Here is a 121,944-nt window from a genome sequence, read left to right on the forward strand (position 1 = left end):
TCGACAGTCTATTCTTGTTCTTAGAAATGAAGGCTATTCCATGCGAGAAATTGCTAAGAAATTGAAGATTTCCTACACCGGTGTGTACTACTCCCTTCAGAGGACAGCACAAACAGGCTCTAACCAGAGTAGAAAAAGAAGTGGGAGGCCGCGTTGCACAACTGAGCAAGAAGATAAGTACATTAGAGTCTCTAGTTTGAGAAACAGATGCCTCACAGGTCCCCAACTGGCATCTTCATTAAATAGTACCTGTTAGAGCCTGTTTGTGCTGTCCTCTGAAGGGAGTAGTACACACCGGTGTAGGAAATCTTCAATTTCTTAGCAATTTCTCGCATGGAATAGCCTTCATTTCTAAGAACAAGAATAGACTGTCGAGTTTCAGATGAAAGTTCTCTTTTTCTGGCCATTTTGAGCGTTTAATTGACCCCACAAATGTGATGCTCCAGAAACTCAATCTGCTCAAAGAAGTGCCCATCCAACCAATCCAACTTGTGGGAGCTGCTTCTGGAAGCGTGGGGTGCAATTTCTCCAGATTACCTCAACAAATTAACAGCTAGAATGCCAAAGGTCTGCAATGCTGTAATTGCTGCAAATGGAGGATTCTTTGACGAAAGCAAAGTTTGATGTAAAAAAAATCTTATTTCAAATACAAATCATTATTTCTAACCTTGTCAATGTCTTGACTCTATTTTCTATTCATTTCACAACATATGGTGGTGAATAAGTGTGACTTTTCATGGAAAACACGAAATTGTTTGGGTGATCCCAAACTTTTGAACGGTAGTGTATGTTATTTTATAAGTGATTATTCTGTTGCGTAGTTTTTTCCATATACATTTGTTGCAGTATGATTGTTTGCAACTGATGTTTGTCACGACTCGGTTTTCTTCGCTAGCTCTAGTTTTAAAAAAGGTATTTCATGTCAATGGGATGACCAGGTTAAGTGGAGATTAATGGAAAACGCAGGCGGGATTTGTTTAGTCCATCTCAAAGTCAATACATTCCATTTGTGGAGAGAAGAGTTGGACTAGTCTGCTCTGTGAAACTTTCTGGCTGTGATTACTGCTTTCACAACCAAATAAAATGGTGACTCAGGGTCTGAGATTTGACTTCTGGCCTCATCCTTTTTGGTGACCATCCAAAATGATGCTTCCAGATTTCATTAAATGAATACAAGTAATGAGATTGGCAGGTCCAGTTCACTCCTTCCCAGCAACAGGATGGCAGATGACGTTTGCCTGACTTGTTAAGATGGTAAATGACCTTCCAGGTAGATTTTTATTTTATTTTATTGAGAAACTTGTTTCATCTGTCCGTTCCCATGAGTGAACCAGCAATCCAACTGTGAGCCTTTTGTATATCACAGCAAGGAGTTGGTCTGCCTTACAAATATATTACTGTATATCACATGACTTCAGTCACAAGAATCCCATTGCTTCAGAACTTTGTTTACCTGCCACTACAATTTAAACCTTAAATCTGTTTATAGTTTTGAATTTTACATTTGTGTCCTGCTCTGCTCTTCGCAGATGATGTGGCTTTGTTGGCTTCATCAGAACCTGACCTCCAGTGCGCACTGGGGTGGTTTGCAGCTGAGTGTGAAATGGCTGGGATGAGAGTCAGCACCTCCAAGTCTGAGGCCATGGTTCTCTACCAGAAAACGGTGGATTGCTCCCTCCGGGTTGGAGATGAGTTGTTACCTCAAGTATCTCGGGGTCTTGTTCACAAGTGAGGGTAGGATGGAGCAGGAGATTGACAGGTGGATTGGTGCAGCATCAGCAGTAATGCGGACGTTGTACCGGACCGTTGCGGTGAAGAAGGAGCTGAGCCGGAAGGCAAAGCTCTCAATTTACCAGTCAGTCTTGGTTCCAACCCTCACCTATGGTCCTGAGCTTTGGGTAGCAACCAAAAGCGTGAAATCACGGATACAAGCGGCTGAAATGAGTTTCCTCCGTAAGGTGTCTGGGCTCAGCCTTAGAGATAGGGTGAGGAGCTCAGATATCCGGAGGGAGCTCGGATTAGAGCTGCTGCTCCTTTGCGTCAAAAGGAGCCAGTTGAGGTTGTTCGGGCATCTGATTAGGGTGCCTCCTGGGTGGACACCCCGGGGTAGACCCAGAACTCGCTGGAGGGACTACATGTCCAGTCTGGCCTGGGAACGCCTTGGGATCCCCCAGGGGGAACTGGAGGGCGTTGCTGGGGAGAGAGACGTCTGGAGTGCCCTACGTAGCTTGCTGCCACTGCAACCTGACCCCAGAGAAGCGGCTGAAGATGAATGAATGAATGAATGAATATCCTGCTCTGAAGGGTCTATTCTCATCCTCACCTGTGATGGACTGATTCAGACTCACAGTTTGTCCCTGAAACAAATCCGTCCTGTGCAGGTCCAGGTGCTGTACAACAGCCATCTTCCAAAGGCCAAAGCACTTGGCATGAAGAAACTGACTCCATATTAGATTTCACAGTCCAGTAGAAACTTCCTCATCCTGCCTTCAACCTACAGTAGACTCCTCCTCGGGCCTCTGCTGGTCCTTTGGATTCAGAAGGAGCTTCAGTTCAGCTCCTCAAAAGTTGAGCGCGGTGTGGGAGTGACCTCCTCCATCCCAAGACTTTCCTCCTTCATTTGAAGCACGTCCCTCCTGGAGGAGACGGGTTAGAATGTTAAGGAGACGCTGATGGATGTCTCTGCTTCGTCCCTTCTCTCCTCCCCTTCCTCCTTCATTCTCCTCCTCTTTATCCTCCCCTCCACGTGTCTCTGAGCACTCCTGCACCGCCTTCTGCAACTCCACCTGGAAAACAAGACGGGACTTCAGTTTGAATTCGTATTTGAGGAATTTCAGCAAACGATAAGCAAACACGTTCATCTAACACTTAGCTCAGAGTATGTCCACAGTCCACACTACCGTGGGTAAACTCAAAAACATTTTTTTCTCTCCATTTGGCCTACCGTCTGCCATTTTGGACCATCACAAAGGAGCGTTTTGAAACTGCTTTTCCAAGTGGATACATTTGAAAACACTGGTGTGGTGTTGTGTGGACACTAAAGATAGCGCTTCATTTTTTAACATGATTTCAGAAATTTTGAAGTTGAAAATCTGCCCGTCCCCTCACATAGCAATCTTTGGTGGACCCCCAGATGTAATCACTACAGTGGCTATCCAATGTAATGTGATTGCCTTTGCCTCTTTAATCGCCCATAGAAAAATCCTCTTTTTTTGGACATCCTCTCAGCCACCTTCTGTTAAAGCCTGGCTATGAGACATTTTGTCTCTAGGCAAACTGGAAAAAATAAAGTTTACACTGAGGGGCTCCTCTGATAGGTTTTACTCTCACCGGAAGTCATTGATTGAATATGTCAATTGCCTCCCTCCTGGTGAGGTAGTGCCGTAGAAATCGGGCTTTGGCCGGCCTGGGGTGAGCGAACACCTTGCAGCTTGCCCACCACATACACAGCCAGCAGTTACCCAGCCTCATAAAACCCAGAAAGACCATTAAAATGGCTCAGATGCAAGTACAGTAGTTATCCTTTTATTTATTTGAACACTTCTTTATTTTATTCCATCCATCCATCCATTACCCAAACCGCTTATCCTGCTCTCAGGGTCGCGGGGATGCTGGAGCCTATCCCAGCAGTCATTGGGTGGCAGGCGGGGAGACACCCTGGACAGGCCGCCAGGCCATCACAGACTTTCTTCTTTCAGTCCATCTTTATTTTATTTATTTATTTTTTCTTTTGTTGCCTTTGTCGTGTTTATATTGAAGCTACTGTAATGTGGTTTAATTCTGTTCTGAGAAGGGACCTGCGGGATGGGGCAGGAGTAGGTAGAGGGGAGCAGGTAGGGGCCTGCGGGATGGGGCAGGAGTAGGTAGAGGGGAGCAGGAAGGGGTCTGCGGGATGGGGCAGGAGTTGGTAGAGGGGAGCAGGAAGGAGCCTGTGGGATGGGGCAGGAGTAGGTAGAGGAGAGCAGGAAGGGGCCTGCGGGATGGGGCAGGAGTAGGTAGAGGGGAGCAGGAAGGGGCCTGCGGGATGGGGCAGGAGTAGGTAGAGGGGAGCAGGAAGGAGCCTGTGGGATGGGGCAGGAGTAGGTAGAGGGGAGCAGGAAGGGACCTGCGGGATGGGGCAGGAGTAGGTAGAGGGGAGCAGGAAGGGGCCTGTGGGATGGGGCAGGAGTAGGTAGAGGGGAGCAGGAAGGAGCCTGTGGGATGGGGCAGGAGTAGGTAGAGGAGAGCAGGAAGGGGTCTGCGGGATGGGGCAGGAGTAGGTAGAGGGGAGCAGGAAGGGACCTGCGGGATGGGGCAGGAGTAGGTAGAGGAGAGCAGGAAGGAGCCTGCGGGATGGGGCAGGAGTAGGTAGAGGGGAGCAGGAAGGGGCCTGCGGGATGGGGCAGGAGTAGGTAGAGGAGAGCAGGAAGGGGTCTGCGGGATGGGGCAGGAGTAGGTAGAGGGGAGCAGGAAGGGGTCTGCGGGATGGGGCAGGAGTAGGTAGAGGGGAGCAGGAAGGGGTCTGCGGGATGGGGCAGGAGTAGGTAGAGGGGAGCAGGAAGGGCCCTGCGGGATGGGGCAGAAACGGGATGGGCGGAAACCCGTCTGTCTGGTTTCATAACTATACACATCAGTGAACATGTTGAGGGCCAGACTGGAGCTCATTGTCTTGCTCAGTGACACTTGGGAAGAACCAGATAGTTTTGCAGATGAAACTTTTTATTTTCCAATCAGAAGAAAATCAACTAGACAGAAAGCAAAACGCCGTGGCACCCAGCACAACCAAACCAACGTTGTGGGTAGAAAAAGGCACGGATACTGTCAGGGTTGTGGGTTCCATTCCCATTGTGGCCACAGAGGGTAAAAGTGAATGTCTCTATGATAGTGTAAGAGACTGCCAGAAAGGTGTCTGGGTAGCGTGGCGGTCTATTCTGATGGTCACCAACATGGGGGTCGCTGGTTCAAATCCCAGAGTTACCTCCAGCTTGGTCGGGCGTCCCCACAGACACAATTGGCTGTGTCTGCGGGTGGGAAGCCGGATGTGGGTATGTGTCCTGGTCACTGCACTAGCGCCTCCTGTGGTCGGTCGGGGCACCTGTTCGGAGGGAGGGGGAAGTGGGGGGAATAGCGTGATCCTCCCACGCGCTACGTCCCCTTGGTGAAACTCCTCACGGTCAGGTGAAAAGAAGCGGCTGGTGACTCCACATGTATGGGAGGAGGCATGTGGTAGTCTGCAGCCCTCCCCGGATCAGCAGAGGGGGTGGAGCAGAGACCGGGACGGCTCGGGAGAGTGGGCTGATTGGCCGGATACAATTGGGGAGAAAAGGGGGGAAAATCCACTCAGAAAAAAAAAGAGTTGACACAAAAGGTGAATAACAGCGCTAGATGTTGTGAAACAGGGCGGGGGTTGTGATGCTGTTGGAGGTGGAGGTTGGTGTCCGTGTCCAGTCAGCGACGGCACGCGGGTGTTTTGTCCATTAGCAGCAGACAGAGCAGCAGCTGGTGTGTTACCTCATCTGAGGAGGCAACAGCCTGTCTGCCAGCGAGACTGTGCTGCAGACCAGCTGGACAGCCTCTCGTCTGTCAGCCGCTCGGCCTCAACAGGAGCGAACGCTTGATGAGACTTTGGAGGCAGAATTCTGTTTGTTTGGGATATTTTACAGTATTTTGGAAAAACCAAAACAAAAAGCCCATACAAATTAATACCTGATTGTTTGTAATGACGTTCACCACACAAGATTTAAACAAAAAAAAATAAATATTTTTTTTGCCCCCTTTTCTCCCCAATTGTATCCTGCCAATCAGCCCACTCTTCTGAGCCGTCCTGGTCTCTGCTCCACCCCCTCTGCTGATCCGGGGAGGGCTGCAGACTACCACATGTCTCCTCCCATACATGTGGAGTCACCAGCCGCTTCTTTTCACCTGACAGTGAGGAGTTTCACCAGGGGGACGTAGCGCGTGGGAGGATCACGCTATTCCCCCCAGTCCCCCTCCCTCCGAACAGGCGCCCCGGCCGACCAGAGGAGGCGCTAGTGCAGTGACCAGGACACATACCCACATCTGGCTTCCCACCCGCGGACACAGCCAATTGTGTCTGTAGGGACGCCCGACCAAGCTGGAGGTAACTCTGGGATTTGAACCAGCGACCCCCATGTTGGTAGGCAACAGAATAGACTGCCACACTACCTGGATGCCCTTAAATCTGTTTTCTGTTGACTATTGGAAATACATTACTGTGAGTACGATTTTGTTCATTTACCATTCACAAGACACAGGTAAAAAGATAGATGAATAACATGTAGACAGAGAGCTGGACAGAGAGACAGACAGAGAGCTGGACAGAGAGCTGGACAGAGAGACAGACAGATGGACGGTGAGGTGGCTAGACAGTCGGACACACAGACAGTGCATAGACAGATGGATTATGGATAGAACATGTAAAGAAAAAGAAGAGGGGATGTTGTGATGGATGGAAGAAGCCACATGTCTCTGCCTCTCACCTGTAGAGGAAGACCTGCTTTGGCTCCCAGAAGAGTCGGAGAGAACCAAGACCTGAAGATCTTCTCACAGATCACCTGCGAGGACAGAAGAGGAGCAAAAAGAAAGGAGGATGTAGGTCAGAAAAGACTCCAAAATCAGCTTCCAGGTTGATCTCTTTTTCCCCACTTTGTCATTTCATTCCCATCTGAATTAACACACACACACACACACCATCATCATCATCATCCTCATCATCATCGGCAGCGGTCAGTCGAAGCGAGTATGGCCGTCCTCTGGAGGACGGCTGTGCGTGAAGTTGTTTAACGTGGGGAGACTGGTGCACAGACAGCCACCACACGGTCCTTGACAGATCTGGATCAGCATCCAGTGGCATGGAGTCCCAGATGACTGGGGGCCCAGTTCTACTGCAGCCTTCATCTGCCTTCCCAGCCCTTCCCTAAAGTCAGCCATCATCCTCCGCCTGTTCCACCTCTGAGGTCTTGGTTGGATTGCTCTCTGTCAGGCACCTCCCCCGACCCTCCCGCCATGGGTGACCCTCCCAGCAGCGTAGCTCCGGACGAGACATTGGAAAATTGGAAATCTAAAATACTAAAACAATCCAATCGGATATGAACAAGAATTTTTTTAAGGGTTACAAATAATTAAATCATTTTATTCATGTTTTTCATTGAGAGAAAATTTCCCCTAAAATTAGTGTTGGTTGAACAGAAAATTGTGTTAAAATAAAACGAGATGAGATTTTTGTTTTACTAATATTTATAATGGAAGTTATCTTCCCTCCACGATGAAAGTTTAAGAAAAATGAAAACATTTTGTATGAACTTTGCCCTCACGGAGTGTTTGAACTGATATAGGATATATATGGGCCTCATTAAAGCCATGTTTCCATGTGGAAGAGGCGGGGCAGCCTGCAGGACTTCACCTTCACACAGCCGCTGAAGCGTGCCATGCTGGATTAAAGCGTTAGACGTCTTTCTAAGTAGATGAAATACTTTAAACATTTTCTTTTATACAATAATCATCTGAATGTAGAAGAAACATTCTGAATGAGTCAGGGTTACTTGTCAGATCGTAAAGCTGAACTGGTGAGTTTGTGTGTACTTCCTCCTACTGCTGACCCCCCCCCCCCCCCCAAAAAAATTTTTTTTTGCACCAGCCGCATAAAAGGGAACCGGCGGCGCTGGCTTCCTGATCTGCTGGTCTAACAACTGGGCTCACCTGCAGGTTGCTGTTGCTGCGGTGCCGGCTGCACCGCCGCCTGACACGGTCACACCGTGACCAGCAGTCGAAGAAGTTACAGTCCTCATCACTCGTACAGTTCTGATCCAAGATGTCGCTCATCTTCGGCTCGAAGAACGCCATGTCCACGTCGATCGCCACCACCTGAGATGACAGAGAGAGAAAAATAAAACCCGTCTCCTTGTTCAACACAGAACTCTCGCTCTCTCTCTCTCTCTCTCTCTCTCTCTCTCTCTCTCTCTCTCTCTCTCTCTCTCTCTCTCTCTCTCTCGCTCTCTCTTTCTCTCTCTCTCTCTCTCTCTCTCTCTCTCTCTCTCTCTCTCTCTCTCTCTCTCAGTGCATGCTGGGAGTTTGGTGGTGGAGTTTGGTTAGTTTGGCAGAGTGAAATTTTTCTTGATTTTCCCTTTTTTTTTCCTACTGTGTTTATTGTATGAGTTGTGGTTGTCCTTAGTGTAGTTTGGTGTGTGTTTGGTCGTTGTTTTTGGCGGATGGTGAGCTGTGCTTCTTGCCGGGCATGGTGTCCCTTGAGATGCTGTCTCCGTCTTTGAGGCACGGAGTGAGGCTAGCACCACGGCCCAGTACCATGGTGCAGCAGGTGCTGGTGGCAGCACAGTACCACGGTGGAGCAGGTGCTTACAGCAGTACAACATCCTGTCCTTAGACCCTCACGTCAGATAAGAACAACTCCCCTAAAAGGGGGGATTTTCCCCACAGGGATTGATCATTTTAACAGGGTGAAAAAATGGGAAGAAACCTAAGGGAGGAAAAACAAGAGGAGGGATCTCTCTCCCAAGATGGACAATGGGCAATGGATGTTGTGTGTACAGAATAAAACATTGAAAGAGGATAACAGAATTATATTGGAGGACCATGGAGACCTGGGAGGAGGACAGACCACATGCACACAAGAGAGACTCACATCACACCATTCACACACACACACACACACACACACACAAGAAGAGAAAGGAGAAGACATCATTCAGAGAGAAAAGACATGTGAGAGAAGACAACAGTTTGCAACAGTCAATAATCTAAACTCTATAATCTATACTCTATAATCTATACTCTATAGAGTATCGAGAGTATAGATTATAATCTATACTCTATAGAGTATCGAGAGTATAGATTATAATCTATACTCTCGATACTATATACTCTATAATCTGTACTCTATACTCTCTATAATCTGTACTCTCGATACTCTATAATCTATACTCTCGATACTATATACTCTATAATCTATACTCTATACTGTCTATACTCTATACTCTCTATACTCTATAATCTCGTGTGCAGAACAGTGGTTGGTAAATTAATTGAAACAGAAACTGACCCACCATGCAGTACAGGTTGTGAAGCACTCAATTTAAAGACAATTCGTTGTAGGATAAGGCAAAAAGATGAGTTTTAAGTTTGGATTTAAAGTACTGGAAAAAGTGTGGGAAACTTGGCGATATGGCAGCTGAATGTTTGGAATCTGTCAGCAGCATTTTGTCCTGGCATCTTTTCTTTTTAATGAAAAGAGTCCATGTGAAATCCTTTACGTTCATTCTGGACACGTTTTCTATCTGAAACTTTTCGAGGAAATACAACCATCTGCAAAACAAAACTGGGCAGGAATATTACACATAAAACCTTTGACTCTGATTCCATGATGGCGGTGGCTTCACCCAGTACTAACTATGTGGTATCTTTGTCCATGTCTGTGTTATAAGTTTGTGTCATCGTGTGAAGTTTTTAGTGTAATCTTCGGTTTTTCTTTTGATGGCTGGGAGAGCTGGCGTTGGATCGGCTGAGAGAGCTTGGTCTGCCGCGTCCCGTGGGCCCAGGGACCACGGCCCTGCTCGGAGCTGCACCCAAGAGGAAACACCGAGGCGGTCTGGCAGCAGCCTCGCCTAGCGTCGACTGTGCAGTGTTTTTGTTTGCGTTTGTGTTGTCGTGTGGAGTGCGGGGGAGGTGTGTCGAAGGTGTCTGGCTGGGAGAGCTGATGTTGGATCGCCAGACAGCATCCGGATGTGGGCCACTTCAGGCAATAATGCGGCACTGATGGTCTTCTTCTGACCCTGACAAAATGGATGTGAGCCTGAAGTGGCCCACATGTATAATAGCAAATATGGCCCAAATATGCCAAATCAAATGTGGGCCTTTTTTGGCTAAGATGCAGTGCTCTGGGCAACATGTGATCTGGATGTGACCCTGAAGTGCCCCGTGTGGTAAATGGTGAATATGGCCCAAATATCACACAACAAATATGGGCCGCATTTGGCAAATATCTGGCACATGCGGCATTGCTATGGCTTGGTTCTGGCCCAGTTCTGGCAAACAGGATTGGACCGCCCAAGTGCCATCATTCCACGTGGTATGTGGGCCGGGTGGAAGTGTCAGGTGTGGGAGGGGGCCGGGCCGCAGCAATTTTGCTATCTGGGTCGGCTGAGGGAGCCTGGTCTGCTGAGTCCGATGGGCCCAACGAACACAGCCCTGCCCAAAGCTGCGACCGAAGAGGAAGCCGCGAGGGCGGTCTGACAGGATGTGGACGCGGGGCGGGCTAAGCTAACTGCTAGCCCATGCAGACTGGCAGTTCTGACAGTCATCCTGGCTGGCGTTCGTTCTCCGGACAGTGGAGTTTTTGGACTGTGTTGCACTGAGCGGACTGTGTTGTTAGCTGTTTGTGTTTGTTTTTTTGTTTTTCCTCTGTTTTTGTTTGTTTTTGGTGGTGTCGTTTTTGGAAATTTTGGATGTGTTTTTATTTTTGTGTTGCAGTGCTGTGGGCTGGGTGAAATTAGATTTATTTTGCTTCTTTTGTGTACGTAGGTACAAGGTAGAATGATAAATTGTTCCTGATTCCAGCATTTTGTCAGAAGGGCCTTCAGGTTATTTTGGTTCTTCATTTTACAGTAGAAGTCATCCAGATCACCTCCTTCATGGTACTGTTGTTGCTGTTTGCAGTCAGAAAATAAACCCCAGAGTGGAGCGCGGGACAAAACGGACGTGGTTTCTATTCTGCGTTAAAGTCCAGCTGAGATTGAAAGCGGAGGAAGAAGAACATGTTTTATCGGTGACCAGAGAATTTAGATGAGGAAACAAAGAGCAGCTCTGCGGTTTCATCTTCAGAGCTGTCGGGTGTTTTTATTTGGTGTTTTTTTTTTCCTCAAACTTATGTCAGACTTGAGCTGAACTCGGTCTAACACTCACATCCAGTCTGAAATACAAACTTTCACGCTAATTTATCTGCAAGACGAGAGGGAAATAACCAGGCAGTTTACAGGAGGTGTGTGATGATGGAGAGAGCTGAGAGATTTAACCCACTAAAGCAGAACTGTAGTTTTCCCATGAAGACCAGGGATCATGTAGATTATAAAAAGGAATGATGTACTGGTGGAACGGAGAGCATGACACAAATCAACCCTTGAGTTTAAATCCGAACCTGACCGAGTATCACTCATACTCTGAGATAGGACCACACTATGAAGAGGTTTCTATGTGTTTGTTTGTTTGTTTGTTTGTTTTCCCCTTTTTCTCCACAGTTGTATCTGGCCAATTACCCCACTCTTCCGAGCCGTCCCGGTCTCTGCTCCACCCCCTCTGCTGATCCGGGGAGGGCTGCAGACTACCACATGCTTCCTCCCATACATGTGGAGTCGCCAGCCGCTTCTTTTCACCTGACAGTGAGGAGTTTCACCAGAGGAACGTAACTTGTAGAAGGATCATGCTATTCCTCCCAGTTCCCCCTCCCCCCCGAACAGGCGCCCCGACCGACCAGAGGAGGCGCTAGTGCAGCGACCAGGACACGTGCCCACATTCGGCTTCCCACCCGCAGACCAGTTGTGTCTGAAGGGACGTCCGACCAAGCCGGAGGTAACACGGGGATTCAAACCGGTGATCCCCATGTTGGAATATACTGCTACGCTACCCGGATGCCTGTGTTTGTTTGTTTTTGAATTTATTTACATTTACTACAATTACTCAATAAACCGAAACTTTTATCCAAAATGGCTGAAAAAAGAGTCAGAAGTAACAGATAAATAAAAGAATATACAAGCTGGCACCACAGAGCGCTACATAGTAATCATATCATAGCAGTACTATATGAAGTAGTACTATTACAACATGTGCTACACAGTAATCATATCATAGCACAGATGTTCTTACTTCCTACAGTGACACTGTACCTGTTGTGTTGACAAGCAGCAGTAGTTGTGTTTGCTTGTTTTGCTTGCTTGTGTTTGCTTGTTTTGTCTTTTAATGTGGATTCTTAACCCATCTGCCTTGTTTTAACCCGTTTGTCATGTGATGGTGTTTTTTCTAACCGCCTTTTCATATGTGGAGTCATCATGGATGTAATGCTTTGTTTATGAAAATGGTTGCTCTTGGGACTGTTATCAGAATCATGTGTATTGGCCATGTAGGTTTACACTACATGGAATTTGACTGGTTTCGTGGCTCTCTCAGTGTACTTAACATATAATAACAACACTACAACACAACTATCTTCACATACATACACAAGTATTGACTTATACAAGTGAAATAAGAGGTGATATGGTGCAGAGAATATATCAGAGATGCTGAAATACATGTTAGCAGCTTACTTACACACATGCCTGAGGTAGATGTACATGACAGAGTGTACCAGTATACCTACAATGTACAGTACTGTATATGCAACATGTACAGTACAGTAGATACAACATGTACAGTACAGTTTATTCAACATGTACAGTACAGTATATACAACATGCACAGTACAGTATATGCAACATGTACAGTACAGTATATACAACATGCACAGTACAGTATATACAACATGGTTGGATTTATTTGACCGTGTTAAGCGTTCGTTTTGTTCATCAGAACCTGACCTCTAGCGCTCACTGGGGCGGTTTGCAGTGTGAAATGAGTGTGAAATGGCCAGAATGAGAGTCAGCACCTCCAAGTCTGAGGCCATGGTTCTGTACCAGAAAATGGTGGATTGCTCCCTTTGGGTTGGAGATGAGTTCTTACCTTAATAATATGATATAATAATAATCATTATGTTTATGTAGCGCTTTTCTAGACACCCAAAGCTCTTCACATTGAAGGGGGTAACTCACTTAATCAGAATCAGAAACACTTGGTTTGTCATTTCATTTTATGCACTTGCACAAGTGAAGGAGTCAAGTATCTCGAGGTCTTGTTCACGAGTGAGGGTAGGATGGAGCGGGAGATTGACAGGCGGATTGGTGCAGCATTAGCAGTATTGCGGATGTTGTACCGGACTGTTGTGGTGAAGAGGGAGGTGAGCCAGAAGGCAAAACTCTCAATTTACCAGTCAGTCTTCGTCCCAACCCTCACCTATGGTCACGAGCTTTGGGTAGTGACTGAAAGGGTGAGATTGCGGATAAAAGCGGCTGAAATGAGTTTCTTTCGTAGGGTGTCTGGGCTCAGCCTGAGAGATAGGGTGAGGAGCTCGGACATCCGGAGGGAGCTCGGAGTACAGCCACTGTTCCATCACATCGAAAGGAGCCAGTTGAGGTGGTTCGGGCATCTGATCAGGATGCCTCCTGGGCGCCTTCCTTTGGAGGTTTACCGGGCAGGGCCAACTGGGAAGAGACTCTGGGGTAGACCCAGAACTCGCTGGAGGGACTACATGTCCAATCTGGCCTGGAAACACCTTGGGATCCCCCAGGAGGAGCTGGAGGGCATTGCTGGGGAGAGGGGCATCTGGAGTGCCCTACTTAGCTTGCTGCCACTGCGACCCAAATCCGGAGAAGCGGCTGATGATGAGATGAGATGAGATGAGATGAGATGTTAAGCATTCATTTGAATAACAGCCCAGGGAAAGAAACTGTTTTTATATCTGGTTGTTTTGTTGTACAGTGCTCTGTAGCGCTTACCAGAGGGAGGAGTTGGAACAGGTTGTGACCAGGGTGTGATGGGTCTGCAGTGATGTTGCCTGCCCGTTTCCTGAGTCTGGAGGTGTATCAGTCCTGAATGGAGGGCAGGTTGGCACCAATGATTTTCTTTGCGACCTCACTGTCCATTGTAGTCTGTCCCTGTCCTGTTTGGTGGCCAATCCAAACCAGACAGTGATGGATGTGCAGAGGACAGACTGGATTATTGCAATGTAAAACTGAATCAGCAGTTCCTGAGTCAGGTTGAATTTCTTGAGCTGGTGGAGAAAGAACATCCTCTGCTAGGCCTTTTTGATGGTTGTGTCTATGTTGGATGCCCACCTCAGGTCCTGGGAGATTGTATAAAAAAAAATCCAATAAAGCAAATATTGAAATTGAAAAAATATTGAAATATTGATTGTGGAACCCAGAAATCTGTAGGTTTTCACCGCAGACACCGTGCTGTTGAGCATGGTGAGGGGGAGGGCAGTGTCGGGGGGGCTCCCACTGAAGTCCACTGTTATCTCCACTCTTCTGAGCATGTTCAGCTCCAGGTTGTTATGGCCGCACCAGAGGGCCAGCTGATCAACCTCCCGCCTATATGCAGACTTGTCACCATAAGGACATTGATGGTTGTGTCATCCGCAACCTTTAGGAGTTTAACAGACGAGTTTCCTGAGGTGCAGTCATTTGTGTAGAGGGAGAAGAGTAGAGGGGAGAGCACACATCCCTGGGGGGCACCAGTGCTGATTGTCCAGGTGCTGGATGTGATTTTTTCCCAGCATCACCAGCTGCCTCCTGTCTGTCAGGAACGTTTTTTTCACAACTTTTTTTATTGAAATTTTACAATCAAAATATTGTATATACAAATATGAAGTCAATGTTTATATTTACATAGAAAATGACAACAGAATAAAACAGCAACCAAAATTCAACATAGAACAAAAGAAAGAAACAAACAAACATATAGCCTGGCTGCCTAGCCAATTAGAAAAAACACAACTTGTATACTCAAGACAAATAAACAATATTATAAAATGAAATTATAGATTACACAGAAAAAATATATAGTGGTAAAAAATTATTTAAGGGATACACCCATATCACCACACATGTAAATAGATTACCCCAAGTTTATGGGGTGTCAAGTGACTGCAGTTCCTTAACAGTGTTAAAGAAAGGAGCCCATGTTTTATGAAATCTGGTTGTTGAGCCCTTTGTGACACATCTTATTTTCTCCATCTTAATAAAAGACAAAATGTCCCTGAGCCACATAGAGTGAGATGGGGGAGTGGGTGATTTCCACCATCTGGCATCTGGCCAGAAGAGTTGTGAAAGCTACCAGGTCTGCTTTATGTGATGGTCATGGCAGGTCAGCAGGAGGAACATCAAAGCTGTTAAAGCTGTCAGCCTAATTGGGATCTCAACACTATTTGAAATTGTTTTAAAAATTTCTGACCAAGAATGGAATATGTCAGGAAGTTTTTAATCCACTGGCAGATGGGGGCTGGTACAGTGAGCCGGGTGAATTTGGAGTGGAGGATATCTGGGATGATGGTGTTGAACACTGAGCGGAAGTCCACAAAAAGGACCCTTGCGTATGTCCCTGGGGAGTCAAGGTGTTGGAAGATGTAGTGCAACACCACATTGCATGCATCCTCCACTGACCTGTTTGCTTGGTAGACAAACTGCAGGGGGTCAAGCAGGGAGCCTGTGATTTGGCCAACACCAGTCTCTCAAAGGAGTTCATGACCACAGACTTTAGGCCAATGGGCCTGTAGTCATTTAATCCTGCGATACAGGGTTTCCTGGGGACCAGGATGATAGTGGAGCTCTTGAAGCAGGAGGGGACTTCACACAGCTCCAGTGATCTGTTGAAGATCAGTGTGAAAATGGGGGCCAGCTGGTCAGCACAGACTTTAAGACAGGAAGGTGAGACGCCATCCGGGCCCGGTGCCTTCCTGGTCTTCTGTCTCTGGAAGGGCTGGTACATGTCCTCAACACAGATCCTGAGTGCAGGTGGGGGTTTGGTGAGGAGGGGCTGGCAGGAGGTGCAGTTGGTTGTGTATTCTGGCTGGAGAGGGTGAGGGGTGTGAAAGTGCGCTTATCAAACCTGCAGAAAAACCCATTTAGGTTGTCAGCCAGTTGACGGTTCCCTGCAGTGCAGGGGGGATGGTCTCCTGTAGTTGATAATGTCTTTCAAACCTCTCCAGAATGATGATGGGTTGTTGGCAGAACAACACCTGTTTTTCAACTTTTCAGAGTAGCACCTTTTTGCCACTCTGATCTCCTTTGTGAGTGTGTTTCTGGCTTGGTTTTACCGGATCCTATCGCCACTCCTGCAGGCTTCCTCTTGGACCTGATGGAGCTGCCCAAGTTTTGCTGTGAACCAGGGCTTACTGTTAAAGGTACAGAAAGTTTTGGTGGGCATGTACATGTCCTCACAAAAGCTGATGTAAGATGTCACCGTGTCAGTAAGTTCAGAGGAATTGGAACTGCGGCAGATGAAGTGTACTGCCAAGCCAGGTTTCAGTGAGGCACGGGGCAAGAGATCCGGAAAAGTCCGAGTTTTATTGGTTCTAGGTTTTCACATTTATTACAAGCCCTTGCAGCAATTTAATCAAAGTTCCTCTTAATGAAGCAGGGAGGGTTCCCCTTTCAGATGAATCTGAGAACATATCTAACAGAGGGGGGAGCAATTCAGCTTTAAACTTCTTGGAAATGTCTGTTGGCAGCCCCTCAGTGCTGCGGGTTGGGGGTTGAGGTTTGGACTGTCTTGCTTAAAGAGTTACAGCTGACATGAAAGTAACAAAAAAAAACTTCAGTTTTTTCCTTAAAGCTTAACGTCACGCACGCACGCACACACACACACACACACACACACACACACACACACACACACACACACACACGTAGTGTTGGTGGTAGGGCTGACCGTCAGATCCTTGCGGATGGCGAAGTTCTCTGGTTTGATGTCACACAAATGCAGCCGGTGAGTGAAGTCATGGTCAAAGTGCCAAACCATGTGGAGGAAACTGAGGGCAATGCGGTGAACCATCTCTCTGGAGCTCCATCTTCTCTGGACGCCACCGGACACCGCCGCCGCCACCCCGTCTAGCGAGAAGATGTTCTGGTCCCAGGCGTGTCCGGCCGACAGGAACTCCACGGCATAGAAGTGACCGCAAGAGCCCAGAACCCTGGTCACATGGGTACTGAGGTCCTGAAGTACTCTAGGAAATGGGGGAGAGAATGAAGAGAAGTCAGCTGGGTCCGACTGAAGAATAGAATAGAATAGAGATGAAGAAATACAGAACTTTTTGTCTCTCTACTACTACTACTACTACTACTACTACTACTACTACTTGCGGCTGCTCCCGTTAGGGGGCGCCACAGTGGATCATCCGTTTCCATCTCTTCCTGTCCTCTGCATCTTCCTCTGTCACACCAGCCACCTGCTTTTCCTCCCTCACCACATCCATAAACCTCCTCTTTGGCCTTCCTCTTCTCTTCCCTGGCAGCTCCATATTCAGCATCCTTCTCCCAGTATACCCAGCATCTCTCCTCCACACATGTCCAAACCATCTCAATCTGTCTCTCTTGCTTTGTCTCCAACCCATCCAACCTGAGCTGTCCCTCTAATACTCTCATTCCTAATCCTGACCTGCTTCATCACTCCCAATGAAAATCTTAGCATCTTCATCTCTGCCACCTCCAGCTCCACCTCCTGTCTTTTCATCAGTGCCACTGTCTCCAAACCATACAACATAGCTGGTCTCACTACCATCTTGTAAACCTTTTTGTCTCTTTGAACGTTTTGTCTCTCTAACAACCTCAGTTGCATCTATCTATCTATCTGTCTGTCTGTCCGTCCGTCCGTCTGTCTCTTTTCTCTCCTTTTTCTCTCCTCCAATGTCAGCCTTTCCTCACATCTTTCGATCTATGTGCTCTCTCTCTCTCTCTCTCTCTCTCTCTCTCTCTCTCTCTCTCTCTCTCTCTCTCTCTCTCTCTCTCTCTCTCTCTCTCTCTCTCTCTCTCTCTCTCTCTCTCTCACACACACACACACACACACACACACACACACACACACACACACACACACACACGCTTTTCTGAAGCCCATCTGTCACTGTTAGCATGCACAGATTCAGATAACAGAAGGTCACCACCGATTTGTTTGTATTTGTCTCCCCCTCGCCATCTGAGATGAAACCATCCACCCATTCATCCATCATTCCTGGATCTCACCGTAGAAAAATGTACTCCTCTTGTTGGAGGAGAGACCAGAGGGAGAGCAGCTCTGCTCGACTGTAAGGCCTCTCTCTCTTCTTCAGTCTTTCCCCCCAGAGTCTGGTTAAGGAGTTGTTCCTGCCTCCTCCCACAGCCCCTCCACCTTCCTCTCCACCCTCCTCTTCCTGCTCGTCGTCCTCAGCCAGACCGAGGGAGTTGCGTACCTTGGAGCGGGAGGTAGAGACAGACTCAATGGGCTTTGTGGAATATGACGGCTGATGGAAAGATTTACAACCAGGGTAACCATGAGACCGCTTCCCGTCTGTCCACATGATGGACTAAATGAGTTGATCATCACCTTTAAACCAAGATGATGGTCACATGACTCATACCCATCACTGAAAGGATGATTCGGTTTTTTTACAACCAGGGTTTTATATTCATTGTTTTTCCCATCATTCATAGCAGTTATGATGTCATTTTACTCACCAGCTTCATTCAGTAGATGTTGGACATGGACCACCGCTGGACTCAGCTTTACAGCGGTGTCTTATGGGACAAGTGAACAGGAGGGTCAGACATGTTTCAACAAGTCCACTTTAACCCAGTTATCTAAACCAGGTATGCGGAAGTGAAGGTTAAAAGGTATGATGTGAGGTGTCCAATATGATCAGTGGTGGATGACACTGCTGATCTACTTCCTGGTTCAGCCTGCAGGAAGTAGCAGCCTGTACTTAACGTAGGTAGTAGTAACATCCATAAACTAGCCGGCCAGCACCATAGAGAAGTCATAGATGATGGCAGTCATGGACAGAGGCTGACTGACACACTAGGGGGCGCTGTTGTTTACAGACTCCTGTTCACTTGTCCCATAAGACACCGTTGTAAAGCTGAGTCCAGCAGTGGTCCATGTCCAACATCTGCTGAATGAAGCTGGGGAGTAAAATGACATCATAACTGATATGCATGATGGAAAACCCCACGATAAGAAGACCTAGGTTGTAAAGACACGGAATTATCTTTTACTGACTAGTCTTATTTGGCAAGTCAGTTTAAGCTGTGGATGACATTCAGACGTTCAGCATTTCAAATGTAATTACATGTCTGCTTTTGTGGGGAAAAATCTCCACATAGATGGACGGTTTGGAGGTTTGAGAGGTGGTGCAAAGGACAACGATAGACAAAATTATGCTGCATGTTTTGTTTTGTTTTTTTGCCATTTGTAAACATAAATCTGTTGAAAGTAAAACAAAATACATTTTATGTACAATTTTGAAAATTAACAACATACCCTAACTTTTCCCTTTATTCATGAACCGCTTTAAAGAGTGAGTGGCAGAGTGACAGAATGCTGGTTTGTGTGTCACCGCTTCTCAGTCTGAATCATGTTGTGCTTTTCATTGCACATGGAATCTGTTGTGGATTGTTGTGAATTGTTGACTGTCTGTCACATCCTATCTTATCCCAGCATTTTTTAGATTTTGTGTTGCCAACAGTTGACGGTTGTACACCTACAGCTTGTTTATTCACCTGCTCTGCCAACCAGCTGTTCACTTGCTAGCATGCTAGCGATCCACTGGCGTACTCAACAAACCGTGGATTATCCCTTCTGGTACATCCCGACCGGACCATTCTCTGCCACAATCTCAGGACTATTCTTGACCTCTCTTTTGGAACCGTCATCCTGTTTTGGTTTCACTGCTGCGCCACTACTGTGGTCCAGGGCTGAGTGCCTCCTCTCTGGCTACCGACTTCAGTAGCTAGCTGCTGCGTCTCTGCTGCTGGTATAGCGTTCATAAAATACCTTGCATTGGAACATCCAAACCTCAGCTGCCACATCACCCCAAACTGTCTCGCTGACACTACTACCCCTGGACTCTTGCATCACCCCCACTATGTCCACAAGGCCTCCCGATCTGATCATGCTATTCCGTCTGTGCTGTCTGACCAGCATTCTATTGCACTGTGACGTCGACGTCATCACAACAAACTACTCGTTCACTCTGGCAATCTCAAGCCCCTGGTTTGTGTTGACAGTGTCATTCCTCCCACAGTGCCTTCCTCAGCATCTATGAGTGACACTGCAACATTCATGCTACTGAACACTCGCTTCTTAAACAATAAACCACTACTCATCTTCATAGACAAGAAAATTGACTTTGTATGCTTAACTGAGACATGGCAACAGCAGGAGTTTGTGACATTAAATCACACCCCCAGGCTATGTGTACATATGGAAACTTCGCTCCATGGGTCGTGGTGGTGGGCTGGCTATTACACATTCTGACATTCTGGTTAAAGAACTTCCAGTACTCAGTGTCTCCTCATTTGAGTGTGTTGTCTTCACACTAGCTGGGTCAGCACAGCTTCAGATGGTCTTTGTTTACCACCCTCCTAAACCTCTACTACCTTCAAGTCTGAGCTATCTGAGCTACTCACCTCTGTCTGCTCCGTGTCTCCATCTACACTCCTGTTAAGTAATTTCAATATCCATGTGGACTCCAGTGGCTGCACAGTTGCCGCTGAATTCCTGTCATTACTAGACTGCTTTAACTTCACACAGCATGTTCAAGGTCCCACCCATGCCAAAGGTCACACTCTGGATCTGGTGTGCTCTACTTGTACAACTCCCCTCCATTTTAAGTGCCTGGACCTTACCATATCCAACTATCATGCCATCCACTTTGCTGTTCATGTTCCGCTGCCCAGGCAGCACACAGAACATAGCATCATGTTCAGGAATCACGACAGTGAGTGCACCAGCCCTGACTGACATGATAATGTTCAGTCTAACCTCAGATCCCCCCGACACTACGATGCATGGCCTGATAGCCCATTAAAATGCAGCCTTATCCCTCAGGCTTGACTCTCTTGCCCCCCTCAAAACCCAGTCTGTCTCCTTAACCCATCCTGCCCCCTGATTTACCACCAAACTCCGCATCATGAAGGCCACTGATCGTCGACTGGAGAGGCTCTATAAAAGGTCTGGCCTCACTGTCCACCTCACAGCCTTTAAAGATCACGTGAAGACCTATAAAGAAGCTCTCTCCCAGGCCAAAATGCATTACAGCTCCACTATCATTGGCAACCAGCAAAATCACACCAGAATGCCGTTCTCCACCATCAACTGACTACTTCACCCCCTTGATGCCCCCCAACCTTCAGGTGCCCCTGACCTCTGGTCCAAGCTCCTGGACTTCTTCCAGGCCAAAGTGGATTCTATCCACCAGCAGCTGCTGGTACCAGCCCCTAACCCCCCACATGCACCTAAGTTGTATGATGTTGCTCCCCCTGCTGTGTGCCTACCTAAATGCTGGTCAAGGCATGTTTACCTACCCAGTGCCCCATAGTTGTGGACATTATCATTCCTCTTTGGAAACTGGCATGTACCCTTCAGCTTCAAAATGGTTGTAGTCACCCCCATCCTCAAAAAGCCAGGCCTGGGCCCAGATGACCTCACTAACAACCGGTCAATCTCAAACCTTCCATTTCTCAGTAAAATCCTAGAAAGAGTAGTAGCTGCTCAACTCCATCAACACATATCCAACCATGAGCTCTGTGAATCCCTCCAAACTGGCTTCAGAGCACACCACAGCACAGAGACTGCCCTTGTCAAAATCACCAATGACCTCCTCATTGCTGCTGATTCCAGCCACATCAGTATTCTCAGCCTCCTGGACCTCTCTGCAGCCTTCAACACTGTTTCCACACCATTCTCCTCAACCATTTATCTACATACCTAGGCCTCACTGGTGTTGCTCTCTCCTGGTTCCAGTCATATCTCACCAACAGGCAACAGTTTGTCAACATCAGACTCCACTTCCATCCTAGCCCCAGTCAACGGAGGTGTGCCACAAGGCTCTGTGCTTGGACCCCCCCCCTTTACTATTTACATGCTCCCCCTTGGTCAGCTCATCTGCGACCATGGTTTAAGTATCCATTGCTATGCTGATGACACGCAGCTTTAGCTCAGCACTAGACTATCTTCTCAGCTCCCCCCACAATCCCTTATCAACTGCCTCCACCAAATAAAAATGTAAACGTCATCAAATCTATTCAAGCTAAATAGCAATAAGACTGAGCTCATGGTTATGGCTTCCAAGGCGTTGCTCCGGACGGTTGGAGATCTTCGCCTCGATGTGGATGCCTGCTCCATCTGCCCATCCCCAGAAGTTTGCAACTTTGGTGTTATTCTGGACTCCACCTCTCATTCCAGTCACACATCAAATCCGTCACCAAATCTGCTTTCTTTCACCTCAAAAACGTCTCAAGTCTCCGGCCATTACTCTTCAGACTCCGTGGCCAAGACCCTCATCCATGCCTTCATCACCTCCCATCTGGATTATTGCAATGGAGTCCTGTCCGGGATACCTAGCAAAGCCCTAGACAGGCTTCAGTATGTGCAGGACTCAGCTGCCAGGGTGCCCTACCTGCACCAAGCCCTGTCAACACATCACTCCCACCCTTGTCCACCTTCACTGGCTCCTGGTCAAATCCCACATTTCTTATAAAATCCTCCTCCTCACCGATACATCCCTCCATGCCAAATACCTATGCCCTTACCCCTCAGTACATATCAGACCCCCCCAACCTCTATAGTCAATACCGGAGTCTGTGATTCGCAGAAACGGGCTTACTTTCCATCCCCCACACCAGCCTGGGGACTTTTTGGGATAGAGCCTTTAGTGTGGCAGCCCCCAACCTTTGGAACTCTATTCCATCAGAGATCCGCAACACTGCTTCTTTGGATAATTTTAAAAGACTACTTAAAACCTACCTTTTTACTAAGGCCTATGGTCTGTAGTCTTTTGAGCTTTGTTTTAATCTTTGTTTAATCTTTTTTGTTGTTCTTATCTAGTGTAAAACATCATTGGGTTCCTTGAAAGGCACTATACAAAACTAAGTTGTTGTTAAAACTATCAGAGGAATTTGAAACTGCTTCAGGAAAATGGACGGTTTGTTCCTTAGGGTGACCAAAGGGAAAAGGGAGAGAATTTTTCTATCACATTCTACCACAGTGTTACGCTAGCTGTGACTGTTGTAGACAGTTTGTCCTGCGTCAGAATATGATTGTCCGGGGCGTCCGGGTGGCGTGGCGGTCTATTCCGTTGTCTACCAATACAGGGATTGCTGGTTCAAATCCCCGTATGACCTCCAGCTTGGTCCCTGCAGACACAATTGGCCGTGTCTGCAGGTGGGAAGCCGGATGTGGGTATGTGTCCTGGTCGCTGCACTAGGGCCTCCTCTGATCGGTCGGGGCGCCTGTTCAGGGGGGAGAGGGAACTGAGGGGAATGGCGTGATCCTCCCACGCACTACATCCCCTTGCTGAAACTCCTCACTGTCAGGTGAAAAGAAGCGGCTGGTGACTCCACATGTATTGGAGGACACATGATAGTCTGCAGCCCTCCCCAGATCGGCAGAGGGGGTGGAGCAGCGACTGGGGCAACTCAGAAGAGTGGGGTAATTGGCTGGATACAATTGGGGGGGAAAGGGGGGTATATCATTGTCAAATCAGCGTCAAGTCATGTTCTGTGGTGTGCCGCCCCTTTGGGGCAAGTTCAGTCTGGTTGAGAATTGCCCAGATCACTCCGATAGACCTTCATGTTAAGGTAATTTTTTTCCAAACAGCAGACACTGCAATGCATCTCTATGGCCCAGAACCCCAAATAGCGACCCACAGGCCGGCCAAATGTCTGGCCCGCGCCGACCCACTGGCATTAATGCACCTAACTAACTAACTAATTAATTCATGCATGCATGTCATGAACACACATTGAGCCAATTAAGACAGACTAATCAGAACTGTATTTCAGTGAGTGCAAATTAATGTTGAGGTGAATTGTGTGTTGGTGAATCATGATGCAGGTCTCTGACCTCCAGGGTTGCGTAGAAAACCACATCCAGAGGAGAAAGTTCCTCCACCGCGTCCTGTTAGACGACAGAGAGACACAGAAAAAGACTTACAATCCGTAAGTGATTGAAAATCAAATGAGAAGATATTCACTCTGATGAGAAACTGAATCTGGCGGTGGTATCAGAGGTGGTGGTATCAGAGTTGGTGGTATCAGAGATGGTGGTATCAGAGGTTTAGATGCCTGCTGGTCCAGCTGCGTACCGTTTCAGTTCAGGTGAAAATAAAACTTTTCTATGTGAAGACATTAGTAAAGTTAAAGATATATGAAGTGAAATCTGAAGTGAATGAGATCAGGAGCTGCAAACAGACATGAGGTGAAGAGGTGCAGGACACCTGGTAGTCAAGGACGGCCAGCGGCTGGTAGGAGGAGAAGTTCTCCAGTTTGGATTTGAGGATGATGGGCGTATCCCTCCACAACGCCTCCAGAACCTTCTTTCCTTTCTCATAGTACAGACAGCGCTGATAGTGCACGAGGCCGTGCACGCACAGGTCCGTGCACATGTCCCCGGCCACGGCCCCCTCCCGGTACTCCACACACTGCAGGAGGAAAGACGGAGAGGACGGTGCTTTAATGAACTTTGTGTGTTATCCCACATGTTCTGTGCATCTTGTTCCTCTGTAAACCATCTTTCACCTTCTCACGTTTACTTCCAGCATCGCTCCTCAAACATAAAGAGGGATTAGTGGTGTTCCAGTTCCAGGATTACCTTTCTAATCCTCCCTGTTCCCACATTCCAACACACACACCAGGCAGTAGATCACAGTCTTCACCAGCTCACCAAACACTTTCCTTCTCTGTTTGGCTTTGTTTGGATAAGACATGTGAAGAGATGTATAGATGGATGGATGGATGATAGATGGAAGGATGTATAGGTGGAAGGATAGATGGATGGATGGATGATAGATGGAAGGATTTATAGATGGAAGGATGAATGGATGGATGATGGATGGATGGATGGAAGGATGATAGATGGAAGGATGTATAGGTGGAAGGATAGATGGATGGATGGATGATAGATGGAAGGATAGATGGATGAATGGATGATAGATGGAAGGATGTATAGGTGGAAGGATGGATGGATGGATGATAGATGGAAGGATTTATAGATGGAAGGATGAATGGATGGATGGATGGATGGAAGGATGGATGGATGGATGATAGATGGAAGGATGTATAGGTGGAAGGATAGATGGATGGATGGATGGATGATGGAAGGATGTATAGGTGGAAGGATAGATGGATGGATGGATGGATGTATAGATGGAAGGATGGATGGATGGATGTGTAGATGGAAGGTTGGATGATGGATGGATGGATGGTGTGTTTCATGGCTGGGTAGTTTTTGCATAAATGCCACTGGAGGGACATGATTCATCTGTGAGTCGGATAAGTGACCCGTCTTCATGGCTGTGCTGTCAGCCCGTGTTCCTGGCGTGTTGGCTGGACCACACCACACGGCAACATGAAGACGGCGTCTCGTCATCGTCACGTGTTCACGTGTCGACTGACAAATGAAGAGTGAACGACCCACAGCATGTAAATCGAGCTGTGGACCCACGAACCCAGAGACCCACACATCTCATTCAAACGAACCCCCTCCTCCTCTGCCTCCCCCTCCCCATCCTCCCCCTCTTCCCCCCTCCTACTCCCCCCCCCCTTCCTCCCCGTCCTCCTCCTCTCCCTTCGACAGTGTGGTTTACACTGCAGCAACTGCAAAGGTCACCCCTCTGTGTGTGTGTGTGTGTGTGTGTATGTGTGCGTGTGTGTGTGTGTGTGTGTGTGTGTGTGTGTGTGTGTGTGATGATAGTTTAAAAAGCAGTGTGTGGAGAGGTGATGACAGTTGAATGGGGCCCCATAATTACCCCCCCCCCAACCAACCTACCCCTAACCCCACTGGGCCCCTGATGTTCCTAATTTCTGTAAGAACTGCTGCTGATACACTGCCTACCTGTCTGCCTGCCTGCCTGTCTACCTGTCTGCCTGCCTGTGTCTGTCTGCCTGCCTGTCTGTCTGTCTGTCTACCTGTCTGCCTGCCTGTGTCTGTCTGCCTACCTGTCTGCCTGCCTGCCTGTCTACCTGTCTGCCTGCCTGTATCTGTCTGCCTGCCTGCCTGTCTACCTGTCTGCCTTCCTGCCTGTGTGTCTGTCTGTCTGTGTCTGCCTGTGTGTCTGTCTGCCTGCCTGTCTGCCTGTGTCTGCCTGTGTGTCTGTCTGCCTGTGTCTGCCTGTGTGTCTGCCTGTGTCTGCCTGTGTATCTGTCTGCCTTTGTGTCTGCCTGTGTGTCTGTCTGCCTGTGTCTGCCTGTGTGTCTGCCTGTGTCTGCCTGTGTGTCTGTCTGCCTGTGTCTGCCTGTGTCTGCCTGTGTATCTGCCTGCCTGTGTCTGCCTGTGTGTCTGTCTGTGTCTGCCTGTGTATCTGTCTGCCTGTGTCTGCCTGTGTGTCTGCCTGTGTCTGCCTGTGTGTCTGTCTGCCTGTGTCTGCCTGTGTGTCTGCCTGTGTCTGCCTGTGTATCTGTCTGCCTTTGTGTCTGCCTGTGTCTGCCTGTGTATCTGTCTGCCTGTGTCTGCCTGTGTGTCTGTCTGCCTGTGTCTGCCTGTGTGTCTGTCTGCCTGTGTGTCTGTCTGCCTGTGTCTGCCTGTGTCTGCCTGTGTGTCTGCCTGTGTGTCTGTCTGCCTGTGTCTGTGATGATGTCAGTTTGAGGTCTACAGCCTTGTCTCACTAATCATGATGAGTGACTCTTCATCTTTAACAGGTCTTCACATGTAAACTTCACTACAGTAACTTCCGCACCTGTCACCCACTCATGCATTCATTCATTCATCCATTCATTCATCCACTCACTCATGCATTCATCCATCCATCCATTCATTCATCCACTCACTCATGCATTCATCCATCCATCCATTCATTCATCCACTCACTCATTCATTAATTCATCCATCCACTCACTCATTCATTCAGTCACCCACTCATTCATTCGTGCATTCATCCATTCATTAATTCATTCACATGGCAGTTTGTTCCACCATTTTGCGGCCAGGTGAGAGAGTCAATAGTCTCGGGGGGGGGGGGAGTATATCTGCTTGTCTGAATTCTACAATAATTAATAATGAGAATGAGAATAAAGTTTGTGTACAGAACATCCAAACGCACTGCTGCAAAGTTCAGAATACACCAGTGTTGCTGAACACAGTAAATACACCAGTGTTGATGAACACAGTAAATACACCAGTGTTGATGAACACAGTAAATACACCAGTGTTGATGAACACAGTAAATACACTGGTGTTGCTGAACACAATAAATACACCAGTGTTGATGAACACAGTAAATACACCAGTGTTGCTGAACACAGTAAATACACCAGTGTTGATGAACACAGTAAATACACTAGTGTTGATGAACACAGTAAATACACCAGTGTTGCTGAACACAGTAAATACACCAGTGTTGATGAACACAGTAAATACACCAGTGTTGATGAACACAGTAAATACACTAGTGTTGATGAACACAGTAAATACACCAGTGCTGATGAAAAAAGTAAATACACCAGTGCTGATGAACACAGTAAATACACCAGTGTTGCTGAACACAATAAATACACCAGTGCTGATGAACACAGTAAATACACCAGTGCTGATGAACACAGTAAATACACCAGTGCTGATGAACACAGTAAATACACCAGTGCTGATGAACACAGTAAATACACCAGTGTTGCTGAACACAATAAATACACCAGTGCTGATGAACACAGTAAATACACCAGTGTTGATGAACACAGTAAATACACCAGTGCTGATGAACACAGTAAATACACCAGTGTTGATGAACACAGTAAATACACTAGTGTTGATGAACACAGTAAATACACCAGTGCTGATGAAAAAAGTAAATACACCAGTGCTGATGAACACAGTAAATACACCAGTGTTGCTGAACACAATAAATACACCAGTGCTGATGAACACAGTAAATACACCAGTGCTGATGAACACAGTAAATACACCAGTGCTGATGAACACAGTAAATACACTAGTGTTGATGAACACAGTAAATACACCAGTGTTGAGGAACACAGTAAATACACCAGTGTTGGTGAACACAGTAAATACACCAGTGCTGAGGAACACAGTAAATACACCAGTGCTGAGGAACACAGTAAATACACCAGTGCTGATGAACACAGTAAATACACCAGTGCTGAGGAACACAGTAAATACACCAGTGCTGATGAACACAGTAAATACACCAGTGTTGAGGAACACAGTAAATACACCAGTGTTGAGGAACACAATAAGAGAGTGAACTAGGAAGGAACAGGGTGTGTGAAAGTTGGTGTGTTGTGTTGAAATGAATGTAGGAAAGTTAAAGTCAGTCTGAGCTGCAGCGCTGCTGAGAAGAGCCACCAGCTGAACCAGCTGTCTTCCCAGTACACACACACACAGACACACACACAACACAACAAAACACACACACACAACACAGACACACATACACGACACACATACACAACCACACACACAACACAACACAACACACACACACACAACACAGACACACATACACGACACACATAACACAGACACAACCACACACACAACACAGCACAACACACACACACACACGCAACACAGACACACATACACAACACACACACACACACAACACAATGCACACAACACATACACACACACACTAAACACACAATACACACACGCCCCCCACACAACACACACACACACACACACACAACATACAACACATTCAACACACACACACATACGAGTGGACACACAAGTCATGCCCGTGTGTGTGTGTGTGTGTGTGTGTGTGTGCTTTCCAGCTCTCTGGATTTCCTTTGCATTGCGTCATATCTCACATACAGCCCCCCCCCCCAACATCCCCTCCACACTATGGGAAAACTTTCCCAGAAGGCCATTAGGAATGCACCGAGTTCCACTGGCTACTCTACTGGTGTGTTTGTGGTTTGTCTGGTGTGTGTCTGTGGTGTGTATGTGTGGTGTGTGTGTATTCCCAGTCTGCCTGTGTGTGTCTTATGATCAGGGTGGGTTTCAGACCCACGACATGAGGAGGACCACAGTCCATGTGATGCTGCTAATAAACATCCTCCACCACCAGGGTGGCTGTGCTGACCTCCTCAACGTAAAGATGAAAATAAAGTGGAAGAGGAGAAGAGACAGTAGTAAAGCTCAAAGTAAAGATGGTAAAATAAAGTGGAATAGGAGAAGTGACAGTAGTAAAGCTCAAAGTAAAGATGGTAAAATAAAGTGGAATAGGAGAAGTGACAGTAGTAAAGCTCAAAGTAAAGATAGTAAAATAAAGTGGAAGAGACAGTAGTAAAGCTCAAAGTAAAGATAGTAAAATAAAGCGGAAGAGACAGCAGTAAAGCTCAAAGTAAAGATGGTAAAATAAAGTGGAAGAGGAGAAGAGACAGTAGTAAAACTCAAAGTAAAGATGGTAAAATAAAGTGGAAGAGGAGAAGTGACAGCAGTAAAGCTCAAAGTAAAGATGGTAAAATAAAGTGGAAGAGGAGAAGAGACAGCAGTAAAGCTCAAAGTAAAGATAGTAAAATAAAGCGGAAGAGGAGAAGAGACAGCAGTAAAGCTCAAAGTAAAGATAGTAAAATAAAGCGGAAGAGGAGAAGAGACAGTAGTAAAGCTCAAAGTAAAGATGGTAAAATAAAGTGGAAGAGGAGAAGAGACAGTAGTAAAGCTCAAAGTAAAGATGGTAAAATAAAGTGGAAGAGGAGAAGTGACAGTAGTAAAGCTCAAAGTAAAGATGGTAAAATAAAGTGGAAGTGGAGAAGAGACAGCAGTAAAGCTCAAAGTAAAGATGGTAAAATAAAGTGGAAGAGGAGAAGAGACAGTAGTAAAGCTCAAAGTAAAGATAGTAAAATAAAGCGGAAGAGACAGTAGTAAAGCTCAAAGTAAAGATGGTAAAATAAAGTGGAAGAGGAGAAGTGACAGTAGTAAAGCTCAAAGTAAAGATGGTAAAATAAAGTGGAAGAGGAGAAGTGACAGTAGTAAAGCTCAAAGTAAAGATGGCAAAATAAAGTGGAAGAGGAGAAGTGACAGTAGTAAAGCTCAAAGTAAAGATAGTAAAATAAAGTGGAAGAGGAGAAGTGACAGCAGTAAAGCTCAAAGTAAAGATGGTAAAATAAAGTGGAAGAGGAGAAGAGACAGTAGTAAAGCTCAAAGTAAAGATGGTAAAATAAAGTGGAAGAGGAGAAGAGACAGTAGTAAAGCTCAAAGTAAAGATAGTAAAATAAAGCGGAAGAGACAGTAGTAAAGCTCAAAGTAAAGATGGTAAAATAAAGTGGAAGAGGAGAAGTGACAGCAGTAAAGCTCAAAGTAAAGATGGTAAAATAAAGTGGAAGAGGAGAAGTGACAGCAGTAAAGCTCAAAGTAAAGATGGTAAAATAAAGTGGAAGAGGAGAAGTGACAGCAGTAAAGCTCAAAGTAAAGATAGTAAAATAAAGTGGAAGAGGAGAAGAGACAGCAGTAAAGCTCAAAGTAAAGATAGTAAAATAAAGTGGAAGAGAAGTGACAGTAGTAAAGCTCAAAGTAAAGATGGTAAAATAAAGCGGAAGAGACAGTAGTAAAGCTCAAAGTAAAGATGGTAAAATAAAGTAGAAGAGGAGAAGTGACAGTAGTAAAGCTCAAAGTAAAGATGGTAAAATAAAGTGGAAGAGGAGAAGTGACAGTAGTAAAGCTCAAAGTAAAGATGGTAAAATAAAGTGGAAGAGGAGAAGTGACAGTAGTAAAGCTCAAAGTAAAGATGGTAAAATAAAGTGGAAGAGGAGAAGAGACAGTAGTAAAGCTCAAAGTAAAGATGGCAAAATAAAGTGGAAGAGGAGAAGTGACAGCAGTAAAGCTCAAAGTAAAGATGGTAAAATAAAGTGGAAGAGGAGAAGTGACAGCAGTAAAGCTCAAAGTAAAGATGGTAAAATAAAGTGGAAGAGGAGAAGTGACAGTAGTAAAGCTCAAAGTAAAGATGGTAAAATAAAGTGGAAGAGGAGAAGTGACAGTAGTAAAGCTCAAAGTAAAGATGGTAAAATAAAGTGGAAGAGGAGAAGTGACAGTAGTAAAGCTCAAAGTAAAGATGGTAAAATAAAGTGGAATAGGAGAAGTGACAGTAGTAAAGCTCAAAGTAAAGATGGTAAAATAAAGTGGAAGAGGAGAAGTGACAGTAGTAAAGCTCAAAGTAAAGATGGTAAAATAAAGTGGAAGAGGAGAAGTGACAGTAGTAAAGCTCAAAGTAAAGATGGTAAAATAAAGTGGAATAGGAGAAGTGACAGTAGTAAAGCTCAAAGTAAAGATGGTAAAATAAAGTGGAAGATGAGAAGTGACAGTAGTAAAGCTCAAAGTAAAGATGGTAAAATAAAGTGGAAGAGGAGAAGTGACAGTAGTAAAGCTCAAAGTAAAGATGGTAAAATAAAGTGGAATAGGAGAAGTGACAGTAGTAAAGCTCAAAGTAAAGATGGCAAAATAAAGTGGAAGAGGAGAAGTGACAGTAGTAAAGCTCAAAGTAAAGATGGTAAAATAAAGTGGAAGAGGAGAAGTGACAGTAGTAAAGCTCAAAGTAAAGATGGTAAAATAAAGTGGAATAGGAGAAGTGACAGTAGTAAAGCTCAAAGTAAAGATGGTAAAATAAAGTGGAAGAGGAGAAGTGACAGTAGTAAAGCTCAAAGTAAAGATGGTAAAATAAAGTGGAAGAGGAGAAGTGACAGTAGTAAAGCTCAAAGTAAAGATGGTAAAATAAAGTGGAAGAGGAGAAGTGACAGTAGTAAAGCTCAAAGTAAAGATGGCAAAATAAAGTGGAAGAGGAGAAGTGACAGTAGTAAAGCTCAAAGTAAAGATGGTAAAATAAAGTGGAAGAGGAGAAGTGACAGTAGTAAAGCTCAAAGTAAAGATGGTAAAATAAAGTGGAAGAGGAGAAGTGACAGTCGTGCAGCTCGGCCGCTTCTGCCAACACAGAACCAGCTGAACTGTAATGTCTTCTGAGTCTCAGCTGATTCACTTGAGTCGTTTTCCTCTTTTGTGTTGTTGTGTCTCAAACAGGAAGAAAAAAAAACCCCCAAAAGTCCACGACGACCACGGAGGTTTTATTCAAAGACCACCTTTGTTCCCAGAGCCGGACTCTGACTCCACATTCCAGAAAGCTCCGGTCCGAGCACAGAGGCCTTAAAAGGCGCATTAAGCGGCCCGGTGACGTTCCTGTGTGGGCTGCAGCTGCAGGGCGAGTGAAGCCACGGCAGGGCGATGCCTCCTCCTTCCCTGCAGGAGCACACAGCTGACTTTCAGGTGGGTTGGGATTCGTTTCCCCAAAGCGTTTTTGTCTGAACTTGCTGAGGTTGTTGATGGTTTCCAGGAGCTTCAGGCCTCCTGTTGGAAAACTTTACAACACATGAAATTGTAATGCACGTCTGAAAAACGTCCTCCGAAAAACACTGACGGCAGCAAGGTCACAGCAACCGTGCTGCTGCTAGACAGTAAGGTCACAGCAACCATGCACCTGCTAGACAGTAAGGGCACAGCAACCGTGCACCTGCTAGACAGTAAGGGCACAGCAACCATGCTGCTGCTAGACAGTAAGGTCACAGCAACCGTGCTGCTGCTAGACAGTAAGGGCACAGCAACCGTGCTGCTGCTAGACAGTAAGGGCACAGCAACCGTGCTGCTGCTAGACAGTAAGGGCACAGCAACCGTGCTGCTGCTAGACACTAAGGTCACAGCAACCGTGCTGCTGCTAGACAGTAAGGTCACAGCAACCGTGCTGCTGCTAGACAGTAAGGGCACAGCAACCGTGCTGCTGCTAGACAGTAAGGTCACAGCAACCGTGCTGCTGCTAGACAGTAAGGTCACAGCAACCGTGCTGCTGCTAGACAGTAAGGTCACAGCAACCATGCACCTGCTAGACAGTAAGGTCACAGCAACCATGCACCTGCTAGACAGTAAGGTCACAGCAACTGTGCTGCTGCTAGACAGTAAGGTCACAGCAACCATGCTGCTGCTAGACAGTAAGGTCACAGCAACCGTGCTGCTGCTAGACAGTAAGGTCACAGCAACCATGCACCTGCTAGACAGTAAGGTCACAGCAACCGTGCTGCTGCTAGACAGTAAGGTCACAGCAACCATGCTGCTGCTGGACAGTAAGGGCACAGCAACTGTGCACCTGCTGGACAGTAAGGTCACAGCAACCGTGCTGCTGCTAGACAGTAAGGTCACAGCAACCATGCACCTGCTAGACAGTAAGGTCACAGCAACCGTGCTGCTGCTAGACAGTAAGGTCACAGCAACCATGCTGCTGCTGGACAGTAAGGGCACAGCAACTGTGCACCTGCTGGACAGTAAGGTCACAGCAACCGTGCTGCTGCTAGACAGTAAGGTCACAGAAACCGTGCTGCTGCTAGGCCGTGACACTTTTCTAAATCTGTACTACTATATGATGGCCTGGCGGCCTGTCCAGGGTGTCTCTCTCCGCCTGCCGCCCAATGACTGCTGGGATAGGCTCCAGCATCCCCGCCACCCTGAGAGCAGGATAAGTAGTTTGGATAATGGATGGGTTTTTATAAAATGCATTTTATTCAGGAACACTTTGTCATTTCATTTCATGCACGTGCGTACATGAAATGAAACGAAAGGCCGTTCCCACAAGCCCACAACAGTACAACACGTCCAAAAACTACAAGAACACACATATCCAAACCAACACACATACCCAAACTAACAGACACATACCCAAACTAACAGACACATACCCAAACTAACAGACACATACCCAAACTAAACAAAAAAAAATCACTGTCCAAGGGAATGAACGCCAGCCAGGATGACTGTTGGAACCGCCGGTCTGCATGGGCTAGCAGTTAGCTTAGCCTGCCCTGCTCTCCCAGCCATCAAACGAAGACAAAACTTAGACATGGACAAAGACACTGCCTGACGTTACTGGGGGAAGCCGCCGCAAATATGAATTTGCGCCGCCATCTTCCCACACCGGAAGTGGGCGGGTGAAAATAAAAAGCATTTTTAAAGCATGTAGGTTTCAAACTCTTGACATTAAAGTGAATCCCCTCGTGAGCCGTGGCCCCTCAGTCACTCCTGCTCATGTTCACTAGTCAGCACCAGCCTGCTCAGCACCTGACTGTCAGATTAATGGACAGTTGTGACTCTTCCTGTGAGACTATTTTTGGCCATGTTTTCATATCCACTTCCCCTGAAACTGCATCTACGCCAAGTCAGTCCAGGTCTAAACACAGGTGCAGCTGCTTTCAGGTGTTTACCTGCAGCAGTGTAGTCGAGGACACCTGAATATTTAACCAAATGTGTTTAATGGATGTTAGCCTCCGTGCATTTCATCCAGCTGAAGTAAATAATCATATCAACCGCAAGAGCTAACTGTCTGAATCAGTCTTAAGAAGGTCATCATAAAATATCACCGATACCTGACTGTAGACTCTGCAGCGCTGCTAGCCACATGCAGCACTGCTAGCCACATGCAGCGGTGCAGTGGACATTATAATTTCTGCTACAGTCATGTGTTAACATGTAAATCTGCAGGACTGTAAGACAGAAATGCAGGTTTTCTGTGTGGAGGCAGACTGACTGAAGTCCAGCATGTCTGCACAAAGTGTTCCACATTCCAGGAGTGTAGACTAATGTCTAATTATATCTAATCATTAGAAGATAAATAGAAACATTGACTGTGTAGGGACTCAAAACACTAAACATTCAAACACGGCTCATAACAAACCACCTACACACACTTTATCTTTCCGTCTGTCTGCGTCCACTGGAGCTGGCGGTCTGACTGGCTGCACTGGTATGACCGGAATGTTCTTCAGAGGCCAACCAACATCTCCCATTGCACACACACACACCATTAGGCGTGTATATATATATATATATATATATATATATATATATATGTATATATATATATCCAGTGAGTCAAGTAAATTCTTTATAAGACAGTACAAGCCTGTTTCATGCCATAAGCAATCATCAGAAAAGTTTACTTGACTCACTGGATCATTTGCTCCTTATTTGTTGAGCACTTTCCCTACCATTGAGTGTTTCTTTTTTTTACCAACACTGTTGGATTTGACAGTGGAATGAGTTTTTATTGTATTGGGGAAGTAGCGAGGTCAAAGAGAAAGCTATCAGAACCATGGACAGTGCTCTGATGCGGTAAGGTTAACAGACGGTTAATAAAATCAACAAGTCAGCTAATCAGCCACCTATAGCAAGAATGTTGACATAACTCCAGCTGTTATAGGGAAGGTATATATAAACATATCCACAGACATTCAGTGGGTGGCCAGGTTCAGGTGGCAACAGTTTGGAGAGAGAACCCGTTTTTGAGCCTGGTAGTGTGGGCTCTGAGGCTCCTGTAGCGCCTCCCAGAGCACAGGGGGGAGAACAGTCCATGGTTGGGGTGGGTGGGATCTCTGCTGATGCTCAGACCCCTTCGAAGGCAGCGTTTGTGATAAATGTGTTTTATGGATGGGAGCTGGGTACCGATGATATGCTGGGCCGCCTTGACGACCCGCTGCAGAGCTTTCTGGTCTACTGAGGTGCAGTTGCCGTACCACACTGAGATGCAGATGGTCAGGATGTTCTCTATGCTGCAGTGGTAGAAGTTCATGAGAATTTTGGGGCCTAGACGGGCGCCCCTCAGCCTCCTCAGGAAATGCAGGCGTTGTTGGGCCTTTCTCACAAGGGCCTGGGTGTTTGATGTCCAGGAGAAGTCCTCGCTGATGTGGACTCCAAGGAATTTAAAGGTGGAGATACGCTCCACTTCCACCCCATTGATGTGTATGGGGGAGTGGCTGCAGCTTCGAGACCTCCTGAAGTCCACAACCAGCTCCTTCGTCTTCTGCACATTGAGAACCACATTGTTGGTAGTGCACCATGATGTGAGGTGCTGAATCTCGTCCATGTAGGCCGTCTCGTCATTGTTGGTGATATGGCCAATGACTGTGGTGTCATCCGCAAACTTAGCTATTACTTTTGAAGGGTGAGTTGGCAGGCGCTCGTGGATAAAAAGGGAGAAAAGGAGGGGGCTCAGAACACCGCCTTGGGTGTCCGGGTAGCGTAGCGGTCTATTCCGTTGCCTACAAGCATGGGGATCCACGGTTCAAATCCCTGTGTTACCTCTGGCTTGGTCGGGCGTCCCTACAGACACAATTGGCCATGTCTGTGGGTGGGAAGCCGGATGTAGTTATGGGATATATGTTTTAATTTTTTCCCCCTTTTTCTCCCCAATTGTACCCGTACGATTACCCCACTCTTCCGAGCCGTCCCGGTCTCTGCTCCACCCCCTCTGCTGATCCGTGGAGGGCTGTAGACTACCACATGTCTCCTCTGATACATGTGGAGTCACCAGCCGCTTCTTTTCACCTGACAGTGAGGAGTTTTGCCAGGGGGACGTAGCGCATGGAGGATCACGCTATTCCCCCCACTCCCCCCCAAACAGGCACCCCGACTAACCAGAGGAGGCGCTAGTGCAGCGACCAGGACACATACCCACATCCAGCTTCCCACTTGCAGACACGGCCATTTGTGTCTGTGGGGACGCCGGACCAAGCCAGAGGTAACACAGGGATTCAAACCGCCAATCCCCGTGTTGGTAGGCAACAGAATAGACTGCCATGCAACCCGGACGCCCCGACCGTTTTTTAAGTTAATGTGAGTTCTTCTTTGAACTCAGGCATATTTCTGAGGTGGCAATCTGAATCACTCACAAGGGCCTGTTCTCCACCCAACATAATGTTGGGTGGAGAACAGGCCCCAGTGCAAACACACTGCCTGCACTGTCTACTGTATACCATTGTTTATGATAAACATGTTCACACCTGTAAGTTTGACGTCAAGTCAAGTCAATTTTATTTGTGTAGCCCATTATCCCAGTTTACCCGCGACTTTCAAATCTTCTTCACACTTTTGCACAAATGTTTTATATCTGCTCTCCGGTTTCCAATTCTCCTTTTTGTCCTGTCCTTTCTTCGCTTCATCACTGAAAGTTCAACACCAAAACCTGATTTCAACCAACAAGACTATGTGTCTACTATGAGATGGAAAGACAGACGGATGGATGGATGGATCAGTGGATTGATGATTAATTAATTTTTTCAGTCTGGTATGATTTTTTTTTCTTCCCTGCCAGAAAGCAGCAGGGAATATTTGGCGGTCTTGTGAAGTTGAGTTTGTGTATTTGAGGATCTGACACAGCCGGCCGGCATCTAGCCCTGGCCCCCACAGGGGCCCACCATGTGTGAGTTATGTGTGCTGACAGGAGGTCAGCGGTGCTCTACAGTAACATGTAGGACTGAAAAGCAGCCCAGGAAGACTGTCCTCATTGTGTCGGACATACAGACGACTCAGCCAGAACAATGGCTGGACTGATAGTTTGTGTGAGGAACAGAGAGGGTCAAATGGCTGCAAGACCAGATCCATGCATGTGCATACACACACGCACATACATAGATTGCCAATGTGGCTCTCTAGAGCGCATACTCACACACATATGCACACACACAGACATATGCAGAGTGTATTCATCTCTTAAACCTAAATGTGTATATACAAACATTCATTCAGTAATTTCCAACTCCTAACATACAGGCATGTACACACCCACACAGCCAGCAGGACGTGGGTGGACTGGTTGACCCGGCCGTCAGTTCACTGGGAGTTTAGGCCAGTCAGTTTTACATTCAGTAGAGATTTTCATTTTTCTGGGGTTTTTTTCTTTGGCATTTTTAGTCTTTATCTGATCATGCTGCAGACAGAGAGAGAGTGAGAGAGACACACAGAGAGAGCAAGAGACACAGAGAAAGACACAGAGAGAGAGAAAGACAGAGACACACAGAGAGTGAAAGAGAGAGAGAGAATGGAGACATTTGGAAAAAATAATTTGAAAACTTATATAAAGAAATACTGCCAGAAGACCTCTCATCTGAACAAAAACAAAAGAAAAGCTGGGAATACTGGAATCAGCTATAAAAACCAACCAGAACCCACCTGACTACCAAATTTCACTAGAAGAACTAACAGACACACTCCAAAGTCTCAAACCAAAAAAAGCCTGTGGCCCTGACAGCATCAGGACTGAAATGCTCAAACACAGTTCTCTTGAGCTGCAGGAGGCCCTGCTTAAACTGTCCAACCTGGTTCTACAAGCTGGCTGCTCTCCTGACACCTGGAATAGGGGGCTTATATCTCCAATATACAAGAGTGGCGATAAATTTGACCCCAATAACTACCGAGGCATCTGTGTGAGCAGTAACCTGGGGAAGGTCTTCTGCTGTATTATTAATACAGCAGAAGACCTTCCTTACCGAACACAGTGTCTTGAGCAAGACTCAGATTGGCTTTCTACCAAACACCACACTACAGATCACATCTACACCCTACACACCCTAATTAATCAACATGTTCACCAAAAAAATAAAGGAAAATATTTGCATGCTTCACTGCTTTTAAGAAAGCATTTGATTCTATCTGGTACGATGGCTTATATTATAAAATCATCCAAAGTGGTGCAAAGTTCCAGCAGGACAGTTTTTATCCGACAGCTGAAGACTCTACCAGCAGGACAGTTTTTATCTGACAGCTGAAGACTCTTCCAGCAGGACAGTTTTTATCTGACAGCTGAAGACTCTTCCAACAGGACAGTTTTTATCCGACAGCTGAAGACTCTTCCAACAGGACAGTTTTTATCTGACAGCTGAAGACTCTTCCAACAGGACAGTTTTTATCTGACAGCTGAAGACTCTTCCAGCAGGACAGTTTTTATCTGACAGCTGAAGACTCTTCCAACAGGACAGTTTTTATCCGACAGCTGAAGACTCTTCCAGCAGGACAGTTTTTATCTGACAGCTGAAGACTCTTCCAGCAGGACAGTTTTTATCTGACAGCTGAAGACTCTTCCAGCAGGACAGTTTTTATCTGACAGCTGAAGACTCTTCCAACAGGACAGTTTTTATCTGACAGCTGAAGACTCTTTCAGCAGGACAGTTTTTATCTGACAGCTGAAGACTCTTCCAGCAGGACAGTTTTTATCTGACAGCTGAAGACTCTTTCAGCAGGACAGTTTTTATCCGACAGCTGAAGACTCTTCCAACAGGACAGTTTTTATCTGACAGCTGAAGACTCTTCCAGCAGGACAGTTTTTATCTGACAGCTGAAGACTCTTCCAACAGGACAGTTTTTATCTGACAGCTGAAGACTCTTCCAACAGGACAGTTTTTATCTGACAGCTGAAGACTCTTCCAGCAGGACAGTTTTTATCTGACAGCTGAAGACTATTCCAGCAGGACAGTTTTTATCTGACAGCTGAAGACTCTTCCAGCAGGACAGTTTTTATCCGACAGCTGAAGACTCTTCCAGCAGGACAGTTTTTATCTGACAGCTGAAGACTCTTCCAACAGGACAGTTTTTATCTGACAGCTGAAGACTCTTCCAGCAGGACAGTTTTTATCTGACAGCTGAAGACTCTTCCAACAGGACAGTTTTTATCTGACAGCTGAAGACTATTCCAGCAGGACAGTTTTTATCTGACAGCTGAAGACTCTTCCAGCAGGACAGTTTTTATCTGACAGCTGAAGACTCTTCCAGCAGGACAGTTTTTATCTAACAGCTGAAGACTCTTCCAACAGGACAGTTTTTATCTGACAGCTGAAGACTCTTCCAACAGGACAGTTTTTATCTGACAGCTGAAGACTCTTCCAACAGGACAGTTTTTATCTGACAGCTGAAGACTCTACCAGCAGGACAGTTTTTATCTGACAGCTGAAGACTCTTCCAGCAGGACAGTTTTTATCTGACAGCTGAAGACTCTTCCAACAGGACAGTTTTTATCTGACAGCTGAAGACTCTTCCAACAGGACAGTTTTTATCTGACAGCTGAAGACTCTTCCAGCAGGACAGTTTTTATCTGACAGCTGAAGACTCTTCCAACAGGACAGTTTTTATCTGACAGCTGAAGACTCTTCCAGCAGGACAGTTTTTATCCGACAGCTGAAGACTCTTCCAGCAGGAGAGTTTTTATCTGACAGCTGAAGACTCTTCCAACAGGACAGTTTTTATCCGACAGCTGAAGACTCTTCCAGCAGGACAGCTGTTATGGGGCGAGGCCGGTTAGCAGCCGTGTTGTGACTACTTGGCACTTGAGGAGAAACTGGAGCAGGTTGAGTTGAGGATGATGACGGAACTTGACCTGAATACTCTTCCTCCTGCTCCTCATGGCGTCTTTTTGTAACAAACTGAAGCATCCTGCTTTGTTCTGCCATGACTTTTATCTGAAGCTACATTAAAAGCAACTAGCTAGCTAGCTAGCTAGCTAGCGGGAAGTAGCTTCTGTTGCGCCATGAAGGGGGCGGGCTGCACACTGGGTGAAGCAGGACGGGCTGCTCACTATCTGGCATTTGCGAAATGCACTGCCACTCAAACAGTCTGACCAGTCACCGTCATGTGGTGAACAAGAAGCAAGAAACAAGAATTGTTTCATTTTTACAGGTGGTGTAGTCAGACGATGGAAACAGAATTCACTGACTGCTGTTCACCGGATGAGCCTTCTGACTAGGTGGGCCTGAGTGTCAATAAAGAACATCATAACACCCCCCACTACCACTGCCGAAACTGGTGGTGGCAGTGGGGGGTGTTGAGGAGGAGGATGTGGGCTGGTGAGGAAGCAAAGTGTGCCAGCAACGCGTCTCTCTCGCTCTTGTTTTTCTATAATAAGCTGCTCAAGAAATAAAAAAGCGACCGGCCCACCAGGAATTTGCCCGGTGCTCTCTATGACCAGTCCGTCTGTGCTTCATCCAGAGCTGTTGGCGCACGACATGACCTCCAACTCTGTGACATCACCAGTGCCTCAGCTTGTCATCCTGGAAACCGACTGATGCGCTGCAATGGCAGGCTACTAAACAGTGTTGTGTCTTACGGTACAAAACTGTCCCATTATCTTCTATTCAGCGCTTGTGGCGTCACACAACTAACACACAACTCACCAGCTGTCTGCCTTTTCAACCTCTGAACAAATGATTATTGAAAAGGTTGAAAGAAGCATCATGGCCGCGGGCTGTTCCCCACACAGCTTGTTTGTGATATTACGTTTCATGATGTTTTTGATATGGAAAACATCATCAGAAAAGATGGAGTAGGCTTGTAGAAATCCTCCGTGTATCTATCATGTACCTATTCTGTAGTAGTACTGTGTACAGTGGTGATCATGTTAACATGTATCCTGTATTTGTACTGGATATAGTGGTAGTCATGGTAACATGCATCCAGTAGTAATACTGGATAAAGTGGTAGTCATGGTAACATGTAAACAGTAGTATTACTGGATAAAGTGGTAGTCATGGTAACATGTATCCAGTAGTAATACTGGATATAGTTCAAGTTCAAGTACTTTATTTGTCACATGCACAGAAATACTAAGTAAACCATGCAGTGAAATGAAGCGGGGTACTCTGTCTGTCATTGTGTGAAAAGACACAGACCTAGATAAAAGACAAAAGATCGCTACATTTTCCCTCTTTTTTAATTAAAAATAAACAATAAATAAACGATTAAAAAAACTAGCTGTCTCAAGTACGTAGTCATGGTAACATGTATCCTGTAGTAGTACTGTATAAAATGGTAGTCATGGTAACATGCGGTGGTGGGCTGTCAGGGCCTTCAGGGCCCTCTCTGCTGCCTTGTCAAACAAAACACGGGGATCGCTGGTTCGAATCCTCGTGTTACCTGCGGCTTGGTCAGGCGTCCCTACAGACACAATTGGCCGTGTCTGCGGGTGTGTGTCCTGGTCGCTGCACTAGCGCCTCCTCTGGTCGGTCGGGGTGCCTGTTCAGGGGGGAGGGGGAACTGGGAGGAATAGTGTGATCCTCCCACGCGCTATGTCCCCCTGGTGAAACTCCTCACTGTCAGGTGAAAAGAAGCGGCTGGTGACTCCACATGTATGGGAGGAGGCATGTGGTAGTCTGCAGCGCTCCCCGGATCGGCGGGGGGCGGGGGGGGGGCAGCAACTGGGGTGGCTCGGAAGAGTGGGGTAATTGGCAAAAAGTACAATTGGGGAGAAAACGGGGGGGGGGTCCAAAAAACAAAGAAGAAGTGTAGGGCCGTGGTGTGGCCCCAGGGCCACCGGCTGTGAAAGCCGTCTGAACTGTGATGGAGATGAGTCCCTAAAGCACGACACTAAACCAGAACACTGCTGAGTCCTGTCTCTCCTCCAGACTGCAGGAGAAAGAGGCAGCCTTCAGCTCCACACACACACACACACACACACACACACAGGAAGCGTGCTTGGGGAGGTTCCTTGGGGAGCCGCCTGACAGGTTTGGGAGTCGTGAGGTGAATGAGAGCGTTCAGCTGCATCAAACGGTCTTCAGAAAACAGACGAGAGCAGCTCGAGTCTTTTAATCCTGCTTTTCTCAGAACTAGTGACAAGAACCGTGGAGGAGAGGAGCGCCGCTCTGCCGTGCTGGTCAGGTCTGGTTTGGTTGTGGACTCAGTTTGGGCCTCCTCTGCATAACGTGTGATCCGCTTTACTCTGGACGACAACACATCCAGAAAATGTCTGTCAGACTTTCTTTTTCGTTGTTTTCTTTTCCCCCTTTTTCTCCCCAATGTACCCGGCCAATTACCCCACTCTTCCGAGCCGTCCCGGTCTCTGCTCCACCCCCTCTGCCGATCCGGGGAGGGCTGCAGACTGCCGAATGAGAAGGTTAGATGCAGTCATTTGGTGAGCTGGTTAAAAAGCCTGCAGTTAAGTGTGCATATGTCCGTTTGCATATTATATCATACGTCAGACTGGTGGAGCCGCGGGTAATCCATCTCGTGAGGAATGTCTCCAGCAAACATGTCTTGACGCAATGCCAGTGTGTGTGTGTGTGTGTGTGTGTGTCCCCAGACATACTGCAGTGAACTTGGCCGACTGATGGCTGGTTATTTTCAGAATAACAAATCAATTTGTAAGTTTGTTTGAAATATTCATGAGAAGGGGTGTTTACATATCGAGAGAGTCGTTAATATCGTTCTGTTTGCTCGTCTCGACAGCTTTAAGCCACAATGAACAGATTTATAGAGGAGACGTGATGCAAACAACTTAGAATTCATTTCCCTGACCCCTTTAATCATCTTTTATTATCCATTCTTTATCATCTAAAGCAAATACAGAAAATAAAAATAAACTGTTTCAATAGAAAAACAGGCATCAGCACTCAGACTCAGGGCCGGGTCTAGGCATAGGCGAACTGGGCAACTGCCGAGGGTCTAATTGCCACGGGGGGGAGCAGACAGACGGATAAAACATCAAATTTTGGTCTAAATTAAAAATGATTAACATAAAATATTTTAAACTATAAATGGATAATAATAAACAAAAATATATACCTAATTAATTAACAATAATAACCATGTGGCAGTTAAAAGTAATATTGTTTGTTTACAACGTATCAAAATGTGCTTGTTTTGGGGGTGGGGTGGAGGGGGGGGGGCCAAGAAAAATGCTCTGCCTAGTGTAACCTATCCATTTAATGCGGCCCTGCTCAGACTGTTTTACAGATGTATTCACAGGTATGAGTCCATGTCTGTTTTTCAAACATCAGTTTCTATTTCCTGACGTTTTGTTCAGTCTGTCCTCGGGTCTAACCAGCCGTCCAGCGCGACGTGGTGTGTCTGTTTTCCTGTCTTCCAGTGTGTGCAGAGAAGAGTCTACAGTAAGACACGTCGACATTCTCCATGGCTGCTGGTGGAGTACAAAATGAAAGCTGCGATGGGAATCGAACTTGTGACCCGTGTTTTACCTTCCCAGTAGGTGGCCACACACCAGCCTTCGTCTTCTGGAGGGTTTACGTCTCTACGCTGTGGTTCTCTGTCAGACGGTATCGTCTCTAAAACACCGACATGTCACTCGAGCCCGCCGAGCTCTGCGTGTCGGCCCCTTCTACAGCTGAACCCCACCACCCATCCAGGTCAGGCCTGTCTGCTCAGTCTGGACAACCTCCTCTTCCTCTGCCTTCATCCCTGCCGTGCCTGGCTGTGAATATCAATGGGCACCTTCTGTTACTCCTGCTGCCATACTTCTTCACACACCTTTACTGTTGCTGTCTGTACTAGAACTTGCTCTACTGGCATGTGACGTCTTTACTGGCGTGTTCTACTGATATGTCAGTGTACATCTACCGGCACATGATCTGACACACCTACACTAAATGTACTACCTATGACATGTACTCTATATGATTACTATGTAGTATATGTACTACCACTACCACTTCATATAGTGCCACTATATGATGACTACTACTACCACTTCATATAGTACCACTGTCATCACTATGTAGCATATGTATTACCACTACCACTTCATATAGTACCACTGTATGATTATTATGTGGTATAGTACTATTACTATTACTACTTTATATAGTACCACTGTATGATTACTCTGTAGTATATGTACTACTACTACTACCACTTCTTATAGTACCACTATATTATTGCTATGAAGTATACGTACTATTACTACTACCACTTCATATAGTACCACTGTATGATTATTATGTAGCATATGTACTATTACCACTTCATATAGTATTACTATATGATTACTATATAGTATATGTACTAGTACTGCTGTACCACAGCTGTCATACTGGTGTGTTTCTCAGGGTGGTCAGATTCCTTCATGTGAGATGGTTTAACTATGTACCACAGCTGTCATGTTGGTGTGTTTCTCCGGGTGGTCAGACTCCTTCATGTGAGATGGTTTACCTATGTACCACAGCTGTCATACTGGTGTGTTTCTCCGGGTGGTCAGACTCCTTCGTGTGAGATGGTTTAACTATATACCACAGCTGTCATGGTGGTGTGTGTCTCTGGGTGGTCAGACTCCTTCATGTGAGATGGTTTAACTATGTACCACAGCTGTCATACTGGTGTGTTTCTCCGGGTGGTCAGACTCCTTCGTGTGAGATGGTTTAACTATATACCACAGCTGTCATGGTGGTGTGTTTCTCCGGGTGGCCAGACTTCTTCATGTGAGATGGTTTAACTATGTACCATAGCTGTCATGCTGGTGTGTTTCTCCGGGTGGTCAGACTCCTTCATGTGAGATGGTTTAACTATGTACCAAAGCTGTCATGCTGGTGGGTTTCTCCGGGTGGTCAGACTCCTTCATGTGAGATGGTTCAACTATGTACTACAGCTGTCATACTGGTATGTTTCTCCAGGTGGACAGACTCCATCATGTGAGATTTAACTATGTACCACAGCTGTCATACTGGTGTGTTTCTCCAGGTGGTCAGACTCTTTCATATGAGATGGTTTAACTATGTATCAGAGCTGCCATGCTGGTGTGTTTCTCCAGGTGGTCAGACTCCTTCATATGAGATGGTTTAACTATGTATCACAGCTGTCATACTGGTGTGTTTCTCCGGGTGGTCAGACTCTTTCATATGAGATGGTTTAACTATGTATCATAGCTGTCATACTAGTGTGTTTCTCCGGGTGGTCAGACTCCTTCATGTGAGATGGTTTAACTATGTACCACAGCTGTCATACTGGTGTCTTTCTCCGGGTGGTCAGACTCCTTCATGTGAGATGGTTTAACTATGTACCCTTAAGGATGAAAGCAGCCATTGACAAGCGTGTAGCCATGCTAAATAAATCACTTCTACATGAAGCTACTTTTCACAAAGTTAAATTACAAACTGTTATTATTTAACAGATGTTCCTGTGAGTTTGAAAGTACAATAAAGTTGTTTTTTCTTTTCCATTAAACTCAATATGAGACATTTCAGATCAGGTTAACTTCAATTCAAAGAGGAATGAAGAGAAGGATGTCAAACACACCGAATGATAGATGCTGTGAACCTCTGACACAGAGGGTGTGTGTGTGTGGGGGGGGTGTCAAGATGTTGCACAACCCCTTGCTGCCATGACAAGTACTTGCCTGCCTGTCCAGGTTTAACCTTTGACCTCTACAGGATCAATCTAACCCTGTGTTAAACCAGAAACAACTTAAGCAAAGAAAATCCCTGAGAATTAAAACAGATCCTGGATTCTCTTTCTGATAGGAGCACTAAAATATCCCGTGTTCTGGATATCAAAACAACAACAACGATAATAGTAACAACAAAGATCAAAATTATGCTGCACATTTTTTCCTATCGTATGATAGCAGGAGAAACAACGAGTGAAACTAAAGCACACACGGCTCATAAACCAGAATAAACTTGGAACAAACCAATGACCCAAAGCACCAGAACATTCTATATCGGACGCTTCCTGCCTCTGGTCTGAAATGAGGACACACTTCTCCAGCCAAGCCTTTCAGACAGCGGAGCAAAAAGAGTTTTGGGACCCAAAGCTAAAAACACTCCATTCCATTTGATCTTCCCTGTTCCTCTGTGACTGGGAGGCGTTTCAGCTGCGGGGCCACACTTCGGTTTAACTTAGGTTAAGAGAAGTGTTTTGAGGGTCCGCGGTGGTGTGGCGGTCTAGTCATCGACTCTGTGTCGATGCAGTTGCCCACTGGGGACCGGGGTTCGCGCCTCGCTCTCGTCACATCCGACTATGGCCGGACTCGATGAAGCAGCAATAATTGGCAACGCTGTCTTCGGGAGGGGGGCGGAGTCGGCTTGTGTTCGTCACATGAATGCGTCTCCCCAATTCAGGGTCTGCATCCTTCGGAGAGTGCAGGCTTCGCAGTCTATGAAGCCGAATCCTCCAGAGGCTCCTTCCGTATACCGCGTCAACGGTTGTTAAATGGGACGGTCTAGCCTTCAGTGGATTTCCTGGTTGCGTCACCTTATTCTTAGGTCACGATTACTCTTGGAAGTTACTACTGAAAAATGATGGAGCCAGAGCTGCCGCTTTTGTTTTTTTAATTTGCCTCATGCTGGAGGAAGAGGAGATGCGCCGCCATCGTAGCCAGCAGCCGATTTATATCCGGCTGAGAGAGGACCGTGGAGAGGTAAACCTATTATTTTAACCCACGGTAATGTTATTATTAGATAGTTAACGTTAGTCAGTCCTGCAAACCTAGTAGATGGATGATGTGGTGGATAGTGGAGACATGCACCCCCAAACAAACTCTGGGGACCACCCTTGATGAGTCCCACTGGCAGCCAGAAGACACCAGGGTCTTTCTTGTGGCATTCCATCCAGCTCAGCAGCACCGCCAGGGACTCCTGCTCAGCTAATCATGTTAATTATATGTCATTTTAAATATGTAATTTGTAAATAGCAATTGTTTTCTCTAATTTGTAAATAGTTGTAAATTTTAAGACTGTCGCTTAATTATAAATTATAATAAAAGAAAAAAATCAGTCCTTTGTTGTCCGTGAAATGTTTGTTAACCCGTTTATAAATGGTGGTACTTTAGTTGTGAATAGTAAAACGAATAGATAACACATATAACAAAGTAACAATATTATGATTTATAAAACATCTAACATTTTGCACAATAAACTTATTCATAACAATTAATACACACTCAAAAAACAAAAATAAATCAACGCCTCTCTATCATCCTCTCGAGCAGGGAGAAGAGCCTCTCCATCTAACAGCAGGGAGAAGAGCCTCTCCATCCAACAGCAGGGAGAAGAGCCTCTCCATCCAACAGCAGGGAGAAGAGCCTCTCCATCTAACAGCAGGGAGAAGAGCCTCTCCATCCAACAGCAGGGAGAAGAGCCTCTCCATCCAACAGCAGGGAGAAGAGCCTCTCCATCCAACAGCAGGGAGAAGAGCCTCTCCATCTAATGTCACGTATTTCAACAGAAATTTTGAGGTTTTAAGGTCCCCTGAAGTTTAACATATCTGGCGTTAGATGTTCAAATGAGTAGAAACCCAATACTTACATTTATAAGTGAAATCTTGCTCAGCACTTTGAATGGACATTCGTCCAGAGTCCATTATTTTTTTTAGTTTTTGTTTTTGGGGAGAACGGGTGGAGCAGCGGCACGCAAAGAATCTTGGGATATGGAAGTCCGTGAAGGATAGTAGCAGTGGATCCTTCGAAAAGAGGGAAAAGAAGGCCGCACATGTGGGCTGCATCTGATGGAGCCTGCGAATTGGGACAGCCTTCGCGCAACGCTATGACGTAATCGGCGGAAGAATGCACCCTCCGAAGGATGCAGACCTTGAATTGGGACACATTGTGTCGGAAAAAGCAGTGGTTCAGCCTGGATTCGCCTCGCCACTTTCGTGACAAGGCGAATCCTTCGAGACTGCTAGCCGGAGAGATGCAGTTGGCGAACGCATGCAGTACGAGGGTGGGTGTTTGAATTAGAATAGGGAGCGATTGGCCACTAAATTGGGATAAAAAGGCAAAAATCAGAAATAAATTATTAAAAAAATGTGTTTTGTTTTTGTTTTTTACTTATATTTATTGAGTAACAGTCCCGGTCTGTTACTCGAGTCAGGTTATCTAGTAGGTGAGAAAGACCATGGGATTTAACAGTCCCGGTCTGTTACTCAGGTCAGGTTATCTAGTTGGTGAGAAAGACTAGGCGATGAACTATCCCGGTCTGTTACTCGAGTCAGGTTATCTAGTAGGTGAGAAAGACTAGGCGATGAACTGTCCTGGTCTGTTACTCAGGTCAGGTTATCTAGTAGGTGAGAAAGACTAGGCGATGAACTATCCCGGTCTGTTACTCGAGTCAGGTTATCTAGTAGGTGAGAAAGACTAGGTGATGAACTGTCCCGGTCTGTTACTCGAGTCAGGTTATCTAGTAGGTGAGAAAGACTAGGTGATGAACTGTCCCGGTCTGTTACTCGAGTCAGGTTATCTAGTAGGTGAGAAAGACTAGGTGATGAACTGTCCCGGTCTGTTACTCGAGTCAGGTTATCTAGTAGGTGAGAAAGACTAGGCGATGAACTGTCCTGGTCTGTTACTCAGGTCAGGTTATCTAGTAGGTGAGAAAGACTAGGCGATGAACTATCCCGGTCTGTTACTCGAGTCAGGTTATCTAGTAGGTGAGAAAGACTAGGTGATGAACTGTCCTGGTCTGTTACTCGAGTCAGGTTATCTAGTAGGTGAGAAAGACTAGGTGATGAACTGTCCCGGTCTGTTACTCGAGTCAGGTTATCTAGTAGGTGAGAAAAACTATGGGGTTTAACAGTCCTGATCTGTTACTCAGGTCAGGTTATCTAGTAGGTGAGAAATGCCTCCAGACTCTTTCAAACTTGTTCGCATTCCCCTTCAGTGTAAGTGTGATTAACGTTGAGAAAAGCTGAGTGTTGCGAGTTGGGGTTTGTCTGAGAGTAACCCGAGGTCAGAGGAGAGAGTTTGCGTCCGCTTTCTCAGGAGTCTATTTTTAATCGGTGACCTTTGACATCAGCAGACTGAACAACCATGTGGGTGTTAAGACTGTATGAAGGAGGGAAGCAGAGAGGAAACTTCATGTAGAAAAAATATTCAGTTGTTGTCAAACTTGGATCACAGCCAACGTTTACAACAGTTTCACGACGGCAAAGTGACAAATATTAAGATAGAAACATGATTAAATCAAACAAAGTGATAAAATGTGTTCTATCAGTGACACAGACTGAAACAGGGTTGCTTCTTTGACCAAATAAAACAAAGCAAAGCAAGTTGTACACAAGTTGTGAAATCTTTTTAAATGTCGTATAACAGTCATATTTTGTCAGCACACAGGAATGTCAGTGAGATAACACAACTTTCATTCTTTCTTGAAAACAATTATTTTCCCCTTTTTTCTCCCCAATTGCACCCGGGCAGTTACCCCACTCTTCCGAGCCATCCCAGTCTCTGCTCTACCCCCTCTGCTGATCCAGGGAGGGCTGCAGACTACCACATGCCTCCTCCCATACATGTGGAGTCACCAGCCGCTTCTTTTCACCTGACAGTGAGGAGTTTCACCAGGGGGACGTAGCACGTGGGAGGATCACGCTACTATTCCCCCCAGTCCCCCCTCCCCCCTGAACAGGAGCCCCAACCAACCAGAGGAGGTGCTAGTGCAGCAACCAGGACACATACCCACATCCGGGTTTCCCACCCGTAGACATGGTCGATTGTGTCTGTAGGGATGCCTGACCAAGCCGGAGGTAACACGGGGATTTGAACCGGCGAGCCCTGTGTTGGTGGGCAAGGGAATAGACCGTCATGTTACCCAGATGCCCAAACAAATCTTTTTAAACGCTGCTGTATGCTTCATGGGGCCAAGAAACTGTTTTCATTCTATGTTTTTCTTCTTTTATTTCAGGGGAGAATGCTGTAATATGCTGCCTTCATCTTGTTAAAATGATGTTTTGTTTCTTCTCAGTGTTTATATTTCAAAGTGTTTTATTAAAATGATGTTTTGTTTCTTCTCAATATTTATATTTCTAAGTGTTTTATTAAAATGATGTTTTGTTTCTTCTCAGTGTTTATATTTCAAAGTGTTTTATTAGAATAATGTTTTGTTTCTTCTCAGTGTTTATATTTCAAAGTGTTTTATGTTCATCTGTTTGTTTTCACTGAGGTAACCGTCTGTGCTTGTGTGATGAGCAGTGAGGGAAACACCATTTCAACACTGCCCGCTAAACGACATGAAAGCCACCTCTTCAAAGAGAACTTTACCGCCCTGACTATGAAAGGATGAACCTGCAGGAAGGAGAAGAAAAAGGGAATGACAGTGTTTTCTTCAGATTACCGCAACACCCACGGCACCTCAGACAAGTCTGAACCAAGCAGAGAGATGGGGACAAATAATGAGCTGGGATTTCACAGAACTAGAACAAAGAGGATCACTGAACAGGTAAGAGACACAGAAAGCGAGAGAGAGAGAGAGAGAGAGAGAGAGAGAGAGAGAGAGAGAGAGAGAGAGAGAGAGAGAGAGAGAGAGAGAGAGAGAGAGAGAGAGAGAGAGAGAGAGAGAGAGAGAGAGAGAGAGAGAGAGAGAGAGAGAGAGAGAGAGAGAGAGAGAGAGAGAGAGAGAGAGAGTGTGAGATGGGGAGAGAAGAAGTGATTAAAAAAACCATATGATGGCTGAAGATAGAGAAACAGGAGACTATGAGCAGAGAAAATTGGTTTCTGGAGCAAGAAAGGAAGGAAAAGTAGGCAAAATGAATGAGATTGAGAGACAGATACGGTGTAAAGTTATACCTAGTAACCTGATTCTGGCTTTCCTCCACTGTACCAAGACCAAAAAGACCCTTGCACCTCCCCCAAAACCCTCTTGCACCTCACCAAACCGACCCATGTACCTCATCAACAAGACCCTTGCACCTCCCGAAAAAGACTCTTGCACCTCCCCAAAAACACCCTTGCACCTCTTCAAAAAGACCATTGTATCTCACAAAAAACACTCTTGTATCTTACTCAAAAGACCCTTGCACCTCACCAAAAAGACTTACAGCTTTCCGGAAAGACCCAAAGACCTCACCAAAAAGATTCTTGCACCTTCCCGAAAGCACCCTGAGTAAATGTTACTGGTAATATAAGACATGAGAAGCTGTCTCTAGAGAGAGTAACATAATTTGAGTAAATGTTCTTCTGTTGGGCTGATATTCAGTTCGGAGTAGGGAAGACCACATTTACTGATATTCAGTTCAGAGTAGGGAAGACCACATTTACTGATATTCAGTTCGGAGTAGGGAAGACCACATTTACTGATATTCAGTTCGGAGTAGGGAAGACCACATTTACTGATATTCAGTTCGGAGTAGGGAAGACCACATTTACTGATATTCAGTTCGGAGTAGGGAAGACCACATTTACTGATATTCAGTTTGGAGTAGGGAAGACCACATTTACTGATATTCAGTTCGGGGTAGGGAAGACCACATTTACTGATATTCAGTTCAGAGTAGGGAAGACCACATTTACTGATATTCAGTTCAGGGTAGGGAAGACCACATTTACTGATTCAGTTCGGAGTAGGGAAGACCACATTTACTGATATTCAGTTCGGAGTAGGGAAGACCACATTTACTGATATTCAGTTCGGAGTAGGGAAGACCACATTTACTGATATTCAGTTCGGAGTAGGGAAGACCACATTTACTGATATTCAGTTTGGAGTAGGGAAGACCACATTTACTGATATTCAGTTCGGGGTAGGGAAGACCACATTTACTGATATTCAGTTCAGAGTAGGGAAGACCACATTTACTGATATTCAGTTCAGGGTAGGGAAGACCACATTTACTGATTCAGTTCGGAGTAGGGAAGACCACATTTACTGATATTCAGTTCGGAGTAGGGAAGACCACATTTACTGATATTCAGTTCGGAGTAGGGAAGACCACATTTACTGATATTCAGTTCGGAGTAGGGAAGACCACATTTACTGATATTCAGTTCGGAGTAGGGAAGACCACATTTACTGATATTCAGTTCAGGGTAGGGAAGACCACATTTACTGATATTCAGTTCAGGGTAGGGAAGACCACATTTACTGATATTCAGTTCGGAGTAGGGAAGACCACATTTACTGATATTCAGTTTGGAGTAGGGAAGACCACATTTACTGATATTCAGTTCAGGGTAGGGAAGACCACATTTACTGATATTCAGTTCAGAGTAGGGAAGACCACATTTACTGATATTCAGTTCAGGGTAGGGAAGACCACATTTACTGATATTCAGTTTGGAGTAGGGAAGACCACATTTACTGATTCAGTTCGGAGTAGGGAAGACCACATTTACTGATATTCAGTTCGGAGTAGGGAAGACCACATTTACTGATATTCAGTTCAGAGTAGGGAAGACCACATTTACTGATATTCAGTTCGGAGTAGGGAAGACCACATTTACTGATATTCAGTTCGGAGTAGGGAAGACCACATTTACTGATATTCAGTTCGGAGTAGGGAAGACCACATTTACTGATATTCAGCTCAGGGTAGGGAAGACCACATTTACTGATATTCAGTTCAGGGTAGGGAAGACCACATTTACTGATATTCAGTTCAGAGTAGGGAAGACCACATTTACTGATAGATAGATAGATAGATAGATAGATAGATAGATAGATAGATAGATAGATAGATAGATAGATAGATAGACAGACAGACAGACAGACAGACAGATAGATAGATAGATAGATAGATAGATAGATAGATAGATAGATAGATAGATAGATAGATAGATAGATAGATAGATAGATAGATAGATAGATAGATAGATAGATAGATAGATAGATAGATAGACAGATAGATAGATAGACAGATAGATAGGGACAGAACGTGAGGGAGAGAGAGAGAGACCTCTCCGTACTGAGTCATAGTGAAGTGGTTTTTGATCTTGTGAGCTGCTTTAACTAAACGTTTCTTGTAAATGAGTGAATGTCAATGTAAACTTACATCTTCATGTACATGAAGTGGAAATGTAAACGTACACATGGTAACCAGTAAGGTTGGTGTTGATAGGAGTGGTGTGATGTGGGTGGGTGGGTCGCTCACCAGTCGGTGCAGGATCTTCCGGCTCCTGTCGTCGGTGCAGTAGTCAGACATGATGGTTCTGTGGACGAACACCAGTCCATTCAGAACCAACCAGGAGCCAAACCAGAGCAGAGCGAAGACCAGACTTCCTCTGCGGGACCACAGCCTCCCGCCCAGCCACCTCAGCACACACAGGCCACGCCCGCCGCCGCCGCCCACCAGCATCCCGCCAGAGCTGGTCTGCCGTCACCCTGAGACTGTTCCTCCAAACCCTGCTGAGGCCTGCAGGCCTGCTGCTCACGGCTCCTACCAGCTCTCCTGGGTCAGCAGCAGACGCTTCACAAAACTCCAGAGGTCTAAGGCACCAAGATGTCCCATAATGCCTTGCAGAGGAGAAGTCAGTGAGCAGAGTGTGGTGGAGGTGAGTGAAGCGCCTGTCCTCAGTGCAGTTGTGTGGGTGTGTGCGGTGTGAATGGGTGGGTTGTGTGGGTGTGTGTGGTGTGAATGGGTGGGTTGTGTTGGTCGGCGAGCAGCTGAAGAAGCATCTGGTCTCCAGGCATCAGGCTCCTCGCTGCACGGTCACATGTACACAACGTTTAATTCACCTCTCTAATAAAGCCACACCGCTGCGTTTGGACTAGACTGCTGCTTTGTTTTTAGTGCCATAAGGGGGCGGATGCATGACTGGTCGTCCTTCCCATAATGCTTTGCTGTCAGCTAATGTGACGTAGATAAAGAAAACATGGCGTTCGCACGGTGAAGTTGTTCGTTTTGAGCAGATGAAGAACAAATCTCCACAGTTCTGCCGTTGTTTTGTTTTTGTTTGTTTGGTCCGTGTGCAAATGGTGTGCCGACTTGTCTCACTGTAAGCCGACCTGTCTGTCTTCTCTCATCTCTCACAGAAGACACGGAGCTGAATGGACTGACGTCTCCTTCAGAAGACAAAAGGTTTACGTTGGTTTTCTGAAAGCCTTATAAATGGTGAACAGTGTGAAAACTGGATGAATAAGATCCAGAGTCGGTCAGACTCTGGCCTGTCTGTCCTCCTAGTGTCTCCTGTCTACCCCCCGGTGTCTCCTGTCTGTTCTCCTAGTGTCTCCTGACTGTCCTCCTGGTCTCTCCTGTCTATCCTCCTAGTGTCTCCTGTCTGTCCCTCTGGTGTCTCCTGTCTGTCCTCCTAGTGTCTCCTGTCTATCCCCCGGTGTCTCCTGTCTGTCCTCCTAGTGTCTCCTGTCTATCCCCCGGTGTCTCCTGTCTGTTCTCCTAGTGTCTCCTGACTGTCCTCCTGGTCTCTCCTGTCTATCCTCCTAGTGTCTCCTGTCTGTCCCTCTGGTGTCTCCTGTCTGTCCTCCTAGTGTCTCCTGTCTGTCCCTCTGTTGTGTCCTGTCTGTCCTCCTAGTGTCACCTGTCTATCCCCCGGTGTCTCCTGTCTGTTCTCCTAGTGTCGCCTGACTGTCCTCCTGGTCTCTCCTGTCTATCCTCCTAGTGTCTCCTGTCTGTCCCTCTGGTGTCTCCTGTCTGTCCTCCTAGTGTCTCCTGTCTATCCCCCGGTGTCTCCTGTCTGTCCTCCTAGTGTCTCCTGTCTGTCCCTCTGGTGTCTCCTGTCTGTCCTCCTAGTGTCTCCTGTCTATCCCCCGGTGTCTCCTGTCTGTCCTCCTAGTGTCTCCTGTCTATCCCCCGGTGTCTCCTGTCTGTTCTCCTAGTGTCTCCTGACTGTCCTCCTGGTCCCTCCTGTCTATCCTCCTAGTGTCTCCTGTCTGTCCCCCTGGTGTCTCCTGTCTGTCCTCCTAGTGTGCCCCTGTCTGTCCTAGTGTCTCCTGTCTGTCCCCCTGGTGTCTCCTGTCTGTCCCCCTGGTGTCTCCTGTCTGTCCTCCTAGTGTGCCCCTGTCTGTCCTAGTGTCTCCTGTCTGTCCTCCTGGTGTCTCCTGTTACAGGTTGTGTGGATGTTCCTCATGGACACGCTGCAGCTTTGTGTTTAATCCAAACTACAGAGAAAGCGGAGCTTGTGGAAACAACCAGGAGGGTTGATTTCCACTCACACTGCAGGAGGTGTGTGTCTTGGCCCTGACACACACACACACACACACACACACACACACACACACACACACACACACACACACACACACACACACACACACACACACACACAGAGCAGGTGTGTGATGGTAGAGTGGCGGGGTGTGTTGGGTCAGGACTGGTCTTGGCTGGTTGTGATTTTCTTGGCAAACTAAATGAGGAAAAAGATGCAGCATCAGGGAAAGAGCTCCAATAATATGGGGAAAATTCTGCTTCCTCCAGGTGTCAGCCACTTCCTCCAGGAGTCAGCCACTTCCTCCAGGGGTCAGCCACCTCCTCCGGGTGTCAGCCACTTCCTCCAGGAGTCAGCCACCTCCTCCAGGAGTCAGCCACCTCATCCAGAGGTCAGCCACTTCCTCCAGGAGTCAGCCACTTCCTCCAGGGGTCAGCCACCTCCTCCAGGGGTCAGCCACCTCCTCCAGGGGTCAGCCACTTCCTCCAGGTGTCAGCCACTTCCTCCAGGAGTCAGCCACCTCATCCAGAGGTCAGCCACTTCCTCCAGGGGTCAGCCACCTCCTCCAGGAGTCAGCCACTTCCTCCAGGGGTCAGCCACTTCCTCGGTGCCGCTGGAGAGAAGTCATTCCGGGTTTGGAGAAGAGTTTTGTAAAAACAGAGGATCAAGCGGTTTCAGCCTCGTCTCTCAGTGCGGTAATTTGTTTTTTATAAAAGCGTTTCAGTCAAACAGCATTGTTAACGGCAACCAGCCCATCCCCCGTCCCTGGAACAGCTGGAACAGCTGGACAGCTGGAACAGCTGGACGGGTCGCTCTCCAACTTCTCCTATAAAAGCAAATGGATGTTGTAGTGACAGAAATGAGACGAGACCAGATATTCTGCCAAAGCACCATCTGACCTCGCCTGCTTTTCCCAACACCCAAACTCCGTCCCTCCGTTAACCCTGGCTGGTTTTCCCAGTCCCGGTCTTCCTCGGTCTGGTGTCCTGGGTTCCAGACCTGCTGACAGAAAGACGCTCCGACATCAGCAAGGAGAATCGCGGCCTCCCTGGCACGTGATACTCCAGACTGATTCCTCCTCCACTTTTTTAGGTCCTGTGAGATTTGGTGAATGGGGTCAAAGTTCAGTTGTCTGAGGACAACTGAGCTTTGACCCCATATTGCAGTCCTCATGGAAAATAATCCATCGGAACGATGACGGCCCAGCTCCCACATAGCCTTCACAAAGTCCACCAGGGAACAGAGAGGAAGGAAAACTCTGTCGCTTCCTGTTCACTTCCTGTTTCTGTTGTGTTTCTACAGGAAGGCCCAGTACTCTGCCACACACACCCTGATTACACACACACACACACACACACACACTCTGATTACACACACACACACTCTGATTACACACACACACACACACACACACACACTGATTACACACACACGCACACACTCTGATTACACACACACACACACACACACACACACACTGATTACACACACACACACACACGCACACACTCTGATTACACACACACACACACACTCTGATTACACACACACACACTCTGATTACACACACACACACACACACACACACACACACACTGATTACACACACACACACACACACTCTGATTACACACACACACGCACACACTCTGATTACACACACACACACACACACACACTCTGATTACACACACACACACACACACTCTGATTACACACACATGCTGGACAACCTGTCCGTCAGGTTTGTTTTCTTCTGCGGTTGTGTTTTTGCTTCAGCATCCGACTGCTGGAACAAAAACACCTCAGCAGAAACCAGTTTGGACGTCCTCGTCTCACTGACGGCAGCGTTTCACCAGCATCTGTCTGACTCTCCGAGGTCTCTCCCATCTTCTGTCTCCCGTCTCCTGTCACTCGTCTCCCGTCTCCTGTCTCCCGTCTCCTGTCTCCCATCTTCTGTCTCCCGTCTCCTGTCACTCGTCTCCTGTCTCCCGTCTCCTGTCTCCCATCTTCTGTCTCCTGTCTCCTGTCACTCGTCTCCCGTCTCCCATCACTCATCTCCCGTCTCCTGTCTCCCGTCTCCTGTCACTCGTCACTCGTCTCCCGTCTCCTGTCTCCCGTCTCCTGTCACTCGTCACTCGTCTCCCGTCTCCTGTCTCCCATCTCCCGTCTCCTGTCACTCGTCTCCCGTCTCCTGTCTCCCGTCTCCTGTCTCCCATCTTCTGTCTCCCGTCTCCTGTCACTCGTCTCCTGTCACTCGTCTCCCGTCTCCCATCACTCATCTCCCGTCTCCTGTCTCCCATCTTCTGTCTCCTGTCTCCTGTCACTCGTCTCCCATCACTCATCTCCTGTCTCCCGTCTCCTGTCACTCGTCACTCGTCTCCCGTCTCCTGTCTCCCATCCCCTGTCACCTGTCACTCATCTCTGGCACTCGTCGCCCATCACCTGTCTCCTGTCACCCACCTCCTATCACCCTTCTCCCATCACCGGTCACTTGTCACCTGTCACTTGTTACCCGTAACCTGTCGCCCGTCTCCTGTCTCCTGTCTCCCATCTCCCGTCTCCTGTCACTCGTCTCCCGTCTCCTGTCACTCATCTCCTGTCACCCCTCTCCCGTCTCCTGTCTTCCATCTCCTGTCACTCGTCTCCCGTCTCCTGTCACTCGTCTCCTGTCTCCCGTCTCCTGTCACCCTTCTCCCGTCTCCTGGCACTCGTCTCCTGTCTCCCGTCTCCTGTCACCCTTCTCCCGTCTCCTGTCACTCATCTCTTGTCTCCTGTCATTCGTCTCCCATCTCCTGTCACTCGTCTCCTGTCTCCCATCCCCTGTCACCTGTCACTCGTCTCTGCCACTCGTCGCCCATCACCTGTCTCCTATCACCCTTCTCCCATCACCGGTCACTCGTCACCTGTCACTTGTTACCTGTCACCTGTCACCTGTCTCCTGTCTCCTGTCACCCGTCTGTGGTCTCCTGTCCCCATCTACCGTGACCTGTCACTTGTCTCTGGTCTCCTGTCTCCCGTCTCCTGTCACCCGTCTCTGGTCTCCTATCCCCGTCTACCGTGACCTGTCATTTTTCTCTCATCTCCTGTCTCCCATCTCCTGTCACCCGTCTGCTGTCACTTGTCTCCTGTCACCCCTCTCTCATCACCTGTCACTCGCCTCCCATCTCCTGTCTCCTGTCACTCATGTTCCATCACCAGTCACTTGTCACCTGTCACTTGTTACCCGTCTACCGTCACCTGTCACCATCACATGTCACTTGTCTCCCTTCACCTGTCCCGTCTCCCATCACCCATCTCCTGTCTCCCGTCACCTTTCAGTCGTCTCTTGTCTCCTGTCACCTGTCTCCCCTCACCCATCTCCTGTCTCCCGTCACCTGTCAGTTGTCTCTCGTCTTCTGTCACCTGTCTCCCCTCACCCATCTCCTGTCATCTGTCTCACATCTCCTGTCAACCATCTCCTGTCTCCTGTCACCCGTCTCCTGTCACCTGTCTCTCATCACCCATCTCCTGTCATCTGTCTCCTGTCTCCCCTCACCCATCTCCTGTCATCTGTCTCACATCTCCTGTCAACCATCTCCTGTCTCCTGTCACCCGTCTCTCATCACCCATCTCCTGTCATCCGTCTCCTGTCTCCCGTCACCCATCTCCTGTCACCCGTCTCCTGTCTCCCGTCACCCATCTCCTGTCACCCGTCTCCTGTCTCCCGTCACCCATCTCCTGTCACCTGCCTCCTGTCACCCTTCTCCTGTCTCCCGTCACCCATCTCCTGTCACCTGCCTCCTGTCACCCGTCTCCTGTCTCCTATCACCTGTCTCCTGTCTCCCGCTACCTGTCTCCTGTGTGCCGTCACCCATCTCCTGTCACTTGTCTCCCGTCACCTGTCTCCTGTCGCTTGTCACCCGTCACCCGGGACCCATCTCCTGTCTCCTGTCACCCGTCTCCTGTCACCTGTCTCTCATCATCCGTCTCCTGTCACCTGTCTCCCGTCACCTGTCACTTGTCACCTGTCTCCTGTCAATTCCTTCAGAAAACCAGTTCAGCTGAGGACACGTTGTCGATTGTGGGTTTTTAAACTCTCCGGTTTAGTTTACTCTGTTCCTCTGGAGAGCTGTGAGACAGGGCCAGTAACTACAAACCTACTGCTACCAGGAACTACAAACCACAGGACAAGAAGCTGCTGTCACTCCACATTGATTGACAGGTGTCTTCATACAAGGACCAACACTAGACGACAACTAAATGTGAGTTTCTGATGTGTTCTGATGCTGTAAAAGGTTTGTTCACATCACTAGTGGCTGTAAAGACCGGCGTAAAACACCCCATATGTTCCATGACCGTGTGATGAGAAAGACGCCACATGATTACTTTACATCTACACGCCAGACTCTTCTCCTGTGTGTGTAAATGTACCTCCACTTGGTAGGGTCCCATAAACCAGACTGGACCTTTAGTCATACTGGTCTTCACTCAGATATGAATGTGCAGCTGATATCAACTCATGTCAAGTCATATCAAGTCATGTCAACTCGTATCAAGTCATGTCAACTCGTATCAACTCATATCAAGTCATGTCAACTCGTATCAACTCATATCAAGTCATGTCAACTCATATCAACTCATATCAAGTCATGTCAACTCATATCAAGTCATATCAACTCATATCAAGTCATGTCAACTCGTATCAAGTCATGTCAACTCGTATCAAGTCATAGCAACTCATATCAAGTCATATCAACTCATATCAAGTCATAGCAACTCATATCAAGTCATGTCAACTCATATCAAGTCATATCAAGTCATGTCAACTCATATCAAGTCATGTCAACTCGTATCAAGTCATAGCAACTCATATCAAGTCATAGCAACTCATATCAAGTCATGTCAACTCATCAAGTCATGTCGTTATATCAAGTCATGTCATATCAAATCATATCAAGTCATGTCAACTCATCAAGTCATGTCGTTATATCAAGTCATGTCAAGTCATATCAAGTCATGTCAACTCATCAAGTCATGTCAACTCATATCAAGTCATATCAAGTCATGTCAACTCATATCAAGTCATGTCAACTCATATCAAGTCATGTCAACTCGTATCAAGTCATGTCAACTCGTATCAAGTCATAGCAACTCATATCAAGTCATAGCAACTCATATCAAGTCATGTCAACTCATCAAGTCATGTCGTTATATCAAGTCATGTCATATCAAATCATATCAAGTCATGTCAACTCATCAAGTCATGTCGTTATATCAAGTCATGTCAAGTCATATCAAGTCATGTCAACTCATCAAGTCATGTCGTTATATCAAGTCATGTCAAGTCATATCAAGTCATGTCAACTCATAACAACTCGCTGACAGACAAACACAGAAACGCCAGTCTTTGGTTTGTTTCTGTGTGATATTGCACTAGTTACCGACTTGTCGATAGCGTCCCCATAAGGTATGTGAGGACTGTGGCTAACACCTTAAGGTGGTGTGGACACGGTGATGTGAGACTAGATGTGTTGTGGTGACATGGTGGTAGAACCTTTGTCATTCCCTGGTCTTAAAGGCTGCGTCACAGTGAAGTGGGACCGTTTTCTGAGCTTGTTCCACTGAGTTAGTGACATGAACCGTGAAGGTCTTTACCTGCCTGGTCATCATATCCACGTTACTAATGATGGTCTGTCTGTCTACCCCCTCTGATGTGGAGGTATCTCATGGCGGCAGCACCAGTAGTCCTCCACTAAACGTCACGCATGACCCGTACTATGTGTGGTTGTGTGGTTACGGTCCAGAGCCTTGATGAACATGACGTGTGTAAAGATGTGCTGCGGGTGGAGGAACACCTGCCTGCTGACCATCTGAGAAGAAGACGGGGACAGCGCGTCTTTACCTTTCAGCCCGTCCGCCACCGTCCGTCGGTAGTTTGCAGGTCTCCAGAAAGACAGAGTGACAGGAAAAACAAGAACACCAGCTGTGTTTGTGTCTGCTTCTAGATCAAATAAAGACTGTGGAGCGGACCAAGTCCAAACCACACAGTCTGTCTGGTCTGAAAGCTTCGACTCCGTCAGATCTCCCTCCAGGACAGGACCAGAAGGAGCTCATATAAAAGAATGGGAGTGCGGCTTGTGGTCCTGTCCGCAGGTCTGTCTTCTGGTTCCACCGCAGCATGAAAGTCCAGCACGTGCCGAGGAGAGGTCTGGGAGGAGGAGGAGGAGGAGGAGGAGAAGCTGTTCATGGTCCAGACGTCCGCGTGCTGCCGCTGTTCCCACGGACTCGCACTAACTCATGACTGTTCTCACTTTGTGCCTCTAAAGGAAAAAGGAGAAATAGAGAGAGGGAGGAAGAGGGGGAGGAAGAGAAGGAGGAAGAGGGGGAGGAAGAGAGGCAGTCCTGCCGCCAGAACCTCCAGAAAATAAAAAGCTGAACTTGGCTGCAGGAGAGGAGCGCTGAGCCGGCGTGGAGGTCTTCTGTCTTCTGTTACGAGCTCCTTGCTGCGTTTCTCAGTCAGCCCCCCCCCCGTGTCTCTCCCTCCCTCTCTCTCTCTCTCTCTCTCTCTCGCTCTCCCTCGCTCTCCCTCTCTCGCTCTCTCCCTCTCTCGCTCTCCCTCTCTCTCTCCCTCTCTCGCTCTCTCCCTCCCTCTCTCTCTCTCTCTCCCTCGCTCTCGTCTCCTTCTCTCCCTCCCTCTCTCTCGTCTCCTTCCCCCTCCCTCCCTCTCTCTCGTCTCCTTCTCTCCCTCTCCCCCCCCCCTCGCTCTCTCTCCCTCTCTCTCGTCTCCTTCTCTCCCTCTCTCGCTCTCTCTCTGACGCTAAACGGTGCTTGGCTGGAGCCGCGATCACAAAGGAGTCCCCGGTGTGTGTGTGCGTGTGTGTATGTGTGTGTGTGTGTGTGTGTGTGTGTGTGTGTGTGTGTGTGTGTGTGTGTGTGTGTGTGTGTGAGAGAGAGAGAGAGAGAGGGAGGGGGGAGGGAGAGAGGGAGGGGGGAGCAGGTATTCAGTCAAGGCGCCGCTCTGCGTCTTTTATCTGCAGAACGAGTCTGGATGACGCTTCTCTCTTCTGATCTGCCTTTCCAACTTCCCCTTTCTCAATATGTGCTACTACTCTCTCCCTCTCTCTCTCTCTCCCTCCCTCTCTCCCTCTCCCCCCCCCTCTCTCTCCCTCTCCTCCCCCTCTCTCTCCCTCCCCCTCTCTCTTTCTCCCTCTCTCCCTGTCTTTCTCTCGCTCTCTCTCTCTCTCTCTCTCTCTCTCTCTCTCTCTCTCTCCCTCACTCCCTCTCTCTCTCTCTCTCTCTCTCTCTCTCTCTCTCTCTCTCTCCAGGTCGTTAGGACAAACCCCGTTCACCCCGTTACCACGGCAGCACACAGCCTCCTCCCCCTGTGTGTGTGTGTGTGTGTGTGTGTGTGTGTCTCCCCCCCCCCCCTCCATCTACTTTTAGGCTCTTACCCCCCTCCTCCTCCTCGTCAGCACACTGTGCCATACATGGCAGCAGCAGCCTCGTCTAACAGCCCGCGGGCTCTGGGCATGTTGGTAATTGCCCTATTTGTAAAACGGCGAGCAGCCATAAAGTTGCGCAAGGCGGCCGTGAGCGAGGCCCAGCAGAGTGTGTACAGTCTTCCAATGCGTGTGATGAGAGTAATGCGTGTGATGAGAGGCGCGGCGCTGCCGGGAGGCGGCGAGCCAGCTCCCGTCTCCAGCTCCCGTCTCCGGCTCCTGTCTCACCATGTTGTGTCTGCTCAGTATGTTGTGCACTGCAGATGCTGCAGCACAGCACAGCACAGCACACCACACCACACCACACCACACCACAGCAATGACGCACGGCAACGGTGGATTGGCTGCTGGACTCTGTTGAGCGCAGCGCACCCGTGCCGTGCCGGGCCGGGCCGTGCCGTGCCGTGCCGGGCCGGGCCGGGCCGTCCTGGCAGCCACCGCCAGTTCAGACTGAGTGGAGCGACACAGCGTCCATGTTTTGCTGTGCTGGCTTTGCAGACGACAGACATTAGGTGCTGGTTTTCCTGCCTGGCCTCGTTCCATCCTCCATCACCGTTTGGTCGGCTTTACTTTGCTTTTCAGCGCATGCCCCGCTAACGAGGCTGAGCGCGCGCTCGCGCGTGCGCAAAAGGGGCTTCGTGTATCTTCATTTCACGTCCTTTCCGGTGTTTCGCACGAGTGTGTTATGCTATGTAGAACATCATGAATCCAAACATGACACGTGTTGTGTTTACATGGGATGTGTTTACATGGGATGTGTTTACATGAGATGTGTTTACATGAGACGTGTTTACATGGGATGTGATGTGCTTACGTGAGACGTGTTTACATGGGATGTGTTGTGTTTACATGAGACGTGTTTACATGGGATGTGCTGTGTTTACATGGGATGTGTTTACATGGGGTGTGTTGTGTTTACATGAGACGTGTTGTGTTTACATGAGATGTGCTGTCTTTACATGAGGTGTGTTTACATTAGACGTGTTGTGTTTACATGGGATGTGTTTACATGGGATGTGATGTGCTTACGTGAGACGTGTTTACATGGGATGTGTTGTGTTTACATGAGACGTGTTTACATGGGATGTGATGTGCTTACATGGGATGTGTTTACATGAGACGTGTTGTGTTTACATGAGATGTGCTGTCTTTATATGAGATGTGTTTACATGAGATGTGTTGTCTTTATATGAGATGTGTTTACATGAGACGTGTTGTCTTTATATGAGATGTGTTTACATGAGACGTGTTTACACGGGATGTATTGTGTTTACATGGGGTGTGTTGTGTTTACATGACACGTGTTTACATGGGGTGTGTTGTGTTTACATGGGATGCGTTTACATGAGGTGTGTTGTGTTTACATGAGATGTGTTTATGAGACGTGTTGTGTTTACATGAGATGTGTTTATATGAGTTGTGTTGTGTTTACATGAGATGTTTTGTGTTTACATGAGATGTGTTGTCTTTATATGAGACGTGTTTACACGGGATGCGTTTACAGGAGACGTGTTGTGTTTACATGAGATGTGTTTACATGAGATGTGTTGTGTTTACATGAGACGTGTTTATATGAGGTCTGTTGTGTTTACATGAGACGCGTTGTGTTTACATTGGTTGTGTTTACATGAGACGTGTTGTGTTTACATGTGATGTGGTTATATGAGATGTGTTGTGTTTACATGAGATGTGTTTACATGAGACGTGTTGTGTTTACATCGGATGTGTTTACATGAGACGTGTTGTGTTTACATGTGATTTGGTTATATGAGATGTGTTGTGTTTACACGAGATGTGTTTATGAGACGTGTTGTGCTTACATGGGATGTGTTTATATGAGACGTGTTATGTTTACATGATATGTGTTTATATGAGATATTTTGTGTTTACATGGGATGTGTTTATATGAGACGTGTTGTGTTTACATGAGATGTGTTTACATGAGACGTGTTGTGTTTACATGAGATGTGTGTTTACATGAGACGTGTTGTGTTTACATGAGATGTGTGTTTACATGAGGTGTGTTTATGCGGGACGTGTTGTGTTTACATGGGATGTGTTTACATGAGACGTGTTGTGTTTACATGGGATGTGTGTTTACATGAGATGTGTTGTGTTTACATGGAATGTGATGTGTTTACATGAGGTGTGTTTATGCGGGACGTGTTGTGTTTACATGGGATGTGTTTACATGAGACGTGTTGTGTTTACATGGGATGTGTGTTTACATGAGATGTGTTGTGTTTACATGGAATGTGATGTGTTTACATGGAATGTGATGTGTTTACATGAGATGTGTTGTGTTTACATGAGGTGTGTTTATGTGGGACGTGTTGTGTTTACATGGGATGTGTTTACATGAGACGTGTTATGTTTACATGGGATGTGTGTTTACATGAGATGTGTTGTGTTTACATGGAATGGGATGTGTTAACATGGAATGTGATGTGTTTACATGAGATGTGTTGTGTTTACATGAGATGTGTTGTGTTTACATCTGTTTAGCGGGCAGTTAAAGAATGGTAACACTATGAGATACAAAACAACATCAAGATATCTTTTAAAGCAATGTAGAACGTATCTTATGTCTGTTAAATTGTATGCGAGAGACAGTTTGTGCGTGTGTGTGCGTGCGCGTGTGTGTGTGTGTGTGTGTGTGTGTGTGTGTGTCTGAACGAGGAAGGACGAGAGGGCTGAGTGCAGGATGGAGAGAGAGCCCATCAGCTGCTGGTGAGCTCTGAGCTTTTTGTCGTCTAATTGCCAATTAAAGGACCTGCTGGAATCGCAGCAGCGACCCTTCGGCTGTGTTGGCAGCCGATCAAAGTCCTGTCCTCCATTCTCCTCCACTTTATCATCCCTCCATCAGGCCGCGGCTCCACCAGCCGCTGAGCTGGGCCTCCTCCTGAAAGAAATCCACTTATCTGAGTTTGCTGTCAGGAGACTCCATTTGTCCTGCATATGTTGTGTTGAACATGTCGACACCGAGGTCAGCCCACAACCCGCTGACTCGGAGAGATGCTCCTAAACCTGGAGGAGAGCCTCGTCTCTTAAAGTTGACCTCATTACATCTTCTCATACTGACTCTCTCATAAAAGAGAAAATACTTAAAGTTGGATCAAAACTAAAGCTCTGTTTCCCAACATCACTTGTTACTTAGTGTATTTTGCGTTGTGTCGTGCCACTGAAAATACAATAGAAGTCAGAATTCTCTTTTGTCTCTTTTTCAGAGAGCTCCGCTAGTTCATCTTCTCTCTTCTGGTCTTGCTGGTACTCATGACGTCGTCACACTAATTTAAATACAGCCAATCAGATCAGACTATGAACCTCCCACCCGTACCATCAATCCTTATACTTGTCAGTCAAAGGTCATCTAATGAGTGTTAATGAGCACCAGACCACGTCCTCTTTGCGTAACTGTAGTCCACTGACTTCCGGTTTCTACTGCAGCGGTCATACCAGTTTCCTGTTTGTCGGAGTGTGCTGTTGACAATGGCATGTTTTTCGCGGTGCCTGCACGATTCGCCATGGATAAATGTCAACCACATGCACACAACTGTCCACACACTCTCCCCTGCTCCTCCCCTGCACCTCCCTGGGGGGCGGGGGGTCAAGTTGTACATGTCAAGTTACGCCCACCATGATGAGGATGAGCGGGCGCACGGACGGACGGACGGACGGACGGAACTTGATATGGTAAATCTTGCAGGCATCGCGAAAAATATGCCATAGTCAATAGCACGCGTCAGCAAACAGGAAACTGGTATGACCGCTGCAGTTGAAACCGGAAGTCAGCGCAGAGTCGATTGAGAACAGCTATGGATAAAAATATGAAAACACAATATTGCTGATTTATAGATTAAAAAATATGTTGCTGAATGTTTTATTAAGCAGAGTCCAAGTTTTTTAGACATGAAAAGTTAAACGTGATGACTGACTGAGTCCAACTCCGCAGTTCCGGTGTGAAGTTGGACGTCGGGATGGCTCCACCCTGTCAGCCTGTTGACATGCTCCACCACATCAGAAAACCCTGTTTGGTCTCTGCCGTGGCCCTGAATTCCGTCATCCGGCTGGCTCCACACAATGCTGAGCGGACCTGATGAAACCAGTCCATGTGCTACTGCTGTAACAGGTGGGTCAGGTTGGTGTTAGAGCGACCTCTAGTGGTGACGTGGTAAAATTGCATCAACTCATCTCAAACATTCTCATGACAATCTGGTCGTTTTATATGGTAGTGTAAATAGGAAGTGTTGTATCTGGTGGTATATATACTACGTGTTGTATCTGGTAGTATTTATACTACGTGTTGTATCTGGTAGTATAAATAGGAAGTGTTGTATCTGGTAGTATAAATAGGAAGTGTATCTGGTAGTATTTATACTACGTGTTGTATCTGGTAGTATAAATAGGAAGTGTTGTATCTGGTAGTATTTATACTACGTGTTGTATCTATGTGGTAGTATAAATAGGAAGTGTGGGTGTGAAGTTCAGATAGCTCTGCAGAGTCCTGTGGCTCTGATCTTTGTTATTCTTAGATTTTAGCTGCTTATAATGTTCCTCCAGTCCCACAGTAACCCAGAACTCTGTGTCCAGGTGGTAGAAGGAGGGTTCTGTGTAGACCCGGTTCTGTTCTGGCAGCTCATTTACTGCCCACTGCTTATTGTAAATTAAAATAATAATGATAATCAGTGACCACGTTAGGTTCATTATCATTTTATTGTTGGAAAGCAGTCCATTGTATGCGCTTAAGAAAGTACTTTATCAGTACAGGTGGTAGTACTGAGGACCTGATTGAGAACTGCAGTCCTAATGAATACAACTCAAGATGAGACACAAACACGCAAACCCCTTATGATGGCCCCGCCCCTGCCTTTAGCTGATTGGGCTAAAACTACTGTCTTCCTGGTCTCTGATTGGCTCCTCGGGCTCCGGCTCCAGGTCCCAGCTCCTGTTGAATGATTAAATACACCTGAGTCATTTTATAAAGGTTCGTTCAACATCTAGAACCTTCACTAGCCCAAGAGAAGAACAGCTGACCACAAGACGATGTCAACACAAACACACACATACGTACATACTATATACATGTATACACAAACTGTTATGAGCGCCCCCCCCCCTTCTCATCTTTTTCTCCCTCTCTTCTCTCTCTTTCCATCTCAGGGGCTCCTGATCACGTGATTAGCGGGTGGTCCTGCCTCATATTTCTGGGGGGCTGGTGGAGAAGGTGTCTTTTTTTTTTTTTCATTGATGTGGGTGGTCCATGCCATGTTTCTTTGGAATGTGGCTCCTAGAAACTTTGCCTCCTTGGCCAGGGTGAGGAGGCGTTGTGGAGGCTGAGGTGGAGGTTGAGGTGGATAGCTGGTTTGAGTTGGAGGTTGCTGCTAAATACGATGAGTTGAGTTTTGGTGGGGTTGAGTTTAATTAGTGATGCATGTTTGGAATTTTTGGTAGCGAGTGGAATTTATCTGGGGTGAGTCCAGTCATAGAGATCATCAGCACATTGTGAAACATGTCCTATGGTGGGTGGGAGGCAGTGTGAGGAATGTCTTCTCCTCTCACTTCTGTGTGTGAATGGTGTGATGTAAGTCTCCTTGTGTGCACATGCAGTCTGTCCTCCTAGGTCTCCATGGTGATGGTGGTCATCACCTGGACACTGCTTGAAATCCCCCTCATGACATTTTTTCCCTCTTATAAATCCATATAATTTTGTTATCCTGTTTTAATATTATATCCTTCTTTTACTCAGATGTATGACTAATGTGGGTTGTGTGTGTGTGTGTGTGTGTGTGTGTGTGTGTGTGTGTGTGTGTGTGTGTGTGTGTGTGTGTGTGTGTGTGTGTGTGTGTGTGTGTGTGTGTGTGTGTGTCTCCATGGTGATGATGGTCGCGGGGCTTGGATCCTGTGCTGTTCTGGTGGCGTCTGGACACTGCTTGGCATCCTCCTCATCATATTCTTCATATATTTTATAATTCCATTACAATTGTGTTGTCCTCTTTCAGTGTTGTGTTGTGTAAATTGTGTAAACACAGCAACATTGCACGTTGTGCGTCTTGGGAGAGAGATCCTCCTTTGTTGCTCTCCCTGAGGTTTCTTCCTATTTTTTTTCTACCTGTTAAAGGTTTTTTAAGGAGTTGTTCCTCATCCGATGCGAGGGTCTAAGGCAAGGATGTTGTGCTGCTGTAGAGCCCACTGATGCACATTTGTAATTTGTGATATTGGGCTATACAAATAAAATTGACTTGACTTGACTAGCACATGATGGAAATGTAGAGGAGAAAATGGAGAGGACTGAGGACTGCACCTTGTGGAACACCGGCTTCGGGAGTGAAAGGGGTGGAGAGGGAAGTGGAAACCTTGACATTGATTTGTTGATGATGGAGAAAGCTTGAAATTATATTGCAGTTGGGAAGTGGTTTTTGGAGTTTTTTATTTTGTAATTTGAAGAGTAGTCTGTTGTGCCACATTTTGTCAAATGCCTTTTCAATGTTGAAAAATACGGCCATGGTGAATTCTTTTTTGGTGAGGCTGCGGGTGATTGCTTCTGATTGTCTGAGGATGTTATCAGTGATGGATCTGTTTTTACAGAAGCCTGCTTAGGGAATACCCAGGAGTTGGCGATGTCAAACCTTTACACAATAAGTTTAAGATTTTCCTGAGTACACCCCTCCAACTTGTCACGAGTTGAGCCGCTAACAAAGCCTAAGTAGGCAAGGCAGGAAACAGGTGATAAGGGATCAGCTTTTGTCTGGTTTGGTAGATCAACAGTTGTTGTCGGCTGGTGTGGGCACGCAGGGTGGGATTACTTCTCCTAAATCTGAGGGGGGAGGGCTCACTGAACAGGTGATTTTGAGAGTTATGTCAGCTAGATCTAAAGGAGAGGGACATTGTGATTGTGATATTAAGGAATGGATGTCACCCAGTTCACCCTTCAGATCAATTCACACAAAACTGAGGTTCTCCTTGTTGGTCCTAATAAGTTTGTCTCAGAATTGAAACCCTGTATTGACCCCTGGCCACCAATGTTAAACCCTCCTCAAGAAATCTGGGTGTACTCTCCGACCAAAATCTGAATTTTGACCCACACATCAACAAGCTTGTGCAAACCTGTTTTTTCAACTCTGGAACATCACAAAAATCAAATCAATGTGATCAACCAGAGATCTAGAATTACTAATCCATGCCCTAATGTTTTCATGCCTTGACTACTGCGATGCTCTTTTCTCCTGTCTCAACCAAGCAGCCTTGTCCTGCCTGCAAATCTTGCAAAACCCTGCAGCCAGGCTGCTAACCAATACCAACCCACATCACACAAATCCTCACATCCCTTCATTGGCTCCCCATATGGAAAAGGCTTCAAGATTCTGCGTATCATATATAAGGCCTTAAATGGTCTTGCCCCTTTATATGTTTCCAAGCTTTTGTATCCTTACGCCACCTCTAGGCCACTCAGATCTTCCAACCAGTGTCTCCTATCTAAACCTTGCTTTCCCCACAAATCCAAGGGTGACTGTACTTTTGCCTTAAGGGCCCCGCCCCTGTGGAACAGTCCCCGCCTCCTTTAGATCAGCTGATCAGCTGTAAAAAAAATTCTCAAAACTCATCTCTACTGACTTGCCTTCCCTGTTAAAGGGGCTATAACTTTTACTTTTCTGTATATAACTACATGTTAGTTGTTCATTTTTGTGTATCTGTATTTTGTTCAGTACTTTGTAACTCTGTTTTAAAAGGTGCTACATAAATAAACTCTTACTGCCTTCCTTACATACATACATCCATACATACATACGTACATATATACATGCGTGCATGCATACGTACATACATACACGTGGCTCTGTCAGCAATAGGGGAGCAGATCTCTGTTCAGCATATACAGAGCGCAGTATTATTTAATCACCCTTCAGCTAACTGTTTAACATGTTGTCTTGATGCAATGATCCAGGTCAGAAAATCACAGAATGGTGAATCAGTTCATTTACTATGTTTATTCATCATCATCTAAGGGACCTCTTCAGTCTCACCTGACTGCAGCTGTCCCCACCCTTATAAACAATACAGCGACTGCAGGTGTCCCCACCCTTATAAACAATACAGCGACTGCAGGTGTCCCCACCCTTATAGACAATACAGTGGCTGCAGGTGTCCCCACCCTTATAGACAATACAGTGGCATAACGACCCAAACCAACGACCTGTTTCATATGCCAATCACCATGACCGTATATGAACCTGGTCATTGGTTTGGGTCGTTATGCCACTGTATTGTTTATAAGGGTGGGGACACCTGCAGCCACTGTATTGTTTATAAGGGTGGGGACACCTGCAGCCACTGTATTGTTTATAAGGGTGGGGACACCTGCAGTCACTGTATTGTTTATAAGGGTGGGACACCTGCAGTCACTGGATTGTCTATAAGGGGGGGGACACCTGCAGTCACTGTATTGTCTATAAGGGTGGGGACACCTGCAGTCACTGTATTGTTTATAAGGGTGGGACACCTGCAGTCACTGGATTGTCTATAAGGGGGGGGACACCTGCAGCCACTGTATTGTTTATAAGGGTGGGGACACCTGCAGTCACTGTATTGTTTATAAGGGTGGGGACACCTGCAGCCACTTTATTGTCTATAAGGGTGGGGACACCTGCAGTCACTGTATTGTTTATAAGGGTGGGGACACCTGCAGCCACTGTATTGTTTATAAGGGTGGGGACACCTGTAGTCACTGTATTGTTTATAAGGGTGGGGACACCTGCAGCCACTTTATTGTTTATAAGGGTGGGGACACCTGCAGCCACTTTATTGTTTATAAGGGTGGGGACACCTGCAGCCACTGTATTGTTTATAAGGGTGGGGACACCTGCAGCCACTGTATTGTTTATAAGGGTGGGGACACCTGCAGCCACTGTATTGTTTATAAGGGTGGGGACACCTGCAGTCACTGTATTGTTTATAAGGGTGGGGACACCTGTAGTCAGTTGAGACTGAAGAGGTCACTTATGCCCCTTTTCCACTACATGGTACTGGCTCGGCTCGGCTCGGCTCGACTCGACTCGCAGGGTGTCATTTTCCATTATGTAACAGCAGCCCTCAGTGTAGCTGGTCTGCATTGATTTTGGTACCCGCTCCAGTTTTTTTTGGAACCCCGACAAAGGTGGTACCAGAAAAGTGGTAACCGTTGTTACCAACATGCCGGTAGTTTCCAGTAATGGAAAACAAAAAAGTCGAGTTGAGCTGAGCCGCTACCATGTAGTGGAAAAGAGGCAGTAGATGATGATGAAACCTATCTGTCAATAAACGTTGTGTCCTGAGGAACTGATTCAACTTTCTGTGATGTTTAACATGTTAAAAAGCATCCGTGTGTTACAGATCATGTGCAAATATGACATTTGTGTGTGTGTGTGTGAGAGAGAGAGAATGTGTGTATAGGAGAGGGTTGTTCCAAGCTAAGTTCTACTTGTAGCATCTGATCCTAGTTCTTAACTTTAGCACACCTGCTTAATAACACGCTAATAACACCGCTTACACACACAGGATGTGAGAGTCATGTTCCTCCGTACACCTGGACCACACCTGCTTAATAACACGCTAATAACACCGCTTACACACACAGGATGTGAGAGTCATGTTCCTCCGTACACCTGGACCACACCTGCTTAATAACACGCTAATAACACCGTTTACAGGTCCACCCGTGTTGCTCAAATGCCGCTGTGTGTTTGTATCCGTGTCCTGTTTAATCCATCCTTTAAAAATCGAGTGTTACCATCATTCACTTCTTGTGGCATCTCATGTTTTGCCCTTGTGCTACTTTATCCAGACGGGGGAGATCCCTGCTGTCTCTCTGGCCTCTACCTTCGTTCTGCTACCGCCGCTGAATTAGGCTGTATAGCTGCCTCTGATGCTGCTGATGGTGGATTAAACCTAATCCTCCCTCTGTGTGTGTGTCTGTGTGTGTGTGTGTGTGTGTGGGTGTGTGGTCCATCACAGGACCCTCTAACAGAGCAGGTCAACACACAGCGACTCGGCCAGACAGACGTGAGCGCAGCACTTGGCAGTGGGTCGGCCGGCTGACGGGGCGCGGGCTAATCCAAACACAATTAAAAGTGCCAGGGGGTCGGTTTGCAAACACAAGGGCACAAGAGGCAGATTAGCAAACTGTTGACTGGGTGGATTTCTGCGGCTGCCCGACGCTTCGACGCGTGTCTCTCTGGCTGGTGAGTGTAGACAGGTGAGTGTCGGTCCTGCAGCGTTTCAGCACGCCGCTAGCGAGCGAGTCCCCTGTCACAGACTGCATGCACTTCCTGCTAGATTGTGAGACATTCCAGAACATAAGAGAAAAATACCAGGAAATTTGAAAACCAGATTCCAAATGTTCTACTCCTGGATGAGAAAGAACTATGGCCACTTATTTTAGGAGAGGGTCAAAGGTCACACCTTGCAGCACCATATGTGTCAGAATGCCATAGCCTAAGGGTCAGTGAGTGACCAAAACACTGTCAGTTACTGTTCCAACTACTGATAAGCGGTTTGGATAATGGATGGGTGGAACACTCTATTGACCTCTTTCGCTGTCACCTGCTTCGGCGACATACTGACTGCTGTCAGTCATGCCAGTACAGCATCACTGAACTGAATTGACTGACAGCAGTCAGTTAACTCAATTGACTGACTCTTGGATCTGGATGACTTTAAACATGATTAAAACAGCAAATTAAGCTTCACTTCCTGCAGTTGGTGTCTCACATGGTGTGGACAGCAGCATTGGTGACCAGCTGCTTCATTTCCAGTCCATCATGTGGACTGGGGTGTGTTCAGACTGGCACTTCACATCTGATTTGCAGCACAGTCAGAGTGGGATCAGATTTCCTTTACCAGCCCTGGCCAGCAAACAACCGCATGGTACCTGATGTTAAACCACATTCGTGGGTGGTTTGAAATGTGATTTCAATTCAATTTCTAGATTCAGTTCAGCCTCTCAGTTGGGATTCCAAACTGTCCTGTACTTTGCATCACTCACGGTGCTTGTGACACCACCCGTCTCCAACGCCGTCTGGTGGGATGGAGGAGCGACACACAGCGATAAGAGTTTTCTTTAGCGTGAAGAGACGGAGAGGAAACATCTCAATTCATCTGTCTGGGCGGCGGGGGGGGGGGTAATACATCTGTCACTGTCTTACAATACTGCAATTGCAAACAGTCTCCAACCCTCTGTGACTAGTACACATGAATAGTACACATGAATAGTACACATGAATAGTACACATGAATAGTACACATGTAACTCTGGGTAATGGTCACACCATATTTGCATATGAAACTGGTTGTTGGTTTCGGTCATGTACTGTTTTTTGTTTTGTTTTGTTTTTTACCCCCTCCCCCCCTTTTTTTTTTTCTCCTGAATTGTATCCAGCCAATTACCCCACTCTTCCAAGCCGTCCCGGTCTCTGCTCCACCCCCTCTGCCGATCCAGGAGGGCTGCAGACTACCACATGCCTCCTCCTCCAGTACATGTGGAGTCACCAGCCGCTTCTTTTCACCTGACAGTGAGGAGTTTCACCAGGGGGACGTAGCGCGTGGGACAATCACGCTATTCCCCCCAGCCCCCCCCCCCCCGAACAGGTGCCCCGACCGACTAAAGGAGGCGCTAGTGCAGTGACCAGGACACATACCCACATCCGGCTTACCACCCGCAGACACGGCCAATTGTGTCTGTAGGGACGCCCGACCAAGCCGGAGGTAACACAGGGATTTGAACTGGCGGTCCTTGTGTTGGTAGGCAACAGAATAGACCGCTATGCTACCCGGATGCCACAGACGTCAGTTTAGGCTGAAGAGGTCACTTAGTCGAGTGATGAAACGTATGTGAGTAAACATATCCAGATGAACTGAGTCAACGTTCTCTGAATGTCTGACTACACAAATCCAACTGGATCCTTTACACACAACAGCATGGACAGTCAAGCTGAAGGACTGGATTTGAGAAACAAGTCAGACTTGAAACGTCATCACGTCCTACAGATACCAGGATCAACATACTGCAGGAGTCACCAAATCAAACCAAAATGAGGGTCTGCAGGACTGTAACTTTAAAGCTCGAGTGCAGGACTTTTCCATGTGAATGAATGTGTGTGACATTCAAGCCCTTGCCAAACGAGTTCCCACAGTGATGATTAAGCCTCCTACCGCCAGGTAAACCACTCTGTATTTTGCAGTATGCCGGAGTTTTAAGTCTAGTGTCTGGGGCGACATTCCCGTGCTGCGTTCCTGTGCTGGTGTAGCGAAGGTGGTGCGTTTTACATCAAGCAGCAGTGATTGCTTGGCCAGAGCTGAACTTGTGTGTGACGACAGTGTTCACATGCCTCTGACTGGCTTGCCTTCAGGGCTTTGTGCCAGAAAGCTTCCGGGCTTGGAAGCTATGGCAGGAAAACCCAAGAAGCAGCCAAGAGAAGTTTCTGATGCTCCAGAGAAAAAAGAAACTCGGCGTTCGGAGGAAGGACTAAAGTCAACAAGAGAAAGCAATTGAGGGCGAGGACAAACACTGATATCCATTGGTGAAGCTCTTCCTCGGAGAGTCGAGTCAAGTCACTTTTATTCGTATAGCCCAATATCACAAATTACGAGTGCCGAAAGAAGAGAAGTCATCACTCTCACTGCCAGAAGACAGAGACAAAACTTCCACGCGGCAGGTTTAAATGAGGACCCAATCAGAATAAAGGAAGCACAGGAACAAGCATAGACGACACATGTATGTAGCAGACATTAACCAATGACTTGATTTGGCACTACTAGTCCAGAACGGGCGGCACGGTGCTGCAGTGTTTAGACGGTCGCCTCACAGCAACAAGGTCCTGGGTTCGAGCCCCGGGGTAGTCCAACCTTGGGGGTGGTCCCGGGTCGTCCTCTGTGGGGAGTTTGCATGTTCTCCCCATGTCTGTGTGGGTTTCTTCCGGGGGCTCCGGTTTCCTCCCACAGTCCAAAGACCTGTAGGTCAGGTGACTCGGCTGTACTGAATTGCTCCCAATGTGTGTGTGTGTGTGTGTGTGTGTGTGTGTGTGTGTGTGTGTGTGTGTGTGTGTGTGTGTGTGTGGGTCCTGTGATGGCCTGGCGGCCTGTCCAGGGTGTCTCCCCGCCTGCCACCCAATTACTGCTGGGATAGGCTCCAGCATCCCCGGGTGACCCTGAGAGCAGGATAAGCGCTTTGGATAATGGATGGATGGCTAGTCCAGAACGAAGCCTGAGCTCTGAGATTGTCTATTGACCTACTTTTCTATGTATATTTCTATTTTTATTTTTTGGGATTTTTTTACTTCCCATTTGTATCCGGCCAATCACCCCACTCTTCCGAGCCTTCCCGGTCTCTGCTCCACCCCCTCTGCTGATCCGGGGAGGGCTGCAGACTACCACATGCCTCCTCCCATACATGTGGAGTCACCAGCCGCTTCTTTTCACCTGACAGTGAGGAGTTTCACCAGGGGGACGTAGTGCATGGGAGGCTGGTGTTATTCCCCCCCCACGAACAGGCGCCCCGACCGACCAGAGGAGGCGCTAATGCAGTGACCAGGACACATACCCACATCTGGCTTCCCACCTGCACACACGGCCAGTTGTGTCTGCAGGGATGCCCGACCAGGCCGGAGGTAACACGGGGATTCAAACCAGCGATCCCCGTGTTGGTAGGCAACGGAATAGACCGCTATGCTGCCCGGACGCTCCGCTTCTATGTATATTTGTATGTATGTGGGAATCATCATCAGGAAGATGGAGCTGCTGTAATCCGAGCCGTGTGTCTGTGTTGCATCATGGCCTGATAGCTTCTGCAGCTCTAACATTCCTGACACATGTATGACATGCCACACACACATGTATATATGCGGCAGTGACACACAAAACGGAAAACCACAAACAGTGTGACACAAAAACACAACAGACGGATACCAAACATTCACATTGAAATTAAGCTTTTATTTCAACCACTCTTTAGCTAACTCAGGACCTTCACACATGAAAAATACACATTCGGAACAGGACACTCAAACACGGTTTGGATCACTTCTGAAACAAGCAGCGAGGTCGACTCAAAGGACCGGTGTGTTTTCCCACCGACGGGTGATCACTGGCAGAGCTGGACTTCCAAATGTCCTGTAACGAGCGACACTCTGCCATTATCGGTAACAACGGCTTTATTTAAGCGATAACTATTAGTGGCCACTAGCTGGTAAATCACCTTTAAAACTGCACCACGTTTACCGTGACTGTGGTCTGTAATAATACCTTGATATTCTAGATTCTCCGTCAGCTTTTGTACCTTTTTATAAACCCTGTATCAAAACCCTGTGACAACTTCATACTGATTTTTTAATTTCGTAAACCTAGAAATCGCATGACTTCCAAACATTGCCACTTTTCTACGTTTGTTCATGGAAAGCTGTAAAATGTGAATGTTGTGCTGGCCAGAGCCGTCAGTCCAGAGTCCGGATGTATCTGAAAGCCTCAGTGTTAGCCAGACCTGGTTCCGGGCCCTAGCAAAGCATCGTGTGGTTCTAAGCTAGCTGATATTTCACAGTGCTGGGTGTCAGGCTAAAGCAGCGTCACGGTGGAAACAGTTCCACATTTCACCACTTGGAAGTCAGAAGAGAGAAAAGTAGTACTGCCTGTAGGTTGGTGGAAGGGGCTCTTAATACAATCTGATCAAACCGTGCGTATTTACCACTCTGGATTCACACTCGTTTGGACGCGTCCCATCTTGATCAGTGCAGTTTTACAATGGAACTATTTTTCTAAGAGAGCTCCACCTGTTTGAAAATACAGCACCTACAGCATGATTGCATGTGTGAAATATTGGGGTGACCAGCTAGCAGTTAGCCATTAGCAAAAGAAATATTTGTATATGTGTACTAGTTTGAGTGAATCCGTTTTAACTAACGTGATGACTGGTTCTGGTTCTGTTAACCATCCTGTCTGCATTTTAGCTAGTTTGCTAGTAACCAGTGATCTGTCAGCGGTTTACCATCTGCTCCCTTACTCGATGATCTCCTCCTCCTCGTCCTCGAAGTTCTCCTCCCCGTCGTTGGCGGTGGCTTCCTGGTATTGCTGGTACTCCGACACCAAGTCGTTCATGTTGCTCTCTGCCTCGGTGAACTCCATCTCATCCATGCCCTCCCCCGTGAACCAGTGGAGGAAGGCCTTACGTCGGAACATGGCAGAGAACTGCTCCGAGATGCGCTTGAATAGCTCCTGGATGGCCGTGCTGTTCCCGATGAAGGTGGCGGCCATCTTGAGCCCCCTCGGCGCGATGTCGCAGACGGCCACCTTCACATTGTTGGGGATCCACTCCACGAAGTAGCTGCTGTTCTTGTTCTGGACGTTCAACATCTGCTCATCCACCTCCTTCATGGACATTGGCCCCCGGAACACCGTGGCCACCGTCAAGTAGCGCCCATGACGAGGGTCGCAAGCCGCCATCATGTTTCTGGCGTCAAACATCTGCTGGGTGAGCTCCGGCACCGTCAGGGCCCGGTACTGCTGGCTGCCTCGTGCTGTCAGGGGGGCGAAGCCCGGCATGAAGAAGTGCAGCCTGGGAAACGGAACCATGTTGACTGCCAGCTTCCTCAGGTCAGCATTCAGCTGGCCGGGGAAGCGGAGGGAAGTGGTGACCCCGCTCATGGTAGCGGACACCAGGTGGTTGAGGTCGCCATAGGTGGGCGTGGTCAGCTTGAGTGTGCGGAAGCAGATGTCGTACAGGGCCTCGTTATCAATGCAGTACGTCTCGTCTGTGTTCTCCACCAGCTGATGGACAGACAGAGTGGCGTTATAGGGCTCCACCACTGTGTCCGATACCTGGAGAGATGAAGTGGGGGAGGGAGAGAAGAGATTGAGGGATACAAAGTAATGATGGAGGAAGCATAGAGAAGGATGTGAAGGCAATTTGTCTGCCATATAACCATATAGTATATGTTATATGGTAGTATTCATATGGAGAAGACACTTTATAGGCTCTGGCCTACTGTTGACTGTTAGCTGATAGAAGAGGAATGTATGGGAAGCTCATTTGAGTGTGGTAAGGTCTGGAGAAACGGCCCTGGAGAACTATGAGCTGGAAGATGAGGACGAGAGGAGACCTGCTCTATGAACTCTTTGAACAACATGCAAATTCTGTTATCCACTGGGATGACAGTCCAGCAATAAATATAAGCTAATTCCCCCAAAAAGGGTTGGGAAGAAATTGTGGTCGTGATTCAGACTTGTTTAGGATAAGCATAACTCAACAGTTTGTGCTGCAAGGTATAAAGGGAAGGCGCTCTGAGATCAGCACACACACTTAAGTATTGATGCTTTGTGCGTCTCATGAACAAAGTGTGACAATACTTTCAGAGATTTTTGTCTCGCTCCTCATTTATTGTCAGAGCGGAATTAAATAGTTGCCACAACAAGGGATAACGAACAGAGAGAACAATAAGAATCAAATCATCATCATTATCTTTCTATCATCCATCCATCCTTCCGTTACCTTGGGTGATGGCATGACGCTGAATGTATTCATGATGCGGTCTGGGTATTCCTCTCGGATCTTACTGATGAGGAGAGTCCCCATACCAGAGCCAGTTCCTCCACCCAGAGAGTGGGTCAGCTGGAAACCCTGAACACAGAGGTCACGATTTATTCAATACAACAGCTTTCTTTATGGACAGTCTGGTGTTTTTTGACAGTTGGAAGACACGGTGAAGCCATACCAGGTACTCAATCAAATGTCAACTGTCCTTTAACACATGTACCGAAAACTGGCTTCGCGCTGACTGTTAAAGGAACAGTCCAGAGTTTTTGAAGTCTATCTGTATTTTATATTATTTGTTCATGGAGTCCATAGGCGTGTTTCATTGTCACAGTTATCCAACCCTCCAGCTTGTTTGTCATCAGCAGTTCAGTTTAATTAATGGAGGACAAATCCACAATCCTCGTTCAATGTAAAAAAAACACTCCGCGGTTCAGACAAAGCCAGCATGATGTTGTCATACTGAATTACAGTGGTCATTTTATAAATGTACATTGGTTTTTGTTGTTAAATCCTCTTTGTTTGCCTCGCTGTATCGTGGTGGAGCGCCTCCTGCTGGTAATCTCTTATAGGCTGTGTTGTAGAAAGTAACACAGTAGGAAAATACCTTAAAAGTTAACTGTACATTTATAAAATGTCAGTGTAATTCAGTATGGTAGGCTGCTGTTAGCATGGTGGACTGACATCATGTTAGCATTGCTAGGCTGCTGTGGCATTATGTTAGCATGATAGACTGTTGTAACATTATTTTAGCATGTTGGACTACCGGAGCATCATGTTAACTTTGCACTGTGGATTGTTGTTTTATACTGAAGGAGGATTCTGGAATTGTCCTCCAGTAATTACATTGAAGTGTAGATGACAAGCTGGAGCGGTGTCAGTTTGAAGAAAAAGATGAATGACTGAGAAAATAAACCTACCTATGGACTACGTGAACACCGAGTATACCAAAAGAGATAGAATTCAAAAATATACAACTATTCATTAAACACAACAGCCCGCCCTATGATGGAAATTGAAATTTCAGATTTTTCCAATCAGAATCAGAAATTCTTTTATTGCCATACATGCAAATGGCGTGCACGGTTAAAACAGCGGTGCAGGAAAAAACAAACCGTGAGGGAACGGCAGTCCCCTTCAGAGATAATAGCCACTATTAGATCAAGTTTATGTCAGCATCAGCCTATGGATTTCAACACCCAGAACCTTTGTTTTTATGTGAGTGAGCGCAGAAGAAATGTGTCCTGCTTGATGCTGAGATGCTTGGCAAAGTTATTTCCAAATTCAAACCTGCAACCTGTTCTGTTTTGATCCCATTCCCATAGCTTTTTTTTACATCAGTTTATCGCTCTTTGGATGAAGATTTACTTAACATTGCAAATTGTTCTCTTCAGATGGAGGTTTTCCCTACTGCTCTCAAGACCGCCATACTTAAACCTCTTCTGAAGAGAAACAAATGAGATGCCTCACTTCTTAGTAATTACAGACCAGTATCCAATCTTCCATTTTTAAGTAACATTTTAGAGAAGCTTGTTTTTAATAAGTTAAAGGATTTTATGAACTCCCACAATATTTCTGAAACATACCAATCATAGCACTGAGACGGCACTAGTCCAGGTTGTAAATGACCCCGAGTCCAATATGGTTATGAAGAAACGTTCTGTGTTAGTACTACTTGACTTCAGCGCAGCCTTGGACACAGTAGATCACTCACTTCTTTTAGTTAAACTTCACAGTCTGATTGGCCTCTCTGGTACTGTTCTTAATTGGTCCACATCTTATCTTACGGATAGAGAATTTTTTTGTAAGCATAGATTAAAGTTCATCCAAAATCTTTAAAATGAATTGTGATGTTCCTCAATGTTCAATGTTAGGTCCTGTACTTTTTAACCCTTAAATGCTGCCACTTGGAACTGTCATCAGGAGGCACACAAAAATGTTTATAGCTATGCTGATGACACACAGCTTTACATTGTCATGTCACCTGATGACATAGGGACAGTAGATGCCCTTTTTGACTGTATTGTAGATATCAAGTTATGGATGGTAGAGAACTTTCTACAGCTCAGTCAGGACAAAACTGAAGTCTTGGTTATTGGTACCGAAGCTCAGAGAGAAAAATTCAATGCAGAACTGCAAACACTGGCATTAAAATCCCTGTCAACAAGCAAAAAACCGAGGAGTTAACTTTGATTCGGATCTTAGTTTTGAACCTCACATGAGAAACATGGTTAAGAATGCATTTTATCATCTCAGCAACATCGCCAGAGTGCAACCGTTTTTCTCTCAAACCAACACAGAGACACCAATGCACGCCTTCATTACCTGCAGGATTCAATTTTTTAATGCTCTCCTCTCTGGTCTCCCTTAAAAGAATACAGCTCAATTACAGTCACGGCACAACTCAGCTGCTCATGTGTTGACCAAGACCAGGACGAGAGCACACATTACACCAAGTGTAGGGTCTCTGCAGTGGCTGCCTGTTCACTTCAGATTTGATTTTAAGATCCTTTTACTGGTTTATAGAGCTCTTAATGGTCTTGGTCCTACCTATTTATCAGATTTGCTTTTAGTCTATGAATGCTCTAGAACCCTCAGGCCTTTTGATTATTCCTAAAGTCAAAACAGAAACCCACGGTGAGCCGTCCTTTATTACGATGGTCCGAGTCTCATGAACCTTCCTGGGGACTGGAGGGCAACAGAGAATGTTGATAGTTTTAAGAGCAAACTCAAGACCTACCTTTTTAGTTTGACTTTTTAATTACATTCTGTTTAGTTATTTGTTTATTTTAGTCTGTTCTACTCCTTGGTCTTATCCTTTTAAATTCTAGATTGTTTACTTTTTAATGCCCTACCTTTTATTAATGGTTTTAGTAACTTCTATACCTCTCCTCTATTTTAATTTATTTTTTATTATTTCAGTATCATTTTATTTTTGTCTTCATGGATCTTAATCATGCCTCTGGTGTTTCCTGATTGCAAGTGGCTGAGATTTAAGACATTGAGTTCTTTATCTACTGAAGCACTTTGTGTTACATTTGTTTCTATGAAAAGTGCAAGGTTTGATTGATTGATAAAAAAAAAATACTACATGGGTTGCTATGGTGATGTTTTATTGTTTGCAGAAAAAAATTAACTCGTACAAACGTGTTTTGTTTTTGTTTTATTTAATTTTATACAGTAATTCTGTCAATTCATGTACCTGTAGAATTAGTCCGCCATCTTTTCTGTGTTGTGATGCGTTACATTACATCCAGACGGCAGAAAGGTAGACTATTTTAACTGTAGATGGCAGCACCATTGCCATTGTCAGCATAATTTGTCGGTGTCATCCGATTTTAGGGTCCTGCTCCCATCCACAGTAATAACTTCCGGTTTGCCGTTGACCAGAGTCCATGTGAACGCAGCATATGAATACTGAATACTGTCTTGAACAAAATAATTTTGTTAATCTTTCTTCATAAAAAAAAAAGTGATTATGTAGCACTGTCCACAGGGTGGCGTCTGTTTTAAACTAGCCTGTAGAGACTAACTGGTTCATAAAACCTGGGGTTTGGAAGAAAAGGATGACGAATATTCTGTTCACCTGCAGACAGTCGCAGTGCTCACACTCCTTCCTCACCACGTCCAGCACCGAGTCCACCAGCTCCGCCCCCTCTGTGTAATGACCTTTGGCCCAGTTGTTCCCGGCACCTGTCTGTCCTGCAGCCGACCAATCAGCACAGAGACAGCAGGAAGAACATCCATCAAACCTGAGTGAAATCTAAGATGGCAGAAGTCCCTCGGCCAAGCACAGATGCTGACACGCTGGCAGGTGGTCACACACACACACACACACACACACACACACAGCCAAACAGCTGACCTATGTCACATGATACTGTGAACTGCCCGTCCAACACATAAACCGTGATGGTGACCCATTAAAGCAGGGCTGGCTTTTATGGAAAGAGACGGGGGGCATTTAGAAAGAGACGGGGGGCGGTTAGAAAGAGCCGGGGGCGGGGTTAGGAAGAGACGGGGGGGGGGGTAGGAAGAGACGGGGGGCATTTCGCGGTCAAACCACTCATGCTTTAAACGTTTCATTTGTATTTTGTCTCTCCTCTATTATTGAACATGCTTCTTGTTCCTCCCTTCTTCTCCTTTACTGGTTTTATTCATACACTTTGGCAATCCTGCCAACACACCTCCATGTTAATACATCATATTGAACACAACTCACACACACACACACACACACACACACACACACACACACACACACACACACACACACACACACACACACAGACAGGCAAAGAGAGAGACACACACACACACACACACACACACACAGAGACAGAGAGGCAGAGAGAGACAAAGAGAGAGGCAGAGAGACACAAAGAGTGAGACAGAGAGAGAGAGAGAGACACTGACACACACACACACAGACAGGGAGAGAGACAGAGAAAGAGAGACAGGGACAGAGAGAGAGACAGGTGCAGAGAGGAGTAGACAGATGAACAGAGAGAGAGACAGATGAACAGAGAGAGAGACAGGGACAGAGAGGAGTAGACAGATGAACAGAGAGAGAGACAGGGACAGAGAGGAGTAGACAGATGAACAGAGAGAGAGACAGAGACACAGAGAGAGACAGAGAGGAGTAGACAGATGAACAGAGAGAGAGACAGAGACACAGAGAGAGACAGGGACAGAGAGGAGTAGACAGATGAACAGAGAGAGAGACAGGGACAGAGAGGAGTAGACAGATGAACAGAGAGAGAGACAGAGACACAGAGAGAGACAGAGAGGAGTAGACAGATGAACAGAGAGAGAGACAGAGACACAGAGAGAGACAGGGACAGAGAGAGAGAGACAGGGACAGAGAGGAGTAGACAGATGAACACAGAGAGAGACAGGGACAGAGAGAGAGAGACAGGGACAGAGAGGAGTAGACAGATGAACAGAGAGAGAGACAGGGACAGAGAGGAGTAGACAGATGAACAGAGAGAGAGAGAGACAGAGAGGAGTAGACAGATGAACAGAGAGAGAGACAGGGACAGAGAGGAGTAGACAGATGAACAGAGAGAGAGACAGGGACAGAGAGGAGTAGACAGATGAACAGAGAGAGAGAGACAGGGACACAGAGGAGTAGACAGATGAACAGAGAGAGAGACAGGGTGTCTGTGTGAGACAGAACAGACCACACCTCGTCTGTGTCTGTGTGTGTGTTCAGATGTGTGTCTATTAGGGTGGTGTCGGAGGTTGTCCAGTAGGAATGCGGTCAGCCCACTACCCACTGGAAACCTGCACCATGTCTCTTAAACCACAAAACCAGCAGTCCCTGGAACCAGACCGCCCCCTGAACCTGCAGGAATCTGCAGGACGCCGCCTGTCTGATCAGGTTTTTATAAAAACCACATGAAGGTTCAGATCCAGTTGAGCCCACCAACCTTAGATCACCTTTTTCTTTTAATGTGTGTCAGTTAAAACGGACGTTGGCCAGGAACAGGGTTTATAAGAAGACATTGTCTCTCAGTCAGTCCTTCCAACATGGGTGAGGACATATAAAAACACGTCAGTGATGGAGGAGGAACTTCCTGACATGCTGATCTAACTGAACTACACAACGGAGGATTGTGACTCAGACTTGGACCGACGCCATGTTAGCTCAGTTTACCAAAAATGAAGTTGTCCGGTCTGAAGAGTTGTCCAAAGGCTCCTGAGCGAACACTGTCCATGGTTCCTGGTTCCAGGTCCACCAGCACGGCCCGGGGGACATATTTATGTGCTGCACACAAGATAGAGGAAACGTTAAGGCCTTTCACACACCGAGTCCAAATTCTTCACACCTCAGAAACCAAAACGGCTCGTCGCGTCGTCCGTTACGTCTGCACATGAATTCTGAAACAGTCCTCCGTCCTAAACGTTTCTAGTTTGGCTGTTCTGCATCTGTCTCGTCCGTCAAACTGCTCTCAGACTTCTGAGCGTCGTTCGAGCACGATGACGGATGAGAAGAATAAAGTAAAGGAACAATGCAGACTTGGTGCGCAGAGGTCTTTACCATCCACTGCAGGTGAAACCATGGAAACGTCCAGAAGCTTTACAAACTTTCAGATCTTACTTTTAACTTTACAGCTGACATAAAACCTCAAGTTGAACCTGAACTTAAGACTTGAAAAGAATCTGAGAAAGACAAAACGTTTTTTAGGTCTAAGCTCCTGTAACATCTGGACAGGAAGTGGAGCATCTGGACAGGAAGCGTAGCATCTGGACAGGAACTAAATGTGTTCAGTCCGGCAGCTCTGTTCTTAAAGCTGCATATATGTATCGAGGTAAACATGTTTGATTTCATGTACCCATGTATGATGTCAAGCAGAGGTAGTTTAAGGTGGTATTTTAAGGCGGACTGATGTTGACCAGTTAAATGGTTGTCTAGCTAGCTAGATTCTCTTCCTCTATGTCGCCACTTTGGCCGTAGCGAAATGTTGTTAGCTTTGTGCAGCCCATGTGAAAAAACCTGATCCAGTAATCAAAAGTACTAATAAACGTGTTGAGGTTTTGAATTCTCAGAATTAGCAAAACAATAAAATCCTAAATAGAATTTATTTTTAAAATAACACAAAACTGAGACGCGTGCGCTGTAAGTCGTTCGGGGGAAGCTTGTGACTCGTATTTTTCATAAATTTTACAAGTCCATTATAATTGTGTTATCCTCTTTCAATGTTGTATTGCGTAAACACAACATCTTGCACGCTGTCCGCCTTGGCAGAGAGGTCCTCCTCTGTTGCCTCCTACTTTTCCTCCCTGTTAAAGGGTTTTAGGGAGGTGTTCCTTATCCGATGAGAGGCTCTCAGGACAGGATGTTGTGTTGCTGTTAAGCCCACTGAGCCACATTTGTAATGTGTGATATTGGGCCAAACAAATAAAATTGACTTGATTTGATTTGTGACTCATAAGCCACTTCTCCATACACGTGTGCTGATGTGGCCTGACGCGGTCTGACTCGGCGTGGCTGGGGTTTGCATTTCCAGGACAGCGGGGCTACCTGCGTGAGGGTGTGTGCCTGTCGATGGAAGGCTTTCCTGTCGCCCCGCTGGTGTTAATGCGGTCAACCACTCTCTTGGAGGGAGTTTTTGAAATGTTCTCATGGCACTGCACGAATGTACGCAGGATGGCCATCTTGCATGTCTTGGAAGACCTCCTCATTTCGTGTTGTGCTCCCCAGGTTGTCCTGCACGGTCTTCCTGCTCCAGCCAGCCAGCAGGGCTTGTGTTCCATCCGCAGACCGAGCATGTGCCATTGTCTCTTGTCTTTGCTTGTTTTTCAGATGCTGTTGGAACAGCTGAACACCTGAAGTAGCTGCTGTGTCAGGTGTCGTGCCGAGTTCTGCCCGCCCGCCGAGCGTTGCATCCACAGCTAAAGGGAAACCTGCCAGACATCATGAGGATGCACCACGGTACCGACACGTCTTAAAGGGAAACCTGCCAGACACCATGAGGATGCACCACGGTACCAACACGTCATAAAGGGAAACCTGCCAGACATCATGAGGATGCACCACGGTACCAACACGTGATAAAGGGAAACCTGCCAGACATCATGAGGATGCACCACGGTACCAACACGTGATAAAGGGAAACCTGCCAGACATCATGAGGATGCACCACGGTACCAACATGTGATAAAGGGAAACCTGCCAGACACCATGAAGATGCACCACGGTACCAACATGTGATAAAGGGAAACCTGCCAGACATCATGAGGATGCACCACGGTACCGACACGTGATAAAGGGAAACCTGCCAGACATCATGAGGATGCACCACGGTACCAACACGTCATAAAGGGAAACCTGCCAGACATCATGAGGATGCACCACGGTACCAACACGTGATAAAGGGAAACCTGCCAGACATCATGAGGATGCACCACGGTACCAACACGTGATAAAGGGAAACCTGCCAGACATCATGAAGATGCACCACGGTACCAACACGTGATAAAGGGAAACCTGCCAGACATCATGAGGATGCACCACGGTACCAACACGTGATAAAGGGAAACCTGCCAGACATCATGAGGATGCACCACGGTACCAACATGTGATAAAGGGAAACCTGCCAGACATCATGAGGATGCACCACGGTACCAACACGTGATAAAGGGAAACCTGCCAGACATCATGAAGATGCACCACGGTACCAACATGTGATAAAGGGAAACCTGCCAGACATCATGAAGATGCACCACGGTACCAACATGTGATAAAGGGAAACCTGCCAGACATCATGAGGATGCACCACCATACAGGCACGTGATAAAGGGAAACCTGCCAGACATCATGAGGATGCACCACCATACAGGCACGTCATAAAGGGAAACCTGCCAGACATCATGAAGATGCACCACGGTACCGACATGTGATAAAGGGAAACCTGCCAGACATCATGAGGATGCACCACGGTACCAACACGTGATAAAGGGAAACCTGCCAGACATCATGAGGATGCACCACGGTACCAACACGTGATAAAGGGAAACCTGCCAGACATCATGAAGATGCACCACGGTACCGACATGTGATAAAGGGAAACCTGCCAGACACCATGAGGATGCACCACGGTACCGACATGTGATAAAGGGAAACCTGCCAGACACCATGAGGATGCACCACGGTACCAACACGTGATAAAGGGAAACCTGCCAGACACCATGAAGATGCACCACGGTACCGACATGTGATAAAGGGAAACCTGCCAGACACCATGAGGATGCACCACGGTACCAACATGTGATAAAGGGAAACCTGCCAGACATCATGAGGATGCACCACGGTACCAACATGTGATAAAGGGAAACCTGCCAGACATCATGAGGATGCACCACGGTACTGACATGTGATAAAGGGAAACCTGCCAGACACCATGAGGATGCACCACGGTACTGACACGTGATAAAGGGAAACCTGCCAGACATCATGAGGATGCACCACAGTACTGACATGTGATAAAGGGAAACCTGCCAGACATCATGAGGATGCACCACGGTACCAACACGTGATAAAGGGAAACCTGCCAGACACCATGAGGATGCACCACGGTACCAACATGTGATAAAGGGAAACCTGCCAGACATCATGAGGATGCACCACGGTACCAACATGTGATAAAGGGAAACCTGCCAGACACCATGAGGATGCACCACGGTACCAACACGTGATAAAGGAAAACCTGCCAGACATCATGAGGATGCACCACGGTACTGACATGTGATAAAGGGAAACCTGCCAGACATCATGAGGATGCACCACAGTACCAACATGTGATAAAGGGAAACCTGCCAGACATCATGAGGATGCACCACGGTACCAACATGTGATAAAGGGAAACCTGCCAGACATCATGAGGATGCACCACGGTACCAACACGTGATAAAGGGAAACCTGCCAGACATCATGAGGATGCACCACGGTACCAACACGTGATAAAGGGAAACCTGCCAGACATCATGAGGATGCACCACGGTACTGACATGTGATAAAGGGAAACCTGCCAGACATCATGAGGATGCACCACGGTACCGACATGTGATAAAGGGAAACCTGCCAGACACCATGAGGATGCACCACGGTACCAACACGTGATAAAGGGAAACCTGCCAGACATCATGAGGATGCACCACGGTACTGGCATGTGATAAAGGGAAACCTGCCAGACATCATGAGGATGCACCACGGTACCGACACGTCTTAAAGGGAAACCTGCCAGACACCATGAGGATGCACCACGGTACCGACATGTGATAAAGGGAAACCTGCCAGACATCATGAGGATGCACCACGGTACCAACACGTGATAAAGGGAAACCTGCCAGACACCATGAAGATGCACCACAGTACTGACATGTGATAAAGGGAAACCTGCCAGACATCATGAAGATGCACCACAGTACTGACATGTGATAAAGGGAAACCTGCCAGACACCATGAGGATGCACCACAGTACTGACACGTGATAAAGGGAAACCTGCCAGACACCATGAGGATGCACCACGGTACCAACACGTCTTAAAGGGAAACCTGCCAGACATCATGAGGATGCACCACGGTACCGACACGTGATAAAGGGAAACCTGCCAGACATCATGAGGATGCACCACGGTACCGACACGTGATAAAGGGAAACCTGCCAGACATCATGAGGATGCACCACAGTACCAACATGTGATAAAGGGAAACCTGCCAGACACCATGAGGATGCACCACAGTACTGACACGTGATAAAGGGAAACCTGCCAGACACCATGAGGATGCACCACGGTACCGACATGTGATAAAGGGAAACCTGCCAGACATCATGAGGATGCACCACAGTACTGACACGTGATAAAGGGAAACCTGCCAGACACCATGAGGATGCACCACAGTACTGACATGTGATAAAGGGAAACCTGCCAGACACCATGAAGATGCACCACAGTACTGACATGTGATAAAGGGAAACCTGCCAGACATCATGAAGATGCACCACGGTACCAACACGTGATAAAGGGAAACCTGCCAGACACCATGAAGATGCACCACAGTACTGACATGTGATAAAGGGAAACCTGCCAGACATCATGAAGATGCACCACGGTACCAACATGTGATAAAGGGAAACCTGCCAGACATCATGAGGATGCACCACGGTACCAACACGTGATAAAGGGAAACCTGCCAGACATCATGAGGATGCACCACGGTACCAACATGTGATAAAGGGAAACCTGCCAGACACCATGAGGATGCACCACGGTACCAACATGTGATAAAGGGAAACCTGCCAGACATCATGAAGATGCACCACAGTACCAACATGTGATAAAGGGAAACCTGCCAGACATCATGAGGATGCACCACGGTACTGACACGTGATAAAGGGAAACCTGCCAGACATCATGAGGATGCACCACGGTACCAACACGTGATAAAGGGAAACCTGCCAGACACCATGAAGATGCACCACAGTACTGACATGTGATAAAGGGAAACCTGCCAGACATCATGAAGATGCACCACAGTACTGACATGTGATAAAGGGAAACCTGCCAGACATCATGAGGATGCACCACAGTACTGACATGTGATAAAGGGAAACCTGCCAGACATCATGAGGATGCACCACAGTACTGACATGTGATAAAGGGAAACCTGCCAGACATCATGAGGATGCACCACGGTACCAACACGTGATAAAGGGAAACCTGCCAGACATCATGAGGATGCACCACGGTACCAACACGTGATAAAGGGAAACCTGCCAGACATCATGAGGATGCACCACAGTACTGACATGTGATAAAGGGAAACCTGCCAGACATCATGAGGATGCACCACGGTACCAACATGTGATAAAGGGAAACCTGCCAGACATCATGAGGATGCACCACGGTACCAACACGTGATAAAGGGAAACCTGCCAGACATCATGAAGATGCACCACGGTACCGACACGTGATAAAGGGAAACCTGCCAGACATCATGAGGATGCACCACGGTACCAACACGTGATAAAGGGAAACCTGCCAGACATCATGAGGATGCACCACGGTACCGACACGTGATAAAGGGAAACCTGCCAGACACCATGAAGATGCACCACGGTACCAACATGTGATAAAGGGAAACCTGCCAGACACCATGAGGATGCACCACCGTACCGGGACGTCTTCAGTATCGGCTGATAAAGGCTTTAAAATCAAATATCGGCATCGGCCCAAAATACCGATACGTCAGGCCGATAAGCTGGCGCTTTAATTATGCGCACGCGATGCAAACCGCTGAGCACGGACGTCACGTGGGCGGAGCGGGTTTGTTTACCTGCTACACCCACTGCGTCTGTGCTGCAGGTGGTCGCGTGCCAGCCGTGTTTTCAGAGCAGATTCAAGTGGGCCACTTTGGAAAATACGTAAGTGTGGTGGCAAGTGCTCTAACTGGTAATTAACTAATGGTTTTACCTACAGCACCATGGATACATTCATTGATTTGAGTGATTTATCTTAACGTACAATGGGAAAACCCACGAGGCTGCGTTGCTGCGCCGCGTTGCCTCTGGTACAATGAGGTATTTATGTTTTTAAACAGATTGTACTCCTGTTTTACACAGTTGTATGTACTTTTACCTGCTGGAGGGCTGCATATCCGCGTGTAGAGAATAAATAGCATCCGGGTGGCGTCGTGGTCCATTCCGTTCCCTACCAACACAGGGATCGCTGGTTCGAATCCCCGTGTTACCTCCAGCTTGGTTGGGCGTCCCTACAGACACCATTGCCCGTGTCTGTGGGTGGGAAGCTGGATGTGGGTATGTATCCTGGTCGCTGCACTAGCGCCTCCTCTGGTCAGTCGGGGCGCCTGTTCGGGGGGAAGGGGAACTGGGGGGAATAGCGTGATCCTCCCACGCGCTACGTCCCCCTGGTGAAACTCCTCACTGTCAGGTGAAAAGAAGCGGCTGGTGACTCCACATGTATGGGAGGAGGCAGGAGGTAGTCTGCAGCCCTCCTGGATCAGCACAGGGGGTGGAGCAGAGACCGGGACGGCTCGGAAGAGTGGGGTCATTGACCAGATACAATTGGGGAAACCCCCCCCCCCAAAAAAAAAGAGAACAACTGGACGGAGCAGCCATAGAGCTCAGCAGCGTGGCAGCTTCAGGTCAGTCCAGTACAGGAGAGACTTGATGTTCTCTCTCACCGGGTGGAAAGAGATACGTACACATCATCTGTGTCAGCCAAAATGGGTTGGAACATATCCACATATCGGATATCGGCAGAAATCCAATATCATGCATCCCTAAGACATAATGGTTTTTCAGGCAAAGTACAGTTTAAAAACGATAGACTCTTCTTTGTCAGGTTCATCGAGGATGACAGATGACATTCAGTCTGTAGTTCCGAGTCGTCAGTGTTTGATTAGACTCAGCAGTAGTAGCGTTCCCTTGATACGATTGGTCTGAAATTTACAAGATTGAGCTTTCAGTATTTCTTAGGGCAGACTCTTCAGTGTTCGTAGTCGATGTGTTTTTAACCATAGGATTCCAGATAGTGATACTAAAATGAACGTGGGGTGTCAAGTTCACTCTGTCAGAAGGCGATCAAATAACGAATTTGAACTGATTGGTGCTGGGGCGGCACGGTGGTGCAGTGGTTAGCGCGGTCGCCCCACAGCGAGGAGGTCCTGGGTTCGAGCCCCGCGATAGTCCCAACCTTGGGGGTGGTCCCGGGTCGTCCTCTGTGTGGAGTTTGCATGTTCTCCCCGTGTCTGTGTGGGTTTCCTCCGGGGGTCCGGTTTCCTCCCACAGTCCAGAGACATGTAGGTCAGGTGACTCGGCCGTACTCAGTTGTCCCTCGGTTTGAGTGTGTGTGTGTGTGTGTGTGTTTGTGTGTGTGTGTGTGTGTGTGTGTGTGTGTGTGTGTGTGTGTGTGTGTGTGTGTACGTGTGTGTATGAGTGTGTCGGCGTCAGCCCTGTGATGGCCTGGCGGCCTGTCCAGGGTGTTTCCCCGCCTGCCGCCCAATGACTGCTGGGATAGGCTCCAGCATCCCACGACCCTGAGAGCAGGACAAGCAGTTCGGATAATGGATGGATGGAGGGATGGATGGATGGAAATGCAAATCAACATGGCATGGTTTGACTTGGCACGGCCAAAAAGTGCCAATGGAAAAACCCCAATAGTGACTCAAGACACACACACACAGCTGCTGGTGGTATTGGACTTACATGATGCTTCATTGTAATAGACGTTGACGCGGTCCAGCTGCAGAGCCGAGTCGCCCACGTAGTTCCCTGCCGGGTCGATGCCGTGTTCGTCGCTGATCACCTCCCAGAACTGAAAAGAAGAGATGGAAAGCTGTTTAAACTGGATTTAAAAGGTCATTCAATATTCGTATTCAGTCCGTCTCTGTCTACCGACGTTGACCTTGTCCTGATGGTCACTAGTCTACCCAGAGAGTTCAGTTGGCCAACACCGGCATGTTGTCTTTCGATTTGACTCGTTTTTTATTTGTCTAATGTGCTGGATGCCACGTGTCGCCTATGCCACATGGGTCTCACCTTCTTGGATGACGTAGACAGGGTTGTCACAGAGGGGGTGCAAGGCCCTTTGAGCAGGGGTGTAGCACAAAATTCTGGGCCCTATACATAAGCAGTCTTTGTGGGCCCCTTTCCTCTTTTGTCTCTCACACATCACTTTCACATCATTGTAGCTGTGAAGCTGATAAATGTATGATACTGCGCGTGTTACAGTACTAGCTAGCTAGCTAACTCCTACTGTGTTCAGGTAGTAGGAGTTAAGAGTTAGCTAGCTAGCTGCTACCTCGCTGTGGTAGTAGGAGTTAGCTAGCCACCTTTCTTTTAAAAGCTCCTAGCTCACCTTTCTTTTGGAAGAAATTACGCAATAGTTGTCTTCCCTCATTTTGCCTTCTTTCCCTTTCCTTTTTTTCTTTTCTTTCCTGGAACCCAGATTTTGCTTTCTTTGGGAAAGACACGACTGCTTGTGCTTGTATCAGCAGTCACTCGCGACAGGACAAGATGAGCTGCATTGAGAGATGCTCGTGAGGGGCGGATTAAACCACTTTGGACCTTTTGTAAGCGGTGAGAGGGGCCTCAGAGAGCCTCCACTATTTTCTTTAAGTCCCTCAACCTATGTATTGAGACAATTTTGACTGACGTTATGACACTAATTAGTTAGAAATAAATATTTGCAAACCAAAACAAACTTTTAATTCCAGGCTTCTTGAGCGCCCCCCCCCTTTCTGGGTACTGGTATGGCCCCCCCCCCCACTTCGACGCCGCTGTCTGTGGGAACTTGACCTGTAAGGCCCTGCTCATTGATATGATGTGTATGAATCATGGTCACATGCACACAGCTATTCTAGTTGTATTGCACGCTTGAATCTGGGTGCAGTACATTTTTGAGCAGTAGCATAATACAGCACATCATGCACAGGGTCTCAGCTGTGACTGCTGTTGTAGTCTTTCAAAGGAAAAAAATCAACTGTAAAACTTTTGGCTTTACATCATCAAGTCAGCTCAGCTGTCACTCTATTTGGAAGTATGACAGTATGTTGCAATTTAATATTTCGGGTCTATAGTCTACATTTCATTCAGATTTTAGATCATTTTTCAGACAGGTCATCACATGTAGCCAACAGTCACAGTCACATGCAGCTGCTAGCATTGGACACCTGCTCAGCCACCACATCTCTCTGCAAGTGTTGACAAAATTATCCAGCGATCCTCGCAGCGACTTCTGAAATTCATCTTTTGTTTCAAATTTTTCCCCCCTTTCTCAGCACCCCACTCGTGTTTACAAAATCCGTCACGCTCTCGTGCAGCCGCCATTGTTTCCCCTTCTCTTCCTGTCAGTGAGCAGCAACATGGAGCATCGAATTGATGCACAGGAATTTCATTTTAGAAGCATGTTGGGTTCAACAACAGCCATAAAAAAGATTATTTATAAAAACAAAAAACTGCAGGATTGCCAGCACGAGGCCCTGTGTGGTCTTGCACAGCCCATGCAACAGTTCTGGAAGTGGACAATCAGAGGTCTTGCACAGCCCATGCAACGGTTCTGGAAGTGGGTCGTCAGAGGTCTTGCACAGCCCATGCAACAGTTCTGGACGTGGGTCATCGGAGGTCTTGCACAGCCCATGCCACGGAGAAAAAGAAAAGCATATTTCTCCATCAAAGCCACATGTGATTGTTTTATGTTGAATTCATCATGAGGAGAACCGGTTGTACCATCCTAACCCGTACAACATGGTTTCACATGTAAACATGTTGAGAAAGGTCTGCCATGTCTTTAATTAATATGGGCTGTCCTCATCTACATGCAGGCTGGGACGTGTTGGCTGTTACCTTGACATTGTAAGTCTGAATGTGAGCAATGAACTTTGTGGTGTCTAACCTCCAAATACTTCCTTATATTATCCTGTAATATGTATATATATGTGTGTGTGTGTGTGTGTGTGTGTGTGTGTGTGCGTATATATATATATATATATATATATATATATATATATAGAGAGAGAGAGAGAGAGAGAGAGAGAGAGAGAGAGAGAGAGAGAGTGAGTAACATTGCGTGGTGGCTAACTCATAGGAAAGAAGGGAGACTGAGACTGTAGTCCTCTTTGGAAGTGCAGCTGAGCCCCGATTTAATTCCTGCCCCAGCAAACAGACTACCCGGAGTTGGAGGTGCACCCGGAAAATAATAACAGCTGGCCGGTCGACAGATTAAGATTACTGGTCCCGGTCACTACTCGTAGTTTAGCTAAAAGCTAACAGCTAGCATGGCATCCATCTTAGCTCGCCAGAACAACCACAATGTCCTTCCATCCATCCATCATCTGAACCGCTTATCCTGCTCTCAGGGTCGCGGGGATGCTGGAGCCTATCCCAGCAGTCATTGGGCGGCAGGCCCACAACCACAATGTCCTTCCATCCATCCATCATCTGAACCACTTATCCTGCTCTCAGGGTCGCGGGGATGCTGGAGCCTATCCCAGCAGTCATTGGGCGGCAGGCCCACAACCACAATGTCCTTCCATCCATCCATCATCTGAACCACTTATCCTGCTCTCAGGGTCGCGGGGATGCTGGAGCCTATCCCAGTAGTCATTGGGCGGCAGGCCCACAACCACAATGTGCAACACCAAAACTCTTCCCCATTCCTCCTCTAGTCCCGGCCCGCTTTCCTACTTGGCCACTACCCATACGGAGAACACCTCCCTCCAATCACAAGCTAGAACACATGAACATAACTTAACACATGACCCCCCCGCTCCCTCTGCTGGGCAACGTAAACTGTGTGTCTTTCTTTGTTGAATCACATTAGCAGCTGATGAGTGCACAATGCACGAAACAGGCTCGTGCTGCTATGTATTCAAACTTTTTCCTGCATCTATATTGATATATAGATATAGATATAGATATATAGCGTGGTCACCTCACAGCAGTCCCAACCTTGGGGGTGGTCCCGGGTCGTCCTCTGTGTGGAGTTTGCATGTTCTCCCCGTGTCTGTGTGGGTTTCCTCCGGGGGCGCCGGTTTCCCCCCACAGTCCAAAGACCTCTAGGTCAGGTGAGTCGGCCATACTACATTGTCCTAAGTATGAATGTGTGTCCCCTGTGATGGCCTGGCGGCCTGTCCAGGGTGTCTCCCCACCTGCCGCCCAATGACTGCTGGGATATATATATATATATATAAATAAAACTTTGTTCAAAGAAACACTCAACAGTAGGGAAAGTGCTCAACAAATAAGGAGCAAAATAATCCAGTGAGTCAAGTAAATCCTGTATGAGACAGTACAAGCCTGTTTCATGCTCACTGGATTATATATATATATATATATATATATATATATATATATATATATATATATATATATATATAGCCGGTTTTTTTCTGAAACAGTCAATGGCGTTAATAAAATTGCTCCTCAATTGTTGAGCACACATATATATGTGTGTGTGTGTGTGTGTGTGTGTATATGTATGTATGTATATGTATGTATATATGTATGTGTGTGTGTGTATATATTTATATATATGTATGTGTGTATGTATATCAAATCGGATACAGGATATTCCGCTCCTCATTAGTCGTGCACTTACAACACCATTGACGGTTTTGGAAAAAAAAGATATATATGTATAAAATCACAGAAAGGCCAATCAGTTCATCTGGACACGACGTTTACTGAAAGCAACATTTCTTCATCATATAAGTGACCTCTCCAGTCTCAACTGGCTGCAGGTGTCCCCACCCTTTTAAACAATACAGTGCCTAACGACCAAAACCAACGACCAGTTTCATATGCAAATATGGGTGTGACCATTAACTAGAGTTACAATGGCCATGTGTCCTATTCACAGAGGGTTGAATAGTTGCAATCACAGCATTGTAAGATGGTGACAGATGTCTGTGAATGTTCTCATTCATCCAGGTCGTCATGGTTATCAAAAGGAATTGAATCGAGTGCACCTGGGCTTGGTATATGTCCGTGAAGACGTTTGGCCTCTCATCCAAGAGGCTTCAAGCCAGTCAGACCAGCTTGGTCTAGTCAGAAAGGCACGAACTGATGAAGCCTCTTGGATGAGAGGCCAAATGTCTTCACTGATACATACCAAGTCCAGCTGCACTTGATTCAATTCCTTTTGATGGTGACACAGATGTACTCTTAGCCCCCCCCCCCTGCCCCCAGGACATTCTGAATGCCTTTGCCAAGGCATTCAGAATGTCCTGAGTCTGGCATTAAACATCAAGAGGACCCAGGTCCTATATTAAACTCCACCCAACTGACCGTCTACCCAGGCCACCATAAAAGTGGACAACAAAATTCTTGAAAACGATCACTTCCCCTACCTCAATAGCCTTCTCTCCTCAAAAGCTGACATCGACTCTGAGGTCAACTATCGCCTGAGTTGTGCCAGTGGTGCTTATGCCAGACTCAAGAAAAGTCTTTGAAGACCGAGACCTAAAGGTCCAAACAAAACCTCTAGTCTACAGAGCTGTTGTTCTCCCCACCCTGCTGTATGGAGCAGAGTCACGGACCTCCTCCAGCAGGCACCTGGGAGCCCTGGAACCATACCACCAAAGATCCTTAGGAAAGATCCTGAGGATCAGCTGGAAGGACAGATGCACCAACATCAACGTTCTGGAAGAAGCCAACATGACTAGCATCACCACCACAGTAAAGCAGCCCCAACTCTGATGGACAGGCCATGTCATCCACATGTCCAACACACGTCTCCCCAAACACATCCTGTACTGCCAGCTGAAGGAAGGTCAGCGAGCTCCCGGCGGGCAAAAGAAATGTTTCAAGGACAATATCAAGACCAATCTGAAGAAATTCAACATCACACCGAGCAACTGGGAACACATTATATATGTGTGTGTGTGTGTGTGTGTGTGTGTGTGTGTGTGTGTGTGTGTGTGTGTGTGTGTGTGTGTGTGTGTGTGTGTGTGTGTATGTATGTATGTATGTATATGTATGTATGTGTGTATATATATATGTGTGTATGTGTGTGTATATATATGTATATGTATAACTTATTAAATAAATGGTAAATGGACTGCATCTGTATCTATACAGGACTGTTGTAGTCCACTAAAAGTGCGTTACAGTGTACGCCTCACACATTCATACTCTGGTGGGGGAGGCTGCCATGCAAGGTGCTAACCTGCTCATCAGAAGCAGTTAGGGGTTCAGTGTCTTGCTCAAGGACACGTCAACAAACTCTCTGGAAGAGCCGGGCATCGAACCAGCGACCTTCACATTACTAGACGACCCCCTGTACCTCCTGAGCCATGCCGCCGCATCACTGTATATGTATGAGTCGCTAAATTGGTTGACCAGTAAATCTAGAAGACATTCTCCCGAGCTGCAGTTTATTTTGAAATGCAGTTTCTTGAACTGTCCTTCTTCCTCCAAACAGTCCTCATCCACACGGGTCCTCCTGTCGCTTCAGGTGCAGGACTACCCTATTTTCTTTAGAAATAGAAAACTGAAAGCTCCATCTGATTGGACTATCCTGCCCAGTTCAGTAAGATCTACTGCTTCCCTCCATCACCGTAAGGCCTCTCTTCATCCTGCTCTTCAACAAGCGGCTCTTTCCTCCAGTTGGACTTGTCTGTCATGTGTCGGTGTGTACTGATGCAGGTAGATAGCTTTGTGTGGGGATGTGAACATTTCCTGTATGTATTCTGGTGGTGTAGGGGAACCAGTGGGTGGGGAGTGGCCTGGCCTGGGAGAGTGTCCGTCTGTGTGTGTGAGTTTATTCATGTTGTTTACTTTGTGTACTATATTTTCTGTATAGTTGTGTTAAGGACCCGCTTGGAAACGAGATGCTTCATCTCAAGGAGAGGAGTGAGAGTCAGTAGGAGCAAGACGGGCAGCATATGCATGAATGAGAGGGAGGAGGGTGGAATGGTGTGGATGTAAGGAGTAGAGGTGACGAAGGTGGATGAGTTTAAATACTTGGGGTCAACTGTGTTGACAGGCAGGGTGGAGTGGGTGGAGAAGAGTGTCAGGAGTGATGTGTGACAGAAGGGTACCAGCAAGAGTTAAAGGGAAGGTTTACCAGATGGTAGTGAGACCAGCTATGTTGTATGGTTTGGAGACAGTGGCACTGATGAAAAGACAGGAGGTGGAGCTGGAGGTGGCAGAGATGAAGATGATAAGATTTTCATTGGGAGTGATGAAGAAGGACAGGATCAGGAACCAGTATATTAGAGGGACAGCTCAGGTTGGACGGTTTGGAGACAAAGCAAGAGAGACAAGATTGAGATGGTTTGGACATGTGTGGAGGAGAGATGCTGGGTATACTGGGAGAAGGATGCTGAATATGGAGCTGCCAGGGAAGAGGAGAAGAGGAAGGACAAAGAGGAGGTTTATGGAGGTGGTGAGGAGGACATGCAGGTGGCTGGTGTGACAGAGGAAGATGCAGAGGACAGGAAGAGATGGAGACAGATGATCCACTGTGGCGCCCCCTAACGGGAGCAGCCGAAAGTAGTAGTAGTAATATATATATATATATATATAGTCTAGATGACATGTGATGTGAGGAATAATGACACGTGTCTAGATGACATGTGATGTGAGGAATAATGACATGTGTCTAGATGACATGTGATGTCAGGAATGATGACGTGTCTAGATGACATGTGATGAGAGGAATAATGACGTGTCTAGATGACATGTGATGTGAGGAATAATGACATGTGTCTAGATGACATGTGATGTCAGGAATGATGACGTGTCTAGATGACATGTGATGAGAGGAATAATGACGTGTCTAGATGACGTGTCTAGATGACATGTGATGAGAGGAATAATGACGTGTCTAGATGACACGTGTCTAGATAACGTGATGTGAGGAATAATGACACATGTCTAGATGACATGTGATGTGAGGAATAATGACATGTGTCTAGATGACACGTGTCTAGATAACGTGATGTGAGGAATAATGACGTGTCTAGATGACATGTGTCTAGATGACACGTGTCTAGATAACGTGATGTGAGGAATAATGACGTGTCTAGATGACATGTGATGTGAGGAATAATGACGTGTCTAGATGACATGTGATGTGAGGAATAATGACGTGTCTAGATGACATGTGATGTGAGGAATAATGACGTGTCTAGATGACATGTGATGTGAGGAATAATGACATGTGTCTAGATGACATGTGATGTCAGGAATGATGACGTGTCTAGATGACATGTGATGAGAGGAATAATGACGTGTCTAGATGACGTGTCTAGATGACATGTGATGTGAGGAATAATGACGTGTCTAGATGACACGTGTCTAGATAACGTGATGTGAGGAATAATGACACATGTCTAGATGACATGTGATGTGAGGAATAATGACGTGTCTAGATGACACGTGTCTAGATAACGTGATGTGAGGAATAATGACGTGTCTAGATGACATGTGTCTAGATGACACGTGTCTAGATAACGTGATGTGAGGAATAATGACGTGTCTTGATGACATGTGATGTGAGGAATAATGACGTGTCTAGATGACGTGTGATGTGAGGAATAATGACGTGTCTAGATGACACGTGTCTAGATAACGTGATGTGAGGAATAATGACGTGTCTAGATGACATGTGATGTGAGGAATAATGACGTGTCTAGATGACATGTGATGTGAGGAATAATGACGTGTCTAGATGACGTGTGATGTGAGGAATAATGACGTGTCTAGATGACATGTGATGTGAGGAATAATGACACGTGTCTAGATGACATGTGATGTGAGGAATAATGACGTGTCTAGATGACGTGTGATGAGAGGAATAATGACATGTGTCTAGATGACATGTGTCTAGATGACATGTGATGAGAGGAATAATGACGTGTCTAGATGACATGTGTCTAGATGACATGTGATTTGAGGAATAATGACATATGTCTGGATGACGTGTCTAGATGACATGTGATGTGAGGAATAATGACACGTGTCTAGATGACATGTGATGAGAGGAATAATGACATATGTCTAGATGACATGTGTCTAGATGACATGTGATGTGAGGAATAATGACACGTGTCTAGATGACGTGATGAGAGGAATAATGACATATGTCTAGATGACATGTGTCTAGATGACATGTGATGTGAGGAATAATGACACGTGTCTAGATGACATGTGTCTAGATGACATGTGATGTGAGGAATAATGACATGTGTCTAGATGACATGTGATGTGAGGAAAAATGACATGTGTCTATATGACATGTGATGTGAGGAATAATGACAGGGCAGATCGCTCAGTCAGGTCGCGACGTGACATTTGGATGAGACGCGCAGGATGAAGATGAAGATGAAGATGAAGATGAAGTGATGGAGCACTCTCTTACGGAATCGGAGTTTCTCACGCGCGTGTGCGTCGCTGTCATCCGCCAGACTGTCCCGGACTGCAAGCCTTGTGTGGTTCAGTGCAAGTGAAATGAGAGCAGGTTTACCTTCGTCCCGATCTGGTTCCCGCACTGTCCCGCCTGGATGTGAACGATCTCCCTCATTTTCTTTTCTCTTCCGAAGGAAAAATTAAAAGTCCAACGTTTCCGGCTTTTTTCTGTTTTATTTCTTTCTTTTTTTTTTTGGGCGTCCCGGTGCGGATCTGATAGACTGCAGGCACGCGCTCCCAAGTTCCTCTCCTTCTCTGCGAGGCGCGCGCACGAGACCACGCCCTTCACGCACCACGGGCGCTCCCGCGGCCCGTGAAACTCGTGCACTCTTCTTCCGCTTCTGTCTACCGGAAATACTAAATACAAAACTTCTCCCCAGGAGAAGCAAAAATGTCCGTCAGCAGAAGGAATGAAGCAGAGGGGAGGGGGGGGGGCAGGACAGGACAGGACAGGACAGGACAGGATGTGATCCCTCGGTTTGTTTCTGTGGTGGTCCAGAGTCTGGGCTGGTTTCAGGTTTTATGAAGCGGTGAGGGATCTGCATCAGCAGTGGTGCTGCAGTCATGTGATGTGTTCCGTGGTGGACGAGGAGCTGGTAGAGGACGTGCATAAACTCCAGTGGTGGAGGATGTAGGACATGTCAGTACTGTGGTAATGGACTGTCTGCGAGTCATGGACTTCCAGGACTTCCTTATGACCACTCTGGGATTATCTTAATCCTCATGTTCTGATCACTAATTGGCAATTAGTGATCAGAACATGAGGATTAAAGTGACTGAAAATTGCACTGGGCCGTAAAGTCTGCAACAAGGCCACAGTTCTGCTAATGATCATGGATTTTTACTTGATTGGATGTGAAGTCAGATGTGTGCAGGTGGAGCAGTGCTGGTGGTGCAGCATGTGAAGTCAGATGTGTGCAGGTGGAGCAGTGCTGGTGGTGCAGCATGTGAAGTCAGATGTGTGCAGGTGGAGCAGTGCTGGTGGTGCAGCATGTGAAGTCAGATGTGTGCAGGCGGAGCAGTGCTGGTGGTGCAGCATGTGAAGTCAGATGTGTGCAGGCGGAGCAGTGCTGGTAGTGCAGCATGTGAAGTGAGATGTGTGCAGGTGGAGCAGTGCTGGTGGTGCAGCATGTGAAGTGAGATGTGTGCAGGTGGAGCAGTGCTGGTGGTGCAGCATGTGAAGTCAGATGTGTGCAGGTGGAGCAGTGCTGGTGGTGCAGCATGTGAAGTCAGATGTGTGCAGGTGGAGCAGTGCTGGTAGTGCAGCATGTGAAGTCAGATGTGTGCAGGTGGAGCAGTGCTGGTAGTGCAGCATGTGAAGTCAGATGTGTGCAGGTGGAGCAGTGCTGGTGGTGCAGCATGTGAAGTCAGATGTGTGCAGGTGGAGCAGTGCTGGTAGTGCAGCATGTGAAGTCAGATGTGTGCAGGTGGAGCAGTGCTGGTAGTGCAGCATGTGAAGTCAGATGTGTGCAGGTGGAGCAGTGCTGGTGGTGCAGCATGTGAAGTCAGATGTGTGCAGGTGGAGCAGTGCTGGTGGTGCAGCATGTGAAGTCAGATGTGTGCAGGCGGAGCAGTGCTGGTGGTGCAGCATGTGAAGTCAGATGTGTGCAGGCGGAGCAGTGCTGGTAGTGCAGCATGTGAAGTCAGATGTGTGCAGGTGGAGCAGTGCTGGTGGTGCAGCATGTGAAGTCAGATGTGTGTAGGTGGAGCAGTGCTGGTGGTGCAGCATGTGAAGTCAGATGTGTGTAGGTGGAGCAGTGCTGCTGGTGCAGCATGTGAAGTCAGATGTGTGCAGGTGGAGCAGTGCTGGTGGTGCAGCATGTGAAGTCAGATGTGTGCAGGTGGAGCAGTGCTGGTGGTGCAGCATGTGAAGTCAGATGTGTGCAGGTGGAGCAGTGCTTGTGGTGCAGCATGTGAGGTCAGATGTGTGCAGGTGGAGCAGTGTTGGTGGTGCAGCATGTGAAGTCACATGTGTGCAGGCGGAGCAGTGCTGGTGGTGCAGCATGTGAAGTCAGATGTGTGCAGGTGGAGCAGTGCTGGTGGTGCAGCATGTGAAGTCAGATGTGTGCAGGTGGAGCAGTGCTGGTGGTGCAGCATGTGAAGTCAGATGTGTGCAGGCGGAGCAGTGCTGGTGGTGCAGCATGTGAAGTCAGATGTGTGCAGGCGGAGCAGTGCTGGTGGTGCACCATGTGAAGTCAGATGTGTGCAGGTGGAGCAGTGTTGGTAGTGCAGCATGTGAAGTGAGATGTGTGCAGGCGGAGCAGTGCTGGTAGTGCAGCATGTGAAGTCAGATGTGTGCAGGCGGAGCAGTGCTGGTGGTGCAGCATGTGAAGTCAGATGTGTGCAGGTGGAGCAGTGTTGGTAGTGCAGCATGTGAAGTGAGATGTGTGCAGGTGGAGCAGTGCTGGTGGGGCAGCATGTGAAGTCAGATGTGTGCAGGTGGAGCAGTGCTGGTGGGGCAGCATGTGTGTGATGGTTTCCAGCTCACCCTCCCTGGCTGACTGACGGTGTGTCAGTCACACACAGTGTACAGCTGCACAGCTGGACAGCAACTCAATCACATGTTGCTGCTGTTCCAGCGGGATTGTGTAAGCAGAAGTGTGGGACCTGTCACATGGTGACACACAATGTTGTCATCAATCATATTTAAGCAGAAATGTAAAAAGTCTACATTTAACAGACCTGCGGATCGCTACGTGAAATAAAGATACAATCCGTAATTCATGTGTGAACTAAAATGACCAAAGTACAAACCACAGCACAGGAAGCTGCCGTCACTCCCAGGTTGATTGACAGGTGTATTCATACAAGGTAGTAAACTAAATCTGAGTTGGAATGTTTTCTGCTGCTGTAACGGGTTTGGTCACATCAGTAATTGTTGTAAAGGTTGAAGTAAAACGGATCATGTTTGGTCCTGCCGTCGGTTGAGATTTTCCAGATGTAACTCAGAACCTTCAGTTGTACGGGTCGACACACAGCTCCGTTAGACGTGGTACACAGACCACAGACCGGGCCTTGCCGTGTGTGCAGGAGTGAGCGAGGACACGGCAGGAGGCTGTCAGGGCGGGAGCGTGAACACGTGCTGATGAGCGTGATGGCTCAGCTGCTCCACAGCCGTGTCAGCTTACACTGGAATGTATGGGGGTCATAAAGCACAGGAATTCCTCATGTGTAACTGCAGTCCACCACTTGTTGTTGATCCAGCTGCGAAGGAGTCGCGGCCTTGCACAATATTATAAAGGCTCCTCTGTTGAGTCAGTCCTGACACATGGGTGCAGGTCAGAAAAGGAGGTCAGCTGGACAGACGGCGGAGGAGGTGGACCACATTTCTGGGGTTCCGTTTTTCCCAACCTTTGAAATGGGTGTGTAGCAGAGATAGACTGAGGCAGCATTTCCAAAAAACTCGGTGGTGGCCGGTGTTTGTGATGGGTCCTGGCAGAGCGGGAGGTTTTGGATGGTTCAGGAAGACCACCGCAGCACAGGCCTTCACCCCGCGCTACAACAAGCACTCTCCTTTCTACTCGCTTGTGCTTTCGCACATACAGACAAAACCAGCGGCCCACAGCCGTGCTGCTGCTGATGGAGACTCATCATCATCGGCGGTCACTCGGGGTCAATATGACCGTGCTCCCTCTCGGTCCCTCTGGGTCCTCAGGTGGGTGTAGAGGCTGATCCTGAAGCTGCATAATGGGAGGACGCCTGCACGTGACAGCTTTTTACTCGGAGGGGCTGATGCTCCTGCAGCCGCCACACGGTCCCTGGCAGGGGGTGGCCAGAGTCCAACGGCATGGAGAACCAAGACGATTGGGGACCACCCTCTGTTACAGCCTTCATCCACCTTCACTGCCGTTGTGACCCGGAGACGACATCGGCCAGTTTCACCGTGGAGGTCTTTGTTGGATCGCACCTGGTGTGGAACCTCCCCTTTGACCTGTCCACCTCGGGTGACCCTCCAGGAGCCAGGCTGCGGACGGCATAGCTCTTGGGATCATTGGTACATGCAAGCTTCTCCACCACAGCAAGGTGGAGATCCAGGAGAAGAGTGGAGACTTATGGAGTTAATCTTATTCAGTTCTGGCGTGAGCGACTTGCTGGTGTGTGTAATGAGACAGTGAAGTTGTGCGTGTCCTCTGGGAAATGCCGTACATGAAGTAAACACGAGGACTCGGTTGGGTGTGTCGTCATTAGAACGATGTGCAGGCATGCTGAGGATGAAGTGAGGCCTGCAGCTTCACCAGACACAACAAACAGTATAAGACACACACAGCGAGACTAAACGCTCAAGTTAAACAACAGAGCAGGACTATAAACATATCCACAGACATTCAGTGGGTAGCCAGGTTCAGGTGGGCAGCAGCTTGGGGAAAGAAGCTGTTTTTGGGCCTGGTAGTGTGGGCTATGGGGCTCCTGTAGCGCCTCCCAGAGGGCAGGGGGGAGAACAGTCCAGGGTCGGGTGTGGGTGGGATCTCTGCTGATGCTCAGACCCCTTCCAAGGCAGCGTTTGTGATAAATGTCTTGTATGGCTGGGAGCTTGGTACCGGTGATCTGCTGGGTTGCCGTGACAACCCGCTGCAGAGCTCTCTGGTCTACTGAGGTGCAGTTGCTGTACCACACTGAGATGAGATGCAGCTGGTCAGGATGCTCTCTGTGCTGCAGTGGTAGAAGTTGGTGAGGATTTTGGGGGACAGACGGGCGAATAGTTCATATATTTGGAACATAACCAATTCTAATAGCGCTGGCTTCTCCCCTCTGACATTTATATCCTTCTCTCCGAATCTAATTTGTACTGGATCCCAGAAGGTTGAACCAGTTCATCTGGACGCAGCGTCTATTGAGAGAAAAACGTCTCATCATCGTCTAAGAGACCACTTCCGTCTCGGGCTGAAGATTGATGTCCTTACCTAAATTACTGAGTATGCATAAAGACAATTTGTGCTGGAGTTTCTCAAACTAGTTTTCTGCACTGACGGTGTGAAGAGTCGGAGATGCTGCCATCTGGTGGCAGAAGTTGGAGATTGTTCATAAAACTTGCCCTAGAGCAAAACTTTGAGAAAGCATTTGCAGGGACCAAATGTTTTAATATATGTTTTAATATATGTTTTAATATATATATATATATATATATATATATATATATATATATATATATGGGGGGGTTCTGGTTAATGTTAGTCCGTCAATAAAGATAATTCCACCTTTAGTCTAAAAAGCAGACTTCATTGTCTAGTACGTCCTGTGCTTAGTGAAAAATAAAGTCCACAAAATTTCAAAACATCATTTTCACCAATACAGGAGAAATCAATCAAACCAACAGTTTCATCTACCAGTCTGATTAGAAACCATGAGTAGTAGTAGTAGTAGTAATGGCAGCAGTAGTAGTAGTGGCAGTAGCAGCAGTAGCAGTAGTAGTATTAGTAGTAGTAGTAATAGCAGCAGTAGTAGTAGTGGCAGTAGCAGCAGCAGCAGTAGTAGTATTAGTAGTAGTAGTAGTAATAGCAGCAGTAGTAGCAGTAGTTGTAGTGGCAGTATTAATAGTGGCAGTAGCAGCAGTAGCAGTAGTAGTATTAGTAGTAGTAGTAATAGCAGCAATAGTAGTAGTGGCAGTAGCAGCAGCAGCAGTAGTAGTATTAGTAGTAGTAGTAGTAATAGCAGCAGTAGTAGTATTAGTAGTGGTAGTAGTAGTAGTAATAGCAGCAGTAGTAGCAGTGGCAGTAGTAATAGTGGCAGTAGCAGCAGCAGTAGTAGTATTAGTAGTAGTAGTGGCAGCAGTAGTAGTATTAGTAGTGGTAGTAGTAGTGGCAGCAGTAGTAGTAGTAATAGCAGCAGTAGTAGCAGTGGCAGTAGTAGTGGCAGTAGCAGCAGCAGCAGTAGTAGTATTAGTAGTAATAGCAGCAGTAGTAGTAGTGGCAGTAGTAATAGTGGCAGTAGCAGCAGCAGCAGCAGTAGTAGTATTAGTAGTAGTAGTAGTAGTGGCAGCAGTAGTAGTATTAGTAGTGGTAGTAGTAGTGGCAGCAGGTGTATAAGTATGGCGTCAGGCCCACTCCCCTGCCTCCTGTCCTGTGGAGCAGACTGACACGTTCCTCCCGGAAGTCTTTTACAGTTGATGCTGCTTTGTCGTTAGTTCTTGTTGTGCTTGTTGAGATCAGGGTGTCTGTTCTGCCCGATACAGAACCATGAACCTGTTCAACCCAATACAGAACCATAAACTGTTCTGCCCGATACAGAACCATAAACCTGTTCAACCCGATACAGAACCATAAACCTGTTCTGCCCGATACAGAACCATAAACTGTTCTGCCCGATACAGAACCATAAACCTGTTCAACCCGATACAGAACCATGAACCTGTTCTGCCCGATACAGAACCATGAACCTTCACAGCGTGTTTGTGAACCAGACTTTTACCGAGAGCAGAGAAATGAAGCTCGTTGTTCTGCTGGTACCAGTCCGCCCGGAGCAGGTGAACAGGGAGGACGCTTTTGTCTGATGATTGAATTATAAATGATCTTTATTCTGAACATATAACGAAAATACAACGCCACCCAAATACCGTGACCCACTAAAGCGGTAACACGCGCGCGCGCGCGCACAGCGGAACCTTGGTTGAACGCCGTTGTTTCCGGCGGATGTTGTTACAGTCGGACTACCGGCGCCGCGCCGCACAGCGGAACCTTGGTTGAACGCCGTTGTTTCCGGCGGATGTTGTTACAGTCGGACTACCGGCGCCGCGCACAGCGGAACCTTGGTTGGACGCCGTTGTTTCCGGCGGATGTTGTTACAGTCGGACTACCGGCGCCGCGCCGCGCTGCGCTTCGCCCAGCGGACCCAGAAGAACTTGATGAAAAGTGGCTTAAATCCAGGCAACATGAAGTTCCGAGCTAAGATGGTAGACATCGGGTGTGTGAATCAGTTCAGCCGTAAGTACTCGTGATAAGCGGGACTCTGAGGAAGCCTCGTCCGGCTGGGCGGGACTGGCAGCCTGTACGGTGTGTACACTTTACATGGAGCGTACACACCCGACACTGCGTTGTGTGCAGAAGAAGAAGAAGAAGATGATGATGATGATGAAGATGTTGTTGTTGTATACTCCTCTGTTGTGTTAACTGTTGATTGTCTACCTGCTGTGTGTGTGTTGTGACTTGGTGCCGTCTGATACCGGGCTGCTGCTGCTGCTGCTGCTGCTCCTGAGCAACGTGGTTAGATGAGGCGGACACGGAGCCCGCTTCCAGCACGGCTCGCCGCATGGCGGACTCTGAGTAAACCTCGTCCGTCTGGACAAGTACTGCCAGCCTGTCCGCTCACACGCCAGCCCTTCTGTCCCGTCCCGTCCCGTCCCGGGCAACATCTCAGCAGAATCATAACCACCTTAACCACCTGAATAATAATGTGCGTTTCATGTGTGGGCGCCTCTCAGAGCACCCAAGACAAGACACCTTCCAGAAGACAGGAAAACCACCACCACCACCACCAGCAGCTCTGTATCAGACGGCACCAAGTCACAACACACACAGCGGGTAGACAATCAACAGTTAACACAACAGAGGAGTATAAAATCATCATCCGCACACAACTCAATCAGGCGTGTAAACTACATGTAAAATGTACACAATTTAAATTGTACCAGGATTAGGAAGGAGTATATTAGAGGGACCTCTCAGGTTGGACGGTTTGGAGACAAAGCAAGAGAGACAAGATGGAGATGGTTTGGACATGTGTGGAGGAGAGATGCTGGGTATACTGGGAGAAGGATGCTGAATATGGAGCTGCCAGGGAAGAGGAGAAGAGGGAGGCCAAAGAGGAGGTTTATGGATGTGGTGAGGGAGGACATGCAGGTGGCTGGTGTGACAGAGGAAGATGCAGAGGACAGGAAGAGATGGAAACGGATGATCCGCTGTGGCGCCCCCTAACGGGAGCAGCTGAAAGTAGTAGTTGTAGCAGTAGTAGTAGTAGTAGTATTTGTAGCAGTAGTAGTAGTTGTTGTTGTTGTTGTAGCAGAAGTAGTAATAGTAGCAGTAGTAGTAGTAGTATTTGTAGCAGTAGTAGTAGTAGTTGTTGTTGTAGCAGTAGTAGTAATAGTAGTAGTAGTAGTAGCAGTAGCAGTAGTAGTAGTTGTAGCAGTAGTAGTAGTTGTTGTTGTAGCAGTAGCAGCAGTAGTAGTAGTAGTTGTAGCAGTAGTAGTAGCAGTAGTAGTAGTAGCAGTAGCAGCAGCAGTAGTAGTTGTTGTAGCAGTAGTAGTAGCAGTAGTAGTAGTAGTTGTAGCAGTAGCAGTAGTAGTAGCAGTAGCAGTAGTAGTAGTTGTATCTATAGCAGTAGCAGTAGTTGTAGCAGTAGCAGTAGTAGTAAAGTTGTAACACATGGAGTAACATTTAAAAGTCCAAGGTTTTTCTGCATGTTTGGAAAGTAAAGCATGACATGGTCTGAGGGGATTTGGAAAGTGAGTGGTGGGTAATGAGGAAGTAATTGAAATAAGATGGGTCTGTGTTTCAGAGGGGTGTCTGTACCTGTGGGTTTCCATAGGGGGCAGGAGTCAAACAGAGTTAAGTTAACAGAAAATAAAGTGGTTAGCCTACATCAGAAACATTCATCTTGTAACACGTCCTTGAGCTTCCCTACTCGAAGCAGACGTGTTAACCTATACATGACTACAGGTTGCTATACATGGCTACAGGTTGCTATACATGGCTACAGGTTGCTATACGAGGCTACAGGTTGCTATACATGGCTACAGGTTGCTATACATGGCTATACGTTGCTATACACGGCTATACGTTGCTATACATGGCTACAGGTTGCTATACATGGCTATACGTTGCTATACATGGCTACAGGTTGCTATACATGGCTACATGTTGCTATATGTGGCTATACATGGCTACAGGTTGCTGTACATGGCTACAGGTTGCTATACATGGCTACAGGTTGCTATACATGGCTATACGTTGCTATACATGGCTACATGTTGCTATACGTGGCTACATGTTGCTATATGTGGCTATACATGGCTACAGGTTGCTGTACATGGCTATACGTTGCTATATGTGGCTATACATGGCTACAGCTTGCTATACATGGCTACAGGTTGCTATACATGGCTATACGTTGCTATACATGACTACAGGTTGCTATACATGGCTACAGGTTGCTATACATGGCTATACGTTGCTATACATGACTACAGGTTGCTATACATGGCTACAGGTTGCTGTACATGGCTATACATTGCTATATGTGGCTATGCATGGCTATATACAGGCTCCAATTCAATCAAAGTTTACATTCCGACAGGAAGCAGAGCCACCCTGTCACATCCCTTACCACCCGCCAACATAAAACGTGACGGCTGGTAAATGTCATCTTCACATGTGCAGGGTTCTCCATGTGGCCGAGCTCCTGAGCTCACATGGTACACATTCAGCCTGAAACACCATTTCTCTGAGTTAACCGTGTACAGTTTTTAACAAGGGCCCTTTTCCCCGTCTGTTTTGCGTGGCGGGGGGTTGGGTGAGCTTCACAGACGTGTCTCACAGGAAACAGCAACTGATGAACAATGCAGCAGTGTCAGAACTCACCTGCTTTTGTTCCTGGTTGTGCCAAAGGCCTAAATGATGGCACTTCCTCTTTGTGATGTCACTTATAGCGTCAGCACATCTTTTATAGACAGAACAAGTTAGTGTGACGTGTGGTAAGTCATCTTGAGGGATGCACAGTCATCATAGTATTTTTAATGTGTTTATTTTGAATTAAAGTGTCTTATGTAAACATGTACTCCTGAAAACTATAAAGGTTTGATATGTATATATCTTTATTTGGTGATATTGCAGATGTAAATGTTATGTTAGTCATTACAGACATGTGAAACTGGGCATGTACTAATGAAAAATGATTAAAGATAGTATTTCCCGGTCGTGTGGCGGTCTATTCTGTTGCCTACTAACACAGGTATCTGGCGGTTCGAATCCCCGTGTTACCCCCGGCTTGGTCGGGCGTCCCTACAGACACAATTGTCTGTGTCTGCGGGTGGGAAGCCGGATGTGGGTATGTGTCCTGGTCGCTGCACTACTGCCTCCTCTGGTTGGTTGGAGCACCTGTTCAGGGGGGAGGGGGAACTGCGGAGAGTAGTGTGATCCTCCCACGCGCTACGTCCCCCTGGTGAAACTCCTCACCGTCAGGGGAAAAGAAGCGGCTGGTGACTCCACATGTATGGGAGGAGGCATGTGGTAGTCTGCAGCCCTCCCCGGATCAGCAGAGGGGTGGAGCAGAGACCGGGACGGCTCGGAAGAGTGGGGGAATTGGCCGGATACAATTGGGGAGAAAAAATCTCCAAAAAAAATAAAAAAAAATAACTGTTTTCTCATCAGTCACGTGAACAAGAACTCCTGACTTAAACGCCGTAAGCTGTGGGAACTCCAAGGCACGTTGTTTGTGCTTTACGCACCTCACCAGACGCTGAGAGCCCAAGTGGCTGCTGGGTGGTCGGAGGACGGGATGTGGTTATGAGCCGCTTTACATCCTGTGTGTTTTACTGCCTCGAGAAAGTAACAGTCATGTTCACGATTTTACAGTAACCTGCTGGCTCTCAATCAGGTCCTCAGATAGCAGCTGTATCGGTTTCCTGTCCCAGCAGGTAGTAATGGACTACCTGCTGGGACAGGAAACCAGCATTACTGATGCTACCTGAGGACCTGATTGAGGCCGCACATGTCACTGAAAGCCAGAGTGAAAGTGGAAAGACGATGTTCATGTGATATACATCCCAGTTTATAAACAGCCATCAGAATTCATGCTGCGACCAACAAACGTCCCCCGCTGCTGGGTCAGGACTATCGCTAATGCATCTTGTGTGTCTGTTTTAAACCATGTCACTGTTGCAGGAATGTGTCACAAGTCAACCGGAGCGTGAGAGAAGAAGTCCAACACTGACCACAGCATTCACCATTCACTCTTATGCCCCTTTTCCACTGCATGGGACCGGCTCCAGTCCACTCGCTGGGTGTCATTGTCCATCACCGTAACAGTACCCCTCAGTGCAGCCGGTCTGCACTGATTTGGGTATCCGCTCCAGTTTTTTAGAACCTCGACAAAGGTGGTACCAGAAAAGTGGTAACAGTTACCAATATGCCGGTACTTTCCAGTAATGGAAAAGGAACCAGTCGAGTTGGGCTGAGCCGGTACCATGTAGTGGAAAAGGGGCGTTAGATTGTCAAAATCAAATCTAGGTTGACTTGAAGTCGATGCATTGTGAGGGAGACGTCTCGGCATCAGTGTGAGAGTTGGGAGCAGTAAAGCAGAACAGAAAAGTGTCTCCCTCCGGTGGATCAAGTTAATCTGACACAACACGGTACTGCTTGTGTTTCTTCAGAGGATAATGTATATCTTTTCTGTGTTTAACCTCTCGTCAGGTGTCGTCAACACCATATCCAAGCTGACAAAGACGTGCGTCCTGCGTCTGACCCCCCACCACCTTTTCTTCATCCTGTCTGGGAAAGTGGCCAATGGCGGTGTCAGCATGTGGTGTGAACTGGCCCAGGTACACGTCAAACATCTGGACTTTACTGCTTGTCCTCAGTACTGTCTCAGACCTGATGACTGTATGGTATCAGCAACACACTCACAGTCACAGAGTGAAAGTAGAGAAGTGATAAGGAAAGGACTGTCGAGTTACATAAATCTCTAGTCCCAGACAGAATAACTTAATGCTGGGGTCATCCATCCACCCACCCATCCATCCATTATGCTGGAGCCTATCCCAGCAGTCATTGGGCGGCAGGTGGGGAGACACCCTCGACAGGCCGCCAGACCATCACAGATGCTGGGGTCATGCCAGGTGGAATCACCTACGCTGTGTTGCAAATACTTACAGTTCATCACTGCCCCTCACGTATCATTTCAGTTTCATCTTGATTAGAATATAATATGCTGCAGGGAATATAATATACTGCAAGGAATATAATATGCTGCAGGGAATATAATATACTACAGGGGATATAATATGCTGCAGGGAATATAATATACTGCAGGGAATATAATATACTGCAGCGAATTTAATATATTGCAGGGAATATAATATACTGCAAGGAATATAATATACTACAGGGGATATAAAATGCTGCAGGGAATATAATATACTGCAGGGAATTTAATATACTACAGGGAATATAATATGCTGCAGGGGATATAGTATACTACAGGGAATATAATATACTGCAAGGAATATAATATACTGCAGGGAATATAATATACTGCAGAGAATATAATATACTACAGGGAATATAATATACTAAAGGGTATATAATATACTACAGGCTATATAATATTCTACAGGGTATATAATGTACTGCGGGGTATATAGTATACTGCGGGGTATATAATATACTACAGGGTATATAATGTACTGCAGGGAATATAATATACTGCAGGGAATATAATATACTAAAGGGTAAATAATATACTACAGGGTATATAATGTACTGCAGGGAATATAATATACTACAGGGAATATAATATACTACAGAGAATATGATATACTGCAGAGAATATAATATACTACAGGGGATATAATATACTGCAGTGAATATAATGTACTGCAGGGAATATAATATACTGCAGGGAATATAGTATACTGCAGGGAATATAATATACTACAGGGAATATAATGTACTGCAGGAATATAATATACTACAGGGAATATAATGTACTGCAGGGAATATGATGTACTGCAGGGAATATAATATACTGCAGGGAATATAGTATACTGCAGGGAATATAATATACTACAGGGAATATAATGTACTGCAGGGAATATAATATACTACAGGGAATATAATATACTGCAGAGAATATAATATACTACAGGGAATATAATATACTACAGGGAATATAATGTACTGCAGGGAATATAATATACTACAGGGAATATAATATACTGCAGAGAATATAATATACTACAGGGAATATAATATACTAAAGGGTATATAATGTACTACAGGGTATATAATGTACTACAGGGAATATAATGTACTGCAGGGAATATAATATACTACAGGGAATATAATATACTACAGAGAATATGATATACTACAGAGAATATGATATACTGCAGAGAATATAATATACTACAGGGGATATAATATACTGCAGTGAATATAATGTACTGCAGGGAATATAATATACTGCAGGGAATATAGTATACTGCAGGGAATATAATATACTACAGGGAATATAATGTACTGCAGGGAATATAATATACTACAGGGAATATAACATACTGCAGAGAATATAATATACTACAGGGAATATAATATACTACAGGGAATATAATGTACTGCAGGGAATATAATATACTACAGGGAATATAATATACTGCAGAGAATATAATATACTACAGGGAATATAATGTACTACAGGGTATATAATATACTACAGGGTATATAATATACTACAGGGTATATAATGTACTGCAGGGTATATAATATACTGCAGGGTATATAATGTACTGCAGGGGATATAATATGCTACAGGGTATATAATGTACTGCAGGGTATATAATGTACTGCAGGGTATATAATATACTACAGGGGATATAATGTACTGCAGGGTATATGATATACTACAGGGTAAATAATGTACTACAGGGTATATAATGTACTACAGGGTATATAATATATTACAGGGTATATAATGTACTGCAGGGTATATAATGTACTACAGGGTATATAATGTAATACAGGGTATATCATATACTACAGGGTATATAATGTACTGCAGGGTATATAATGTACTACAGGGTATATAATATACTACAGGGTATATCATATACTGCAGGGTATATAATATACTACAGGGTATATAATGTACTGCAGGGTATATAATGTACTACAGGGTATATAATGTACTGCAGGGTATATAATATACTACAGGGTATATAATGTACTGAAGGGTATATAATATACTACAGGGTATATAATGTACTGCAGGGTATATAATGTACTGCAGGGTATATAATATACTACAGGGTATATAATGTACTGCAGGGTATATAATGTACTGCAGGGTATATAATGTACTGCAGGGAATATAATATACTGCAGAGAATATAATATACTACAGGGTAAATAATGTACTACAGGGTATATAATGTACTACAGGGTATATAATATATTACAGGGTATATAATGTACTGCAGGGTATATAATGTACTACAGGGTATATAATGTAATACAGGGTATATCATATACTACAGGGTATATAATGTACTGCAGGGTATATAATGTACTACAGGGTATATAATGTACTGCAGGGTATATAATATACTACAGGGTATATAATGTACTGAAGGGTATATAATATACTACAGGGTATATAATATACTACAGGGTATATAATGTACTGCAGGGTATATAATGTATTGCAGGGTATATAATGTACTGCAGGGTATATAATGTAATACAGGGTATATCATATACTACAGGGTATATAATGTACTGCAGGGTATACAATATACTACAGGGAATATAATATACTAAAGGGTGTATAATGTACTACAGGGTATATAATATACTACAGGGTATATCATATACTGCAGGGTATATAATGTACTGCAGGGTATATAATATGCTACAGGGTATATCATATACTGCAGGGTATATAATGTACTACAGGGAATAAATGAGAGTGAAAGTGGGAAACTGTTTATCTGTTACAGTGTGGTCAGTGTACAGCCTGCTGAATACATCAGACCCATGGTCCACCCAGGGTTCTGGTGACCCAGACCTCTGTGTGTGTGTGTGTGTGTGTGTGTGTGTGTGTGTGTGTGTGTGTGTGTGTGTGTGTGTGTGTGTGTGTATCTTGCCACCCATCCAGACCAGTTTGTGAAATGAGAAATTGTGTTGTCTTTTTTTTATAAAGCAGTTTTTTCATAGTTAAACCTGTTAATCTCTCTCTCTCTGTCTCTCTCTGTCTCTGTCTGTCTCTGTCTGTCTCTGTCTGTCTCTCTGTCTGTCTCTGTCTGTCTCTCTCTCTCTGTCTCTGTCTGTCTCTGTCTGTCTCTCTTGTCTGTCTGTCTCTCTCTGTCTCACTATCTGTCTTTATGTCTGTCTGTCTCATTGTCTGTCTGTCTCTGTCTAGTCTCGCTATCTGTCTGTCTCTGTCTCGTTGTCTGTCTGTCTCTGTGTCTCTCTCTTGCTCTGTCTGTCTGTCTGTCTCTCTTACTGTCTGTCTCACTGTCTGGCTCTGTCTCGTTGTCGGTATGTCTGTCTCTGTCTCTCTGTCTCTCTTTCTCTGTCTTCTGTCTCTCTTTGTCTCTCTCTCTCTCTCTCTCTCTCTCTCTGTCTGTCTCTGTCTGTCTGTCTCTGTCTGTCTGTTTGTGTGTCTGTCTCGTTGTCTGTCTGTCTCTCTGTCTCTCTCTTGATCTGTCTGTCCCTCTGTCTCTCTCTCTCACTGTCTCTCTGTCTGTCTCCGTCTGTCTGTCTATCTGTCTGTCTGTCTGTCTCTTCATAAAGGCTAAGTTCTTTGATGAGTACCAGTTGGTGGGGCTTTCTGCGGAGGCCAATGAGGTCTGTCTGGAGGTGACTCCAGAGAATCTGTCCAGAGCCCTGAAGACGGCACAGACGGCAAGAGCCGTCAAGGTCAAACTGACTAAAAAACACTGCCCCTGTCTCACCATCATCGCTGAACTGGTGAGACGGCTCTCATTCAGACAGTGGTGCAGCCTGTCTCACATCCGTTGGCAATACCTCAGTGAAAGCTGCAGTGTGGAAGATGTCCATACTGTTTGATGCTGTCTCATCCCTGTGTATTTAAGACAACGTGCCATCATAAACATGTCAACCATAAGTGTGTTCAGGGCCTGCTGTGTGGCAGGACTCTGCCAGATAAAATGAGTCTTTCACATCTTCTCTGAGTGTCTGTATCAGCAGGCAGCAGATGTGCCCCATGATAAAAGGAAAGTATCTGCAGTACTCAGAGCTCACACCTCACTGAGCGCTTGGTATGACTCAGGACCTCGCAGAATCATTTCTCATCTACGCTAATTATAATTATAATGGTTAGCGTGGTCGCCTCACAGCAACAAGGTCCTGGGTTCGAGCCCCGGGGTAGTCCAACCGTGGGGGTGGTCCCGGGTCGTCCTCTGTGTGGAGTTTGCATGTTCTCCCCGTGTCTGTGTGGGTTTCCTCTGCGGGCTCCAGTTTCCTCCCACAGTCCGAAGACATGTAGGTCAGGTGACTCGGCCGTACTACATTGTCCCTAGGTGTGAATGTGTGTGTGTGGGGGGTCGGCCCTGTGATGGTCCGGCGGCCTGTCCAGGGTGTCTCCCTGCCTGCGGCCCAATGACTGTTGGGATAGGTTCCAGCATCCCCTCAACTCTGAGAGCAGGATGGATGCTAATTGTGTCCAGAATCTAGCAGCCTAGTAGACAGACAGTTATTCAGCTGTTTCTAGCACTTTGGTGTATGTTTGTTTTTTTTGTTTGTTTTTTTTCTACGACTCCAAATTTAAGTTTTCTATGTGTGCTATTCTTTATTTTTCTCAGCCCACCATGTCCAGCATCAGCCGCATTGTCACTCACAATATTCCTGTGGACATCATTCCCAGACGCCTGTGGCACGAGCTGAAAGAACCCGGCTTGCCGGACTTCGATGTAAGAGTGCTGCTGCCTTTCCCTGTGAATGAAGCCATGTCTCTAAGCTCAGTGAAGGAAGCGGTGTTTTCAGTATTAAAAGTGAATGAAGTGACTCCCTGTAAGGTGAGCGGATCGCTTAGCCTGCCGATCTCGCTGAGAATCAGCTTGGCGGTCCACAGATGTCCTTCAGCAGAGACAGACTGTCTTCATGTACATCATCCAACCTCTGCTGCCAGTCTGAAACTGAGGAAAACTGCTCAGGTCAGCTGTGCGAGGTAACAGACAGGTCAGCTGTGTGAGGTAACAGACAGGTCAGCTGTGTGAGGTAACAGACAGGTCAGCTGTGTGAGGTAACAGACAGGTCAGCTGTGTGTGAGGTAACAGACAGGTCAGCTGTGTGAGGTAACAGACAGGTCAGCTGTGCGAGGTAACAGACAGGTCAGCTGTGCGAGGTAACAGACAGGTCGGCTGTGTGAGGTAACAGACAGGTCAGCTGTGTGAGGTAACAGACAGGTCAGCTGTGTGAGGTAACAGACAGGTCAGCTGTGTGAGGTAACAGACAGGTCAGCTGTGCGAGGTAACAGACAGGTCAGCTGTGCGAGGTAACAGACAGGTCAGCTGTGTGAGGTAACAGACAGGTCAGCTGTGTGAGGTAACAGACAGGTCAGCTGTGTGAGGTAACAGACAGGTCAGCTGTGTGAGGTAACAGACAGGTCAGCTGTGTGAGGTAACAGACAGGTCAGCTGTGTGAGGTAACAGACAGGTCAGCTGTGTGAGGTAACAGACAGGTCAGCTGTGTGAGGTAACAGACAGGTCAGCTGTGTGAGGTAACAGACAGGTCAGCTGTGTGAGGTAACAGACAGGTCAGCTGTGTGAGGTAACAGACAGGTCAGCTGTGTGAGGTAACAGACAGGTCAGCTGTGTGAGGTAACAGACAGGTCAGCTGTGTGAGGTAACAGACAGGTCGGCTGTGTGTGAGGTAACAGACAGGTCAGCTGTGTGTGGTAACAGACAGGTCAGCTGTGTGTGAGGTAACAGACAGGTCAGCTGTGTGTGGTAACAGACAGGTCAGCTGTGTGTGAGGTAACAGACAGGTCAGCTGTGTGTGGTAACAGACAGGTCGGCTGTGTGTGAGGTAACAGACAGGTCAGCTGTGTGTGAGGTAACAGACAGGTCGGCTGTGTGTGAGGTAACAGACAGGTCGGCTGTGTGAGGTAACAGACAGGTCGGCTGTACGAGGTAACAGACAGGTCGGCTGTGTGTGAGGTAACAGACAGGTCGGCTGTGTGAGGTAACAGACAGGTCGGCTGTGTGAGGTAACAGACAGGTCGGCTGTGTGAGGTAACAGACAGGTCGGCTGTGTGAGGTAACAGACAGGTCGGCTGTACGAGGTAACAGACAGGTCGGCTGTGTGTGAGGTAACAGACAGGTCGGCTGTGTGTGAGGTAACAGACAGGTCGGCTGTGTGTGAGGTAACAGACAGGTCGGCTGTACGAGGTAACAGACAGGTCGGCTGTGTGTGAGGTAACAGACAGGTCGGCTGTGTGAGGTAACAGACACCACACGTGTGTGAGGTAACAGACAGGTCGGCTGTGTGTGAGGTAACAGACAGGTCAGCTGTGTGTGAGGTAACAGACAGGTCGGCTGTGTGTGAGGTAACAGACACCACACGTGTGTGTGATGTGGGCATAAGAAGCATGTGGCTGGTAAACGGGTGTCCGTGATGAGAAGTGGGGATGGGGAAGTAATCATCTGTCAACCTCGTGTTGACTCTTCTCTCCAGGTTTGCATCTACCTACCTCCTCTGAAGACCATGAAGAACGTGGTGGACAGGATGAACAACCTCTCCAACTTCCTGGTACAGTGAGGTCACTTCCTGTCAATGTGTTAACTGTTCAGTGTTGGATTGTGGTGTCCTGTGTTTTGTTGTACGTAGGTAAACCATCAGTGTAAGTGTGTGTGTGTGTGTGTGTGTGTCAGGTGATGGAGGCTAACATGAATGGAGTGATGAACCTGAAGATAGAGACAGACCTGGTTTCTGTCACTACTCACTTCAGAGACCTGGGCAACCCTCCCTGGGGTGAGAGCAGCGCCGTTCTTCATTCATTAATACACACAAACACCAGAGAGCCGCCAGGCACCACCAGTCCTCTACAACTGGTCTCTGCTTCTGGCCTTGGGTCCAACTCAAGTCTCTTAACTGCATCCATGTTTCCCTCACCTGTGTCTTTTCCTTGCGTCTAAGCCCCTCCCACCAGAGAGACGCCAAGTGAGGAGAAGAAACGAGGACGTGTCTTTAGAGAAGTGAGACGTCCTGTCCTCTGAAGCGTCATGTGAATCCATGTCTGTTTCTGAGGGCGGCCGTGTCAGTAGCCCCCCCCCCCGACTCCGTTTAGACATATGTACTTGTATTTACATTGTTAGAGTCATTTGTCATGTTTCTCTGCCATGTCATCTAAACGTGCCAGATATGAGGGTGGAGTAGTTACATGATGGTGGTGTTCAGCTGAAAGTCTTCCGGCCGGGAAAGCTGTTCTCCTGTATCCTCGCTCCTCAAGATGGTGGACCAGAACTACTTGCTGTTGGAGCGAGAAGCGAGGAAATATCAAATAAGAGACTTGAGATGTACCCCTGGTCTTCTCTTCCTTCCTTTCCCTCTTTCAATGCTCTTCTTCCTGTCTTTCTCTCCCTCCCTCTTTCCATGCTTTTATTCGTCCTGTCTTTCTCTCCATCTTTCTGCTCCCCCCCTCCCTCCAGCTGCCGCTGATTCCCAGGGCGAAGGTCAGTCTCAAAGGGATCCAGAGGCGATGGCTCGGGTCCGGGTGGAAATTAAGAAACTCCAGCAGTTCTTGATGGGTCAGCAGGTCAACCCCAGCAAGGCCATGTGCAGTAAGTCCAGCAGGGGGCAGCAGAACAGTGACCATGTCATGCGAAGTCGCTGACTGGCTCCAGTGGAAAACAAGTCCCACCTTGCTTGGTTACTTTTGCTACGTTCAGTAAACTAGCGAGGTGGCTTGAATCTGTACTACCGGTTCTCCAACAACACTCAGCCATTTTGCTTCACCTCAGCTGTGTCCATTAGCTAATTTAACATGCTCCTCCTCCGTTACGCTCCTCCGTTACGCTCACGTGGATGTCAGAGGGAGGCCTAAGTGTTGCTGCTAAGCTCTGATTGGTGGTTTGCGGTCTGACTGTTTGCCTGAGATGGAGGCTGTGCGGCTCTGTTGTAGACGTCAGAACCATGTTGTGTTGTGTAAGGACTGTTCTTCCTTCGGGTCCAAACACATGGATGTTTGATGAGGTTTTACATGACACCAGCTTAGCTCTTCATGACGGCACACAGGATGTGACCCGCCCGCAGCTGTGTGAAAACAGCGTCGCAGATGATCCTGTTTTTGAGTCTTTATATGGCAAACAGCGCATTATTATTCACCTGAACCATGTGCTCATCTCCAAAACCCAAATTCTCAGTTTTTCTTCGGTCGTTCTCAATTGTCACTCTTCCAGATTATAAAAGTGTTATTTTCCTCCTCTCTCTTTTAAGAAGTAACGTTTTCTTGTCTTTATAAAGTGACTATAAAAACATGTGGATGGAAGAGTGAGTATTTTGGTGTGGAGAAAAGCTCATTCTGCAGCCACTAACAGATGAACTGTCCTGTTTTCGC

General features: G+C 46.8%; 3 protein-coding genes across 7 annotated transcripts in view; 1 reads left to right on the forward strand and 2 right to left on the reverse strand.

The window, feature by feature from the left end:
* Window positions 1-859: 859 nt before the first annotated feature.
* Window positions 860-61,697, reverse strand: dipk1c (divergent protein kinase domain 1C). Of its 3 annotated transcripts, none has more exons than XM_056299775.1 (9): window positions 61,077-61,697; window positions 53,182-53,543; window positions 24,068-24,271; window positions 23,695-23,748; window positions 17,838-18,043; window positions 16,528-16,822; window positions 7,699-7,863; window positions 6,480-6,554; window positions 860-2,786 (listed from the first exon to the last, which is right to left on the reverse strand). In XM_056299775.1, exons 2-9 carry the CDS (start codon window positions 53,383-53,385, stop codon window positions 2,562-2,564), a joined length of 1,428 nt encoding a protein of 475 aa, XP_056155750.1. In that variant the 5' UTR covers window positions 53,386-53,543; window positions 61,077-61,697; the 3' UTR covers window positions 860-2,561. The 3 variants fall into 3 exon arrangements, with proteins under 3 accessions (XP_056155750.1, XP_056155749.1, XP_056155751.1); XM_056299774.1 differs by having other exon boundaries at window positions 53,182-54,092; XM_056299776.1 differs by lacking the exons at window positions 53,182-53,543; window positions 61,077-61,697 and adding an exon at window positions 47,634-48,318.
* Window positions 61,698-76,637: 14,940 nt separating this feature from the next.
* On the reverse strand, window positions 76,638-101,917 carry tubb6 (tubulin, beta 6 class V). 2 transcript variants are annotated; one of them, XM_056299827.1, is made up of 6 exons: window positions 101,720-101,917; window positions 92,956-93,064; window positions 84,882-84,992; window positions 82,809-82,924; window positions 79,181-79,309; window positions 76,638-78,510 (listed from the first exon to the last, which is right to left on the reverse strand). In XM_056299827.1, exons 1-6 carry the CDS (start codon window positions 101,774-101,776, stop codon window positions 77,692-77,694), a joined length of 1,341 nt encoding a protein of 446 aa, XP_056155802.1. In that variant the 5' UTR covers window positions 101,777-101,917; the 3' UTR covers window positions 76,638-77,691. The 2 variants fall into 2 exon arrangements, with proteins under 2 accessions (XP_056155802.1, XP_056155803.1); XM_056299828.1 differs by lacking the exon at window positions 76,638-78,510 and adding an exon at window positions 80,937-80,999 and having other exon boundaries at window positions 79,260-79,309; window positions 101,720-101,889.
* Window positions 101,918-108,431: 6,514 nt separating this feature from the next.
* Window positions 108,432-121,944, forward strand: part of hus1 (HUS1 checkpoint clamp component) — a 15,575-nt gene continuing 2,062 nt past the window's right edge. For both annotated transcript variants that reach the window (XM_056299565.1, XM_056299566.1), the window contains exons 1-7: window positions 108,432-108,578; window positions 113,061-113,188; window positions 117,159-117,335; window positions 118,190-118,297; window positions 120,063-120,137; window positions 120,260-120,359; window positions 121,037-121,168. In XM_056299565.1, coding sequence (XP_056155540.1) covers window positions 108,500-108,578; window positions 113,061-113,188; window positions 117,159-117,335; window positions 118,190-118,297; window positions 120,063-120,137; window positions 120,260-120,359; window positions 121,037-121,168 — 799 coding nt within the window. In that variant the 5' untranslated portion in view covers window positions 108,432-108,499. The remainder of the gene's footprint in view (window positions 108,579-113,060; window positions 113,189-117,158; window positions 117,336-118,189; window positions 118,298-120,062; window positions 120,138-120,259; window positions 120,360-121,036; window positions 121,169-121,944) is intronic.

Source organism: Lampris incognitus, chromosome 19 (genome assembly GCF_029633865.1).
Source record: "Lampris incognitus isolate fLamInc1 chromosome 19, fLamInc1.hap2, whole genome shotgun sequence".
In the NCBI taxonomy this organism is placed as follows: Eukaryota; Metazoa; Chordata; class Actinopteri; order Lampriformes; family Lampridae; genus Lampris; species Lampris incognitus.

Bases quoted from the DNA above. Each gene is read 5' to 3' on its own strand.
- dipk1c (XM_056299775.1), bottom strand. From the start codon at position 53,385: ATGCTGGTGGGCGGCGGCGGCGGGCGTGGCCTGTGTGTGCTGAGGTGG. The intron at 23,749-24,067 runs GTGTCCTGCACC...GTCGTCTAACAG, and splicing joins TGGCCGTCCTTGACTACCAG to GACGCGGTGGAGGAACTTTC. The intron at 7,864-16,527 runs GTCAGCCCTACC...CTGTCATCTCAG, and splicing joins CCATCCGCAAGGATCTGACG to GTGGTGGCGATCGACGTGGA.
- tubb6 (XM_056299827.1), bottom strand. From the start codon at position 101,776: ATGAGGGAGATCGTTCACATCCAGGCGGGACAGTGCGGGAACCAGATC. The intron at 93,065-101,719 runs GTAAACCTGCTC...TCTTCTTTTCAG, and splicing joins GGAACCAGATCGGGACGAAG to TTCTGGGAGGTGATCAGCGA. The intron at 82,925-84,881 runs GTAAACTGAGCT...GGTCGGCTGCAG, and splicing joins ACCGGACAACTTCATTTTTG to GACAGACAGGTGCCGGGAAC.